Consider the following 138,960-nt stretch of genomic DNA (forward strand, 5'->3'; position numbering starts at 1 on the left):
TATTTTTGAGAGAGACAGAGACAGAATGCGAGTGGGTTAGGGGCAGAGGGAGAGGGAGACACAGAAGCAGAAGCAGGCTCCAGGCTCTGAGCTATCAGCACAGAGCCCGATGCGGGGCTCGAACCCACCAACTGTGAGATCATGACCTGAGCCGAAGTCGGACGCTCAACCGACTGAGCCACCCAGGCGCCCCAGAAATTTTTTCTTAATGCCCGCCCCTGACCAGCTGCTGGCTGCCTTCTGAGCAAAAATTCTTCAGCCTAATTGTCCATTGCAGAAGCCGGAATGCCTCCGTCCTGGGAAAGGCCGGTGATGTCTTTTCATGAGGTGACAGTGAGATTTCCCAGGGACTAGTGAGCGAAATTTCCACGTTCACCGTATGCATTGCTGCGCCTTCCAGTTGCTTTCGCCATGACATCTGACATGGGTCTTTGCATCTCCTAGAAGAGCCAGAAAGTCCACAGAATGGGTCGCCCGGGAACGGGCAATTCCCCTTTTTCGCCACTAGGGAACAGAATTGGGGTCAAGGATAGGCCTTAGTGACTGCCCAGATCCCGACTCAACACCTGAATAAAGTCTGGGCCCTTTTTATTTAGCCCCATTGTGGGTGGGAGACTGACTAGGCTCAATCCATTCATGGCATATTTGGAAGAAAAAAAAAATTAGGAAGGACCCAAAGTGTCTGATTCCCAGAAATTCTTAGCTGAAGGATCTCTTGGTGTCAGATTTAACGTGAGCGTCTTCCTGGCGGAGCCAACAGACTGCTCTGTTCACTTGAACAGTATTGTTCCGTAAACAAGCAAGAGATGTATTTGCGACAAACAGAGTCAAAATTTCCATCAAAATGGTAGCTAATAGGAATAGAAGGACTGATTCAGGCTTTCAATTTTTAAATCTCCCCAGCCTGGCAGCTGTGTTTTCATTCTTTCTACTAAATGCTGTCGTTTAGGATTTAGGGAATTATGGAAAAAAAAAAAAAAAAACCAACACCAAAACACCAAAAAACCAAAATCTCTTGCAGCACCAGAACTCAAATGGGGTAGGATTCTCCACCCGGGGGTGGGGGGTGGTGGTGGTGGTATTGACTGTTGCATCCACACTTTTTTTTTTTTTTTTTTTTTTTTTGCTGATGGTGGGGGGAAAGGGATCCTGAAAATGATCCAGCTATGAGAGCCCGAGCAAGGGGGGGTCTCAGGTTTCTTCCTTTCAGGACTATCCTTTTTCTTAAAATAACTTTGAGAATGAAGTGCAAAACTATGCCCATGTCACATCTACTGTGACAGATAAGTGTGCAGCGTCCAGGCATGTTTATACAGCCAGCAAGTGCTCTGCAAAACCATGAACAGCTCACAGCCCAACAATCTTCCAAAACACGATGCGATGCATTTAAAAGATCTGCAGCTTTGCAAGGAGGCGCCCACAAAGTACCTTCTTTGAATTTGCATATTTGTGTAGAGAACACACACCGTTGATAGAGGATCTGAGCTAGTTTTAAATGCTCAAAAGGTTCCCCTGAGTTGCTTTGCTTAAATGCACACTCAAAACTTTATTAAAAACATTTTTCAAAAATAAGCAAGACATCAGTAAGGCTCGGTGGAGGGGTGGAAAATGGATCGTATATCTTTAACCCGCAGAAGTTAAAAGGCTTTTATTTTTTTTTGTTGTCAGCTAACAATGGAAACTTTTTTTTTTTTTTAAGTGTTTCCCTCCCTCGGTCTTGCCAAGCAATAGAAAAAAAAAAAAAAAAAGAAGAAAAGAAAAACTTGTTCCGCTGAGTTCAACCCCAGACGGGCTCACAACTTCCTTCCTGCTTTCCTCCCCCAAGCCCCCGCCTTTCTCCCTCCTCCCCCTCCCTCCTCCTCCCTGCCTCCTCCCCACTCCCCCCCACATTTTTTTTTTTTTTTTAAATCGCACATTGAACAAACACTGAAGTAGCCTAGCAAACACTGACAGGGCTAGTATCTGCACGGCCGAGAAGGGCGTGCGGGGCTGGCCCGGCGGATCCTCCGCGCCATCGCCGGCCCCTGCCCGGGAGCTCTCTCTCCCCGCGCTCGGGCTCCCCGTGTTTGCCTTCCGTAGCCAGCCGCGGACGTCGACCCTCAGCTTTTTCACTTTCCGAGCCATCTTGTTCCTACGAGGTCTGCGTCCCTGGGCCATACCGTCCGCACGGGCCCGGGCAGCTGAGGAATCGCAGGTAAGTTTGGCGGCTTTTTCCCGGCTCTCGCCTCCGAGCCCTCTCTCCCCTCCCCTGCCCCGGAGCGAGCGAGCCCGGGCGTTCTGGAAGAAGAGCGCAGAGATGGGCTGCGGGGGGCGCCGACTGGGAGGGCGGCGGGGGCAGGGGCAGGGGCAGGGGCGCGGGCAGGGGAGGCGGGACGGGGTCGGGCCGTGTCTCGCGCTCGCCTTCCGGGCCGCTTGGCTCCTCGCCGCCCTCCCCGCGCGCTCGGGGCGTCCTCGGCACTGGGCGGCCGGGCCGCTGGGCCGGCGCCGGGCGCGGCTGCCCAGGATGCGGACGAGCCCGGCCCTCGGCCGCGCGGCGCGGCGTGGGGAGCGGAGCCGGGGCTCCCTCCGGGCTGCAGGCGCGCGGGCCCCGGGGTTCCTCCGAGTGGGCGCGGGTCCCGGAGCCGCAGAGGTAGCCGCGTCCTGCGGCACAGGGCGTGCGGAGGGCTGCACACACACACACACACACACACACACACACCCCTCCGCAGGGGGCGACGACAGGGGGCAGCGAGTAGTGGTTCCGGTACAGGGGACCGGCAGCGCCTCGGCCCCGGGCGCGCGCAGGCGCGCCCACACTCACAAAACACACTTGTTTGGGGGACCGGCGACAAGGCCGGTGCTGGAAAATGCCTCGGCTGCGGCCCCGCCGCGCGCCCGGGCCTTCGTAGGCCGAGGGATCCGGCTCCAAGCCCGGGGTCCGGGAGGCGAGCGGCCGGCGCGCGGGAGTTCCCCCCACCCCCACCCCGAGCCCCGAGCAGGTAGCGGCTGGGGAGGCAGGTTCCCTCCCGAGCGGGTCCCCGAGGCCAGAGAGGGTGGAGCGGCGGAGGCTGCAGCCCAGGGGCGGGCTTCCCTTCCACCCGACCTGAGCCGCGTTTGCTGGGGGCGAGGAGCCCCGCGGACGCGGATGGGGCGTCCGCACCCTCGGGGAGATCCGAGCCAGCCGCGCCCCGCTCGCAGCTCACTTGGGGACCCAGTGGCCGCCCGTCCGCGTGGCTCCGGGGGGGAATCTTAGAAGGTGGAATTTGTAGCGACCCCCGAGCGCGTCGCAGCCTGGGGGGGGGGGGGTGGGGGAGGGGTGGAAGCGCCCTCGGGAGACCCACGCCCGCGGCCGGGCTCTAGTCCGCGCCGCGCCGCGCACTCCCGGGAGCTGACACGTCCGGTGGCACCCCATCCCCGACAGACTGGGCTTCCGCGGTGGCGATCGCGACCCCCCTCCCCATCCCCCGGCCTCTGCCCTCCGGGGTCCTGACTCTCTTCCTTGTGTCTCCACAGCGGCGCGGTCGTGTATGGAGCTCTGGGCGGGGGCTGAGCCCTCGGTGTTGCCCCCCGCCCGCAGCCCGGGCCATGCCCCCGCCTGCGCGTGCCGAGCCGCGGCCGCCGGGCCTGCGGGGCTGAGCCGGGGGCCGCGCGAGGAGGAGGCGCCGGCGGCGGAGCCCGGGCCGGAGCCGCGGCGGCCCCAGTACTATGGCTGTGTACTGCTATGCACTCAACAGCCTGGTGATCATGAATAGCGCCGACCAGGTGAAGAGCGGCGGCCCCGGGCCCAGCAGCAGCGAGACGCCCCCGCCGCCGGGTAGGGCGGCGCTGAGCCCCGGCAGCGTCTTCAGCCCCGGGAGAGGCGCCTCCTTCCTCTTCCCCCCAGCCGAGCCGCTGTCGCCCGATGAGCCCGGGAGCCCCGGGGGCTGGCGGGGCGGCCGGCGCAGGCTGAGCGGCGGCGGCGGCGGTGGCGGTGGCGGCGGCGGCGGCGGCGTGGGCAGCCCGAGTTGGGCGGGCCGCCCCAGAGGGGACGGGCGGCAGGTGGTGAGCGCCGGCTCCCTCTCCCCTCCCGGGCCGGAGGAGGCCAAGAGGAAGCCGCGAATCCTGCAGCGCGAGTTGCAGAACGTGCAGGTGAACCAGAAAGTGGGCCTGTTCGAGGCGCACATCCAGGCGCAGAGCTCCGCCGCTCAAGCGCCCCGCAGCCCGCGTTTGGGCAGGGCTCGCTCGCCTTCGCCGTGCCCCTTCCGCAGCAGCAGCCAGCCCCCGGGAAGGGTGCCGGCTCAGAGCGAGGAACGGAGGACAAAGTCGTTGGGGGAGCAATGTCCAGAGACAGCGGAGGCCGGCTCCGGCCGGAGAGGAAGGGCGCCGGGCCAGTGCCTCTCCGAGGGCGAGGAGGGGGTGGCGCCCTTCCCCGGCCTGGCCGTCCCCCCAGGATCAGGGGCTCAGGGCCCAGCGGCTTCTGCGGTGGAGAAGGGGATCCCTGCCAGACCCCACTGTGGCTCACCCAGAGCTATGCAAACTGACCAGAGGGTCTCTCCGCCTTTGGGAGCGCGCAGCAGCCAAGTTCCCCCGGCGGGGCTGATCCGCGTGAACGTGGTGACGTCCACAGAAGTGGCAGTGAGAACCACATCCAGTGGGCCCCACCAGCCACACGACCCTGGCCTCACTGAGCCGGCTGAGAGGCCCCGCGAGCTTGGGGGTGTGCGCCCCCGGGGGTCTCTGGCCCAATGTCTCGGGCAGCCTCTGAGCGGAGAGAAGAGCCCAGCCCCAGAGAGGGGTGGGCCCTGCAGCCCAGAGCCCCCTGGGAAGGTGGAGGACGGAGATCCACCCGGTGGCGGCGTGCGGGGCTCCGGGGCGCCTGAACCCCGAAGGCCGGAGGACAGGACTGTGAACGCGCAAAGCTCGGAGCTTTCTGAATCCCCGAGCCGGGTCAAGCCATCTCCAGACCTGGGTTCAGTAGGCCCTGCGGCGACCCAGGGTGGGGCCCCGGTGGTCAGGGAGCCTCGGTGGCGCTCCAGCGGAGTGGATGAAGGGTCTCTGACGCCCGGCCTGCTTGGGGGCAGCCGCTCAGCCCAGCCAGTGACCCGGGAGGAGGAGGCAGGAATTCCCTGGGGCGTGATGCTGGAGCCTTTGCCCTGCTGGACATCCGCGAAAGATCTGAAGAAACCTCAGTGCCTTCCTGGAGACAGGGTGGGTGTGCAGCCTGGGAGCTCCAGGGCTTGGCTGGGCCCCATGGAGGAAGCCCGGGCCTGGACGTGTGGCACAGGAATACAGCCACAGGGGACTTGGGGAAGCCAGCCGCCTGATGGAGACGCCCATCCCAGCCCAGAGCTGCTGTCCCCGGATCCGAAGGACAAGCCCTCCCCGAGAGAGGCCCGCAGCCCCAGCAATATACCTGCCGTCATCATTACCGACATGGGTGCCCAGGAGGACCAGACCGTGGAGGAGGTGCAGGGAAGTCCCCGGAGCACCTTGCCCCTGAGGAAACTGTCCTCTTCGTCTGCCTCCTCCACTGGCTTCTCCTCTTCCTATGAGGACTCGGAGGAGGACATCTCCAGTGACCCTGAGCGCTGCCTGGACCCCAACTCCGCCTTCCTGCATACCCTGGACCAGCAGAAGCCCAGAGTGGTAAGTCTTGTTCAGAGATTTTTCTTTAACTAGTTTTTACCCCCCTGTTTTTCTTCCTTTCTACTGAGTCTCTCTTGGAGACTCTTGATCCATGCCCTGGGGCAGTCACAACTTACAATCCTCTGCAGGTGCATTTGCAGGGGGGCGGGGGGGTGGGGAGTGCTAGGCACTGACTGTGCACTTTGCAGCTTGGACAGTGAATCGAGTCACTTCGATCACTATTTCCACGTACGTGTTAAAAAACAATTTTTTAACGTGCCTCTCTGGTAGGTCACCATTCACTTCTTGGGGAGATAATATTCATGAGTATTACCAAAAACTTCCTGATTAATCCCCAAAGATCATAAACAGAGCTGCTGACTAGCTTTTTCGTCTGATGAGGTGAAACACTTAATTCTGCGATACCTTTAGGCGGAGGGAGACTGAGCAGGTCATGGAATTAACCCAGCTTCTAGGGACAGGCCAAGGCAAATGAGCGATGGGATTCTCTGCTGGGGCCCCGAAAGCTGTGGGTGTGCTTGTGACCGGTCTGTTGGGTGCAGAACGACCTAGCCTCAGGTAGCAAAGTCAGGACACTGCAGTGTTTGTGGGACCAGTGTAACTGAGATACAGGTTTGGTGTGTGAATTAAAAACAAAACCATGCTTTGCGCTAAGCAGACAGTTTTTAAAATACCAGAATGTTATGTTCGGTTGAACTGCCCGAGACAGGCACTGGGTGTTACCTCTGGGGTTGATAACTCCTAATAGATGTGCCTGGTGGCTGGTGTAGGTGCATTTCAGATCCGTTTTCAACTGCGTTTCATCATACTGACATCCTGTTCTGGCTGTGGCGGTGGACAGACGGGAGTTTTATTTCTATAACATAGTCAATCTCAGGCCTAGGCTGTTTTCACTCTTAGGATCAGAGCATCTCACGGAAGACGTTAAGAGTCGACGCTAGCACTTCTGAAAAGGTCTGGACTTTCTCTTAGCTTTTCCAGAGTATGGGGAATTTCCTAGGTCTTGTGCAACCCCGGGGTGGGGGGGGGGGGGGGAAGGAAGTCTGCATTTTCTTGTAGCAGGTAGCTTTCTGATTTCATTTTAAATAGCATGGACCGTTCATTGTACCGCAGTTCACTTCAGCCACAGCCACCGAGAACCGTGGGTTTGCACCTCGCGTCCTTCTCTAAGGCATTTTGGACCTTAACGCAGTTCCTCTGTGACTCCCCCTGGAGAAATCACAGTTGTGGGCATTTCTTTTCTTGAAGCTCCGCTTTCTGCTGATGAGGCGGGGGCAAATGTCTGTGCAAAGTCTGGCCCCGATCAGCCTGGCGTTTTGTGGTGGGACGGGGCTGCGGGCACGGGACACATGCATACCATCTTGGAGGAGGCATGGTGTGCCTGGAAGGAGCGAGACAGGCGGGTGAAGGGACTGCCTCTCACTGCGGGCGCAGTTCGCATTTCTCTGCCTTCCTGCCCACGGTCGCAGGCCTGGTGGAGGAGAGACGGTCCTCGGCTCTTTTGCCATTTGCTTTTCAACCCCCACCCCGCCCCCCAACCCCGCACGGCCAGAGCTGCTTCGACTTCTTCTCCAGCCTTGCATTCGGCCTCTCTCGTGATGGATTAGCGGCTCCTGTTGGCTAGTTCTCAAAACAGCCTCCGTGTCCCAGTGTCTGCGGAGGACTCTCGTCCGGGAAGCGAGTTAAAGGCGAGATGAGGCACGACAGGTGCTGACTCTTTTTGTTCATTTGCCAACCGAGGGAGCGGACGTTTGAGTGGCGTTGCGTGAGCTCACAGGTCCAGAGGCGGGAGTGAGGCCTGCGGGTGGGTTAGGGTTGGGTGGGCCAGCCTGCCTCCCACCTCTGCAAGGTTTTCGGACACCCCCGGAGCGGAGCCAGGGAAAAATCCCCTGCCGGCTTCACTCTGAGTCACGTGAGGCCGACGGGGCGTGCGTGGGGGAGGGGGCAGGGCGGGTAACCAACTGGAAATTATGGGATCCTAGGGACTTTTCAGCTTCTGGTTGAGTGCTTGCGCGCTAAGCCAAGTTTTCTTTCTCTTGTACAGATTTTTGGTGGAGCCTCATCTGGGGCCCCAAAACACCTTCTTGGGTCAAACATCACTTGATTATCCGAGATTGATATTTTGTCCACGGGAGGCCAGACGGCTTGATGGGCTGGGCCTTCTGGCGGGGCCCTCAGGGCTTTGCGGGGGAAACCTGGGTGTCGCCGTCTTCTGAGGGGCCAAGGACCGGGGTCCTCTCTCCCCTCCCGGCTCCGCCGCTCCTGTCTGTAGGGCTGCCCTGCCCCACCGGTGCACACACCCTCGCACGTTCACACTCACCCCTGCTCACACCCACGCATGCTCACCCTTGCCCTCTCATGTTCACCCTCTCACACACCCTCACACCTGCTTGCTCACACCCACCCGTACACACAGGCTTGAAATTGCACGTTCAGCCTGGCCCTCGGACCCACACTGAGAATGTTTTATGCTGCTCTGCCTCTCCCCGGAGTGAAGCCTTTTCTGCCTGGAGCAGCAGGTGCCTTACTCGTGCGGAGGAGTGGGTTTGTGACGCTGTGCGGGCGGTGGCGGGGGGGGGATGCTGAAGCTGGTGACTTTGTTAGCTCCCGCTGGGTCTCCCGCCACCCTGGGGCCAGTGCACGAAATCCATGGGCCCTCCCTGTGGTTCAAAACAAAGTGAAGAGCAGGTTGTTTGGAAACGCGCTCTGAAAGTTGCCTGGCCATTCAGATGACGCACGATGGCAGGGGCCTTTTTACTGGAAGGGAATGTGGGCAGCAGGCCGGTCTCTCCTTTGCTTCCGGGGGTGGGAGCTGCACAGACATCCTCAGAAACGTGCAGAGTGCCTCAGGCCTTTCCTGCAGTGTGGGCTTTCCTTCTGATGAGTCTGACAGGTGCCTGCCCCTGCCCTGGAAGGTTCCAAGGTTTTGCACCTGCCTGTCTGTTCGTGAAAGATCAGAGGCTTGAAATGTGCTCAGAAGTGACAGCATCGCCTGCCTCATGTTCCGAGGGCTTGCATTCAGGCCCATCCCCACTACTGTTCTCTGCCATCTGAAGGGAAGCGAATTGCACCAGCAAGGATGGTGTCCTTGCTTTTGTCCTGTGAGACGACTACAAATTAATCAGCAGTTCCTTACCTTCCTCTGTCTTTCCATTAAAAGTATCTGGGCCATTGAAACGCCAGGCTTAAAGGGTACGTTAAAATATGCATCCAGCTTGGGGCGCCTGGGTGGCTCAGGCGGTTGAGCATCCAACTTCGGCTCAGGTCATGATCTCACGGTTTGTGGGTTCGAGCCCCGCGTCAGGCTCTGTGCTGACAGCTCGGGGCCTGGAGCCTGCTTCTGATTCTGTGTCTCCCTCTCTCTCTGCTCCTCCCCGGCTCACACTCTGTCTCTCTCTCAAAAATCAACAAAGATTTTTTAAAAATTAAAAAAAAAAAAACATGCACGCGACTGACTTTAAAAAGTGGATTTTATTGATTTATTCCAAAATTGTAGTATCAGTGACGTGTGCCTGAAACAAACCAAAACACTGGCTACGGACCCGGGGAATACATAAAGAAGTATCTTCTAAAATCCTTCCAAAATCCTTGCCTTCTTTGTGCTTATTGTTTTTTAAGGGCCACTGGAAATTTGTTTCTTTTTCTTTTTCTTTTTTAATATTGAGTAGTTCTGTGTTTTTGTTTTTGTTTTAGTGAAAAACTAACTCTGACATGCGGTAAAAATTCAAACAGTTTAAAATGGTTTTATGTGGTTTTGAAAAATGTAAAACCTTTATTTTGGGTAAGTCAAGTTAAAATTTAGAAACGTTTCCAGGGGTACTTAGAAAAAAATCAATCTAATGGTGAGTACTCTTAGAGAGAAAATTCTTTTCTGGATGAGTATACTGAAGGCTCAGATCTGTGGGGTTCGGGGTCCAGGCTGCATGCGCTATTTTCTGGAGATGGGGCCCCCCTTTTTTCTCTCGGGGAAGATCTTTCTGGTGAGGCCTCAGCACCCCGAGTCATTTATGTAAGGCTCAGGTGTTAGCCTGATCTGTTTAGGGATGAGGAAACCGAGACTCAGACAGAGAAGGAGGCCCAAGGTCCACCTCCCTGACTCAGTTTCCTCCTTTTGAAATGTACGTATTGTGTGAAGATGCTCTCGTGGAGATACTCGATCTCCGTCTAGGGCTGTCTCTGTGACGATATAATTCTAGACTTTTGCATCAAACCTGGAGTAGGCGAAGAATGCGGATGCCGAGGCCCAAACCGGGCATGTTTAATTTCGTGCTTTTGCTGAAGACCCATCAGTTGATCCGCCCCTCTTCCTCTCTTTACCGGAAGACTGGTTCTTTGTAATATCGCATTGAAAAAGCGTCAAACGTCGTCAGTACCATACCCAAGATTCTCATTAATAATCAGACTGCTATTTAGAGGCGGTTCTGATCGGAGGCCAGAACGTGAACCTGAGAAGTCAAAGAGACATTCTGTTATCTGAGGGCTTTGACTCCCGCAGATATTTAAGTTTGGAAACAGACTTGGACTGCACAGAGCCAGAACATCCCTTCCGACGATCGTGTTACCAGAGGCGACGAGGTATGGAGAAAAAGCGAGCCGAACGGTGAGGCGTTGCAGAAACGCAGCTCAAGCCGTACTTGGCCTTCAGGTTTGACAAGAAAAACGTATTACACTAGTCAGTTGCTGCTTTTAGAGAAAGGCCTTTCAGGTGTCCCGTGAATCATTTCCAGAACTTTTGTTCTTTACGCGCTGCCGTCACTTTTCTGATTTTTGTTGGCACACGCCTGCCAAGTGTAGTTACAGATTCGATGTAGTTCTGTGCGAGCTCCTAGGAGGATTGGTGACATTGCCGAGGCTTATTCTATTCTGCCGGGTTGCGACTCACTTACCCGAAGGCAGAATGTGAAAGTACTTAATGGGAAGAATTTTCTATCTTGGTAGAAAAGACTTTCAGGTCCTCCGCCGGTGACTCGGGATTAATTCGGGACGTCCTGCGTGGTGTAGTCGTCGCACCTCCAGCATGGAAAGTGCTACGGGTTTTGAGGGGCAACGAAGTTCTGCACTCCAGGCCCTCACATCCATGATTTGCAGTGATGTTTTTTTTCTCCTGAACAGGTAGAATTGACAATGGAAAAGATGGCTTTTTCACAAATCTGGGAGCACACTGTTTCGGAAATCAAACCAAACGCAAATGTGGACTCTTTCATAATATGAAAAGCCATTTAGAGGGCCAACTGCCATTTTTGTAAAGCATATTTATTTTGAGAGTGAGCGAGAGAGAGAGAGAGAGTGTGTACGTGTGCGATGGGGGGAGGGGCAGACAGGGGGAGAGAGAGAATCCCAAGCAGGCTCCGCACTGTCGGCGCAGAGCCCCATGCGGGGCTCGAACTCACGAACCGTGAGATCATGACCTGAGCCGAAATCAAGAGTCGGACGCTTCACTGACTGAGCCGCCCAGGCACCTGCCCGACTGCCATTTTAACATGTGGATGTTTGGGATTTTGTATGTCCGATTCTCCCGAGACCGTGCGCCCTTCCTGTGACGGCCGGCATGCTGTGAGCTTCGTGACTCGAGGTCATTGGCGCTATAGGCGGTCTCAACACCTGGAGCAGGAACACCCAGCATTGTGGCGCTCCCTCCGACCGGCGGGTCCAGCGCACCTGGCCGTGGAGGCCACCGTGGAGGTCTGGAGGAACCTGCTGTCCTGGTCCCGTGACCCTGCAGTCACAGTCAGCTTTCGGGGGTTCTGCCACCAGCCTAAGTCTCACTGTGGTCCTGCCAGACATCTGGTGGTTCATTTTTCCAGGAGGGAGCTATTATTTTAAAGACGGTGCGGGTCTCCGTGGCTGGAAGGCACCCTGAATGTGTTTGATCTCATGAGGATGTTGAGCCTCTGTTCTTGATATTAAAAAACTAGCAACCACACTGGGGCGCCTGGGTGGCTCCATCGGTTAAGCGTCCGACTCTTGATTGTGGCTCAGGTCATGCTCTCACAGCTCATGAGTTCGAGCCCCGCATCGGGCTCTGTGCTGACAGCTCAGAGCCTGGAGCCTGCTTCGGATTCTGTGTCTCCGGCTCTCTCTGCCCTTCCCCTGCTCGCGCTCTGTCTCTCTCTCAAAAATAAATAAACATTAAAAAAAAATAAGAAGAGCTTTACTATAGCATATGTAGTTAGCATGATATAAATCCTAGAGCTCGATTCCTCCAATACCCACATTTTACCGGTGAGAACAGCAAAGCCGAAGAATATTCAGTACAGTGGCCAGACCCACCTTTACATTCTTCTTTTTGCTTTAAAAACGTGGCTAGTGGATAAGCTCCTTACTCCCCCTGGGAGATCCTCCTTTGCTTTAAATACAGTGCATGTTTTCAAAACCTTTGTGAAACGGTTGGGGGAATGAATGAATGAATGAATGAGAGACAGTATCTCTGCTGCGTTACCTGCGCATGAAGGAAATATAGAATCTTCTAGAAGATGGAGAACGATGAAAGGGGAAAAAGAACAATGAAGACCAGCTCACTCCTTCTGTGACCTTACGGCCACACGGTTCAGGGTGCCCGACTGGGGTGTAGGCGACTTGGTGAGATCCCAGTGTGCCCCTGGCCCTGCGGAACATGGCAAGAGCAGGGGTGACCCCCCAGCCTGCTGCGAGCTGAGTGAAGGTGGGTTTGTGAGAGTGCCTAGCGCCGCGCCTGGCTCGCAGGAGAGGCTCCAGCGGTGTCAGTCGAGGTGGGATCGGGAGACATTCTGAGTATCGGGGCCGCATCTGGGAAATTCCTTGGGCCCCTTGCAAGAAATGCCCTGTGGCAATCCTGGGATGGCGTTTCCATGTGGTGAATCTCCCTCCGCCACAAGGGCTGGGATGAAATGAATTTCTCAGAGACCACAGTTCGCAGGCCGTCGTGGAAACACAGGCGTTTCGTGCAGCGGTGGTCACGGGACGTCGAGAGCAAGGCCGGCCGGCCCTTCTGTCGCCGTTTTCCTAGAGTGGTTTCCTTTTGTGTGGTCTCGGGGATGGGATTCCGTTGGGACGGGGCGTCCAGGAGACCCTTGGGGCAGAGTGCGTACGGGGCGACCACGCTGATGTGCTGGCGGGACCTTGCAGGCTTTCTCTGGTGAGGAGTGGCTTGGGCTAAGTCAACACGCCGGCTTTGACTAACTGGTCCTGCGTGTTTCTCAACAACTGCGTTAAGAATTCCCTGTTAGAAATCAGATCTTTCCCCTCCGTTGAGCTTTACTTGGGCATTTTATTGACTTGTTATCACTTAATGGAAACCCATTCAATGGAAGGTAACTTTGCAGGCGGCTGCAGTCAATACTCCCTCCCCGCCCCCCCCCCCCCCCAGGAATTTTTACTTCTCTTTTGCACCAAACTGGCTCAGTTTTACGAGTTAACCAAAAAGCGGGAGCTTCATACAGCCGGTAAGCGAGCAGACTGTCTCTGCCGTTCATATTCACGTATAATGTCATTGGGGGGATACGTTTTTACTCCCCACCTCGGAATAAGCAGGAAAAATTCTCACTCCACCTTGAGGCGGGGCAGGGGGGTGGTGGTGACTTTTCATCTAAAGAAGATCCTCCCTCATGAAGTTCACGGTTCATCCTGTGAATCCAGCATTTTGCACTTTTGTGGTAACGATTCGATTCGGGTTTGCCTAACTCAGAAGGTGCTGATGCCGGCCGAGGCTCCCCCCCGCCGCCGGGCTCTCCCCGTAGGAACCCTTTCTTGACCCCGGTCACAAAGCGCATCCGAGGGCAGGAATGAGGGACTTTGGCCTTGGGCTTTTAGAGCACTGAGAGCACAGACACCCAGCTCAAGGGGCCTCTGCGTCCCGCCCCCCCCCCCCCCCATGTAATCAGAACGAATAAACTGGACTGTTTTGCCAGAAGCTGTAATAGGTTGTATATTACCAGGCTTGACTCCGCGGGACGGAGGGATTTGGGGACGGGCCATCCACCAGCTCAGTCTGCAATCTCTCTTGGTATGCTGGCAAGCTGGCGGGGCCTGGGTGGTTACAGGGGAGGTCACTGCGCCCCCAGGCCGTTTCCAGCACGTGTTTTTCCAATTTCCCTGACATTCTTTCCAGGCTCAGCTCAATTTGTTTTCCTCTTCTCTATGGCAATTGATGACTGGGTCATAAAGTGTATGATTCTGCATAATCTCCTGCGAGGGCTGCTTCCAGAGTTAATATAGGAGCTGGTGTGTGTCTAGTCCCCCGCGGTGCAGGGGTGCGTACTGCTTTTTACAAGTGAGGGACCTGAAGGGTAGATGTGATACATAATACGGTTCGCCTCTCCACTCCGGGGAGCTCGTACCGGCTGGGGTGTCGAGGCGAACTTGGGAGTGTATCACTTCTGTCATCCTTATCTAACCTGAATCTAGCAGCAGGAAACTGAAAAGGCCTGTGTATGACAATGACATAAACAGCTGAATCTCTTAACAATGTCAAGTGGAAAATCCAGCCGCAGCCAGTAGTGTAAGAAATGGCTGGGACGTTTTGTAGGGGTGGCAAATTCCAGGTTGCTGAGTGTTCAAGCTGGGAGGTTGGGAGACACTGTCTGGGTCTGAGAAAGTGCTGAAAAATCCTTATAGATGCAGAATCGGCTAATGGGGGGGGGGGCGGGGCGGGGGGCATTTCACACGCCTCGTAGTGGATATTTGAGTCTAAATGAGGTTCTTGGAAACCTCTTCGCCCTGCCCTGTCGCCCGGCCATCATCACTGTGGCTCCAGCATTAAGGACTCATTAGCACGGAGCATCTTGCTAGTTTCAAGTCATTTAGGAGTCCTCTGGGGACTCTGCTGGGCGCACTCCCAGAGTGCAGTGTGCTGGAAAGGCCAGTGCCTCTCAGATCCGCACCTGGCATCTTTGGGCCGTGGGATCCTCATCTGTGAAATGGGTATATTGATAAAGCCTTTCTACTTTGTGTGGTCTTTGTGAGTCTCTAGTGAGATCGCGTCTGTAGAGTCCTTTTGAGAGAGTGTGAGTCTTTCCTGCCTAAACTAGTTTTTTTTTTTATTTTTTTTAAACATTTATTTATTATTGAGAGACAGAGAGACACAGAGCGTGAGCAGGGGAGGGGTAGAGAGAGGTAGAATCCGAAGCGGGCTCTAGGCTGTGAGCAATCAGCACACAGCCCGACGTGGGGCTCGAACTCACAAACTGCGAGATCATGCCCTGAGTAGGCGATTCTGGGGTCCACATCCTGCTGTCAGTACAGCCGCCCCCTGCCTGAGCCACCCCCTCCCTCGGCCTGTGTGGACCGTGGACGAAGCTTCCTGCCCTGTGCTTTGCTGCCTCTGTGCATAGGTCGGGAAGCAGATGTGATGGACATTTGGGCAGCTGCGAAGGGCAAGGAGGGGGCCACGAGGCAGGGGTCCGGTGTTCCTGGAACAGGCCTGTGGGCTCGTGAATAATTGAGAAGGAGACCGTGCTCCGTCTAGGGTTTGAGGATATCTAATGGGAGCATTGATTTTTCCAATACCACGTCGTGATTTTCTCTCCTGGGTCCCGCGCAGTGCAAGAGGAGAATCCAGCAAGGTCTTGAATGTTTAGAGCGGACGTTACATGCAGCAGCTATCAACTGGGCACTTCCTAAGCGTGTCTGGGCCCGGGGCTGGACCCGGAAACCTCGGCACAGAGCTGGACCTCCCATCTGGTGGCCACCCACGGTGACGGGCGGACGTTGCGGCCCAGTGGCTGCCCAGACAGCTGGCGTGTACCTGCCGGCCGTGTCTGCAGATACCTGTGCGGAAGACAACGTCTTAACTGATGCCCGTCCTTGGACATCTGCCCTCTGAAGGCAGAGCTGATGCCAACAGACATACTTGAGATTTGCGAAACTCAAGAGCAGGTTGTGTGGCTGTGAGGACAAGCATGCTCCTTAGACGGGAGCTAATAAGTAACGAGTTGGCGGGCGAAACACAGGCAGCCCCAGTGCGTGTTGTAGAACAACAAACAGGCTGACGCGGGACTGAATTTGGGCACTGGCCCCTGGGAAGGGAGTCTGGGTGAGGCCTTGAGGTTGCTTCTTCTGCTAGAGGTGGCCAAGCCAGAGGGACTGTTCTGGATCCGAAGGCTCCAGGAGGCTGGAAAGAAAGGGGGCAGCACAGCTCGTCCCCTGCACCCCTCCCCTCGCCTTAATGCCACGCACCGGGCTCCATGCAGATTGACGGTCAGCTGATAAAAGATGCCGTGAGTGAGCGGTGCATGTAAATGTGCTCCCGAGAGGCCAAAACGGGGCCTCGGGAGATCCCCCCCCCACCCCCACCCCGGTTGACCAGAGGAACATGGTCAGGAAAGCTGGGATGGACTTCTGTTCAGTAAGTGTTTGCTGAGTAAGGGCCCTGGGGCAGCGGGGCGGGGGCGGGGGGCGTGGAGAGAGGGAGACACGGAATACAAAGCAGCCTCGGGGCTCCCAGCTGTCAGCACAGAGCCCGACGCGGGCCTCGAACTCACAGACCGCGAGATCATGAAGCTCAACCGGCTGAGCCACCCAGGCGCCCCTCCTTTTCCTTTCTGCCCCTCCGTTTCAACATCTGTCAAATGGGACTGATAACTCCGCCTTCAGGTCGTGGGCCTTAGGTGAGGCCTCGTACATTTTGCGGTGCCTTGTACCGGGTCTGGAGCGGCTCGTGCTCTCGAAATGCACAGCAGACAGTAACCACCACGTGCCTTGGACGTGGCCGTGGGGTCCCTGGTCATCGTTGTCTGCTTGGGTGAGAAGCGGGTTCCCGAGGGACCCTTCTTCCCCTGGAAGGAGGCACAGGGGCTTTGGAGGAGGGGCTGTGCTGCTCCCGGGGAGCACGGAAGTAAGACGGGCGCTGGAGAGTGGGGGCTCAGGCCTTCGGGCCCGAATTCGCACCCACATTCTGTCCCGGAGTCTGTCCCTTGCGGGGACTTCACTCCTCTGTGCCTCGGTTTCCTCGTCTCGCCCTCCTGGGCCACTGGGGAGACGAAGTGGGCCGTGCAGCCCAGGACGGGCGTGGGGAGAGGTCCCCATGCCAAGTGCAGCTCGTGGCCCAGGATGACAAACCAGGGGAGGACTGACTTTCTCAAAGAGGTTTCTCTGTTGCAGAAGAGGGCCTCACTCTGGTACCAGGGCACAGCCCTGAAGTGTCAAAAACAATGCGTTGTATTCAGCTGCCGGCCAGGGGGTGTCTGGTTACTCACCTGAGACCAGTCCCTCATAATGTTTTGGAGGTGGAAACCGGCCCGGGTCATCCAGGCAGAGGGGTGGAAGGCCCCATCCCTTCTCACCCCTCCCCCCTGCTGCCCTGCTTGCTCAGCGCGGCTCACGGGAGACAGGAGGGGTACATACGTGTATCTAAGAAACCCCACCACTTTATCTAGCTGGGGATCATCTGGGACCAGGGACGTCTCGGATGTGTGACTTCATTGGCCTTCCCTGGGCCCTAGCTGCTGGTGGGCTGGGCGCATGCTTACTAAAGCAGGCTCTTTCTCCTCTTCAAGAGATGCTTGCTTTCACTGCAGGCCCCACGGAGGCCTTGGGGACCAGGCTGGGGGGTCTCCGTGGGCCGCTTCGCACGCCCTCCCCTCCCCCCAGCTCCTCCTCCGACGCGAGCAGAGGGGAGCCTTCCCAGCACCTCCTGGTCGCATGGCTGCTCTTTGCCATTGTCCAGACCTGGCTGCTGGACTGTTCCTCAGGGCCGGGGTGGTCGCCGGGGGTGTGAAGGGAAGACCCGGTCAGGTGGATGGTGAGCGTCGGAGCCCCAGCAAGGCCCGTGGGACCCTGTGCAGACGCCGGCAGGAGCTGGAGCTGTGGGGTGACCGGTCCCCACCAGGGCTGACGTCGGCATAGCCCCGGGCCCCCGCCTGCCGAATCCTGGCGTCTGCATCACCACCCCTTTAACACGGGTGTAGAAACCCTCCTTTCCTCCTGGCTGTAAAGTGGGGTGGGTGGCCTGCTGCCTTAACCCTCAGGCTCCCCACCTTTCCTGCCTGCAGCTGGTCCACATGAGCCCACGTGTGTCCCAGGACGGCGGCAAGACCTCTGGGCGGAGTGTCCAGGCCCTGAACGGTCGGCTCCTTCGCCTGACGTTTGTGGGCCGTGCCCCTTTCCGGAGAGATGTGTCCCCGGCCCGGCCTGGGGGTACGTCTTCCCCGAGCCCCAGACTCCTGCCCTTTGCAGGGACCCAGAGGCTGGCGTCTGGGAGGAACGAAACCACTAAAAGAGCTCGTTAGTTGTGGCAGCCTTGACCTCAGGGGCGGTGTGAGAGGCCGAGCTGGACAGAGGCTGCCTTATTTTGCCCCAGTCTGGAAATACACACAGCGCCGTAATTAATTTCGAGCCCAGGCCAAAGCCATAGGAGCAGCGTCTGGGACACTGTTTGCCTTGCGGTATCACACTATACATTCAAAAATCATCCTGCTCCCTGGGGAGAGAAGGCGGCCGGTCCGCACGGAGAAGCTGAACACCGTCCTCCAGGTCCCGAGGCTCTCCGTGGCGTCCCTTCTAGCCTAGCCTGGGTTTCCCATTTTCAGCCACGGGCCTCAGATACCACATCCCCAGGAGAGTGTCACCCAGGAGCTGCAGCGGCCGGGAGCCCTGGGGTCGATGGGAAGGGACCTGAGCGTCCCAGATGGCGCATCACTGGGGACAGTCAGCCTGGCCCCCCACTGTACTTTGGGGACATGTGACACCAACTTTGGAAAGAAGATTTCAAGAACTTCAGAAAACAGTTCACCGTGCGGGGCCCCGGGTGGCTCAGTCGGCCTGCGCGTCTCAAGTCTTGGTTTCAGCTCGGGTCAGGATCTCACGGTTCGTGAGTTCGAGCCCCGCGTCGGGTTCTGCGCTGACAGCACGGAGCCTGCTGGGGATTCTCTCTCTCTCCCTCTCTCTGCTTCTCCCCCGATCGCGTGCATGCCTTCTCTCTCAAAATAAGTTAAAAAAAAAAATGATAAACTTAAAAAAAAAAAAGGAAACCGTTCACTGTGACCGCACGACCCGGTATGCTAGAAGAGAACGTGAGTCCTGAATAGAGGTTTTGAACACGCAGGGGCACGGAGGATAGGATGGAGAGGACCTGGCTCATCAGTGCTTCTTCTGACATTCCCCGGGGGTTACGTTACTAAAAATTCAGCACGAGTTAACCGTGGGGTGCAGCAATAGCAATAAACAATAAACAGCAATAATGAAACAAAAGCAGCTACGATTTCTGACCTGTCTGTTGTGTGCCAGGCGCGTTCTCTGAATGACTTTGTTTTAACTTTTGCCAGGTGTGTATTTTCCTTCTTCCACAGCAAACGGAATGAGGATCTGATGGACGAGGTTGTCGTCCAGACGCACAGCCCGTAAACGGCCGTCCGTGATGTGTCACCTGGGAGGAAGGTGGTCCTCTGTGCGCAGGGAGCGCTCGCTTCAGTTCTGGGCCCTGGGCTTCAGGGGGCTGGGGGCTGGCTGTACTGAGGGCAGTGAGAAAGGGGTTTGCTGGCCAAGGGGTCTGAGCAGAAGCCGTGGAGACAGATGGTTGAGGGCATCCGGGTCGCCGTGCCTTGGACGTACTCTATCATCTGGGGGTCGGGGTGGGGGGCCGAAGAGTCGTCTGTCATCTACTTGCCCTGGAGTCACGCTTCAGTCTGGTTCGAGATCAATTTTCGACTCTCCGAGGTGCACCCGGGAGAGGATTCTTTCCCCTGGAAACGAATGGGCCTTTGTACGAACGCACAGACTCAGTCGGTACAGCCGCAGCAAAAAGGGAGCTGCCAGCGCGGCGTCGAAGCTCCCAGGCCCGGTGAGGAGGGAAGCAGAGAAGTCGGAGCCCCTCGCCGCCGCCCACGGGGCCGGGCAGTGAGCCCCGGACTGTGAGGACGGGGAACGCATCCCCGACGGGCCTGCTCCCCAGGGACCCAGCCCGCCGCCTCCTGCAGGGACACCTTCACACGTTCGGAGATCACGTCCACGCGTGTCCCGGGGCTCGCTGGCTGTCGGGCGCGGCACCCAGACGTTGCGGATCCTGCCCAGTGACACGGGTGGAAACCTGTCGTGCGTCTGTGTTTTCAGACGTCCCGGGTGGGCCGAAGCCAGAATCGAACGCATCGTATCGCACTGCCTCCTGCAGACTTGGGTTGAGTTAGGAGACCGCGCACGGTCAAGGGAGAGGGTTCGTTCCACCCGAGGATGAGGGCCTCCTCGGCACTGTCCCTCGAGGAAGCGGACATCTGCGTGGGCAGCGTTAGGCCGTGATGAAGGAAGCTGCCGTGAACACTCAAGTACAGGTTTTTTCTGTGTGCCCGGGAGCTTTCCCTTGTCTGTGAGAAGCGCCCCGGGCCCGTGCCGGCTCCTAGGGGAGTCCCACACTCGTGTCGGTTTTTGAGAAGTTGCCACGCTGTCTTCCAGAGTGACCACACCAGCGGTGTGTGAGTGATCCGGTTTTTCTGCATCCTTGCCAGCCTGTGGTGTGGATACTGTTTTTTACGTTAGCCACTCTCTAGCTGTGCGGGGCTGGCTCACTGCGGTTCGAATCTCTTTTTCCCGAATGGCTCATGGCATTCAACATCTTTTCATGTGCTTCTTGGCCATCGGTATATCCTTTCTGGTGAAGTGATCTGGCTTAAAATTTTTTTTTTAATGTTTATTTATTTTTTGAGAGACACAGAGAGAGAGAGAGAGAGAGAGAGAGAGAGATGGAGCACGGGCAGGGAGGAGAAGAGAGAGAGGGGACACAGACTCCGAAGCAGGCTCCAGGCTCTGAGCCGTCAGCACAGAGCCCAACACGGGGCTTGAACTCACAGACAGTGAGATCGTGACCTGAGCCGAAGTTGGACGCTTAACCCACTGAGCCACCCAGGCGCCCCCGATCTGGCTTTAAAAAAACATTCCCCAGGGGTGCTGGAAGATGCGGGCAGGGTGTCAAAAGCCTTGTGCATTGGTCCCCCCACCCGCCGTGTGTCCCATCGCGGGGCTGTGCCTCTCTGCGCTCCAGGGAGGGTACTTGGTCACCCCTGAGGTCTGGTCCTGCCCCTACCTTCTCTGACTCCCAAATGGAGTGGTGACCATGACCCAGAGCAGCCTCCCCGCTGTCGTGGCCCCCACCCACACCATCACCCACCCGTCTGTGGCCACGGGATCCCATCGAGGCTGACTTACGAGGTGGGGGGGGGGGGGGCTGGCTGTAGTTAAGGCAAGTTGTCTATTGATTGTTGGGCTCGGAAATAAGGAGAAAACCAAAGGCACGAGCCCGGATTGTCTCCTTGGCCCCTCAGTGGGCCTCCCTCCGGGCCTCCCTGAGGACCCCGGCTAAGGAGCAGGCCCCCCAGCCAGCTTCCCTTTGCACCTCTTCAGCCCGGCCTGCGCTTTGGGGTTTAGTTTTGCAACAGGGTCGTGCTGAAGGTCCCAGAAACGCTTCCCTTTTTGTGTTGATTACACACAAAAGAAAAAGCGGGTGTAGAATTTAAAACTGCTCGAAGCAGTGGTGACCGGGGTCCTTTGTTTCTCTCGAAAACCAGCACCGAGGTCGCACCTCGCATGGCGGGCCGGTGGGCAGCGTTGTTGATGGTTTTTTGCCTCTTGCCTCCTGTCCCAGGAGGGGCAGCAGAAAGTGGCCTTGGGTGTTAATGGGGTGAGGTCCCGCGGATGTCCTCCGCTTAAGAATGTGTTTACTTTTGTTTCTCCGCCTCGTGATGTACCTGGGACTTCACAGTGCGTGTGAAGTACGCATCCTTCGTCTGTTTCAGTGAGTCATAAGAAATGAAAAGGCGTGACTGTTTCTTCCTCGGTAGAATGAAGTATAATATTTGCCAAACCTCCTTTGGTGAATTTGTACAAACAGTCTCCCACAAAGAAGGGATTGTTTTCTGTGTGGCTCAGGGGGTTCTCGGAGAATGAACAGAGCGTTTTGACAGGAGTCCCCTGAGCCCGGCTAGTAGAGATAGTGTCATGGGGGTAGACGATCGCAGGCTTTCCACACAGTCCCTGTGGCCCTACTAGAATATTCCGGCCCCTCTCAGCCGTCATTTGATGGGGCCCAAGATCAAAGAGGTCGCTGAATCACATGACGGTTTGGTTCAGAATATTTTTCTGGTTTGGTACTTTTTCAAAGCCTCCGTTTGAGGGGGGTGGGGGTGGGCTCCTGGGTGGCTCAGTTGGTCGAGCGCCCGCCTCTGGATTTCGGCCCAGGTCACGATCTCACGGTTCGTGAGTTCGAGCCCCGCGGAGGGCTCTGCACCGACGGTGCGGAGCCTGCTTGGGCTTCTCTCTCCCCCTCTCTCTCTCTGCCCCTCCTCGTCTCTCTCTCTTTCAAAATTAAATAAATAAACTTAAAATAAACCAGTAGGTTTGATTCCCGTTTGAACTTGTTCAATAGAGGCGAGGAAAGGGGGGGGGACCCTCTTGTTACATTCCTGGTTCCAGTTAAAACTTGCTATCTGTGCTCGGGTTGAGGTTGAATAAATAAAATGTGTTATGGCCATCGGTGACTGGTTCATTCGGCTTCAAGTCGCTCCTCCAGATAGCGTCGCAGTCGTAACATTTATTTTCCCGTGAACCCGCCTTCTTCCAGGGTGCCGCGCGTTGGTCTCGTTGCTGAAATAGTCTGGTTAACTGAGTTACCGCAACGGCGCTCGTACTTTGAGGTCAACTGGAAGTGATAGGATACCCAACACGCAAACCCGCGAAGGTCGGCTACACGCACAGACCCTGTCCTTGGGGGACCAGGCAGAGGGCTGTGTCCACTACTTACAAACTGGTGGTTTCCGGAAAGGGTCCGCTCTTTCCTGACACAGCCCACAGACATTTACTGGGTGCTGAGTGCATCCACGTTGTGCTGACAGGTAGGGACCTGTGTGTACGTCAGGCGTAGATCCTACCTTCTGGGAACCTTAGTTAAGTGGCAGCGGCTGGGGCCTGTATTTGCTACGGCTACGCGTTGAACGAGGGGTCACGTGCCGTGCCCCAGATCACAGTCCCGGAAGCCTCAGGACGTGAAGCCAGGCCTTCGAGCTGTGGAAAAGGGTGTCTCAGATGCGGCACCCCTGCTGTCTGGGGCCCGATAAGTTTTGGTTTGGGGGGAGCTGTTCTGCGCGTCTGACGGATGTGCTCCGTCAGGGGGAAAGTCGGTGCCCTGGAGGTTGTCCTCCGAGCCGCCTTCCCGACGCTACGTGCCGCCTTACTGTGTCCTTGTGCGCCGAGGGCGAGTCCATCCACAGTCCTGCTGGAAGCAGAGGTTGTCGGGAGGAGAACCCCCAGAGACGGTGCTCTGGGATTTGGTGGCAGTCTGAGGGAGTTCACCCAGGCAGAGAAAGGGAACCATCTCCAGAACAGAAGGACACAGGCCTACAAGCAGGAGAGCGTGAGAAGACAACGCAGATTTAAGGAATGACAGACAGATAGTTAGTTTGCTGTGGACCCTCTGCTTCCGTCCCTCTTGCTATTTTCTCGTTCCTTCCTTTCAAGCAGCAAGCAGGTTCACAGCAGCTATGGAACGTTTTCAAGCACCGGTTTGCATCAGTCAGGACGGGTGAGGCTCTGAGGGCGTAACAAACAGCCCCACAAGCTGCAGTGTGAAACCGCCAAGGTTTCTTTCTTGTGCCTCCTGCACACCCGGTCTGGGTCAGCCGTGGGCTCTGCTGCGTGGTGTCCTCACTCTGAGCCCCAGGCCGATGGCACAGCCACTCTCCGGAGCGTGGCCGGTCGCCGCGGCAGAGAGAACGAGACTATGGCGAGTGACGTTCTGGCTCAGAGCAGTAGCACGCGTCACTTCTGCTCATACTTCGTTGGCCAAGCAAGTGTGGTGTCCTCCCCTAATGTGAAGGGGGCAGGGCATCGAGTCCTACCACGTGTCCAGGACAAGAACTGGAAAGACCTGGGGGATGGTACTGATGTCCAAGGCGGGTACCTGGGCCGTGTGAGCATGGGCACCCTGCCGTGTCTCTGACGGCCTCCTAGCTTGGCTTCAGGGAATGGCCTGTTGCCAAGTTCAGTGAGAGACTGTTGAACGAAAAGAGAGAATTAGACCATCGGGATTCCACAAAATGTTAGTTCCCCGAAAAAGTCAAAGAGGCCCTCATCGGGTTAGGATCGGGTCACGGGCCCTCATTTTTAGAGTTACAACGTTGGGCGTGGGAGAAAGCGTTCGTGTCGACAGGACCTGGATCCAGTGGCTAGCTTCCGTGAGGGGGGAGTGGTTGATCAGGATATGGGTGTTTATCTGGACCCCAGGAGGCTTTCTCCCACCGTTACTGGAGGAAACAGAACAGCTTTCGAGCCCAAGTCAAGTGTCGAGCAAGATGGCAGCCTTTGCGAACCATAGATTTTTGAGATGGAAGAGTGTGATCACGCTGGGTGTGAGCAGTCCTGACTGAGGGCATCCCGGATGCTCTCCAAAAGCCTGAACAAATTCTCTATAAAACCAGGGGTGTTTTCCTTGTTAGGAACTCATTCAGACCGCGACTGTGTCCCAGGCCCTGGAGAGGGGAGATAGAGACAGAGCCTGGCTGCGGTGACTCTAAACTGGGAGAAAACCGGAAACCTGTGGGGAGGATTCAGCCCTTGTCACCCCTCGACAGGGGGCACAGAGGTCTTGGAAAAATAGAAATAAAAATAGCAGCCGGTGGCCACGTCCCTCCCCGGTGACGTGCTCTCTCCAAACCTGGTTTCCACTCTATTTCTGAATTGTTTTTCACCCTGGTGTGTAGGGAGCCGGGGCAAGTGAGGTGGAGAGAAGTGTGTGTCGGGGGGAGGGTACGGGTGGACTCAAAGGGAGACAAGATTAGTCACCGTCTGGGAACGGGGAGGTAGGGGGCATTCCAGAGACGGGAAGAGCCCAGGACAGCCGGCTAAGTCCAGAGTCCCGTCACCCCTGGGGTCTTGCTGGAGCACACACGCGTGTGTATGGGTGTGGGTGTAGGCGTATGCCTGCATGTACGTGGGTGTGTGTGCGCACGTGTATGAGTGTGTGCACACGTGGGTGTGGGTGTGTATGGGTGTGTGTGGGTCTGTGTATGAGTGTGGACGTAGGTGTGAGCGTGCACATGTCCGCGCGTGTGTGTGCACACGTGTGTATGAGTGTGCATGCATGTGTGGGTGTGTATGTGTGTGTGTACATGTACATGTGTATGAATGTGTGCACATGGAATGGGTGGGTGTAGGTGTGTGTATCCGCATGTGTATGAGGGTGTGCAGGTGTGTGCGTTCATGTGTGTGTGCATGCACATGTGTATGAACGTATGCATGTGTGTGGGTGTAGGTGTGTGCATGGTGTGCATTCGTGTGTGTGCATGTATGAGTGGGTGTAGGTGTGTGCGCCCGTGTGTGAGTGTGCATGCGCGTGTGTGGGTGTGTACGTGCACACGTGTGTGCACGCACGGATGTGTGAATATGTGTACGTGGGTGGGTGGGTATAGGTGTGTGCATCCGCATGTGTATGGGGTGTGCTCACATGTGTATGAGTGTGTGCATGTGTGTATGGGTGTGGGCGTGTGCATTCGTGTGTGTGCACACGCGCATGTATGAGTGTGTGCACAGGTGTGGGTGTAGATGTGCATGGGTGTGTGTGCGGTCATGTGCATGAGTGTGCATGCACGTGTGTGAGTGTGTGCATACGTGTGGTGGGTGGAGTGTGCACGCATGTGCCCCCCTGGGGGGGGGGGGGCCGCTGCCGAAGGGTGTGCAGACAGGGGAGTGTCACCAACAGCCCGCGGTTTGCTGCCGGGCGCCTCAGCCGGTTGTGTGTATGTCCCCCTCCTCCGTCGGGTTCTCAGGGGCACCTGTGATGCACCGGTGGCTCTCTAACATTTTTCACCGCCACCTCCCCAGCCCGTACCGTTGTTCTCTTCTCGCTCTGAGGGCAGCAAAGCGATGTAGTCCTTCTAGAAGCTTCGGCAGGCCGTGCAGGACCAGCGCACGTAAGACCGGAAGGGGAGCCTGAACGGAGGGCTGGACCTGAAGGTCAGGCTGCTGGATGCGGGGCCAGGGCAGGGCCAGCTGCCCTTCCCCCCAGCCCAGCGCTCCCTCGACCGTGACCCCGGTGCCTGCAACACCTTTACTTTCTCAGCTGCAGAATGGGCATGCTGCATTCAGCTGAGCGGGAAGCCTCGCACATGTGCCCGCTCTGGGAATTTGTTTCGGTAAAGGAAGCCCCAGCGGTGGCATTGTGGCTGGGCCCTCTCCACTGCCTTTCCCCACCGCACCCCGAGCGTGGGGCTGCCCTAAACACCTGCTTCCCCCTCGCTCGCCCCGGCTTCGGGTCCGTGCCCACGGTGGCCGGGAGGGCGGGACTCCAGTCTGGTGTGGACCTCACCGGGACCTGACAGTTCCCCGCAAGAGGCCCCGGGCTCCGAGAAGGGCGGCCTACCCCTGGGGGCGGTAGAAGGTTCACCCTGCTCTTACCCTGTGTTCTGAGGTCTCCGGAAGACACAGGTGCTATATATAAAACCAAGGCCATTATCTCACTCTTGCTAAGTTTCCACCCTGGTGGCTTCACTGCATGCCGCCGTGAGATTTCCTGGAGCCCTCCTCCCAGACCCCTGGGGCCAGGCCGAGGGTGGGGGGAGGGGGGGGCGGGGGGAAGACGACGCCTCTCTGTGGGAGACTGAACATCCCCCCCCCCCCCCCCCCCGCAGGAAGGCCTGTTGTGGGCCTGCTTGGGCAGAGGGAGGAGAAATAAGGATGTCTCGACACACATCCCCCTCCCACAAGTGGGGTCCCCCTAACCGACGGTGGGGGGAACAGCGGGGTCCCAGACTGCAGGGAAAGCCCCTCCTTCCCCTTCTCGCCTCTGGGTGAGGGGGAAATGGTGGTGGGGCAGACACCCTAGTAGGTTCGGCTCAGACCTCGAAGGGACCACGGACAGCAGTCACGAGGGATTTCTGTTGTTCGGGGACGTGACAAGTGAGAGTGGGTCTAGACGGTAGGGGAACCACCGTGAGAAATGTTTTACTTTGGCAGAATCTCGAGAGGCTATCAAGCCAAGTTCAGGGATTCTGGGGGGGGTGCTGGGGGGGGCAGACAGATGTCCAACTGGGAACTGTCTTGTCAGCCCGGAGAGAGTGTGGGCCTAATTTTTTTTTAACGTTTTATTTGTTTTTGAGACAGAGAGAGACAGAGCATGAACGGGGGAGGGGCAGAGAGAGAGGGAGACACAGAACCGGAAGCAGGCTCCAGGCTCCGAGCCATCAGCCCAGAGCCCGACGCGGGGCTCGAACTCCCGGACCGCGAGATCGTGACCTGGCTGAAGTCGGACGCTTAACCGACTGAGCCACCCAGGCGCCCCTCGAATATTCTTTTAATTCTTTTTTCTTTTTTTTAATTAAAAAAAAAAATTTTTTTTTTAACGTTTATTTATTTTTGGGACAGAGAGAGACAGAGCATGAACGGGGGAGGGGCAGAGAGAGAGGGAGACACAGAACCGGAAGCAGGCTCCAGGCTCCGAGCCATCAGCCCAGAGCCCGACGCGGGGCTCGAACTCCCGGACCGCGAGATCGTGACCTGGCTGAAGTCGGACGCTTAACCGACTGCGCCACCCAGGCGCCCCTCGAATATTCTTTTAATTCTTTTTTCTTTTTTTTAATTAAAAAAAAAAATTTTTTTTTTAACGTTTATTTATTTTTGGGACAGAGAGAGACAGAGCATGAACGGGGGAGGGGCAGAGAGAGAGGGAGACACAGAACCGGAAGCAGGCTCCAGGCTCCGAGCCATCAGCCCAGAGCCCGACGCGGGGCTCGAACTCCCGGACCGCGAGATCGTGACCTGGCTGAAGTCGGACGCTTAACCGACTGAGCCACCCAGGCGCCCCTCGAATATTCTTTTAATTCTTTTTTCTTTTTTTTAATTAAAAAAAAAAATTTTTTTTTTAACGTTTATTTATTTTTGGGACAGAGAGAGACAGAGCATGAACGGGGGAGGGGCAGAGAGAGAGGGAGACACAGAATCGGAAGCAGGCTCCAGGCTCCGAGCCATCAGCCCAGAGCCCGACGCGGGGCTCGAACTCCCGGACCGCGAGATCGTGACCTGGCTGAAGTCGGACGCTTAACCGACTGAGCCACCCAGGCGCCCCTGGGCCTAATTTTTTTAAGTGACAAAAGTTAAATATTTCATCCTATGTTAATGAGCCCCCGGGCACCCTCACTTAACAGGAGGAACTTTTGTGCGTTTTTTTTGTTTTTTTTTTTCTTTTCATTCCTCCTTCTCTCTTAATGAGCACCGTTAGTTACCTCAGGACTGTGTCCTGGGCGTGTGACCAGCACAGCCCGGGGCCCTTCGCTCCCACAGTCGTGCCCTTAATGCTCTGAAACCATGGTCTTGAAATTCTTTTTTTTAATGTTTATTTTTGAGAGAGAGAGAGAGAGAATGAGCAGAGGAGGGGCAGTGAGAGAGGGGGACAGTGGATCGGAGGCAGGCTCCAGGCTCTGAGCTGTCAGCACTGAGACCCGTGCGGGGCTCGAACTCATGAGCCAGGAGATCATGACCTGAGCCCAAGTCAGATGCTTAACCTACTGAGCCACCCAGGCTCCCCCCACACTCCCCTCTTGAAATTCTTAATCATTCTCTCTTTGAGTGTGTGTTTTGTAGATGAAGCCCAGTGACACAATGGAGCCTGAGTCCCCCGGGAGCTCAGGCCCCAGCCGGCCTCCCTCTCCCTGCCCCCCAGCAACTGCTCACGTGGGCCCAGAGTCCCTGCTGCTGGTGTGCTGGTGTCCCCAGCCAGGATGTGACTTCCGTCCACACCCCAGGCTGGCAGAGCCACACAATGAGCCAGTTCTGAGAGGGAAAGGGGAGACGCCCCGCCCCTGGCCAGAGTCGCAGGGAGGAGGCCCCTGGGTCCCCGGAGGGTCTGATTCCCCCGGAGACATCAGAGAGTAAAGAAGTGAGTAGATCAGGTTGGGAGAGCGACTGCAGAAGAGAGATTTATATTTCATTACCTTTCACGGCCCTCTCGCCTTGTTTTCTCCCTCCTTTTTGGGGTGTCGCACTGTGTCGCTTTCACACAAAGCCCTGTGGATCGTGTCGTGGGCTCTGCTCGCTTCCTTCTTTCCTGCCTCTTCTGGTTAGTTTTCTCCGCGTCTCTGCAAAGAACAAAGGCAACTGACCAGGGGCGCCTGGGTGGCGCAGTCGGTTAAGCGTCTGACTTCAGCTCAGGTCACGATCTCGCGGTCCATGAGTTCCAGCCCCGCGTCAGGCTCTGGGCTGATGGCTCAGAGCCCGGAGCCTGTTTCCGATTCTGTGTCTCCCTCTCTCCCTGCCCCTCCCCTGTTCATGCTCTGTCTCTCTCTGTCCCAAAAATAAATAAACGTTAAAAAAAAAAAAAAGGCAACTGACCAAAAGGGATCACAGCCGCCATCGGAGGTTCTGCGTGTCCCCTCCCTGCGGTCCTCCCAGGGGTCGAGGTCGCCAGCCCACCCCCCTCCCCCCACCCAACCCAAGCTGCTTTTCTAGCATCACCTGTTAGCACAGCACCTTTGACAGGAGGCAGCAGACGGGGGGGGGGGGGGGCAGGGGGGGAGAGGGGGCCAGGGGAGGGAAGTCTGTCTTTCGCTGGGACTTGGCTGAAGGTTGTGGCCGGTCGGTCATGAATCTTCCACGGTCGGTGAGCTGTTTCTTCACAGGGACCAGCTCTGGGCAGGACACTGGAGGGACAGCAGATGGGACATTTCCAGGAAATGAGACCCGTATCACGGGCCAAGCTCACTAAGGGGTCGTTTGTGAGCAGGTGGATGGTGCCACACCAAGCAGCTTCAACAGACCTTGGCCTTGGCCTTGGTCTCGGTCTGGGGGACCACGCGTGGCCTGCTGGAGGAAGACTGAGCCCAGCATGGCCTCACATAAGGTGGCTGTAGACGGTGGACAGACGAGGGCTGGGGCCCCTCCCTCACTGCTGCTTTCTGTGGCTTGTTGACGGTCTTGGGGGCTTCATTCTGAGACGGTCTTGGGGGCTTCATTCTGAGACAGGGTAGACATCATATCCTCTGCTTCATCTGAGACATTCCTTGGGGGACGTTGGATGTCAGGGGCCACCGTGAATCGTTCCCAACCCTCCCAGGGCCCCAGGGATGCCCACTCCCCCTCTGCATTTCCAGTATCGGCCACGTCCTGTTTATGGCTGTAAAACTCAGGCTAGACCTTTCCAGAATCCTCCGAGACCTCATGGGGCCAGACACACCCAGGGCAGCCCGGATGCCGAGGGGGCAGAGAGGCCCTTGTCCCTGGTCTGGTACCTGGCAGAGAGGAGAGACAGCTGGACCAGAAGCACAGAAAGCCTCCCATATGGGACATGTTTATACCAAAACGTGACTCGTTGTTGATCTGCAACTCAAACTGAGCCTGCTGTCCTGTACCTCTTCTGGAAGCCTGCTCCAGAGGGCAGTTCTGTCACAGCCTTTGTGAGACGTGGCACTCTGGAAATGGGAGTGCTGGTGGCCAGGGGGTCCCCTATTAAGGGGCCAGACGTCTGGCGCCCTGCTGCCCAGTGCTGTCACCGGCTCACCGTGTCACCTGGAGCCGTCCTTAGGCCTGTGTCCCCGCCCCTGGGCTCTCTCCACGGCTGGGACACGGTGACACGTCCTGGCACAACCCATAAGGCTCAGAGACCTGAGGGGCCTGCCTGGGACCCTTGCCTTGTTAGTTAAGGAGCCCTCAGCTGCACAAAATGGGAAACCGAGAGAGAATCCCAAGCAGGCTCGCGCCGTCGACCCACAGCCCCACGCGGGGCTCGAACTCACCAACCGTGACATCACGACCTGAGCCGGAGTCGGACGCTTAACCGACTGAGCCTCCCAGGCGCCCCTGTTCTTTGTGATTGTTTTTTAACGTAAACTTAAATATTACTGAGAAAGAATCTAACGATACCCACGGCCAAGGGGACGATTTAACTCATTCCAGGTGTACTCGGGTCTTTGATAGGCTGCGTCATTTTGTTTCGCATTAACTGCAATCCGATCGTGCTCGTTTTTATCTTTTGATTTTATCGTGGTAATGACCTCTCACATATTCTGTTTCGTGAGTTGACCTAGGTCCTCTGCTTGTGATTTTCAGTGGGTACAGTATTACGTAATAGTAATAGCCACTCACTGAACCGGGCACAGCTCTGGGTGTTTTCTGTGAATGATTTCTCTTCGGGCTGAGCAATCCCTCTTCAGATGAGGCGGACGGGGGTCCAGGAGCGTGCGCAGAACCCATTACAGAGCCACCCGCAAAGTCTGAGTGCTTTGGTGTCTCCGCCGCCACTGGGTTTGCTTTGTTTTTGGTACGGCTCGTGCCTTAAAGTTTGAAATTTCTGATCCTTTAGTTTTCAAGTGGGGCTCTCCGTGTTTCCTGTGTTTCCTTGTGATGATGGCCTTTAATTACTCCTCTGTAAACTCCTGCTTTATCCCCACGGAGCAAGTTGTATAAATGCCCTGCAGAAGTGATGGCCCGTGTTGATAAGCGTTTTTATGTGGTGAGCTCTCAGTGGCTATTTACAAATATTTTTCTCTTCTGTGGTTTGCTCTTCAAATCCGACTTTATTTGCAGCCATGCTGCCCTTCTGACGTATCCTGGTACAATTTTCCTTTTCCCCTTTTCGAGATTGTTCGTAATCATCCTGGCCTGAACACGGGGACAATCCGGTCCTCGCGGGAGATGGTTTTTCGCTAATTTTTCTTATGCGGCTGACCTTTGTGATGGGTTCTTAGAGGACTGAACTGTGCCTCGCCCTAAGAAGGGGTGTTTTTTTTTTTTTAACGTTTATTTATTTTTGAGACAGAGAGAGACAGAGCATGAACGGGGGAGGGGCAGAGAGAGAGGGAGACACAGAATCGGAAGCAGGCTCCAGGCTCTGAGCCATCAGCCCAGAGCCCGACGTGGGGCTCGAACTCACGGACCGCGAGATCGTGACCTGAGCTGAAGTCGGACGCTCAACCGACTGAGCCACCCAGGCGCCCCAGAAGGGTTTTTTTTTTAAACCCATTTTTGAATTCCCAGATAGCATTCGGCTGAGAGCAGGTGCCTGGGTGTTAGCTAGCTGGCCCCTGGCCAGACCCAGCCACCCCCAGTCTCCTGGCCATCTGCTCACCTTGGCAACAGAGTGGCGACCGACACACCCAGGCCCAGAAAGCCAGACAGAGTGGCGGCTGGAAACTTCACGGAATCCTTGTAATTAGTAAGGGAAAAGGCCTGTTAGCTCATGTGGTGCCTTCCTCCTCCCACGGACCCCAACCAGCTTTAGAAGGTGACATATAATTTGCTCTGTCACCTGGAGCACTCAGTTGAGTTTTCTGGGGCTCCTCTGTGAGCTAGGCCAGATCGGTGGATTTTCAGCCCTTTGGGGTCTCGCGTCATTTTGGAAAGCGGTCGAAAGTGGTGTTCCTTCCCCGCTGGGGAAATGCATACTTCCCAAACCCTCGTGCACGCCCCTTTAGGACATCCATGGCTGGAAGCCAGCTTCAGCTGCAGTCTGGAGGTTTAGAACCCAAAGACTTGTTGATCTCCTGAGCTCCCTTTCAGCAAGTTCTAGAAAGTTCCCCGTCAAGGAAGCTGGGGATGGAAGTAGGCGAAAGGGAGCTGCGAAAGGAAGCTGCGTGTGTAGTTACTCGGAGGAAACGGCTGTCCAGCCCCAAATGGTTCACTGTCAGGTATTTGTTACTTGTTTTCTCTTATTTGTTATTTTGCGGGGTTGAGTTCAACTTCCGGACACCCTGTTCGTCCCCTTCACTTGACTCTGTAGAAATTTTATACTGCCTTGGGGCACCTGGGGGGCTCAGCTGATTGACGATCCAGCTTCGGGGCTCAGGTCATGATCTCACGGTTCATGAGTTCGAGCCCCGCATCAGGCTCTGGGCTGATGGCACAGAGCCTGCTTGGGATTCTCTCTCTCTCTCTCTCTCTCTCTCTCTCTCTCTCTCTCTTTCTCTCTCTTTGAAAATAAAGCTAAAAAATATTTGTACTTGCCTCTGCCTGAAACTCTTGAAATCTTTCTGGTTGGTGGGGTGGGGGGCTTCTGAATGCATTTGACCTTCACAGCCCAGGAAGGGCAAGGGGGACCATCTGCCCAGATGTTCCCGGCAACTCCCCGCGGGTGGCACCCTTAGCCCTCTGCAGCTTGGAAGGAGAGAGAGCGGGCTGGTGGGGTGATGTTTTGCGAGTTGGTGGGCTCCTGGAGTTGGGAGACAGGGCGGAAGATCTCTTCTGCTTGATCACAGTGCCTTCCCAGCACCTCTGCACTTGCTTAAGACGATTTGCTTCAGTCCCAGGGACTTTTCAAATTCCTCAAATGACCTGTGTTTTTTTTTTTTTTTTTAATGTTTATTTATTCTGAGAGACAGAGAGAGATAGAGAGTATGCGTGCACAAGCTGGGGAGGGGCAGAGAGTGAAGAGAGAGAGCGAATCCCAAGCAGTCTCTGTACCATCAGTGCAGAGCCCGACGCGGGACTCGATCCCATGAACTGCGAGATCACGTCCTGAGCCGAAATCAAGAGTCAGACGCTCGACTGACTGAGCCCCCCAAGGTGTGCCTCAAAGCCTCAAGTGACCTGTTTGAGAGGGAGCTGCTCCAAAATCTGTTCTCAGGGGCAGGAAAACGCTCCCGGCGTGGTTTCACGGTAGCTGGTGGGGAGATGCCTGCAGCCTCGAGCGTCGAGTCCAGCCCAGCCTCGTGGGATGGGGTGGAGGCCGTCACAGACCCAAGTCCTTCTAGTTGGCGGCTGAAGGAATGGGTGCCCATGTGCACTCAGGTGCTTCTGAATAGTGACGTGACCCAGGAAGTTGACAGGACATGGGAGGCGGGAGGGAGAGAACCAGCGTTGTGAACCCCAGTTTTATGTCTCCCCAATCTCTTCCCTCCTTCTCGCCGCCAGAGTGTTTCTGTAAAATGTGAGGTGAGTGAGCGATCAATGAATTAGCTCCTCAATCTTCTGTGAGATTCTGGGATGATTCTGCTGAGTGGACAGTGACCTGAGCGCAGGGAACCTCTGGGTCTGATTTTACCGGAGTCACTGGAGCTGTTCTGCTTCTCAGAACATTAGACGCTTTTTAAAAATGTTTATTTTCAGAGAGAGAGAGTGCGCACGTGTGCACACGCACACGTGAGCAGGGGAAGGGCACCGAGAGAGAGAGGAAGAGAGAATTCCAAGCAGGCTCCATGCTGTCAGCCCAGAGCCCAACTTGGGGTTCAGTCCCACAAACTGAGATCGTAACCTGAGCCGAAATCAAGAGTCAGACACTCAGCCAACTGAGCCAGCCAGGTGCCCCTGTTCATGTTTATTCTACTCATTCATTGAACACGCCCTTTTTCTTATACTGCAAACAATGCTGACTTCAGGCTAAGCCTGAATTATCAGACATTCGCGTTCCCAGGGGTCTGGACAGACAGCACTGGAGTCTGGCCTTCCCACAGTCTGCAGCCAGGAGTCTGGACAGACAGCAGGGTCTGGACAGACAGCATGTGGCCTAGCCCTCTCTGGGTCTGCAGCCTGGGGTCTGGACAGACAGCCTGCGGGCCTGGGCCTCCCGTGGTCTGCAGTCTGGGATCTAGACGAACAGAGTGCAGCACTGAGTCTGGACAGACAGCCTAGGGCTTGGCCCTCCCGCAGTTTGCAGCCTGGGGTCTGGACAGACAGTATGGGGCCTGGCCCTTCCATGGTCTGCAGTCTGGGGTCTGGACAGACCGTCTGCAGCCTGGGATCTGGACAGACAGCATGGGGCCTGGGCCCCTCCGGGTCTGCAGCCTGACACCGGGGCGCAGACCCGGCCCCCTCTGCAGAGCAGTGCGAGCCGAAGGGACCAGGCACTGGGGTTCGCGCGCGCATCGGGCCGTACGCGAGGGTGCAGCAGCGCCTGCAGCCGCGGGGTCCGAGAAAGACCCCGAAGCTGACGGGTTGAGAAGTCAGCCCTGGGCCCCAGGCGGGCAGCCCACGTGGCGGGGTGACACGCGGGGCCGCTCGCCGCCGGCCACCACCCCCGTCGCGCGCCCTCGGTGAGCCCCGGGAGGGGAGCCGCGCCGCCGGGTGCACAGGCCGGGTCTGAGACGCGGGGACTCCTCCGGGCGGGCGGTGGCGGCCCGCCCCGTCACGTGACCGCCCCCGCCCCCGCCGCTCGTCACGTGACCGCGCGGGCGCGCGCTCCGCCGCCGAGCATGCCGGGAGGCGGCCCCCCGCGAGCGGGTCTAAGACGCGTGGGCGCGGGCGGTGGCCCCGCGGGGAAGAGGCCCTTCCGGGCGCCTGCGGTCCCGGACCTGCAGTTCCCGGCCACCGGGAGGGCTGAGGGCCGCCGCTGTGGGGCTGGGGACGCGGCGCACAGTTCAGGCTCCGCGCGCAGCGTGTCCTCGCGCAGTGCGCGCACCTGCCTCCCTCCCTTGCCCGGACCTCTCTCTGTCTCTTCTCGCAGAAACACAGGGCATGTTTGGCTGCGGTATCTTAACTGCTGTAAAAATAAGTCACCTCCCGCAGGGGCACCAGCTGAGGTGTTTCCCTCGACAGCGTCCGTGTGGATCGTGCACCGGAGGGGGAGGTGTGAGATTCGGAAGGAGTAAAAGCGTTCCTTGAGGCTGGGGTCAGGGACAGTCCTAGCAAAGTGCCGCAGCGGCCGCTGGGACCGACCTTCCGCGTCCGGGCCCCTCTCGTCCAGGCTCAGAGAGCAGGGCCCGGCTCTGGGGTCTTTGCAACCGCCTGCCGGGCGCGCGCGTGGGTTCATGAGTGTCTTGTGTTCTCGGTGCGAGTATAGCCAGCGCCGCTGGGCTCCGGGACACGGACAGGCGGATCCAGCGAGGCCCCGGGAAGCACACAGGCGGCCAGCAGAGGGTGGTCCTTGGAGGGGCCTCGCCAGGGTGAAACAGCGGGGCCGTGCGTGGATCTTTCTGTGGGGGAAGGAGTTGCGCTGCCCGGCATACTTGATGCACCGTTCTTGTCTGTCCGTGTCCTCTGGGTTTGGGGAAGCATTTGCTGCCTTTTCTGACTCTCCCTGTGTGCAGGGAGTGGTAGAGGAGGGTTTCTGGTAAAGGAGCAGTCGGTGAGCGGAATGGCTCTTGGTACTGACCGGTCTGCAGAACTGGGGAGTATTTCCGTGCCGAAGCTGTTCAGTGGGTGGTGGTGACACTGAGCCCTGTCATCCCGACCGGGTGGGTTAGCGAGGACCCCCCTGAGGTGTGTTCATTCCGGGCCCAATCAGCAGCAGGCTTGGGGAAGGCTCCCCATACCTCCTATTTAAAATTTTTCTTTATTTACTTTTCTTGAGAAAGAGACAGGGTGCAGGTGGGGGAGGGGAAGAGAGAGAGGGAGGGAGACACAGAATCCGAAGCAGGCTCCAGGCTCCGAGCTGTCAGCACAGAGCCCGACGCGGGGCTCGAACTCACAGACCGCGAGATCATGACCTGAGCCGAAGTCGGCCGCTTAACCGACTGAGCCACCCAGGCGCCCCGAAAATCAACTTCTTGAAGCAGAGCCGTTGTCAGTAAGACGTGTGAGCCTGCACTGTTCCTGTAGGAATTCTCCTCTTGGGTCTGTGCATTCTGTTCTGTTCCTCCAAAAGCAAGAGCTCAGGCTTATCTAACAGGGCGCCTCGCCTGCAGCTCCCAGACCCCGCGTGGCTGGCTTCGGAGCAAGAGGGTTATTAGGAGCACGTGAAATTCGTGCAGGATCCGCATTTCCATGGAGATCCGTGTGATTGAGCAGCTGGGTCTTGTCGAGAGCTCTTGTCCCCATCTGCGTCCACACAGCCTGTTTCCACACTGCCCGCCTCGGTTTCTTACCCAAGGCGCTATGTGCTACCGTGCAATGAATGCCCCGTGTAATCTAAACACCCAGAGGCCAAGGAAAAGCCGTTAGGTGATGGCCAACCGAGATCCAGGAGACGAGACACGGATCTCTACAAGATAGTGAATGGCTTCTGACATCTCCAGCTTTTCCCTTTGTCGCTCTCTTCCTCTTCTCGCTTGACTGTCGTCTGGGCCCCCCGTTCTGCACAGTAAGTGCTTCCGATTGTTCTCATTTTCAGTTACTGAGGCTGGGCGGTGGCGGGGGGCTGCGGGGGGGAGGATCCCAGCAAGGGCGGCACTCCGAGAGCCCCCCCCCGGCAGTGACGATGTTAATGGCTAACTGTTGAACTCTGTTACGGGCTGGCTCTGAGGGAAGCTCCGTTAATGTGGCTCTTCTGCAGGCGGGTCAACTGAGGCCCAGAGCGGCTGCGTAACTTCTCAGGCATCAGAGAAAATTCTAGGACGTGAACGCAGGCAGCCCGGCGGGCATCTGGGCCCTCTCCATGCAGGCTGTTAGATTTCCTTCTGGGCAAATGGGCCACCGAGTGCTTTCCTTTCGGCTGAGACCTTCCCGCCCTCCCGGCCTGATGGGCCCTTATCATCTGCTTGTTAGAAAGCCAAGGCCGGTCTTCACAGCGGGGATGGAAGGAGGGAGAGAAGCTCGAGGAGGATTGAGGGCACTCTTCCTTCCCCGCAGCTCTTCCCTGAGCCCTCCCCGGCGGTTGTCGCAGGGTGCAGCCGACTCCAGATTGGCGCCAAGGTCGGACTTCTTAATTTTAAGCACATCCGTGCCGCAGCCTGAGCTCCGAGCAGGGTGACAGAGCCAGCGCCTCTCAGGGCTCTCGCTGGAGACCCGTCGGCATCTGAGTGAGTCCTGAGTCAGCAGGAGGAGAAGCCAGGGCCCGAGCTGAGCGGGGAGACGTTGCCTCGTTGGGGGGTGGGGGAGTGCTGCCTTCCAGAACCTCCTGCGGATGATGCCTTCCCTCTTCCTGCTCTGACCTCAGTCGTCAGCGCCTTCGCTTCGGGATTGGCTGCCCAGGAGAAGAGTTTCCTTTCCATCCTCCAGATGCTGGTGGGTTGGGTCGTGACCCGTTCACTTGTGAGTGAACACTGCCTATCCCCTGGGCCTCTCTGTCTTTTCCAGGTGTGGTTGAGCTAGGCCCCACTCTGCGTCCAGGAGAGGCAAAAGGAAGGGGAAGGGTACACGCTTTCCAGCCTGGCGGTCATGGGCACCCGTACCCTCCTTGGGGAGAGGCTCCCGTCCCCTGTGCCTCAGCATCCAGGCCCGCCCTGGAGCCCCGTGCCCTGCACCTGCCCCTTGAGGGCCCCGGAGGAAATCTTCACGCGACGTTTATTTCCCAGGCATCCGCCCTATGCCAGGCACCTCGCTGCGTGCTGTGGAAACAGAAATCCAGCCAAGCTTCTGCCCTTAAAGGAACTGTCCAATGTGGGCGAGCCCTCTGGCTCCTTGACAGTTACACCCATGACATTTAGGGGACAGAAAACAAGGTTTGAACCGGTCGGGCAGACAGGCAAACCCGGAGCCGCCTTCCAGCCCACAGTGCTGGCCTGCCCGGGGGTGGCATCGTGCTCCCCGTGTCTGCACGAGACCCTGCCTTCGGGTCTGGTGGCTGTGACCGGGGCTGCCCCAAGAGGGTGTGAGCTCCTCTCTGAGACCCCTTCCCTCGCAGGGGTAAAGGCACCGTTTTGCCTGCTGCTCTTGTTCGCCCTCCCGGAGTGATCTCTGAAGAGACGATTCGGCTCTCATGGGTGTGCAAAAGGCCCTTTGGGGGGTACTGTGTAGCAGGGGACTGGCCGCATTGCCAAATTCCGCCTTCCCTTTAGGACTGGGCTTTGGCCGTTACTCTCCCCGTTGTGCGCTCAGCGTGGGGAGGGAAGGCTCCGGAGCCTGTTGCCCCACAGACCTGCACCCATGTGTGTGAGGTCTCCCAGGAGACACCCGCCACTCCCCTGACTCCCGCCACCTCCGCTCCCTGACTCCCACCGCCTCCCCTCTCTGATTCCCGCCGCCTCCCCTCTCTGACTCTGTCTCTGTGACGTGCCGATCCGCGCACTGGCCACTGCAGAAAGCCCAGCTCTCCCCCCACAAACCCAGTGTTCGATCTCAGCTTCTCCCTCAGAGTGCTCCAGCCAGTTTGCTGAGTTGGAGACTCGGATGCAGAGAGATCCCCCACGTGACTTCAGACGACAGGGGTGACGAGAGGAGGAAACAAGCCCCCCACCCCCCACCCCATTGCCTGTGCCCAGGCTCGACTTGGCGACGCTTGCTTGTCTGAAAGGGGGAAATTCTGTTTCTTGTACTTTCTGCACTGCGTGTTTGTGATAGTCTCAGATCCGCCTGTTGGCGCAGGAAGGGGAAAGAAACTTAACGTTTGTTGACTGTTAGCCAAACGCTGTACCGTGCCCTTGAACGCATCATGCCTCACGTCCATTTCCGTCACCTTTCAGATGAGGAAACAGATTCCAGAAGGTTAACCGAGTTGTGACAGGCACGTAGCCTGAATCCGTGGATTTCTTCCTGGACCTGCCGGCTTTTCGTTGATGCTTGCGCACGTGTTCTGGTTCAATGAACTGTATTTTGTTACTCTCAGATGATAACACCTCCAAATTCGATTGAGCCAGTTTGCTCAGTGGGTGCTGGTATGGTTTGTTCCCGGGAGGCCTGGACGAGTGAACATCAGGATATGCCCTCTTTTTAATGCGGGATATTGTGCCTGTCCTCCCTGTAGGAAGCTGGCATCCCTGAGGGTGATCGGGGCCCAGATATTTTCCTGGGAGTGGGGGACGGGTGGTGACCGGCCCCCCTGAAGCTGGTAGGGGGCTGTAGGTGGCACTCCGGCCTCGCCAGGGAGGCCCGGACCACACCACCTCTGCCGTGTCTCAGCTCTGAGAGCCTGTGACCTTAGTAAGTGTGATGAAACACTTAGAAACTATCCAGAGCCCTCACCGCATGTTAACCTTTGCGTTGTTGGCCTTTCTCGTTGCCGAAGCCAGCAGCGAATTCTCTGGAGAATTCTCTGGACTCTCTGGAGAGAGTCCGTCCTCTTCGTGGTCACTTTGTCACCAGAGGGACCCTGAGAAACGGTAGCCGTTGACGCTCCGAGGACAAGACGGTGTTCTCAGGAAATGGGAAAGAAAGTCCAGGCCCAGGCCTGCCGTCGTTTCTTCTCTGACCTTCACCTTGTCCGAGGTGGGGGCTGACGTTCGGGGTATAAGACATGCTCGCTGTTTGCCTGTTGACCGGCCATCACTGATGCCGGCTCCCAGCGAACTTGCCGTGTGCCGAGTGGATTCTCTCTGAATCCCAGAAGCAAAACCAGGAGGCTGATATTAGTGATCCTTTCCTAGCGACGGAAACCGGGGGGCTCCGAGACATTGAGTAATTGGCCCCCAATCACAGTAATGGGTAGAGCCAGGATTTTAACCAAATGTACTGGATTCCCAAGACTCCCAGATGGGGGCGTTCGTGGGTGGGTATTGGGGGTCGGCAGGTGCCCTGGGTGAGGAGTGGGAGGAGCAGAGGAGGAACAAAGACGGACCCCTTTAAAGCCAGATTATGGACCTTTGGGCTCCTCTAGTATTGATTTTGGCCTAGCACTTCAGTCAGGATAGTTTTGGTTCTTGGTCTCCACCATCCATCATCTCCGCTCTCCCTCCCAGCTTTCGGAGAGCGTAGGAGGAATTGAATTGAGGAGACTTGGAGGCAAATGCTGACCCAGCACCCTCTTAATTCTGGACCGTGATCGAGCCACTTAAGCCAGTGGGTTTCAACCAGGGTGATTTCGGTCCCCGGGAGACGTGTGACAAGGTCGGGAGGCGTTTTTCCATCACCACTGTAGGGGGACTGCTCCTGGCATCCTTGCAGGGAGGCCATCCACCCAAAGTGTCCGCACGGCCAGGCTTGAGAAACCCCGACGGCCGAGCCTGATGATGCCTGGCCCTCTGCCTTGAGAGGCCTGAATGAGGTAAGGCATGTGAACGTACTTGGTAAAACTGTGAAGTTCTAGGTGTGGGGCCAGTTCACGCATTTATCAGTTACCATCAAAGGCATGCCATGCTATTACCGTTGGTTCGCAGATTAGAGAAGTCGTTGGCGGCCAGCTCGACCAGTCTGAGTCCCCAGACTCTGGAGACTTGGGTCTTCCTGGAAGCATTCCTCAGTGTTCCTAGGGTCTGTTATCAGTAGCCTCCAAAACTGTCCACCCCCTCCCCGAAGCAGATTTATTTGTTTGTTTTTTGTGTTTTTTTTTTTTCATGCAACTCAAGGAGATCCAAACGTATTCTCCGTGGCACTCTTTTGGGTTTTATAGCCCGCGCCAGAAGAAGAAATGAGGTTGGTTTGTTGAGATTTTTTTTCTTACTGAACCCGTTTAGACGGTTAGTGATTTCTGCTTTTCCCTGTAAATGTTCACAAATCACTTGTTCTGTCCCCCGGCCAGTCAGAAGCCTCCAGAGTCCAATTTGGCAAAAACGTTAGACAAATATTTACCCGTCTTTAGTCTTCTGACCCTTCTCCCATTCTCCGTGCTGTCTTAAAGGTGGAGTGGAGGTCTTTCAGGATTCTCCTTGGAAAGGCCAGGAAAGCAAGCAAGGTGTGCCTTGAGAACCCGCGGGGGCGGGGCCGTGGGCTTATCTGAATTCTGTTCAGAGCACCAACGCGGGGCTCTACGGGGAAATTGCCAGAAAAGGGCAATGAGACAGAAACCAAGCCCCTGGTGTAGAATTTCTGCCTGACCTATGACGTCAGCCCACGATGTTCGCCTGGGAAGGTAGGATGCTGGCTCCGGGAGTCACAGCGGTTTTACAACCACCTCCAGTGGGGGTCGAGGTCACAGCCAGTCAGTTTTAATGAGTTAGAGGAGAAAACACCTCTCCGAGTGCATCGCTCAAAGCAGTGTAAGTTCTGTTACCAGTGGTGCGTGAGAGAGAGAGAGAGAGGAATGTACGGGGCACGCTGCAAATGTGATTGCTTCCGAGGGGTCACAGGACAAGGCTGGGTGGGAGCCGGCGGTGGTCTCTGGACCCACGTAGGAAGTGGGTCTAGGGTCTAGAATAAGCTCTCCCACCACCGTCAGCCTGTGTGATCTCTGCATGTGACGGGCTGTCGGCCTTGCCTGGCAGGTGGTCAGCTTAGACCAGCCAGGGAAGGGTTGTTGCAGGGGCCTGCGCACCTCCAGAGGCTCGGGGGCTCCCCAGCTCTGCTGGGGGGAGGGGGGAGGCTCCTGCCCTCCCCCCTCCCCTCCCAGCAGCCGCCTCCATCCTTCTGAGAAAGCCGGCCCGGTGCCGTCTGCTCGCAGGAGTTCACCAGAAGAATCTGTCCCAGTGCTGCTGCCTCGGGGGGCTCCTGGGTCCCTGGACGAGAGCGGCGCCCACACGGGGACCAGACGTCTGCTTGTCAGGGATTTCAGCCGAGGCCCGCGCCCTCAGGTCCAGGGCTGGGCCACGGCCAAGGACTCAGGAGCCACATGTTGAGATTGTGTTGTCTGCTGGTTGTTGGTGCTTGTTAGGAAAAGAGGAAAAGGAAGAATGAACGAGTGTTCGCCTTGGTAAAAATACTTACATGGAACAGTGTTGTGTGGGGACTGTCTCCCTCCCACCCCCACTTCCCTCCTCCCTCCTTCCTCCTCTGTTTCTCCCTCCTTTCTTCCTCCCTCCCTCCCTCCCTCTCTCTTTTTCTCTTTCTTTCTTTCTTTCTTTCTTTCTTTCTTTCTTTCTTTCTTTCTTTCTTTTTCTTTCTTTCTTCTTCCTCCCTCCCTCCTTCCTTCCTCCCTCCTCCCTTCCTCCCTCCTCCCTTCCTCCCTCCTTCCTCCTCCCTTCCTCCTTCCTCCCTTCCTCCCTCCTTCCTCCTCTCTTTCTCCCTCCTTTCTTCCTCCCTCCCTCCCTCCCTCTTTCTTTCTTTCTTTCTTTCTTTCTTTCTTTCTTTCTTTCTTTCTTCTTCCTCCCTCCCTCCCTTCTTCCTTCCTCCCTTCCTCCCCTTCTCCCTCCCTCCCTCCCTCCCCCTCTCCCCCCTCCCTCCTCCCCTCCTCCCTCCTCCCTCCTCCCTACCTCCCTTCTTCCTCCTTCCCTCCTTCCTCTCCTTCCCCTCCTCCCTCCCTCCCTCCCCTTTCATGTTAAAGAAGTTGGCATCCTCCTCAAGCTCGATGATCAATATTTCTACTTTGGGCATTAACAATTCTGCATTCGAAGGGTAAACCCCTCAAAGGACACGCACCCTCGGGCTCTCTTCCCGACAGCAGGGCCCATGGTGGTTTGATGTGGCTCTGCCTGACCGGGGCCTGCTCAGAGACGGCCTGCCCAGGTACTGCCCGGACCCCCAGGCTCTCTGAAGGAGGAAGGAGGCCTAGGAGGCCAAGTTCAGCGTCAGCTGCTCTGTGCGGGGCGGGGGAGGAGCGGCCCTGGTTTATGTTAAGGATTCCAGGGCTGCAGAACAGGAGCGCTTTCTGGGGAAGCTCACCCTGTAAAAGTGATTTCCACTTTCTTATTTCTTTAAAGAGGCTTTGGGGCTTGTGTTCATCAAGTGTCTTCCTGCCACCTCGCGTGACTTGGGACGAGCACCGGGACGAGGCTCTTTTCACCCAAATGGACAATTGGGCTGGGCCAGGGCCTACGGGAAACGCAGAGAACTTTGGAAGCCAGGCAGGCGGGATTCCCCTCCCCCCACCAGAAAACCCAAACAAACGAGACAACAAAACAAAAACACAACACACCTCATTCTGAGAGGCGGTCCAGTGTGATAGAAAGAATGTAAACCTTGGGTCAGGCGACTCATGATGGGATTATAGCTCTCTCCTCGGTCATATTGCTGAATTTCTTCTTAAAACCTTGACAGGGCTGCCTGGGTGCCTCAGTTAGGTATCCGACATCGGCTCAGGACATGATCTCACAGTTTGTGGGTTCGAGCCCCATGTCGCGCTCTGTGCTGACAGCTCAGAGCCTGGAGCCTGCTTCGGATCGAGTCTCCCTCTCTCTCCACCCCTCCCCTGCTCATGCTCTGTCTCTCTCTCTCTCTCTCTCTCAGAAATAAACGCTAAAAAATTCTTTAAAAAACACGATAATTATAGGGTTGCAAAAGCTCAGTGAAAAATGAAGGCATGGCCCTTGCGCACAGTAGGCCCTTAGCCCCTTGTGCACAGTAGGCCCTTGACAAATGCTCCCAGGCCTTGTATCTTTGTCTTCCTGAGACTTGTTTTCCATCACTGGCTCTTGGTAGATCACCCATCGGGATTTCGACAGGTACCCGAGAGCCCAGAGCAAAGGGTGCTGTGCACGCCAGGTGGGCCCGGAGGGGGCGGGGAGGCCTCCAGGGACCTGGGCACGCCAGCCTTCAGGATGAGGGTCCGTTAAATCCAGTGCTATTCCAGCACTCTCCAGGGCTTGGGTTTTGGTTTGGGGGCCTTTAAACTGGAACCTGTCCAGTACAATGACGTGAGGGGAGAGAGGGAGGCAACATCCACGGATGCTTGGCCTTACAGCATTATTACGTGTCGGGAAGGCTGAAACGGGTCAGAGAACCAAGTTTTCTTTTCTTTTCTTTTTTTTAATGTTTATTTTTGACAGAGACAGAGCACGAGCGGGGGAGGGGCAGAGAGAGAGGGAGACACAGAATCTGAAACAGGCTCCAGGCTCTGAGCCATCAGCACAGAGCCCTCCCCGGGCCTGCTCGGCAACACAGCCTGGCCCCCCACTGGCATGCGAGGCCTTACAGCCCAAGATTGGGAAGAGAGGAGAACACGCTGATCGTAGCCAAGCGTCTACAGTTAGTGTGGGGCAAAAAACGTGCATCCTGGCCCCGAAAGAGAACAAGCTTGTGTTGAGTTTGTGGTAAAATACACATAATCTAAAGTTGACCACTGTAACCATTAGAAACCGCATTTCTGTGCACCGCTGTTGGGTGACCCTCGTTTCATCTTCCCCAACCGAAACCCTGTCCCCGTGAGCCCCCGCCGTCCCCCAGCCCTGGTAGCCACCGTTCTGCTTCCTGTCCCTACGACCCTGACTGCTCGACACGCTTCCTATGGGTGGAATCGTACAGCCCCCGCCTCTTCACGGAGACTTCTAGCGCAGCGCCTGCAAGGTTCGTCCGTGACGTAGCAGGCGTCCCTGTGTCCCTCCTTTTTAAGGCTGAGTAATATTCCGCTCTGTGTATACACTATCTTTGTTCACCTGTTCATCCATCCACGGGCACTTGGGTTGTTTCTACCTTGTAGCTCTTATAAGAAGCTCATTTTTTTTTTTTAAGTTTGTTTATTTTGCGAGAGAGAGAGAGAGAGAGTCCCAAGCAGGCTCCTTCCTATTAGTGCAGAGCCCGTCGCGGGGCTCGAACTCATGAACCGGAAGACCTCACCCTGAGCTGGAATCGAGAGTTGGACGCTCAGCGACTGAGCCACCCAGGTGCCCCTGAGAAGCTCGTTTTGACGTGCTGAGATGAAGTCCTGCTTCCCCTGCCTCCCCGTGAGGTCGACAGGTTGAATTGCCCGTCCTCCGTATGACTAAGTGTGGTATGTGCGGGCGCGTTTGAGTGCCTGTCTGTGTTTGCGTAAACGGGGCAGAACAAGTCCTGTTTTCTATCTGGACGAGCTCTCCCCGCCACCTGGCTTGTGACAGACTCTACATGAAAGGGTAAACGAGGTGCTCGGAGGCCGGACTCGGTGTCTCAGAGACGCGTGGCGGGCTCCTGCCCCGGGTCCCGGATGACGCAGGTGGAGTTCCCCCACTGGGGGCAGCTGCTCCCCCCAGCCTCAGCCAGTGCCTTCTGCACGGGGATGAGCCGTTCCCCGCAGGCAGCTGGGGGTTGGCTGACATTGGCTTAGGACCTGGCTTCCCTCAATCTCACCTTTTGCGTTTAAGAGAATTTCTCCGAGCCCCTGGGTGGCTCAGTCGGTTAAGCGTCGGGCTTCAGCTCGGGTCATGATCTCGCCGTCCGTGAGTTCGAGCCCCACGTCGGGCTCTGTGCTGACAGCTCGGAGCCTGGAGCCTGCTTCGGATTCTGTGTCTCCCTCTCTCTCCCCTCCCCCACTCGTGCTCACTTGCTCGCTCTCTCTCAAAAATAGATGTTAAAAAAATTAAAGAATTTCTCTGTGCATGTTAAGGGCAACAACCCAGGGCTGCCTGGGTGGCTTAATCAGTTGAGCGTCTGACGTCGGCTCATGGCATGATCTCACGGTTCGTGAGTTCGAGCCCCGCGTCAGGCTCTGTGCTGACAGCTAGGAGCCTGGAACCGGGTTCGGATTCTGTGTCTCCCTCTCTCCCTGCCCCTCCCCGGCTCGCACACTGTCTCTGCCTCTCAAAAATAAATAAACATTAAAAAATAAAGACAATCTCTCCGATGCTGTGGGCCCAGTACTGCCTTGTGGTGCATGTTCAGAAAATCTTTGGTTTCCATTCTACTCCCTTCTCTACCCTGAGCCCCTTGCCGGGAAGGATCTTGCTTGACTTACCTCGAGGGCCCCCAGGGCCTCAACAGAACCCCACACACAGTAAGGCTTCCACCTGAATGCTTATGAACGTTGTCCTCAACGCTCTGAAACGAAGGCTGTCCTACAGCAGGACTTTCCAGAAACGTTCTGAGCAAACACAGCACCGTGGACTGAGAGCAGGACCTTCTAAAGGGACCATTATTTATTTGGAGGGGTAGATCCTGGCTTGTTTGAGAAACACAAACCTAATTTTCGGCCCCATTACTTTTTTCGTCATCGCCTCCTTGGCCGCGCGTAGAGTGCTTTTAAAAAGATTATTGGTTGGGACTTCAGAAACAGGCCAGTTGTCAGCTGTCTTGGCGGGAAGGCATATCCCGATGTCTTGAGGAATTTTCATAAAGCTGAACATCTCAGAGAGGGCTGTTTTGGTCGAGTCACCAAACAATACCTCGAGGAGGTCGGAGCGCGAACTCACCCGGTCCCAAACCGGTGGCCTGGCATGTGGTTGTCAGTGGAGTGGGGAGCACTTGTGTATCGGGTTGGTGGGGGGGGGACCAAAGGGCTGCTCATGGGAGCAGAGAGCGTTCGAGCCATTCCTTCTGGACCCCATGCCCACCCCACCCGAGGGCGTGCGTCTTTGGTTTGGTCGGTGAATCCTACCAGCCAGCCTCCGTGGGTAGTTTGTGGCTCGGGCAGGGAGAAGGACCGATACAGGGGTCGTGGGTGGGTTTCCGCACGTCCGGTGGAGAAACACAGGTTCCTGCGTAAAAGCTCTGCCCTGGGTTGGACGGGCTGAGTGAGACGCTCTCGGGCTTGCTTCTGTCATGGAGACCGTCCTCTCTTCCCCTCGTGGCTTCCAAAGGGGTGTTTGTCTTTCCCGGGACCCTGGAGGCCTGCAGGGATCTCTTTTATAGGAACGTCCCCAGCCCGATGTGTCATTCTCAGACGGACTCAGAACCCTAGCTCGGCCCTGTCAGGAGGGTTAAGACTGTCGGAAGCATTGAGACTTGGACTTGGGCCAGACTTGGTATCGGCTTCCACTTACGGAAGGCTGAGGGAGCTGGGGGGCTCTGTCCTGTTTCTTGTTGTGGGAGGAAAAGTTGCTGCAGGAACTCGCCTGCTGGCCCCGCAGACTCCTGGCCCGCGGGACCAGCTCTGCCCTCTCCCCAAAGGCCTGTGGCAGTTGGTGAGGTCCTCCAGGATGGCGTCTTGTGACCTCGGCCTGCGTTGCCTTGAGCAGAGGGCCGCACGCAGGGGGCCCTTGAAGCAGAGCGGCCACTGTGGCCCCATCTCTGCACCAGGCCGGGCCCCCGCTGAGCAGATCTGAGCTCGCCTCGTGCACCTGTCTCCATGCAGAACGCCGTTCCCAGAACGCAACGCGGTCTGCTCTCCGGGCCGGCCCCTGAGCTGGAGAACAGACACCCGGCGTCTGGGGGCGACGTGGCCGTGGCATCCTGCAGAGGAGACCCCGGGCCCCGCCGGCCCCCCTCTTTTAGACCCGTCGTGGACAGCCCGGCGTGGGCGGTGGGTGAGATTTTTCGTTTTCATCCAAGGATGGGAGCCGTAGCCTCGTGCCTCTGAAAGAGCAGCGTTCACAGACGGCCTGTGGCTCAGCAGCATTCCGCCCCGTTTCTGCCCTGTCGTCTTGACCAGAGGGCAGTTTGCTCTGCGCTGAACTCCCTTCAGCCCCAGTGTAAGTGATGCCGTAGAGAGATCCCTTCTTTAGCTAACTCTGTTTGCTCACTGGCTGCAGTGCTAGGAACCCAAGGCGATGAGTGTCCTGCGCCTCACATCGGTGAGGCAGGTGCGGTCCAGGTCCAGGCCGTCGCGGCTCCCCGGAGGCTCGGACTCGGGCCCCCCCGGCCGAGGCTGGCTGCCCCGGGGGGCTGGGTTGTTGCACACAGCCAGGCCTCGGGGAGTAGCCAAGCGTCGCCCTATGTGCCCCTCCGGTCACCATCCCCGCCCGGAGCCCCCAGGACACCCTGGCAGGTGCACACTTCTCACCCAGGACAAGCTTTAGGAGGGCCGGACACACACCCAAGCTCTCGTCCAACACCGCGCACAGCTACATAGTACCTTCCGGAAAGGAATCCCAGTTAGGAGGTACGCGCCTAGAGATCCCCCGTCAGCCCTGGCTGGGTTTGGAGAGCACACTGGCCTGTGGCTTTAATGAGGTTTCCTGCTGGTGTTGGTCAGTGCTGGGGTGGAGGGCGCATCACACGGCAAGCTGGACGGGCTTCGGGCCTCTCAGGGTAAGGAGGGGCAGGGCAGGAGCTTGGGAGGCTTCAACGGCCCAATCCTTGAGAATGTGTCCTCATTTCCCCCAAGCCCGAAGCGGATCCCCGGCTCCGGCCTAGGAGATGCTCTCTCTGGGGGATCCGAGGCCGGACGTGGGGTCTCCGTGAACTGAAAGGAATTTTTCCACGTCCTTTGGTAACTAACCATCACCTCCTTTCCGTCCCGGCCAGAAATGAAATGAGGCTCCCTAGGAGGTTGGGGCACCGTCAGAGGCTTGCTGCTGATCCGGCCCCTGCCCGCCCACCTCCGCCGCCTCCTGTCATGGCAGACAGACCGGTTAGGAGGCCTGCTCGCTTGGCTTCCCCATGGGTCCTCCCAAGGTTCTCTGCTGGGCCCTGCGCGTGGGCCTCCCCGGCAGGCCGGACAGGCTGTTCTCTCGCCCACGGCAGCCGCCTGGTTAATCTTTCTCCTCCCCCCACTGCGCCCGCTGCCCACACGGTCCTCGGCTCCCTGGCGCCCCAGGGGAGAACCTCTCCCCCCACTCCTCACGCTCCGAAGCGAGCCCCTGGCTTCCCCGGATCCGCAGTCTCATGACCAGAAGGGGATTTTTCTTTTTTTTTTTTTTTTCCGTCTGCTACATAGTTCGTGTTGAAGACGCTGAACCAGATGCTTGGTACCGTCCAGGACCTGCCCCGCAGGAGGGGTAGCTGGGCACAGGGACGTGCCGTCCGATGGCGGGGCCCGGGAGCGCCAGGGGCAGGGCGGTGGGGCACAGCCAGGGAGGGGTGTCCTCTGCCCTGGGCGTGCGGGGAGGCTCCCCAGCACGAGCTGGGAAGGCTTCCCAGAAGCGGGGACGGTCAGGCCAGATCGTCAGCGCCCAGTTGGGCTCCCGTGGCGGGACGGGGAGGGAGGAAAGATTCCGGGTGGAAAGATCCCGCAGCCCAAACCCGAGACGATGTGGCGGGACCGGGAGATGGTGAGTGGGATCCCCCGGGGAGCAGGGGGTGAGGCGCTGGGGCCCGTGTCCCGAGCGTCCTGGATATGGAGCACGGCGCAGGCTGGGCTTGGGGGTGCGCGCCCTTGGGAAACAAAAAGACCCCGGGGGTGACCGGAGGACACGTCCGGTTCCGAAAGGGGCATCAACGAAGCCAGGTGGAGAGCGGTAGGACCTCTGAGCACGGGGACCTGGGGACGCCTCGAGCTGCGTTGTGCCATCCAGGGACTGCTTCCCCCCTGCCGCGTGGAAGGCAGCCCCCTTCATCCTCCGCCTCGGTGTCGATGTCCGCGCAGGCTTCAAGAGGGAAACACAAATCAGTTTTTCCTGACCCTGTCGTACGGGCCCGATCCTGAGCTCCGTCTTCTGCCCCCACCAATGCCGGCCTTTGCCTGTGGAGGGTTGGGGGAGGGGGGCAGGGTGCCCTGCTGGGCAGCGCGATGGCCCTGGTGCCTCTGGACTCTGAATCACCTGTGCGTCCCCACGCAAGTCCTTTAGACCCCCTGTGCCTGGGTCTTCTTATCCCTGGTTACACGTGCGCGACCGCCTGCCGTGGGGAGTCCCCACGAAGGGCCCGTGGATGTCACTTGAAGAGCAGGAGGCCTGATAGCCTCACATGTTCCCAGGGGCTTGCTGGCCAGCCTCCTCCATGGTGGGAGGGACTTTCTGCCCAAGGACGTGGGCTCTTTGATCTTTGAGATCCCGGAATGATTTCGGATTCGTATGAGCCGAATCTGGGTGCCCCGCTCAGGAAAAAAAAAAAACAAAACACCAACCCCAAACCAGCTCTCTCTTGTTCTCCCCTCCCCTGCGCGCGGACAGAAAGACTGTTTTGTGAGTCTAAATGTAGGCAGAGGCCACGCAGGTTTCGGAGAGAGGACAGTGGGGTCCCCAGGCTGGCGGGGCAATCTCCCAAGTCGCCCGGGCCGTGCCCCAGGGCGTTAGCAGGGTAGACCTGCCTTCTTTGGCTGGAATCGGACATTTTCCACTTTGGACCAGCAACTTAGAGACGCCTCGGCACGAATGTAAGAGGAGCGCTGTCCTCTGGGATAGAGACTTTGCAGGGTGTGTGACGGTGGGATTTTCTTTACCGTGGCCCCGGGCAGGTGGCTCTGCCGCTTCTCAGATGAGGATAAGAGAGGCGTAGAAAAACGGGGGTGATGTGTGGCCCAAGTGCACGGTCTTAGAACTGAGAAGCCAGCCCCGTGCCCCCATTTCCCATTTGGATACCACCCAGAGAGCAAGATGCCCAGACCTGGATTCAAGTCCTGGGCTTGCTTCTGAGGACTTCTGGGACTCTGAGCGAGTCCTAGGATCTGCTGAGCCTCTGTCTTCTCGTTGGCGAGTCAGGGCCATCTCAGCCCCTGCTGTCCCCTGCCTCACCGGGCTGTTTTGAGCATCGTGAGAATACTGTATGTGAAAGGAGAAAGGAAAAAGGAGAAATTGGGCTCCAGGGGCTCCTTCGAGCACAACTGGGGGACTGTCGCTCCAGAGCTGGGCTCCCCCGTGCTCTGTGCCCGGGGACACCTGTCACACAGATTCCCACGGTGTAGCCCTCCCACCAGGCTTGCCCAAGTTTGTAAAGAACAGGTGACAGGCGCAGAGGAGGGAGTGCACGGGCGTGGGTCCTGGAGCGGACCGACCTGTCTCGGGCAGAGCTGCTTGGGGTGACACAATCCGGGGTGACACAATCCAGTCTCACTGCCACCCACTGTGGGAGGCGGACCTGCGGCCCAGGCTCTCCCCGGAAAATAGCCCTGCCCCCTGAGGCTGAACTTGGAAGCGGAGAAGGTGGAGGAAGCGGGTTGGAGGTGGGGAATGACCACTGGAGTGTTGGACAGACTCGCTGTCCTGCCTGTCTCCCACACCACCGCATTCAGCGTCTTGTTGGTGCCGGGCCTCCCCGAGGAGGCGTGAATGTCACTCTCCCCAGGGGTGCCCTCCGAAGGGTGCTGTCGGCCACGGCATCTCTTCTCTTCATACCAAACAGGCCAAGCCCCGGTGCGGTTTGGTGGCTCACGGTCATTGACATCATCCGCTGAGGAGCTACTGTGGGCCAGGCCGTGTCCTAGTACGGCTAGTTCTTAAGACAGTCCTGTGAGGGAAGTCTGATTGCCCCCATTTTACAGATCAGCAGACTGCGTCTCGGAACCCCTGAGTGGCTCGGCCTCAGTCACAGTCACACCCTGGCCAGAGTGCCGGAGCCAGGATCCCAGCCGCGTGGCTTGCTCAGTGTGGCTACTCACTTCTTCCTGGTTCTTTCGGGCCACCGTGACCCAGCACCGGCCCCGTGGTGCTCGCCCAGGAAACGTGGGAACTTTGGGAGGGTGGAAATGTGGGGGTCGTAGCCAGGCCTGTGCTAGAGTGCACTCCAAGCCGATTAAGTCAGCATCCCTGAGACGGGGCGGGGGGGGGGGGGCAGGCAAAGCTCACAGTGAGGTCAAGGACCGCTACGTGCACCTGCTGGGATCCTTCAGGAGGCCGAGAAATTCTTCAGCCAGCCTTCTGGGTGGCCCCCCGATACACCGGTTACCAACTGTTTATATAATGGTGTCGTCCTTCCTAAAATTCTTCGAGGCTCACGAGCGGCACCTGGACTCCCAGCCCGGGCCTCTCGGGGACAGACGCTAGACTACAGACGCTTGTTTTGAAGGGGGAAGTGAGGTGTGGTCAGGAGAGCCGTGTTCTGCTGGGGGGGGGAGGGGGGGTCGCCAGGAGGATGGTCTGCCCCTTTCGGGGGCCCTGGTTGAGGCACTTAAATATTGCTGCAGGTGGCAAGGGATAAAAACCCGGATCCACATCTGCACGATGCAAAACTATGCAAATTGGCCTTTAAAAGAAAAGACTGTAATTTTGAAATCAACTCTTTGACCTTGAGGTGGGCGGTCCTCTGTGCGCCCGCAGGCAGTCGGGGGACGGCCGCCTGACGTCTCTGATGTCTCTGGGCCTCGCTGGGATCAGTTTCTACGCTTCCACTCCGCATTCTTGCCAGCATGGCTGGTGAGGACCCAGGACAGATACGGGCTCCGGCAGCGTGCCGGCACCCCGTGTGCACCTGGCACTCGTGAATTCTTTCCCCTTCCTTCTCTGCCCCATTTCACAGATGGGCATGTCTGCTCTGTGACAGTCCCCTTGCCAGCCAGCCCCGGGGGGACTACACTGACTGCCGAAGAGCATAAGGGCGGGTCTGGGCCAGAGTGTGATCCTCGGGCTGGGAAGAAAGCCACGTGGCTTCTCCCGGGGGAAGTGACAACGGCCCACTGGGCTGGGCAGTGCCCGGTATTAGACCTTCTCGCTGGACCACTGCGTGTGACACGGTGACAGGAGGCCCATGGTCAGTTGTCTGACCAAGGTGCTCAGCTGAAAGGCTGCCGCGGGTCGGGTGGGCGTGGCGTGAGTCGTTCAGGCCACCCTGGGTGAATTTGGGTTTCGGAAGGCAGTGCCTCTCAGGTGCCGTGACTTCAGTCACAGGTAGACACTTTCTATTTGGGGACTTTTTCGTAGTGATAGGAAGGAGCACGCGCACTTAACTTACTCCCAAGAGGTGTCGGTCTCTCTGTCTGCTGGGGGTGAGGTGAGGCCTTGCATTCACCCAACATTGTTTCTCCCAGGGACAGGCTAGCTCTCGTGCCCAGTGGGTTTCAAGGTGAGAGGGCAACATGAATCCTCAGGTGAGGGAAGGCATGGAAGATGCCTCTTGGACGGTACTTCCCTCCATCTGCCTTTTCTTGGGCCTGACTTGCGTCTCAACAAAGCCGAGCCTGCTGGGGCCCCCGAGCGGCTCAGTCGGTTAAGCGTCCGACTTCGGCTCAGGTCCTGATCTCACACTTTGTGGGTTCGAGCCCCGCGTCAGCCTCTGTGCTGACAGCTCGGGGACCGGAGCCTCCTTCGGATTCTGTGTCTCCCTCTCTCTCTGCCCCTCCCCTGCTTACTCTGTCTCTCTCCCTGTCTCAAAAATAAACATTGAAAAAAATTTTTTTAATTAAAAAAATAAGAAATGCGAATTAGATCTCAAGAAGCGGAGCGGCCTCTCAGGGGGTCTCAGCTGATCTGGGCCCAAACGGCGGAGCAAGGGTGCGAGGGTCCCAGGGTCCCCCGCCCTTCGCCTTTAGTCCAGTCTTCCGCCCCGCCCCCCGCGCTCCGCTCCGCCCCCGCCCCGCCCCTTGCCCTGAGCCACGCCCATTTCCCCGCCCCCTTGAGGTCCGCCTCCGCCCTCCTGCCCTAGGCTCGGTCCCCCGCGTCTGTGAAAGGCGCTCCGCGCCCGCGCTGGCTGTTGGGGACCCGGCCTGGGGCTCGGTCCCTGCGGCCCCGGCCATCTGTGTGAGCCCGGAGGGAGTTGGTTCCCGCCAGCACGTCCCAGGCGCAGACCCGGGGCCCAGGTGTCAATCTGAGTGGGAAGCATCCATCTGGGTCGGGGGGGGGGGGGGGTGCTTCCCGCATCCTCCCTCCTCCCTCCTCCCCTCCCGCGTCGCGTCACACTGGGGAAGACCCGGACTTCAGAAGTGAGACCCTTCAACATCTGCCCCGCGACACAGAACTGCAGACAGTAACCCTTGATTATTTAACGCCCGTTGTGCGTCCGTTGGATGCGCCCAGAAAACTGCAAAGGCACGAAAGTCACCTGTTCGCATCCTGTGACACTTCTTCCTGAACACCGACGAAAATTGTTTCGTGTTGTCAAAATGCAATTTTCAGTATGCTCTTCTGTGTTTTTCTGAGAAGGAAAAAAACTTCCATTCTCTTAGGTGCTTTCTCCCTTAAAAACCACTTCAAAAGGGAAGCAGAATGTTCAGGCCGGTCAGTCCTCCCAATTCTGCCTTTTCTGAGACTGTCTCAAACCACGGGATGTCAGCGCCAGCCATTATTTTTGCCCTTATGTGGTTAATCCTTCCGTTTTGTGGACTGACAGTCAGAAGTGGCCTGACCCTCCAGGGGTGGTGGAATTAGCCGTGGACCTGGGACCCAGCAGGCCCCGGGCGTTCTGTGTCCAGAGTCGGGCTCCTCCCCAAACTCCGGGAGTGCTGACTAGGACAGACCTTTCTGGGTGGAGGCTTCTGATAAGAAAGGCCGAGGAGGGCAGAGGATACAGGCAGTTACATTAGAAAGGGAGCATTTCCTTCTGTTTTCTTCTTACAAATGGAAACAAAGTGTCATCTCGTAAAATTCTAAATAGACGCTGGCTGCCCTCGTTGGGATAAAGCAGCAAGGAGCTGCGTGGAGAGGCGGGGGCTCTGTCTTGGAGAGGCGCCCACTTCTCTGGGATGCATGGAGCAGTCCTTGCAGAGGTGGGCCCAGACACTCTGGGAGCCCCGGGTCCTGACAGCTGCGTGCCCTGTCCATCTGGCCAGCCACCTTTCGCTTTTGGTCTGTCAATGGCACCTGCCTGGGACCTGCCCCCGAGGAGGCGCCTCCTTCCAGCACCCACTCTGAACCTGCCCTCTCTCTCTTGCTGGTAGCATTGACTCCTTTGTTGTCACTTCCCGGGAGGCCTCCCTCGTCACACAGGGACGTCTCCTTCTGGAATAAGTCTATGGTGTCCAGACCTTGTAAAAACCTGACTGAAGCCTCGGCCCAGCCTTGCTCCTTTTGGAATAGGTAACTCCTCCTTTTTCTCCCTGCCCGGGACAGATAATTGATTTAAAAAAAAAAGGCACATCTAGAAAGCACGTGTCCCCATCTCGTTTTACAGATGGGGAGACATACGGGGCACAGACCAGCTCACCTGAAGTCACCGTGTTTCTAACCAGGCGGCGAGGCTAGCTGGTTCCCCGCGGGGACCCGGCCCTTGCCCTGTGGCAGCGGGCTGTGACATCCCCAGCCATCCGCATCGGCCTTGTCCTTTCTCCCCTTCTGAGTGAGAGTTCTGAGGTCTTGCAACAACACCGGGTTGGTTTCTCTGCACTGCCCTAAGTCTGCATGGCATTTATTTTTTTTATTATTATTTTTTTAATGTTTATTTATTTTTGAGACAGAGAGAGACAGAGTATGAACGGGGGAGGGTCAGAGAGAGAAAGGGAGACACAGAATCCGAAACAGGCTCCGGGCTCTGAGCTGTCAGCACAGAGCCTGACGCGGGGCTCGAACTCACGGACCGCGAGATCATGCCCTGAGCCGAAGTAGGACGCTTAACCGAAGTCGGCCGCTTAACCGACAGAGCCACTCCGGCGCCCCTGCCTGGCGTTTCATTTTGTTTTCCGTTGGCCTTCGTTGTCATTCTTAATAACTGGCATTTAGCGGTCGGTGCTCTTGCAAGGATTTTTCGTGTGAGTCATGTGAGGAAAGTCATCTTTGTCCGCTTCCATGCCCCGCTTTGGGTTGGGACAAGTGTAGAGGTGTGGCCAGAGAGCCTCTTCTGGAATTGGAGCACTCTGATCAAACACAGACACCACCAGCGACTGGCAGCGCATCTTATTATTATTATTATTATTATTATTATTATTATTATTATTTTTCATGTTCTTCAAAGTGTTTAAGAAGTAATGCCTGCACAGGCTTGGTCTAGCATTTCAAGTAAATGCCTGCACGCGTGGAATGATGCATTCGTGGATGTATGAGGGTGACGCTCGCCATCGCCTCAACCCTGTCCCCTCTCAGCCTGCATTAGCTCCATTCCTCTCCTGGGCAGCTGAGCGTCCCCAAGGCCGGTGTCTCATCTGTAAGCAAGGATGGTGCCCCCCTGTATGAAGGACCAAGGGCAGTGTACCTGTAAGCTGCTCTTTAAATTTTTTTTTTTAACGTTTATTTATTTTTGAGACAGCATGAATGGGGGAGGGACAGAGAGAGAGGGAGACACAGAATCGGAAGCAGGCTCCAGGCTCTGAGCCGTCAGCCCAGAGCCCGACGCGGGGCTCGAACTCACGGACTGCGAGATCGTGACCCGAGCTGAAGTCAGACGCTTAACCCACTGAGCCACCCAGGCGCCCCTGTAAGCTGCTCTTTAAACGGCAGTGGCTCCGTGGAGGCCACCTGTGCGTCGGGGCCGCAGTACGTTGGGTTTTGCTCTGGACAGAGGGGTTCTCGAACTTTCCCGCTCCGTTTCTCCGAGCGCCTCCATTTTGCAGACTCGGGGACAGCCCAGAGCCCAGCAGGGTGAGCAGGCCCGTTGCTGGGTGACGGGCCAGGCCCTGAAGGCACAGGGGGAACACGCCTCGGCCACCTGGGGCCCCAGCCAAGGTGGGTTTGAGGTCCAGGGCTTCTGATCCTGAGGCTGGGCTTGCCTGAGGGTCAAATGAGGTTACAGAAGGAAGGAGGAAGGAGAGACTGTTTGAAGCCCCACCTCCCCCCCCTCCCCTCCCTCCTCCTCCTCCTCCCTCTGGAGGAAACCTCAAACAGCTAGCTACTCCTGCTTGCCTCCTGCACACGCACCTCTTCCTGCCTTCTCTACCTTGACACAAAGGTCTCCCCAGCCCCGTGGCATCTTGCCTGGGGTGCTAATAATAGACTAGGGTGGCTCTGCTAGGCAGTGAATCAGAAGGCCGACCCAGTTCTGCTCTTTCGCCGGGATCCTGGCAAACTCTAGTGGGGCTGACTTGGTAAATATCCTTTGTGAGCAGAATAAGCTTTTGTGCGTCCTGGAAACTTCTGTTCTTCCCCCCCCCCCCCCCCGCAGGGTTAACACCCTCCTGGAAGGCTGATGGGGTTGCCTTTGGCCTGGAGACCTTAGGAAAACTTAGCTCTGGGCTTCCAACCCAGCCTGGGGGGTGGGGGGGGGGGGCGCTGGGAGGGCTTGTGGGTTTGGCTCAGGAGCGGCCAAGGTGTTCCAGGCAAAGAGGTTGGAACAGAACGGGCGGAGGGTGGAGTCCAAGGGGACCTCGTTCCAGCTGTAGCTACAAGGCAACACAATACACTAAGGTTGCCCTTTTCGCGGCTCTCCAGCTGAAGTCAGAGCCAGGGAAGAAAAGTGGGAGAATTGTAGGTCTGCCGTGTAAAACGACAACAACCACACAAAACCTAAAGCCGGCTTACCACTCCAGCGAGTTGTTTTTGTGACTCGCTTGGATAAACTTAGAAATTGTTTGTGAATGCCTCGGGGCGGCTCGCTTAAATTCTTTCCAAATCTAGGGAGGACCTACATCCCTTAATGGATTCAAATAAAACATCTCCGGGTTCAAGGGTTATTCTCAAGGCACTCTGGCGGGTACCCTGCACTCAGACCCCGTCGGTGGTTTCCAGAGCACTTTCCCAGCCGTCTCCACTCGCGCTTGTCACAGTAACCTTGGGAGCTGGGCAGGGCCTGTCCCGCTCTCATCCCCGTTTTACAGATGAGGAAGCCAGGGTTCCGGAAGGGTGGGTGGGCGGTTCAAGGTCACACGGGGACAGGAGCAGGGACGGAGAGGGTGCTGCGTGGCCCTGAGCTGACGCAGCACGTGACTCCTGAGACCCGAGCCCCCGTGGAACGCTCGGGTGAGAGTGGTTGTCTGGTTCTCCACGCGTGTGCGTGCTCCTGCAGGCCGTGGCTTCTCTTCGTTAGGATGTGCCTGTGGGATTGCAACCCAGGTGGCTGTCTGGAGGTTCCTGCGCCGGGCCACGCGGCACGGATCAGCACGCACGGGGTGGCCGAGATGATTCTGTCCGCCTTGCCGTAGGCCTCAGATTGCCTCTGCAAGTGAGCAGTGAGCGAGCGTTGAGACCGTGCACGGGAGGCGTCAGGCGGCGGCCAGATGTTCATTTTAATACATGGAAAATATGACTCAGAACTGGAGCCAGCCTGGCCCTCCAAGCAGGCAAATTAGTCAGCGAGGGCGAAGGCTGGGTCTTTGGATGGTCGGGCGCTGTGGGAGCGGGAAGCCCGTGGCGTGGACTCCTCCCCGCTTCTAGCCGGTCCGACCGCACACCCCGTGGGATATTGGACGATTCTGCAGAACTGGGGGCGGCGTTATAACTGAGGCTCAGAAGGGTGGCGCGGGGACGTACGTCCTCAGGTGCTCAGGTGGAGCGCTGGGGGTCGATGCTGCAGAAAGCTTGCTGAACTTCAACCTTTGAGGGTGACCCCCTGCATTTGCACGCGCTTTAGGGCTCCCCGGGAGCCTCCAGCCTGAGGCCTTCTGGCGCCCGAGTCTCTCAACAAGCAAGGATGTGAGCACAGCAGTTAATAATATCGCCAGTTCGTAGAGAGGAAGTAGAAACCGAGAAGCAGGAAGGTTGAGTAATTTGCCCAAATTTCCACAGCTAGTAAATGGTGGGGCTGGGACCCCAGCCGAGGTCTGCGGACCCTTCCTTCCCCCTCCCCCGAGCTCCCAGGGGCTCCCAGCCGGTCCACCTGCTCAGGGTAAGGGAAGCAACCACGGAAATTTTTCCAGGGCTGAGATGCCTCTGGGCACGAGCGGACCTGTATCTAGGTCCCCATCTGTGTTTTTATAGGGTTTGGGGCAATAGCACCGAGTCTGAGCCACTCAGCTCTGGAGAGTGCTTGTGCAAGGGTTTCCAAGCGTGGCGGCTCGGTGCGCGTCGCTAGTGGAAAATTGTAAGAGTTCCATTTTCCTGTTTCAAGCGAGCATTTCCCCCCTGGGGTTAGAGTAACCACTTCCTCCTCAGCACCCAGTGGCGCATGGTAAACACCGGTGACAGCAGAGTATTCCCTTCTGAGAGCCGCGCTGGGTTCCTTTTTCTTTTTTTTTTCTTTTTTTGTCTTGTCTTCTGCGCGCGTCTACACACACACACACACACACACACACACACACACACACGCCTGGTTCTGAAGGACCCGTCTCCTGTCCCTCCGATTTACTTTTCCCCTGGGAACAGAAAACCCCCACCTAAGTCAGGTGCAGTTTAAACTGAGATGCTGTCTCCTCCTGCTTCGTTTTGGGGACAGCTGGATTGGGGTCCATACAGTAGGACTGTCGAGGCCGTTCAATGTGGTGGGGACCACGGGGTCAGCCAGAGGCGTGTGGGTGAGCAGCAGAGTTCATGGACTGGGTGGGTCACCCGGAGCGATAAGCAGCAGACCCTGTGGTTGTTCTGGAAGCAGCGGGGGGAGCAGAGCACGGCTTGGTGGGCAGGACTGGAGGGAAAGGGAGCGAACGGGGATCCTAAAGAAATCGAAAGGTAAAACTCTGGCACAGTTGTCTAGCCCAGAGACGGGAACGAAAATTGTGCACGGGCCCGTCGTGGCTCCTGCTTTGTGCCGAGAGAGATAACGCAGCCGAAAGAACGAGAAATAGAAGTATACACCGTGCCTAATGTATGTGATGTGTATGAGGTGTCACCCTGTGTCTCTGTGTGGAGCTTCTGGAAGGCCCCGTCAGAGATGTCCACACACGCAGAGAGTTCAGGAAGGTTCCTTGCGAGGCAAGAGCGGAGGCTTCTTCGAAGCACTTGCTGCCTCCGGATGGACCGTATGTTTGTTCATCGTCTGCGTCTCTCCGCGTAGAACCGTCGGGGACTTTGCTGTGTCCGCTGCTCCGTCCTCTGAGCCCAGGACAGTGGCGCACGGTGGGTGCCCCAGAAGCATCGGTCCAGCAGTGAAGGGATACGGGAATCCGTTAGCACAGGGGGCTTCTAGACCTGGTGCTTGGGCGTCGTGTTTGCAGCAAGGGTACAAAGAGGAATCCCACAGTCCCCGTCCGGGGGCGCTCGGTTTTGTCTTCTCAGCGGAAGGGTTCTGCCCATCCCGTTCACCACTCCTGTTCTGCGGGTGCTTTTCAAATAGCGGGAGGCCGGGCACCGGAAGATTCCAGCCGATTGTTACACGCGCTCCTAGACATCTACGGGGCCTCCTGACCTCACGGAACGTGCACAAAGGGGAAGGAAGCCCTGTTCCTCCCTCGGATGAAGGGACATCTTGGAGGGAGGGGGCTGTGTTCTCAGATCAAAAGCAGGGAGAAGGTGCTGGGTGAAAGACGGCCGCGGTGGATTCACGTTCCCTGGCGTGGCGGGGAGCTGGACACTTTTTAAATTGTAACGGCAAACTGACCACACGAGAGACCTTTTGAAAATAAAGGACAAGGATGCATGTCATCGTAACCCTGTCATCGTCACTAAACCTAACGATTTTGTTGGTTGTGAACTGGCTAATGACATTCCATCTGATTTCAGAAAGGACTCGAGAGTGCTTAGAAACTGACACGCAGTGCGGGGCAGTGTAAGAACTAGCTAAGAGGAGGGCAGGGCGCCTGGGTGGTTCAGTCGGTTAAGCGTCCGACTTCGGCTCAGGTCATGATCTCAGGTTTGTGAGTTTGAGCCCCGCGTCGAGCTCTGTGCTGACAGCCCAGAGCCCACTTTGGATCTGTCCTCCTCTCTCTCTTTCTCTGCCCCTACCCCCCTCTCAAAAGTAAACATTAAAAAAAATAATAAAGTATGTACGTGTTTTACAGCCTATCCTGCTTCCTCCCCGCCCCCGCCCCCCACTTCATAGTATCCAGAAAGTTCCATGTGTCTTTTCTGCCGCTGAGGACTTAATGATCAGTCCTAAGGATGTGCCTCTGATTTACTTGATCATTCCTCTATTGTTGGATGTTAGGCTATTTTCAATGCTATTGTTAAGTAAACAATGGCATCATTAACATCTTTGGGCTGGTAACTTTTTCCATATTTCCTTAAGTAGATTTCCAGAGGTAAAGTAACTAAGGAAAGTTTCAGACATTTTTTACGGCCCTTGACACATATCCCTGGGCTGCTCACCCCACAGGTTGGGTGCTTTTGGGGCACCGCCAGGCCCACGTCGCTGGGTGTTCCTCTGGGTCCTCCCCTCCATGAGCCCTTGTGCTCGTATTTTTCTGGTTTTCTGGTTTTTCGCTAATTTCACAGGGAAATAGCACATTGTTGTTTTCACTACGTGTACGTTGAATTATATGCCCGGTGCCAAGTTTATCTCTTGGCATCTGAGAGGTTTGTTTTTTTTTTAAATGTTAATTTATTTATTTTGAGAGAGAGGAGAGAAAGCACGCGTGAGCGAGTCGGAGAGGGGCAGAGAGAGAGAGAATCCTAAGCAGAGCCCTCTGTGGGGCTCGATCTTATGAGATCATGAGCTGAGCCAAAATTAAGAGTCAGACGCTTAGAGTTTTCTTTTGTTTTGTTTTTTTTTACCTGTTTGTTGAGTTCTTTATGCACTAAATTCATTAACCCTTCCACAATAATGTATTTTATAAAATACTTTCACCAGTTTATTTGACTTGGCCTTGGGTTTGGGGATTTCTTTGCCTTTGATCCTTATAGTGTTGCATTTTATTTTTTTTTATTTTTTTTTTATTAAAATTTTTTTTCAACGTTTTTATTTATTTTTGGGACAGAGAGAGACAGAGCATGAATGGGGGAGGGGCAGAGAGAGAGGGAGACACAGAATCGGAAACAGGCTCCAGGCTCTGAGCCATCAGCCCAGAGCCTGACGCGGGGCTCGAACTCACAGACCGCGAGATCGTGACCTGGCTGAAGTCGGACGCTTAACCGACTGCGCCACCCAGGCCCCCCTAGTGTTGCATTTTAGAGGGTCCAAGAAAGTTCTGGTGCTGTCCTCCCTGTCTGCCCACCTACCTAGAGATCTGGCCCCAGGGCATTAGCCCTGCTGTCAGCCTGGGACATTGCCTGGTTCTCCTTTCCAGAAACCTCACCTTCTGTTCCCCGCTTGAACCCTCGTCTGGAAGCCGAACTAGGCACTGGGTGTGGATGATTTTTCTAGCACTCCTCTCTCCTGTATGAAAAAATTATTTTCAGTAATGATAATGATCAAGAAATAAAACAAATAATGAAAATGGCCAGAAAATCATCGCAGATGGTGAAACTTAGTTTCTCCTGTTGAACTTCGTGTATGTGATCATGCCAATAAAAAAACGGTGTGTGTGCGGGGGGGGGGGGGGGGGGGGGTTAGTAAAGGATTTAATACTTTGTATTTTTTTAACTCAATTTTAATTTCAGTATACTTAACACACAGCGTTATATTATTTTCTGGCATGAAATATAATGATTCAACACTTCTGTACGTCACCCAGTGTCATGCTTGTGGATACATTAATGCATGCTTGGGAAAGGGGGGAAATTACACTTCTCTATCTGCCGGTGGTGGTAATGAATTATAACATCATAGTTTCTATTTTGAGTCTTGTATGAATTTGTCAGACTTCATAAAAACTGGTCCCTGCGTATTCACATTCGTGGGCTGAGCCAGATTTGGCTGGCTCTCTTCCTTTTTGGTTGGCCTGCAGAGTACTTATTTTAATTTTGAGAAGTCTCTTTTTTTAAATCTTTTTCATGTTTATTCATTTTTGATAGAGACAGAGCGCACCTGGGGGTGGGGGGTGCGCAGAGAGAGAGGGAGACACAGAATCCGAAGCAGGCTCCAAGCTCCCAGCTGTCAGCACAGAGCCTGACGCGGGGCTTGACCCCACGAATGGTGAGATCGTGACCTGAGCCGAAATCGAACGCTTACCCGACTGAGCCACCCAGGCGCCCCGAAAAGTCTCTTTCAACCGAAGCAACAGAAATGCAAACAGGAAAAAAAAAATCTTAAAGATAAATTTGGCAGAAATTCACAAATTTCCCCTTTCACAGGAAATCCAAAAATTGTAACTCTGTCTTTCCCTGTATTTCTTCGGGATTGATTAAACGGAAATAAAACTGCAAGGAGTCTCCTAGAACCGGATGGAGGTTAGCAGCCCCAGCCCGGCTTCTGTCTTTTTTCTGCGTTCCCACCGTTTGTTTCTGGCCTGCTCTTGAAATTCAAGGACAGGACTTGGGGACACGGCCCCCCCCCCCGGGTCTGAATCTTGGAGGGCTGACTTTATACCCGAGAGTTCTGAAGCACCTTCTGTGTGGGGTGCGCTACGTATCAAAGATAGCTAACACATCCGGGAATTGGAAGCTTCCACGTATTGATAAAATGAAGCCGTAGGGCAGCAGGTGTAGAGAGAAAGGCAGGAGGCTCGGAGGCCTGGACAGCAGCTGGTGGGCGTGTGTGCGATCAGAATTGCCGACTCACCACCAGAAAGCTGATCCCTTTTCTACTGCGTTAAACTCCCCTCAGTTTGCCCTCTGAATCGCTTGCCTCTGAGACAAACTGTCCAGCACCGGGTGCCGCGCTGAGCTATCTGTGCCCTTTTTTCTCTGCGTTTGCTCATGCTTTTGCCCCAGGCCCGAAATCCTACCCAGTTCACACACACACGCACATACACGCACGCACACACAGCTCATCTTCCTTATTTTTCACAGGGTAGCTTAAACGCACCTTTGCCATGAAGCTCCCTGAATTTATTTCCCGCCTCCCATAGAAACTAACTCGCCGTGGCCCGGTATCTGTGCCTCCGTAAACTTGCTGACGTTTCCGGCCGCCTTTTATGTTATTTGGCCCCATGCTCGTCCTCCCTAATGGACTGTGGGCTCCCCAGGACGCAGCACGGAGCCCCGTACGTGTTGCTGGATTTGAATGGGTACAGATCGTCCCAGCCGGGGAAGGCCAGGAGGACGGGGAAATAGTCAGCATTGCCACTAAATTTTGGGTTTCGTAGACAGGAGAGGGAGCAGTGGGGGCTGCTTCTTCCAGGAAAACCCAGGGGGATTGGGGGGGGGGAGCACTGTCACGAAGGCTGACCCTTCTGGAAGGGGAGGGCTCATGAAAGGAGGTAGCCTCTTTGTGGGACCGGTGTGGGGCTGGGTGTGGGGAGCCCTGGTCTTCGTGCTGAGTGCGGAGCCCGCTTGGGATTCTCTCTCTGCCTGTACCCCGCTCACACTCACTCTCTCTAAAATTAAAAACAAACAAACAAAGCACAGGAAGCCTTTCAGGAAGTCTGCGAAACTTGAAAGCAAGGAGGTGCCTGGAATTGGCGTGCTGAGATTTACGTTCTAGAAAGTTCTCGGGCTGAGGTGTAGAGGGGCTGCCGAGGACATGCCTGGAGGTGGGGAAGGTTGTCATCATCCGGGAGAGGGAAGAGCAAAGGATGATGGGTAGTGATCCCCCCGCCCACCCCCCACCCCCCTGGGGAGATCTCAGTGACCCGCATTAGCTCCGCAGAGCGTCAGACCGCAGGTGTGGGTGCCCTCGGGCCACCGGGAGGCCGCGACTGGGGGCGGTGACCAGCGCTGGGGCCCCCGCCACCCGAGATGCTGGGCTGAGGGACTGGTGGGGGGGGGAGGCGCCTGGTAACTCGCAGCCCCCCACCCTGAGTCGTCCTGCCCGCCAGCCCCGGGGTCATGGGTGCCAGGCCGTCACCAGCGCCCCCTCCCCGCAGCCTGCCCCGCACAGAGCCCGTGCCTCCTGCGTTTCCCCCGGAGGACCTGCTGGCCTGTGCGGGTCCCTGTCCATGAGGAACCCTCTGTGCCCGTTCCTGCCATCCCTTTCTCATTCCCAGCAGGCTGTGGGGGGAGGGGACGGTCCGGGGCCTCTGGGTCTGGTGTGGGTCAGCACCCAGGGTGCACTTGGCCGCTGTGCTCTGATGTCCCCTGGCTTTCCCCTAGCACCCGTGTCGGACCTCCTCCGGGCCCACCTCGGATGCCGTCGTGTCCCCTCCCCCAGGCTGGGCTGCCGCTGGCAGCGGCCCCATAGCAGGTGCCCCGGTTCTAGAATCTGCTGAGCTCTGTCTGCTCGGCCGTGACCGAGCCTTGTCCCACGTCTCCGGTGCGCAGACAACGGAGTGCCAGCCGCGGCCGCACGGTTGGGCGGTTCAGAAGTCCCAGGTTCTATTTCAGGTTCTATGCCCGGCTGTGCCCCCCCACAGCGCCCCCCTGCCCGGCTGCGAATCTAACCAGAGAGGCCAGCTTTCTTGGGGCATTTGATTTTTTTTCCTTTAGACCTGAAGGGCCGGTGTCGCGCGTGGCATGTGATCCAGTCAGGTGTTCAGAGCAACCCCCGTCTCCCCGTGTAATCTTTCCTCCGGTCTTCGAGGCGGGGCCGGGGCCGTCCACGCGCAGATGGAGAAGCTGCGAGAAAAGGGTGACAAGTCTGTCCACGCTCACGTGGCCAGTTGAGTAGACTACTTAAGACCAGTAGAGGTCCTGAGGCCATCCTCGCGTTCGGCCCTCTTTAAGTCCAGGGGTGGGACCCACATGCTGTCAGCGGCTGGGCTGGTGACAGTGTAGGAACAGGGCCTGGTGACCGGAAGGGAAGCCCCGTCTCCAGGTAAGTTGCTCAGCTCCAGCCCGTGGATGGACGCCACGCGGGAGCGTGGGCCAGGTTATTTCAAAGACAGCTGGAGATCTGGAGTTTTGTGTGAAATGCCCTGATTTGTAAATGTCGGCCGCTGGTTTAGAAAAAGAAAACATTCTGACAAAGAAAATAAAGTCAGCTGGCCACTGGCTGGAGTGTGTGTGCGTTGAATTATCTGGTCGCTTGTCACGAAGTGGCCCTCCTCTGGGCCTGATTTAGCGTCGAGGGGGACCTTTACCAGACTTTGCTGGGAGGGGGAAGGAGAGAGCCTACTTCGGGGCAGAGAAGAGGAAACTCTGAGAAGCTGCCGGTCGGGTCACGACCTGGGGGCCAAGCGCTGTGTGAGTCGGTCGGCCGCCTGCGTTCCGGGGCAAATACGCTCCCATCTCCCTCCATCAGCCTGGAATCTGGGGGTCCCTGGAGGTTTATCGCCTTGCTTCCTTTTCGAAAAATTGAAATGACAGCGGCTTGAAGATGTTTTCTTCAGGGGCGCCTGGGTGGCTCAGTCGGTTAAGCGTCCGACTTTGGCTCAGGTCACGATCTCGCGGTTCGTGGGTTCGAGCCCCGCGTCGGGCTCTGTGCTGACAGCTCGGAGCCTTGGAGCCCACTCCCGATTCTGTGTCTCCTTCTCTGTCTGCCCCTCCCCCGCTTGTGCTCTGTCTTTCTCTATCAAAAATAAAGAAACGTAAAAAAAAGAAAAAGACAATGTTTTCTTCAGTTGGGTTTTTCTTTGGTGACTTCACTCGGAGACAGATGTGCTCTAATAATAGCATTGAAAGTTAAGGGGAATAAATCAGCCAGCTGTTTCTGTTCCCGAGAAGTGATGTCAGAAAGTTCCTACATGTGGGCCGTCCCCAGAGGCCTCAGAGGGGCCGAGCCTGCGAGGGGGCTGCGGCCGCTGTGAGATCCCGGATCCCTCTCTGCGGGACCGCGTCCTCGGGGCTCTCTCTCGGTGACTTCCTCCAGGACACGTGTACTGCCCGCCTCGAGGCATGTGGACGGTCATCGCCTCTTCCCTGTGCCTGGAGGCAGGCTGGAGCGTGGGGAGACCCCGCCGGCCTGGAGCAGCCCCGACCTCCCAGTGTCTCTCTAGTTCCTTCCGTCCAGGGTCCAAGCCCTTGGCGGGGAGGACTTCCCGAGGTCATTAAGCCCGGTCCTCAGCCTCTGCCATTGTTCAGATAACCCGCTCATGTCTCTTACTAGTGTTTTATTTCCCTTCACTCAGTGGGAAGGAGGCGAACGGAGTCGGAGGGAACAAGCAGGCAGGCCGTGCAGGCGACAGGGGACTTTTGTGGGGCTCAGGCTTCGGGGCAGAGGGCGGTGTGTCTCAGGTGGACAGAAAGCCCGGCTGCCGTACGGAGATGCGTGTCTGTTGGCCGGCTTCTCGGTGATTCTGAGGGAGCAGACGGGCGGGGCTGGGTGGAGCCCCTGTGCGCCCCGTCTAAGGAAGGACTGCCGGTGCTGCTTGGTCGAAGCCCACCCCGCCTGGAGCCATCCCGGGAGCCTCTGGAAGGGGTCTCCGGATGAACGGAGTGTGAACTCATTGTAGCCTAAAGTGAAAAGTGAAGCCAACAGGTGTGGTGTCTCTGCTTGCGGTGGGTGGGGACGCCCTCTCCCTCCCCCACCCCGACAGATGCCAGGGGTACGTGGAGGTGCGGCCCCCACGCCTGTCCTCTGATGGGGAGTCCCTTCGCCCCTGTTCGCTCCCCTGGGAGGCGAGGCAAGCCTGCCTCCTGGCCTAGAGGCTCGTGAGCTGTGGGAAAGTGCTAAGTAAGCACTCAGGGCCCAGTTGACAGAGATGCTTGGGGGAAGCTCGATGAGTCAATCTGTTTATGAAAATCACACGTTACTGAGGAGGCAGACGTCAGGATGACCCGGGGGACAGCTGCCGAGTCTGGCTCCTACTTGGGGGACCACGGGTGTGTCTTCTTAGTGGCCCCGTTTCCTGTGCCCCCGGCCATCTGCACGTGAGCAGAGACGGGCTCTGTCCCGGGCGGCTCTGGTCGGGACAGGGAGGCCGGGTGACTCACGGGCGAAACCCAGAGCCGGGCATCGGCAGCCTCTCGGGGGCAGGGCTGTGGCGCTTCTTTGGAAACGAGCTCGGGGTTTCTGACTGTCTCTGCCCTCTGCTCGGTGCCAGCTAGCCAGGGGCGAGCCTGAGGAATCTGTCAGAAGTCCGAATTGCACCAACGTATCTTGCTGGGAAATAATTTTCTAAATATAGCTCCGTGGTCGATACTGCTTGTAAGTTCTCATGCGGGTATATGCAAGGCTCTTCCTGAAAAGTTTCCTTGTTGGAAATTCCTTACGTGGGAGTTCCCAAAAATCTGGCTTTGGAGTTCGCCCAGAGCAACCCCCTTGGCCAATGTCTTAAGAGCTCTTTCTGGGTTCTCAGAAGCCACTTAGGAGGCGGGGCTGTGTCCGTGGACGTTCTTGGCCTGGACAAGTAAACTTTCAGCAAGCTAGAGGTCGAGGAAGTCTTTGCCGTGTGCAGTCGTGTCCTTAAGCTTCCTGATTTAGAACCAACCCCGAGACTCTCCATCCCGGGCTGTCTTGGGAGAAATACACGGGGCGGGGGGGAGGGCGGTGTGAAAACTCTAACACGGAAGTTTGTTTGGGTAGCAGGGCTGTGCTCTGCCGTGACGTTTTAGATCCTTCAGCCGTTTTGCAGAAAACTGCCTTCCGTTTTCCTGGCGGTGTCAATGTCACGGCCCTGCGTGGGACCAAGGTGCGCGGCCCGGCCCGGCCCCGTCACCTGGTCGAGCCTCCGGGAACGGCTTCTTTCAGACCGTAGGTCCCCAGGGGAGGATGGGACGGGGGTGGAAGGGAGGTCGTGTGGGCAGCTGGTGACACAGGCCGGTGGCTCGAGTGCCAGGCTGCCTCTGCCTCTCACCTGCTGTCTCTCGTGCTTGAACGCGGCTCCAGGGCCTTCTGGATTTCCAGAAAGACTCTTTAAGGGGAGCCCAGGCTCCACCGGGGTTCATTTCATGGCGAGGAATGGGACCCTTGTGGGGACACGCTTCCTGAAGGCTGTGGGCTTCACCCCCCGCAGTTGCCTCAGTGGGAGGAGGGATCCCAAGGCCAGCGCCCCGGGGATAGAGGAGGGGGCCCCCAGACCCTGCGGCTCACATCTGCTGAGCCCACACAGGCGGAACCTCTGCCATTGTTTCACCCCCCAAAGAGGCACCCCCTTCGGGGCTCAGAGCAAGACAGGACCCCTAGGAGGTATGCAGTGTTCACCGCACTGGATGCTTCTGTCCGCCAGCAGGCGCTGCGGGAAGGGGATTCAGTCCCTGCCGGGTAGGCGGTGGGGTGGCATTCACCTTGTGCAAGTAATGTGGGGCTCGGACAGGCTGCTAACTTGACTACACCGCCAGCCAGGAGTAACAGGATCGAAACCCGCTTTTATCTGGCTGTGAGCTTATTTGCCACAGATGACAACAGGGCAGCCCAGCAGAGTGACGAAGCGTCTGCACCCCTGGAGCCAAACGGCCCGGGTTCGAATCCTGCCTTTGCCACTTACCAGCTATCGAACCTTGGGCCGGCGATCCAGTCTTCTGTGCCTCTGTGTCCCCATCTGCCACGCGCGACAGTGAGAGCCCCCGCGGGGTAGGCTGAGACACTCGTGCGGCACCTACATGACACGTAGTACTTAGCCAAGCACCGTGTCTGGCTCTAGTCATCCATACGGGTTAGGTGCTTCTGGCACGGCCCACGAGCTGTCGGCGTCACCACACTGCCTGCGCGGCCTCACCCTTAGTGTCCGGGAGCTGGGAAGGAGGGGTCCAGTGCCTCCGGCCCCCTCCCCCAAGCTAGGGGAGCAGGTGTGTGGGGCGGGGCTGGCCCCCTGAGGAACTGGCCAGGGTGGGGGGCGCTGGGGGCGCCAAGTGGCCCCAGCCCTTTGGCACCCGTGTCCACTGACCAGTGAGGACCTTCAGTAAATTTCCACCCTCTGTAACTCGGCTTTGGTTTTTTTTTTTGTTTTTTGTTTTTTGTTTTTGCATCTTACCAAAGTGAAAATAAGATCTCTGGGGAAGGGTGGGAAGGGACCCGTTGTGCGTTGCAGGGGTGGACCCCCCTCCCACCACCCCCTCCAGCTGGGCAGAGCCCCGGGTGCCCTTTCCCAGAGGAAGAGCCGGGCCCTTCTGTCCCGTCAGCTTTGTCCACTGGGAAGTCAGCTGCTGGAGACTGCCCTCCCCCAGCCCCAGCTCTTCCCGCCTCCGGCCTCTCCCCGGTTTCCTCCTATTGTTGATTCCAGCCTGCAGGGCACAGCCTGGAGGCCCCCTGGCTCCTGGAAGGAGAGGCACTGGGCCTCTGCCTGTACCAGCTTTTCCCTCCCTCCCTCCCTCCCTCCCTCTCTGTGCCCCTCTTTCTGGCTTTCCTTGCCCTCCCCCTCCCTCCCTCCTCCCCCCACCCCTCTGTGTTTCCTCCAGCCTTCCATTATTTTTAGTTCTTAAGAGGATGGAACCCAGGAGGGAGGAGGAAGGAGGAGCCAAGTTGGGGACCTTCTAGACCAGAGACGGAGCTTTGTGGGGCCCCGCCTGGTAGGGAGGGTTGGGAACATCTCCATGAGTGAAGGCTCCCTCCGTTCCTGGGGAGCCAAACAAAGGCTGATTTGGCAAGACTGTGGGTCCACGGATGCCAGCTCCTGTGAAGCTAGGAATTGGGGCGGGGGGGGGGGGGGGAGGTCTGGAGTATGCAGGACTCGGAGAGCTTTTCTTTGCTCTGTTGACCAATCTGAGGGGGGGCGGCCGCCAAGCCCTCACGCGTGTGTGTCAAAGACCCCTGGGGCCAGCCAGGCTGTCAACTGTCCAGGAACCACAGTGGGTGGTTAGTGGGTGTAGAGAACCAGGCAGACTGAGCAGGAAGTTCCTGCGAATATGCCACCCCCCACTCCCCCCCGCCTCCCTGGAGAGGTCTCTGGAAAAGTCCAGGCCCCGGCAGGTGAGTCCACGGAGGCGTGAGCCAGCTTGGGTGGATTTCGTCGTGCAGGAGGAGGGATGTGGCAGGGCCCGAGCCCTTGCTGTGTGCGGGGCCTGGGACGGCCGGCGGGCGGTCCTCCACTGCGTGTGCAGCTGGGGGGCCCACGGCGGTGCCGGGAGGAGCTCACCCTTCGTGGGCAGACACCGCACGGTACACACAGTCAGGAAGCACTCGCACCTTCCCCTGCCTCGCGGAGGGCCCCGGAACCGGGCGCGTGGCTGGATTGGTGTCAAGACCCCTCGGAGCAGAAGGGCCGGCTCGCGGGTCCCAGCTTCGGAGGCAGATAGGACGCAGATCAGCGGGAGGGAGGAGGGGGGCACTGCAGGCAGGGCGCCTGCACCTGTGTGAGCAGGGACCTGGGGCGCAACAGCCCTCTTCGGAGAGAGAGGACAGAGCGCCAAGCCCGGGACCCCGGGCAGTGCCCGCCTCTCGCACCCGCAGTGGCCAAGAGGCGTGAGAGGAAGGCCCATCCTTGCCGCACTGGCCTAGCCCAGCCGTTGATCCAGAGTGGGGCTCCCTCCGTCGCTGGGCTCTCCAAAGGACAGGTGCGGGGCGATGCAGGGGACCCGTGCCCAGCCCTAACCTCTGTGGAAAGTGTTCTGAACCCCCCACCCCCTCCAGCTTTGGGGCCGTCATGCGGGGGAGGCGGGAATGACAGAAAACCTTCCTCGGGTCTTTCTTGAAATGTTTCTGCATTTGGTTTTCAGGGGACTGTTCTTGTTTGTTAAAGTGGGGGGAGGACAGTTAGTCTCCAAAGCCAGGCTCTTGTTCTTAGCCGCAGCCACCTGCCCTGCCAAGTCCTCAGGCTTAATTTTTCCGATCCTCGGGGTCTCGGTTTTGAAAGGCCTTCCCTCACCTCCCCACCCGCGCCCCCCTGCCCCCTCCACCTCCAAGCTCACAGCTCACTGTTGGCAGGGGCGGGTTTCGATTTTGGCCCCAGCCAGGTTTCTAACCGGGGTTGCAGGAGGGAACCGCTGGGCCTGGGGGGGTGGGGGGGGAGCCCTACCTGCCTGGGCTCGCCTAGCTGGCCCCACGGGAGCGCTCTGCCAGGGGGAACACAATGAACAAAGTTGGCCGGCCCGGGCCTCAGAGAAGCGCAGGCTTTCCCCCAGCGCCGGAGACAGAACCATCACCGGGGAAACCCTTGCTGCTGTTTTAGACCGAAAGAAGAAGGAAGAAAAAAAGCATTTTTTCCAAACATGGACAAGTCAAGGAGTCGCGTTCAGACTTTTGCAAGATCGGAACAAAGGCGCTGACGCGGCGCGGGCCATCCGCGGGCCGGGACCTTTTCCATCGACTTGCAGGGCTTTGTTAAGGGTGTGTTGGGGAGGCAGTGCTGGGAACAGACTTGGAAGGAGGCAGGGCAGGCCTCTACTGAGGCCTCCCCCATCTGAAAGGTCACTCTTTGGACAAAGCCCTTGCTGTTGGCCTGAGGCTGTTTTTTTAACTGGGGGCGAGGCCGGTCGCCCCAGCACGGGGAGAGAGGATGGGGTGGGGGGGGCCTAGTTACCCTGTTGGCTGAAATACAACAACATCCTCGGAGTTAAATGGTGTGAACCAGGAAGCTGTGTGACCTCGGGCAAGTGACTTAACCTCTCCGAACGCATGTCATCATTCGCAGAAGCAGCGTCGTGCGTGAGGGTGACGTGAGGTGTTACTGATATGCCCGGCAACATGCCGGACGTGTGACGGGCGATGTCTTCGCCCGTCTCCCCCGCTAGCCAGTCACTGCCCCTCACCAGCGCGCACACACGCTCGTGCGTACGCGCACGGGAGCAGCGGGGCCCAGGCTCCCAGCGTGCTTCCGAGAGTCGCGGGGTCCAGAGAAAATTCCCCTTTTCTGATGTCTTCGAGATTTGCCCTCGTCTCTTTCAGACTTAAAAGAAAAAAAAGGAGACTTGTGATTCTCTGCAAAGACCAGGTTGCCAAGGGTCAGACTATTTCGATAAAAAGGGATGTGCTGGAGGGAAAAGTGGAAAATTGGGGGAAAAGTTAGGTGGGGAGAAGTTAAGGAAAGGATGTAAAATCCCCTTTATAAAATGAAATCTGCTCCGTAATCTCTTTGCCCCCCAAAATAGCCGTGTTCTGCGGTGCCTGGCAGATGGGGTTATTTGGGAAACTTTTCTCTCTTGGGCAGCTTTACGGATTCTCTGAACCCGAAAATGGTGCCAGTGCCTGGCCTGGCCTGGCCCGGCCGGCTCGGACTCTCCCCGCATCTGGGGCCTCGGGAGGTGCTGCGCGGGCTCCCACCGCATGAGCACCCACGGGGAGGCTTTGCAAGCAGCTGATCACACAATGAGCTCATCTGCTTGCCACTTAGCCACGATCTGATCCTCTGGAAGTGCCCAGATGGATCCTTGCCAGGCTCCCGTGCGTTGGAGGTGAAAACTGTTTCAACTAAAAAGGGGGAAAAAAAAAAAAGACACAGAAGTCAAAGCAAACTGAACACCTAAGGTTCGCCCGCCCCGTGACCGTGTACGGGGCCCCTGTATATATGTATTCTTTCCTCCACAGTCCTCCCCCACGACCTTATGGGCTGGGCCGGGCATGTGCGATGTTCTCGAGCCCAGTTTACAGATGCAAACGCTGACCGACAGGTGCAAAGGCTTGCTCGCAGCTGCAGCCGAGAGGAGGTAGACCAAGGGGTCCCCCTGCCTCCCAAACATGATCGCGCTCTGTTTCATCGTGCTGCCTTCCGGAAGCGAAATGCAGCATGAAGGCCAGCCTTTCCAGCCCGGGCCTGGCGACGTCGAGGGAAGGGAGGCTGGAGGAAGGGGCTGGCCGCGCTGGGGTAAACACGGGGCCGTGAGTAGCTGTCTTCAGGAGGCCTGCTTCTCCAGACGGCCCAGGCAGTGCCGTGGCCGATGGGAGTGGGGGGGTTGGGGTGCAGGGCCCCGAAGAGCCCGCACCTGTCTGGAAACCTCAGCTTGTGCCAGGAGGCTCCCAGTGGGTCCCAATGGGCAGATGCAGCCTCCCTCGCATGCCTCTTGGCTTTGGTCTCCCTCTTCCTGAACCGCTGGGGCTGTGCTCAGCCTGCAGGCCTGGAGGGCCGTGGTGGCCTCTCGGGAACCCCCTGCAAGGGAGTGCGCGGTGGGGCCAGGTCCTGGGGGCCCGGCTCTCAGGGGGCTCACGCTTGCCCGGGTAGGAGCTGGCGTGCAGGTGTATTGTGCCCAGAGCATTCTAGAAACACCCAGGGGGAAGGGGGTAGCTGAAGCAGAGGAAGGGCTTCCAGGGAAAGGGGCACCGGCCTGCGCAGGGTTAGCGAAGTCCTCTGCAGCCGTTCTGGGGAGAGATCCCTGACGGCAGAGACAGGCACCTGGCAGGTGTCTCAGGGTGGGTGCGGGGGGGGGTGTGTGGGGCCAGGCTCACGGGCCTGGGACACCGTGTTTGGTGAATGGCCGCGCGGCCGCCTGTGGATGGGGGTGGGGGGCACCAGGCGGCTAAACGTCCCATAGTGCGTGAGGCAGCCCTGGAACCAGAGGGGTCTCTGTCCCCGGCATCACTACCCTTTTTATTGGCTGCGAGGGGCAGGCGGTGGCTGGAAAGAAGGCAGGAGGCAGACCCCAGAGGGCCCTGAGGGCTGAGCTGAGGAGAGAGAGTGCCGGCCCTGGGCAGCTCCTGCAGGGGCGGGGACTGGGCACTAGGCTCTGACACCCCCCTGGGGGTCTAGTGCCCTCTCCATGTGCAAGAAGGAGGCCACCAGGGAAGACAGAGCAAGTCCAGACCCAAGGAACAGGCAGAAGGTGAACGAGGGGAGGGCTGACTCGTGACCATCCTCCCCTCTTCCCTGCGCCGTTCCCTCTCCCCCTCCTCCTCCTCCTCCTCCTCCCCGCGCCACTCTCCTTGTCTGTTTATGGAAAACTGAGGTGATCCTAGTTATTAGCCCTTTCATTCGTTGGAGGCGGGGTTTCCCTGCAACAGACGTGGGGTGTCTGGGGGACCCAGCCGGAGGATGGCATTTTCCCAGGAGCCACAAGCATCACGGGGAGGCTTGGGGTCTGGTTTAGAAAAACACACAGATGGGGGCCTGGGGGGCTCAGTCAGTTGAGCGTCAGACTTCAGCTCAGGTCAGGGTCTCACGGTTCGCGAGTTCGAGCCCCGCGTCAGGCTCTGTGCTGACAGCTCGGAGCCTGGAGCCTGCTTGGGATTCTGTCTCCTCTCTCTGCGCCTGCCCTGCTTATTCTCTCTCTCTCTCAAAAATAAATAAAACCTTTAAGACACACACACATACACACATACACACACACACACACACACACACACAGAATCGGACACCCCCCGGGCCCCCTCCCTGGGGCTCAGCCTGGGCCCTGCAGCCCGCTGGCCAGTGAATACTTTCCGCCCAGGCTCTCAGGGGTTCTGGCATCTCTGAGCCCAAGATGAGAGATGCGGCCAAGAACCACAGGCCGGAGCCGTGCGCTCCGAGGTTCCGGGCGTTGAGTGAAGGCGTCCGCCCCACACGGGTCCTGGCCCCCAGCGTCGCTTCTGCTGTGAGGCCGGGCACCTCTAGACTGAAGAGGCAAAGGGGAGCTGGAAGGTGCTGTGTCCTGAGCCTCCGGTCCCTGCTGGCAGGTTCGGGAGCGTCACTGGCTGGCCAAGGCCGGAGAAGCCCAGTCTGGGGTTTGCCCGTCCCACCGAGATTCTTCTGTCCCCTCGAGGAGGGTCGGGGCTTGTGGCCAGGTGGTGTTCTCCCCCTACAGCCCTGGCCACATTCTCTCCGCTCCTGTCAAGTCAGGGGCGGGGGCTGCCTGGAGCGGTTTCCAAACATCCGGCATCTCCAGGCCGCTCACCTGTCCCGTCCTGCTGGCTTCTGGTCCTTTCCTTCCCCTTGACGTGCTCCCGAGAACATCCCAAGTGCACGACTCCAGCCATGGGCAGATCTGCCTGCTGGGAGAGGCCTGTGTGATCCCGTAGTTGCCCCTGCCCAGCCCCAAGGTGGGACCTTTCGGGGTTTTGGTGGCCGGCCTCGGAGCGTCTCCCAAGGGCTCAGGACCCTGCTGCTAAAGGGGCGTTCAGGAGACTCCCCAGAGAAGGCTGCCAGCCCCACTGCCCAAGGGACCCGCCTCGAAGAAACCTCCTTGTTGGCCTTCCCAGCCCGTCTGCCGTTACCTGGCGCGGCGTCCTCAGGGCTGGCGGAGACCATGGGTCAGGGCCCTCGCCCGGCGTCAGGCGCAGCCGCTGTAGGATTGGGCCCTGGTCCCCAGGGGTGAGCCGGGACCTGCCAGCACCTGTGGGCGGGAGCGAAGAATGGGATAACTGGGGGCAGTGACCACCCCGGGTGTCCTGGGAGGCGAGGAAGGAATGCGTCTCCGGGAGCTGCGACCACACTGAGTGGGTCTGACCAGCCCCGGGCTCAGTGGTCTTTACTCCTTAGTAACCACGGCGACGCCTGCGCTTAGCTCCAGACGGGCTGCTCCCCGGGGTAACTTCAGAGACCCCCCCTTCCCTGAACGCAGAGCTGAGACCCTCCCCCACGTACCCCAATCGCTGAATGGCTTTATCTCCTGGGATCGGGGCGGGGGGGACCAAGGGTTGCTGTCATCCTACAGGCAAGATAATAAGGCCACCGGGAGGGTCAGGAGCCTGTCCAGGATCAGTCAGGGAGGAGGGGCCGGAGCCAGGACTCCGGCCCAGGCCGACCCGCCTCTTCCCCACTGCGTATGCTGCCCTGCCCCGGGCCTCCTGGCCTCACCTGCTCACCCTCGTCCCCCACCGCCTCCAGCTGCCCTTCCCAGCAGGCCTGGACCCAGCCGTTCCAGACGCAGGCCAGGGCTCTGTCACACAGGCCCCTGGCTATGACAGTCTTCCCTCTGCCCCCACCCTGCCTCTGCTGGGCGCAGCCAACACGAAGGCCTTCCTTCCCAGCATTCCCCCGTCTTTGCACGCCCCTCCCTGGCCGAGGGACCACCGCGTCTGCAGACACAGTGTGAGGTCACACACCGCAGCCGGGTGACAGCTCTAGTCTTCCTCCGAGGGGCTTTGCAGTTGGGATGCGTGTCCCCGGGCCCCTGAGGGTCCAGCAGTCAGTGCAAGGAGCCCGGTGGCCCAGCTGTCCCTCCCTCACGAGGCAGAGGAGGAAACTGAGGCCCGAGAGGGGCGTGTAAAAGGGGAGCGTGGGTTTATTGTTCCCTGACGGGGCAGTGGCCCGGGATGGGGTCACATGCACCTGCCAGACCCTCGTCCCTGTCCCCCCCCCAAGCTCTGCTGGCGGGACGTGGCTGGCAAGTGGTGGCCAGCTGTGCACGTTTCCTCTGGACCCACCTTGACGTCTCCCCACTCTCCCCTCCCGGCTCATCTCGTGCAGTGAGGTTTTCCCGTTGTGCCTCCCCCTGCATTGTTTGTGCGCCCTTCTGGGGGCTTAGATAAGAAACTCCTCGGCCTTCCTTAGCCTTCTTTGGTGATCTCCATCGGAAGGATCTAGAAAAACAACCTTGCCAGCAGAGGCCCGGCCCTCCCGTCACGTGGGCTGGCGAGGGCTGGACTCGTGCGAGAATAGACCAGGTCTCGGTGGCGGGGTGAGGGTTTCTGGCACCGGAGGAGGATTGCCAGGTTCCAGCAGATGCTTCTCCTTAAACAGATTTTCACTTGAGAGCTGGGTGACAGCGGCGGCTGATGTGACCTTGGTTTCACCTCGGGCACCCGCAGCCTCCGCAGCGACGCGGCCGTGGGGCAGGGAGCGAGCCCCCCGGGTCTTTGGGGTCCCCGGTCAAAGCGGGCCCCTCCTCACGCCCCCCCTCCCACACAGCTTCTAGCCCCTTCTCCCGGCGCCGAGCCTCGTGGCTTTGCTCTGTGTTTTGCCAGCCAGGGACCCGCCTTCTCAGGAACTGGTGGTGGTCCCCTGGCTCTGACTTGCAGCTCGGGTTCTCGGGCCTGTGTGCTTCTGCAGAAACGTTGACTGCGGGGGGAGGAGGGGATTTTTGTAAAGCAGTGGTGTGGGTGAAGGTTCCAGAACCGTCTCCGTCGCTCGTGTCCCTGAGGCTCGGGCTCTCCCCGCCGACGGGACGGGGACTGTCCTGTGTGCCTGTTGGGACGATAAAGTCGGGTGCGAAATAAGTGTCCATTCTCCTTTCTGCCAGGGCGCCCTCCTGCACACACACACACACACACACACACACACACACACACTCCTTACTTGAGAAACACCCTCAGAAGGAGAAGTACCTTGAAGAGGAGGGAACTGCGGGCCCACTCACCCCTGTGTGCACCCGAGCCGCGGGGTGGAGGGTGCTGTCCCCGGGGAACTCCCTGCAAGGTCTCTCTTCAAACCGCCCGCAGGCAAGAAGGGCCTCTGTGCAGCAACGTCTGCAGACACAGTGTGAGGTGACATACCGCAGCCGGGTGACAGCTCTAGTCTTCCTCCGAGGGGCTTTGCAGTTGGGATGCGTGTCCCCGGGCCCCTGAGGGTCCAGCAGCCAGTGCAAGGAGCCCGGTGGCCCAGCTGTCCCTCCCTCCCTCACGAGGCAGAGGAGGAAACTGAGGCCCGAGAGGGACATGTAGAAGGGGAGCGTGCGTTTATTGTTCCCTGACGGGGCAGTGGCCCGGGATGGGGTCACGTGCACCTGCCAGACCCTCGTCCCCCCGAAGGTCCCCTTGCATCTGGGCGCTTTGTCGAGCTCTCGCTGGCCGTCTGCTGCGTAGATGACGGAGGTGACGTCCTTGGAGCCCTGTGGGCTTGACACTTGTCATCCTGGGGCCACAGGCAGCGAGTCTGTTGGCTTTGGATTTGTCCTAACCAGAAAGCAGTAGTTCCCTTTCTTAAAATGTGTATTTATTTATGTGGGGGGTGGGGAGAAAATTGGGCATGTGAGTGGGGGAGGGGTGGAGAGACAGGAAGAGAGAGAATCTCAAGCAGGCTCCGCCCTGTCAGCGCGGAGCCCGACCCGGGGCTCTATCCCACAAACCTCGAGATCGTGATCTGAGCCGAAACCAAGAGTTGGACGCTCAACCGAGTGAGCCGCCCGGGCGCCCCTGTGGTTTCTTTGCTAACGGAGAGTTTTCTCATTCGCTTGTTTCTAGAGCAAATCATGGCGGAAAATAAAAAACATGGTGCACTGGTCTCCCTTCGTCATGTCCTTCAAGAAGAAATACCCCTGGATCCAGCTGGCAGGACACGCAGGTAGCTGCAGGCCCTCGCGGAAGTTCCCCCGGGACCCTCTGCTCTCCAGGGAGGGCCTGGCCCCCGATGCTCCTGGAGGTGGAAGCATCTGGAACGGGATCTCTTGGAGACAGTGGCGTGCTCCCCGGATGCGGCCCGAGCACTGCCCTGAGAACACGGGAGGACTGCACCCCCTCCGGAGCCTGTCCCGTCCCCAGACGCACACGCAGCCCCCCTTCCTCGTCTCTGTCTCTTTCGGTGTCTCCGTCTCCCCCTTCTGTCTCTCTCCCGCTTCACCTCAGCAAAATACGCGAAATCATCATCTTCCAGCTCGCCCACCATCTGCCATCTTGGACAAAGAGGCAAGGCGCAGCGTGCCATTGGGCGCCCACTGTATCCCCACATTGCCATGGTCTTGGGGGTCACGGCATTCGTGGAGATGTGGGGGGTCTGCCCCGACGGAGCTTGTAGGAGGTGGAAGGTGCAGGCAGATCACCCCACAAGCGAAGGACAGTGTAGAGTCCTGGGTGCAGGCGGCCAGGGTGCCTGTCGCCCGCAGGGGACGAGGGGACATCTGTAGCCAGAGCCTGGGCGCTGGCTGGTCCACGTGCGGGGGCCCCTTGGTGTGCCTCATCCCCTGGGTGGTTTCCGTGGCTGCCCCGGACTTGACCTTCACGACCACAGACCAGCCCAGGGTCCGACACCTCTTTTATATCCCCCGCACGTGGGCCCAAGGCAGTTGGGTGGACACTCTTCCTAAATAAATACGTCCCCGATGGCGTGACTGAGGGTCACGTCGCGGGTGGCCTGTGCCGGGCCTCGGACCCCCGCTTCTCAGCCAGCGTCCCTGCCCTGGGACTGAACCTGTCCCATCAGAGCTTCTGCCCTGAGACCGGAGGCACCGTCACTGCCCGAGGACTGGACCGATGAGGGGGTGGGGGTGGTGACAGTGACACAGGAAGAGGAGTGGCTGGTTCTCGCGTGTGTGAACCCTGCAGTGAGCGCTGGTGCCCCTCCATCTGCAGAAGAAGAGCCTGGGGTCTGGGAAGCTGGGGACCCAGCCCGGTTTGCAGCCAGGACTTGCCTCCACTCCCCTTACAGGGCTCGGTCCACGAGTGGGGACCTGGGGGCACCTTCAGCCCCAATGCTTATTGGGCGAGCGGCCCCGGGAGACCTACCGCGGGGGCTAGCGGGCAGGTAGGGGGAGGTGAGAGCGGGGAGGGTCTCGGACACGGACCCAGGGTCTCCCCCGACCTTGCTCTGCAGGGAGTTTCAAGGCGGCTGCCAACGGCAGGATCCTGAAGAAGCACTGTGAGTCGGAGCAGCGCTGCCTCGACCGGCTGATGGCCGATGTGCTGAAGCCCTTTGTCCCCGCCTACCACGGCGACGTGGTGAAAGACGGCGAGCGCTACAACCAGATGGACGACCTACTGGCCGCCTTCGACTCGCCCTGCGTGATGGACTGCAAAATGGGCGTCAGGTGAGCTGGGCCTGGGGTGCGGCAGGGCAGGCTCGGGGCGTGGGTGACGCCATCCCGCAGAGGGGACGGGAGCCCGGCTTTGCCCCTCACGGCCTCCCCGCTTTTCCAGAGCCAGTAGCTGTGGGGCCGGAAGAGGGGCTCCGTGCTGAGCCTCCCTGGGAGGGGTGGGGCATAGACAACTGCCTTTCTGGGCGGGTGGGATTGCCGGGCAGCAAGGTGGTGGCCGCGTGGGGAGACTGGGGTAGAGGGTCTTAGCGCCCCCCCCACACCCCCACCCGTGGGAAGGGGGAGCTGGTCAGTGGAATATGTTGGGGTGCCCACGAAGGTTCGCCCCTGCCCTACGAGTGCGGTGGAGGGGGAGCCCGGGAGCTGCTTTCACGGGGGACGGGTCGGGGTGCTCCAGGGGGCCCGGAGAGGGCACAGAGGCCGGAAGGGGGTGCTCGGGCCTGTGCACGGACTTGGATCCGACCCCTGGTGCCTGCCCCGGGAGATAAGCCCGAGCTTGGAGAGGACTCGGAGGGAAGGAGACCGGCAGCATGGCCAGTAGGAGACCGGGTGATGCGCAGAGCCGAGGGGACCCGAGACCCCTCCGCCCGCAGCTCTGGGCCCTGCTTTGGCGGCGTGGTTTTCTCCTCCCTCTCAGCCTTGGGCCGCTCCGTCCCAAGGAGTCACCGAGCGGCTCCCTCTCTCCTGCTGCGCTCGTGAAGTCCTCCCGGGCTGTTGGCCACGTGGTATTGGGGTGCCGTGCTCCCCTGGGGGGAAAGCCCCCAGGCTGCACAGCCAGACGCCTGGCTCGTCCATCCGCCCGCAGCTCACCGGGGAGACCGGGCTCCAGGGAGCGGCTCAGAGCTGGGGCCTCAGAGCTTTGGATGGTTTTTATTCTTACGAGAATGGGAAAGAAGCGTGTGTGTGTGTGTGTGTGTGTGTGTGTGTGTGTGTGTATGCGCACACATGTGCAAGACAGGCAGGGGCCAGGAGAGAAGAGGGCCCGACAGCCCCCTTCCTTCCCTCCTCACTCCTGGGACTGTGTCCTCAAGTCAGACTCTGCAGGCCGTGTTCGTCGCGAGGCCCCCAGGCAGGGACCGGAGATGGGGAAGTACAGGCCCTTCTATTTGCTCTCTCGCTGTCCTTGACCTCCCTCCCCCGCACCCTTCCTCCCTCCCTCCGCTCCAGCCCACAGGGAGGAAACAGAATGTCCCTCCAGCCACCGCTTGGCCGCTGCCCTTCCCCAGAGTCTTATTTCTGTCCCCGGAAGGCCCTCCCCGGTGCACCAGGATGGGCCCTCTCAAGGGAAGACACAGAAATATTCCGATTAGCGTTCACTCAGACCGTGGCCCAAAAAAGCACGCGCTGCGGGAGGGATGTGTGGAAAGTCCGTCCCACGAGGCTGCCCCGTGTAGCTGTCTGTTCCCTGGGAGGCTTGTGGGGACTGGCGCCCCCTGGGCCCTGCCTGTGTCTTCAGCTTCTGTCCCACTGCGCCCCGGAGTGACCGGCGAGGCTGGGACAGCGTTAGCTCACTTGGGAGCGGGGCCTCGAGGCGGAGGCTGTGGGGTGAGAGCGAGGTCTGTGTGGAGAGGAGGGAAGAACTGGTCCTGCCCCAGCTTCTCCTCTGCTTCACAATGCAAGGGATGGGCCCTCCTCCGCTCCTCACTGCCACCGGGAGACATGGGTCCTGCGTGGTCCAGTCCGAGCAGGGGGACATCAAACACAGAGGTGAGGGGACTCGGACTCAGCAGGGCCCCGGGTCCGTGCCAGGCTTCCAGCTGCAGACCATGCCCCGAGGGGGCTCCGTGGGGCCCCGGGTCCATGCTGCATCGATCCAGAATCCTTAACCCCAGACAGAACCCGTCCTAAGACCAGCAGTCCATGGCCACGCCCAGTGCTTGCCAGAGGGAGGAGGCCGGAGCCCAGGGCCACCACCATCACTGAGTCCCAGGCATGAGGGGTTGAGACCTGTCACGGGGAAGCAGTAGACGGGCTGACCAGCCAAGCCAGCTTCGGCCACAAGCTGGGGGGAGGGGTGGGGGCGCTCAGGAAAAGGTGACGTGGGCACCTGTAGTGTCCTAAATCGGGGGCATCGGGTTCCACGTGGATGTATGCTCATGTTCCAGGGACTTTTCTTAGATTCTCCCCCGTAAGCCTGTGTGCTGTGTGTCACACGAGTCTTCCTGATGTCGGGGCTGGGGGTGGAGACAAGGACCGTCCCCAGCTTTGGTGCGCGAGCTGTGGGTGCCCACAGGCTTGCCGCCTACCCACCCTTCGCCCTGAGTGGCCGTCCCCCCACCCCCGTCCCCCGCAGAGGCCTCTGCTCCCCCATCCCGCTGTCGGACGGAGGCGGGGAGCCCGGCCAGGCCAGCACTGGGGAGCTCAGGTCCCGCCGTGTCGCCGCTGACCGGTGCCCCGGGCGGAGGGTGAGCGACCCCACCCAGACTGGCTGCGGGGGCCCTTCCTGGAAAAAGCCCCAGGCCTGCTTCCTGTTTAAGGAGCTACTGAAAGCTCTCTACGGAAGTGTGGCCGCCCACCCGCCCCGCAGGCCTCCACAGTGGGCCCCGGAGCACGTGGGGCGGCCAGCCCACCCCCGGCCACATGGCACGCACACACAGCCGCACCCAGGCCAGCCCGACACGACTCCACGCAAAAGCATCCTGCCCCTCGGCCTCTGCCTTGAAGCTCCTGCCATCCCTGACCTGGCTCGGCAGGCACCGTGGTGTGTGCGCGTGTGCGTGGGAGGGTGTGTGCATGGCTGTGTGCATGCATGAGTGTGCGCGCACGTGTGCGTGTGGGTGTGTGCGCGGGGGTGTGGGTGCACGTGTGCGTTAATGACTGCGCACGTGCATGTGTGCACGAGTGTGTATGCACGTGTGCGTGGGGTATGCATGGCTGTGTGCGCGCACATGCGTGGGTGTGTGCATGGCTGCACGTGTGCATGGAGGGTGTGTGTGGCTGTGTGCGCATGCACGTGCGTGGGTGTGCATGGCTGTGTGTGCGCGTGGGGGTGTGCAAGTGTGCTTGTGTGGGGGTGTACATGGCTGTGTGTGCATGTTTGGGGGGGGTGCATGGGTGTGCGTGCGTGTGGGGTGTACGTGTGCACGGGGTGTGCACGTGTCCGTGCATGGCTCACACACTGCGTACGTGCATGAGTGTGCACGCGTGTGCACGAGTGCACAGTGTGGGTGTGAATGTGTGTGCGTAGCAGTGTGCATGGCTGTGTGTGCATGCACGTGCACGTGTGGGGGTGTACATGGCTGTGTGTGCATGTTGTGTGGGGGGGTGCATGGATGTGCATGCGTGTGGGGTGTATGTGCATGAGTGTGTGCGTGGGGTGTGCATGGGTGTGTGGGTGTACGTGTGCATGGGGTATGAACGTGTGTGTGCATGGTTTGCGTGCACTGCGCATGTGCATGAGTGTGCGCGCGTGTGCATGAGTGCACGTTGTGGGTGTGAATAATTGTGCTTAGGGGTGTGCATGGCTGTGTGCACACACGTGCGTGGGTGTGTGCACGTGTGGGTATGTGGGTGTACATGGCTGTGCGTGCACGCACTTGTGTGGGGGTGTGCACGTGGGGGTGTGGGTGTACATGGCTGTGTGCACACGTGCGTCTCTGTGTGCACGTGTGTGTGGGGGTGTGCGTGTGTGCACACGTGCATGGGGGTGTACCTGCACGTGCGTGTGTGTGGGGGTGTGCATGGCTGTGTGCGTGCACGTGTGCGTGGGAGGTGCGCACGCTCGTGGAGGAGGTGTGCACTGGTACAGGTGAGGGCTACGGGAGGTTCTAAATGACCAGGCCCACATTCACAACCCAGGACTTGTCGTTTCCTTATATTTGACACGGTGGTTTGTGAAAACTCGGCCTCTGAAGGCGTCATGAGTTGACACGCAGTCTGTCCTGGGTCCCCAAGCAGCAGGTGTGAGGGGAGGGTGGGGCCGGGCCGCCGTCACGGCCACCACCCACGATGGGCCAGCGCAGAAATCTTCCTTCCACTACAGCTCTGTCCTGTGATTTGTTTCAGGAACGGTCCGGGGCAGCGGTGGAGCCCGGGGTCAGGGAAGAAGAGGGGGGTTCACTGGGGAGCAGGGGTGCGTCTGCAACGTGCAGGATGCCCGTGTGTGTGGCAGCGGTGACGCCCCATCTCTGTTTGGCGATGGGGGTGGGGGAGGCATCGCGGGCCAGGGATTCAGCCCCGGGCTGCCGAAGTCCCGTCCCGCCCCTGCTCCGGTTTCCGGGGGACCCCTGCCAGTTCGATGGCGGGACAGTGAGCGATTTCCACTGGCTGTGCCTTCTCGGGCCTTCGGGCTGGGGGGGCAGGTGTGAGGAGGCACGGGCCAGGGCGGGGCAGGCCGTGTGGCCCCCCTCGGGCTTCCCCCCCACCCCAGGCACAGGCTTCCGTCTCCGCTGCCGTGGCCCCTTCCGAGGCCACCTTCTGGCTCGGCCTTAGTGCTTGGTGTTGGCACGAGGTCACCCCATGCGCAGGGCCGCCCCCCGTTCTCCCGGTCGGGAGCCGGCCCCGGCCTGAGCAGAGCATGTGCACATCCCGCGTAAGTGGCCTATGGCCCTCATCACCGCCCCCCTTCCCACGCAGGACCTACCTGGAGGAGGAGCTCACCAAGGCCCGGAAGAAGCCCAGCCTCCGGAAGGACATGTACCAGAAGATGATCGAGGTGGACCCCGAGGCCCCGACCGAGGAGGAGAAAGCCCAGCGGGCTGTGACCAAGCCTCGGTACATGCAGTGGAGGGAGACCATCAGTTCCACCGCCACCCTCGGCTTCAGGATCGAGGGCATCAAGGTGAGGCCCGCCAGGTGCCTGGGGAAGGAAGGGACAGAGGCTCCCATATCCGCCCCGGGGGTGGCGGTGGCCCGCAGGGCCTTCCGAGGCCACGAGCCTCCTTCCTCACAGGCCCAGCGTGTTTGGGGAAATCCGCCTGCTCCTCATTCAGGGCCGGGGCCCCGGAGCAGGGTGGCTTCTAGCCGGCCCCAGGGTCAGCCCTCTGCCGAGGACCCTACGCTTAATCCTGACCGTGTCCAGCCCTGACCGGGAGCCCACCTAGGAGCCCGCGTGCCAGTGCAGGGGCCGCTCACTCTGCCCGTGGCCTGAGAGCTGGGGATGGGCCACGAGATGCAGGGGCGGGGACGTGCCGGCTGTGGTGACCCTCCCTCTGCCCAGGCAGCCGGACCAAACGCCCCTCCTCCGCGTCCCCGAGTGTCCCCGCCCTGGATATGATGAGCAGGTGCGGGCTCGCACTTCACCCCGGGGAGCTGCCTGCGAGGTGCCGGCCGGCCGGGCAGACAGCGGTCCCTGCGGCCTTCCTGGGTTTCTGCCCTCTGCCTGCTCCAGGCTGTCACCAAACAGCCCTAGCGTCTGGGTTTGAGCAGAGGGTGGCGCTCCCGGCATCCGCCCCTCCCCAGCACTGCTTTGTGAGCTCTGGGCTGAGAAAGCCATGTGTCCCTCCCCTGTCATCTGAAACCAGTTTTTCTTCCTTTTTTGCATCCAGCCCTCATACGGGTTGCAAGTTTCATGCTTCCCTCTCATAATGCTCGTTTTCCTTCATGTCTCCAAAACAGTCCGCTTTCCCCTTACCTCTCCCTCTCAGGCTGGGTGCCCTAGCCTCCGTTCGTTGTCCGGCTGCAGGAACAGCCAGCAGCCCGTCTCCCCTCCCCTGCTCTGGGCAAATGCCCCGCGACGAGCCCCTGTGGGCAAGGCCCCCCCTCCGCCCCAGGGTCCGGCCTAATCTTCAAGAGGCAGCCACATTGCGTTACCTCGTCTCCGGCCTGGTGATGCACAGACCCAAGTCTGGGGGCTCCTCGTGGAGCCCTGCTTCCTCACCCTTTGTCCTTAACTAAGAACAGATCTCGGGGCGCCTGGGTGGCCCAGTCGGTTAAGCATCTGACTTCAGCTCAGGTCACGATCTCACGGTCTGTGAGTTCGAGCCCCGCGTCGGGCTCTGGGCTGACAGCTCAGAGCCTGGAGCCTGCTTCGGATTCTTTGCCTCCCTCTCTCTGCCTCTCCCCAACTCATGCTCTCTCTCTTGAAAATAAATAAAACTTGAGAAAAAAATTAAAAAAAAAAGAACAGATGTCCTCCTGGGGGAGCTAAGCTCCATGTGCTTTCCAGGAACAGCCTGGAACAGACACAGCGCCAGGCTAAGAAGATGAGTAGTCTCTTGCACCAGGCGGGCCAGGGAGCAGAGATGGGCAGGCAGTGACATCTTGGCTATGTTCAGGGAACATACGGTAAAAGATCTTAAGCTACAAAAGGAACCTCATTGAACTTGTGGTGGGAGCACCTCTCTTCTGTCTGGCGAGGGAGGTCGCCCCCAGATGGCAGGGACCCATGGGGCACTCATGGGGGTTCCCAGGGCCAGGCCCGAGGGAAGCTGAGACATATGTGTCTCCTCCAGCCCCTGCTGCCCGCAGCCCCCTCCTCCAGTCCTGGCCCGCACCCCCTAGGCCTTCCCTGACCGCCTTCCTCTGCCTGGCACACTGAGGCCACCCTCCTTGCTCTCAGTCGGGGCTCAGGACAGGCTCCACGGTTCCCCCCGACTACACCCTGTGCCTGGAGGTGCAGACGTGGGTCTCCCCTCGGACTGCCCGCGGGCACCGTGGTGCCTCCACTGCCCCGAGAGCTGCTGGCGGGCGGGGTCCGTGCCTGACCCCTCCGGGGCGCGTATCATTCTCAGAAAGAAGACGGCTCCGTGAACCGAGACTTCAAGAAGACCAAAACGAGGGAGCAGGTCACTGAGGCCTTCAGAGAGTTCACTAAAGGAAACCGCAACATCCTGGTGAGTCAGGGCGCCCCCCGGAAGGGGCCGGCCGCGCAGGGACACCTGTGCCCTGTAGACATTCTTGTCCGGCCCGGGACCACGCTGGGCCACGCTGCCCGCACGGAAAACGCCGGCCCCAAAAGATGAAGCGGGAGTTGGTGGCCAGCCTCCAACTGGATATGTGGGGACACTCGGTGGGCTTGCCCTCCCTCTCCCTGGCCGCCTGCCTCTCCGCACTGAGGACGGTTCCCTCGGTGGATTTCTGTAGCCTCGCTGCCCGTCGAGAATGGTGTGCTCATCAGATCCGCAGGCAGCCCTCTGGGGTGGGTAGGCTCTTGGTGCCACTTTCCAGGTGAGACACTGAGGGGTCAAGGACACAGCAGGGACAGAGCCCGACCTCACACGCAGGTCCCCGCGCTCCCCGAGGCCTCCGGGGCCTCTCTCCCAGGCGCTGAGGCCTCCTGAGGGAAGTGCCTGGGGCAGGGGTCGGAGCCTCTCCGAGCCCGGGGCTGTGAGTGTCACAAGTTGGTGACAAAGTGACTTCACGTTTGCCACTGCAACAGTAGACAGGCTGGACAGACCCCTGACCTGTGGGATCAGGACCTTGAGGGCCCCCCCACCCCCAGGCGGAGGTAGGGTGTGCTGAGCCTCTAGGTCCCTAGGGAAAGGCACCCTGGGACGGACCCAGGGGCCCTGGGGACATGGGTCCTGGAGACCCCGGGAAAGGCGCCTTGCGAACAGCCTCCCAGGGTGTGGAGCAGGGAAGGGTGGACCTGGACCGCCTTTTCTCTGGGCAGACTCCTCGCTGGCCCTGAGTCTCCCTCCCTCCTTTTCAGGCTGGGCTGGGCTTCCCTTAGCCCCCGGCAAGGAGGCTTTGGTCGTGGGGCGCGCACCTGAGTTCTCCACAGCCCGAACCCTCTGCTTTCCGGTCACCTGCTCCTTAGCCGGGCCCGCCACGGAGTTCGCACACCCGTGCCTGCACGGGCCTGTTCGAGGTGCTGAGCCCCAGGCCGCCGTGTTGCCGCGGGATGGTGTCGAGTGACCCCGGGGCCCCTGGGGACGGCAGGCACCCCCAGAGCCGGCACAGCTCACCCCTGGTCCGCGGAGAGGCCTCTGGAGAGATGCTGGCGGCTCCCCCGCTTACTCTGCCCGTCGCAAGGTCAGGGGCACGGAGGTTTGTGTTCCGGAGGCCACCGTGGCAACGGGCCCGCTCCGCTGCTATCCCCGCACTTGCGCCGGCGTCCCAGAACCCCCGCCACCCTCGGGGGGAGCCCCGAGGGGCTGCCCTCCGGTGCCTCCCGCTCTTGAAGGAGGGCAGGTGCGCACAGCCCCGTCTGGGCCTCTCCGCTCCTTCGTGTCGAGAGGAGGAGGTTGGAATACATGCCCAGGGTGTAGCCTCCCTTCCGCTCTGACACCTGAAGAGTCTGGGCCACACGGGGCTTAAAGGCCACCTCGCCCCCCACGTGTTTACAGCTCTGGCCTTTTTCTGTTCCCAGATCGCCTACCGGGACCGGCTGAAGGACATTCGGGCCACCCTGGAAGTTTCTCCCTTCTTCAAATGCCACGAGGTACATACTGGGCTTTTGTCCTCTTGGGCAGAGAGCCACGCTCTGTATGGTCAGCCGTGACCCTCGGGCCTGCTGGCCTCCCACGCCGGTAGACCTGCCTGTTCTGGAAGCCGGAGCGGCGTTTTTTGGATGGTGCAGCCGGGGGCAGACCCCTCCGATCAGGTCCCCCGCCCCCTGCAAGCCTGAAGCTCTGTCCCGAAGGCAGCCCCTCTCGAGGTCTTGTGTGGAGGGAGCCTCAGCCCGAGCCCTGCCCACAGAGAGGACTGGGGGTCCAGCGCGAGGAACAGGAGACAGGTGGTCCCGGGGCTCCGGGTAGAGGGAGTGCCCCGAAAGGGAGGTGGGCCAGGCCCTGCTAAACCTCACAGCATCTTTGTGCAGGTGACCTGGCTGGCCCTTCCTCCAGGCAGGCAGCCCAGCTTGCCCTTGGATTTTCTCCCCGACTTGCCCCTCGGCCCAGGGGCACCTGTCCCACCACACGTGGTGGCTTTGACCCCAGGACCGCCTGTGAGGAGGGACTGGGGTGCCCAGAGGGCAGACTGGGTGGTCTCTGCCCTGAGCAGTGGCGCCCAGGTTTCTCAGGACGTTCTTTCCTCGGTCACCTCCGTGGGGCCCAGGGTGTGCAGGCCCAGGGTGTGTTCTCAGCTTGATAAAAGGTCTTGGTGCAGCCTGCTGGAGCCTCCCTTCCCCCCCAGCCTCCTTGCTCCAGAGGACGGGGCTGTGATCCTGCAGGCCGAGCCCGGAAGGGCTGGGGGCCTCGAGCCCCAGGACCTGCCGCACCGGGCGGAAGGACCCCATCACCCCCGTCAGCACCCAGGCTTTGCTGTTATTTCTGGAAAATTGGTTTTGCCATACTCTTTCTGGAGTCTCGCTCAAGAAGCTTCAGGCCTAGAAAGAGGCCGGATTAGCTGGGGCTTCTGGTATTTTCCGTCCGGGCAGAGGGAGCCCCTGTGTGGGCTCCGTGTTTCCCAGGGGTAATTTCCAGGGTCTTTCCTGTCCTGCCCGGGATGTCTGCCCAGGGTCCTGCTGCTGGAACGAGGCTGGTCTGGGCCTCGCTGCCACCCCCCTGGGGTGCCGTGTGCGCATTTGGGGAGGTCCTTTCTTCTGCCCCACGGGTACAGTGTGGGCTCCTGGACAGGAGAAGTCAGGGTGGAGTGTGGTGGGGAGGACGGCGGGGGGGGGGGGGGGGGGGGGGGGAGGGGAGGAGGGTGGAGGGAGAGGCCCTGAGGTTCAGCCGTGGCCTGAACTAGAGGACAGTGTGCAGCCGCAGCTGGCGGCCAGGGGTCTGCCTCGGGGAGGTCAAGCCTCCCTCCCCGAAGGCAGTTGCTGCCCTGGTGGCCGGTGTCCTCTGTCCCCTGGGTGGCCACCTTGGGACGGGCCTACCCCACCCCCCACCCCCCGGCAGTCCCCCTCCTCAGCTGCCCCCTCCCCTTCAGGTCATCGGCAGCTCTCTTCTCTTCATCCACGACCAGAAGGAGCAGGCCAAGGTGTGGATGATCGACTTTGGGAAAACCACGCCCCTGCCCGAGGGCCAGACCCTGCAGCACAACGTCCCCTGGCAGGAGGGGAACCGGGAGGACGGCTACCTCTCGGGCCTGAACAACCTCATCGACATCCTGACGGAGATGTGCCAGGCCACCCCGCTGGCCTGAGGGCCGGCCCGCCTCGCGCCCCCCCCCCCCCCCGCCGCCCCCTTCCTTTCTCCTTCTGAATTTCCCCTTGGTGCCGCCCCAGAACCGACCCTCCCGAACTGCACTATGAGACACTTTGTAAGAGACCAGGTGGAGATCGGAGAGGAGAGGAGAGGAGAGCTTGCCGGGCTCCCACTTCTCTTTATAAACAGGATCTGCTGGCAGAAGAGGAGTGGGGCGGGGGGGAGCCAGGCTCAGGTGGCAGGGAGGTCCCCAATGCAGGAGCCGGCCCCAGCCTTCCAGTGGGGGCGTGCTGCCCCCTGGTGGCCACCCCCGAGCTCAGCCTGTCTTGGCCCCATCCTTCCGGCCTGGAGCATCTCCGGGTTGGGGCACAGAGCCACTGGCAAGTGCACGTTGGCCACGAGTAAAGCATCTCCGCCTAGCGGCCCAGGGGCTCCCACTGAAGTGTGGTGGCCTGCTAAAGCAGGGACCCCACCCAGCTGGCAGTGAGACCCTCCAGCTGGGGGCCGGACCCAGGAGCCAGGAGAATGCTGGAGTCCACTGGCTGTGCTCTCTGACCTCGACCTTCCCGGGAGGGGGCAGGCGGGAGCCCCCCTCTTCCATCTGATTATCACCCAGGAATTCAGAGGGACGCTCTGCAAACTTGACCTTGGGGGAGGCCCCGCCCCCACCCCCACCCCCAGAACCACCTGTGCCTCCGGCTGCCAACCTTGTTGGGACCAGGTCCGCGGCACTGGGTGGGGCGGCCCGGGGCACAGCCGGCCCCCAGAGGAAGATCAGTTGTCTCACGTCCCTTCACCCCCACCCCCCACATCCCTGGGCTTGTTTCACGAGGTCAAGTCCCCAGCACGTTCGGGGGGCAGCGCTGGGCAGGGAAGAAGCAGATTCCTGGCCTTCCTGGCCTCATTTTTCTCCCCTGAAGTAACTCTTCCAGCCCAAAGGGCTTGGACCCACATTCCCCGCATGCGGTGTGGGCAGCTCCCAGGGCGGGTGGTGGGTGCCGGGTGTGAGGAGGGGTGCTCCCGGCAGGGGGAAGAGTCCTGGGGCCTCTAAGTTGTTCGAAGACGACTGGGGAACCAAGTAGGCCGTGTTCTCATTTTAAAGCAAGGCAAGTCTATATTATGGGGAAGAATGTGAAACCAGCATGACTGTTTAAGAACAAACCTCTCAGCTCCGTGGCCCTTTGGGGCTGTTAGAGGCGCACGGGTGCCCAGAGCCGAGCTCTGACGGGGTAGCGATCTGCAGACAGCCGGGTCGGGGACATGGTGGAGGTCCGTGTACCCCGGAGCGTGAGCCCAGAGGGGCCGATCCAAGAGGCAGGGTTTCCGGGGCTCCCCCCTCCCCTCCCCCCCATCGCCCCGGGACTCTGGGAGACCTCCGACCCCAGCACGTGACCCCATCATTTCCCCTCTCGTGCTGGGTGAGTGACAGTCGGTGGGGGCGGAGGGTGGGACGCATGAGGCTGAGTACAGATTTTAGAAAAGGAAATCAGTCTGAAACTTCCTGGCTCTGGTTCAAAACAGTGGGGAGCTTGTGTGGGGGGCTCTCGCCAAAGGTCACACCCCGTCCCGGCCGAGCGCGAGAGACCTTGTGACAGCATGTGACCCTGTAAAGGCGGGAGCACCAAAGCCAGCGCTGGGTGGCTCAGGAGGGACCGGGGCATCAGCAGTCCGCGGGGAGGGGACGTTGCTCAGTTGGACGTCCCAATTCCACCGCCGTGGGTGGACCACAGCTCACCCTCACTCCATCGATGAAGGAAATTTGGTAAAGCAAATGAACGCTCTGAACAAAAAAGTGCAGGGGACCAGCTTGCTCTCCTAAGAGAACACATTTTCCAAGCACTTTAAACGGCACCCGTTGTCTGCAGACAGCGTGCTAAAAAAAAGGCAAAGCGACGTGTTTATTAGAGGAGGTCCGTGGGGCCTCTTCCTGGCGACCGGTTGCTTGGGGTGACATTCTGTCCGCAAAGGTGGTATAAAGTGTCATTTTTTTCTTAGGGGTTGGGGGGGGGTTGTATTTACTCGCTAGCTCTCCTCTCCCGCACCTGCTCTCGCAACCTTCCCTCCCCTCTTCCCTGCCCCCCCCCCCCATCCTGGAGGGCTAGGTGGATCCTGAACCAGAACCCTTCTGAGGGACTCCTCGGGCTGCAGGTGCCGGGACGGCGGGACAAGCCACGTCCTTTCCCACCCCGTCCTTGCTGGGCCCCCCGGGGGGGGGGGGTGGGTTCCTCGGTGGTCAGCGTGCTTAGCGTTCAAGGAAAGTTTCTCAACTGCTTGCCCGAAGACTTGCCTTTAGCGCCATGTAAGAAGTTTTTAAGTTATATTTATTTTTTCTGGTTTTTTAATTGCACAAAACACTAAGACTGGGAGGCTGGGGATTCTGTGTGTCCTTAAAAGCTGTGCCTTCTTTCTGAATTCCCTTTCCCACTTGGCGGAAAGAGCCTGGACACAGCCCTGCCCCCCCTCCCCGCCCCCCTGCCCCCCTACCCCCCCCCCCCCACGGACTCTTGCCTCTGTGAGCTGTATCTAGCTTTGAGTTTCTCCTGCATCCCGTCCACCCCCGTGTGTATACAACCCAGGCCCCTGGCTCGGGAAGAGGCCCTCTGCCGTTGCCTTTCCTCCGGAGGACAGGACCCCCCCCCAGAGGGCTCCCCCTCTCTCTGCACCCCTTTCGCCGCGACACCTTGGAGGAAACTGAACTGTTACAGACTACGCGCCCCCCCCCCTCCCCCGCACAGTGCCTGTCGAACAGACTGCAATGCTCTGTACCTTTCCGAATAAAGGCCCTGGAGACCACCGTGCCGTCTGCAGTGTGGTCCTTCCGCCTCGGGGTGGGTGGTCCTGGCACTCTTTGGGAACGGGGGGGGGGGGGTTGCGCTGGGGCTGCGGGGGTCCCCGGGGTGGGGATCAGATTGGATAATGTTTCGATCTGCAAAGGACTGAAGACACCCTTCAAAACTAGGCACTTCAGAGCTGCCTGGGGGGCTCTCAGTCGGTGAAGCATCCGACCGGCTCAGGTCATGATCTCGCGGTTTGTGGGTTCGAGCCCCGCATCGGGGCTCTGTGCTGACAGCTCGGAGCCTGGAGCCTGCTTCCGATTCTGTCTCTCTCTCTCTCTCAAAAATAAACCAACATTTAAAAATTAAAAAAAAACAAACAAACACCAAGCCTTTCAACCTTCTCCACAAAATGTTTACGTAGCAGTTCAGGAGTGTAGACCAGCCACAAGTGCTTGTCCCGCACCCCTGGGTCCGGGGCAGCTCCGTGAGGTCCTCACGTATGGAGCGCAGCTCTGTGCAAGGTCGGGTGCGGGCTGCTCGCCTCTGTGCCCCCCATTTGCCCCCCAGACGCCTCCACAAACAGGGCTCTGTGGTCTCTGTTTTAGAGACGGGGAAGGTGAGGCTTCGATCCATTGTGACCTGGGAAATAAATGGGGAGCAGAGATTCGGAGAGCAGGCTTTGTCCGGTTTCAGATACAGTGCGGTCTTCCTCCTCCCCGGGGAGCACCTGCGGGCGGAGGGCCTTGTCCTGTCTTCCCGGGGTCCCCTGCCGGAAGCAGGGGGCCTGGCGCTTCCTGGCCTCGGCCCCCCGCTTCCGCAGGCTGGGGCTGCACCGTCTCCCAGAACGTCAGGCTGCTTCCCGGAGAGTCTGAACAGAAGAGCCGCCAGCCGAATTGGCTCCAGGGTCGGCCCCTCGGAAAGGTGTGTGGACGCTGGGTGAAGGCGAGGCTCCCCCAGGCCCCACCTCCCAGCGACCGTCCTACCCACACCGCCTCCGTGTTCGCGGCCACCGACGGGGTTTAGGGTTAGGACTTAGGCTCTGCCCGCTCCATTGGGATGTCACCTCGAAGGCGGGGGCTTGACCCTGTTCATTGCTGTTTCCTCACCCCCTAGCGGCGCCAGGCACGTGACAGGTGCTTAGCGGACGTGTGCCGACGGTCCCCGAGCGCCCTCGGTGACCACGGCCGTCGGGTGCACGAACGCTCGTCCTCAGGCAGGAGAATGACTCACAGGTGGCCTGGGCTCCCTGGCCCCTGGGTCCTGCGCCCTCTGCGGCCGTCCCTCCTCCAATCACAGCCCTTTGTGCTGCAGTGGCTGTAAAGCCTAAAATACTATCTGTCCCTTTACAGAAAAGTCCGCCAGTCCCTGCCTCAAAGGAACAGGGGCCACTGAGGAAGAGTTACCACCTGCCAGGCACCATGCAGGGTGGTTGACGACTAAGCAGGACAATCCTTACGAAAACCCTGCGGGATGAGCTCCGTTCACCCCCATTTTGTACCTGAGAACGCAGGGGCGCAGAGGGGGTGAGCGACTTATTCGAGATCGCGCAGCTGGTAAGCAACTCGGACCCCGGCTTTGAACCACAGCTCCAGCTATTTCCGTGACGCTGCGCGACTCAGTCTACCTTCCGAGCCAGGGGGGTTCACTGGGCGTGCGGCTACGTCACAGAATTTGGGGGGCGGCCTGGGGCCAAGCCAGGGTTTTTTGGTGGCCATAACGCTGATTAGGCGCTGCAGGTGTCGGTCCCAAGCGTGGCCCTCTCCTGGGGGTGCCGGCTGGGCCGCAGAATCCTGCGAGCCCAGGGGGAGCTGGGCAGCCTGGATCAGCCTGGATCAGTCGGGGAGGCACCGTGTGCTGGGCGCCACGCGCCCCTGCAGCCTCCTTCCCCCAGAGACCCAGACGTCAGACACTCAGACGTCATCGTCCCCATTGACCTGGCAGGTCACAGGCTGGCTCACACGCGCCTCCACAAAGACAGAAAATGCATCCTCGTTTTCACAGGCACCAAGACTCGGTGTGTGCGTCATCCTTCTCCCTTTACGGCGACAGCTGTGCCCCGCGCCCCCCCCCCCCCCCCCCCCCCCGCCATGAGTGCACGGGGCACAGACGGGCCTGAGCAGCGAGGTGGGAGCTGTCGCACCTCGGCTGGGTGTGAGCGCTGGCGGTTGTCTGGGGGCTTTTCTTTCTTTCTTTTTTTTTTTTTTTAAGCAAGACATACTAACAACAAAATACAAACACCGGAAGCGCTTTCCCAGCAGACGTTTATTTTCTCGTGGTTCCGGAGGCTGGACGGCCAAGATCAAGGTGCCCGCGGGTTGGTCTCCGAGGAGAGCCCCGGGCCGACCTCGCCAGCCTCACTGGCCTCGCGTGGCGCTCACGCAGGGCCACCACCTGCCCGGGCGGGGCCCGCCGCCGTGCCCCCCGCCCCCTTAGCCTGCGAGGGGTTCTTGCCCGCGCTGCTCCAAATACAGTCTCGAGGAGGGTTGGGGCTCCCACGTGTGAATTTGGGGGACACACCCGTCGGTCCCCAGCCCCGTTGCTAACATCACAGGCTGTTTCCCGCTCCACCTTTCGTCCTGCACCTCCCAAACTCGTGAATGAGTTAGAGCGGTTTTGGGGTGCGGCACGGGGGGGGGGAGGGCCACGCTAAGTTCTGTGGGTTTCGATGAGGCAACACGCATTGGGGTTCTTTTAAAAATAGTTTCTGCAAGTCCTGGGCAATCAGTGTCTCACCGGGGCAACCTGCTGGCGACACAGCAGCCCTGTTTACCTGCAGTGGAAAAGAGGCGCCCAATTTTAGTCCTGCTACCGCCGCCCACGGCCTGCTGCCCCGCCCGCAGGGGAGGCCGCCCCCCTCTGGCCGGTGTTGGGCAGGACAGGCGCCCCCAAATGCCCGGTGCCTAAGATCCCTTCCCCTCCTGGCTTCTCCCAGCCTAGCTGCTTTTTTTTAAGTTTACTTTATTTAGAGAGAGAGAGAGAGAGCGCATGGTGAAGGGGGGGGGGGGGCAGAGACGGGGAGAGAGAGAATCCCAAGCAGGCTCCACACTGTCAGCGCAAAGCTGGACCCGGGGCTCGATCTTACAAACTGAGATCACAACCTGAGCCCAAATCAGGAGTCGGATGCTCACGGAGCCACCCAGGCGTCCCATGAGCCACGCAGGCGCCCCAGCTCACTGCATCTCCGTCCTGAGGGGACGCAGGGGCCGTGGAGGCTGTCCATTCGGGTTGGTGGCTCGCACCACCTTACCCCTGCAACAACCAGCGGGGGGCGGGGTGGGGGGACAGGCATGTCCGTGGATCACCTGTGCTGTGTAGGTTAGGAAAAGTGAGGGCAGGACCCAAGCCAGGACCGGAACCGAGGGGCAAGGCGGGCGTGGAGGCGGACAGGTAAGCGGGCAAGGGCAATGCACTGTGCGAATGTCCTGTGGGGGTCGGAGGGGGCACAGAGCAGGGCGCCTGACCTGGGAGGGTGATGAGGTCGCTTGAGGAGGGCTCTGCAGAGGTGGTGCCACCCGAGGTCAGGGGTCAGGTCATCCAGGATTCTCCAGAGGGTCTGGGTGGGGGGGTGGGGAGGGAAGCACGTGCAAAGACACTGAGGCCCGGGATCAGGCTGGGGATACGGTGGCTCCAGGTGGCGGGGGGAGCTCCGTGTGGGGCCCAGGTGGGGGTGGGACTGGCGAGCTGGACGCCCCTCCACGGTGGCTGTGGCTGTGTGGGGGTGGGGGGGGACACACGGGGTGCCCCGCTGAGCAGCTGTGGGCTGGTGGGGGATGGGATGCAGAGCAGCTCCGTTCCCCTCCCTGGGCCCCGAGTTAGAGGTGCCGGGGGAGGGGGGACACCCCCATGGGAACACGGCCTGGAGTCCCCCAGCAAGTCCCCAGGAGCCCGGAGTAGGGCATTGCTCGAGGGATCCCACTCGCTGACAAAAGCCGAGTTCACGCGAGCCGTTTGTTTTCCTTCCTGACAGTTTCCTGTTTATCCAAGGCGGTCTGAACACGTTCCGCACATGCGCGTTGTCGGGAGCCGAGATGCGCTCCTCCCCTCCTGCTCCCTCCAAAGTCCGCTCGGGGAGCCCTCTCAGGCCCCCTGCTCATCCTGAGCATCTTCTGGCTTCCAGAACCTTCCTGCTGAAACAGGCTGGCCTGTGGCCACACCCCTCCACACATGTTCCCCCACACAGGCCCCTCCACACACACCCCTCCACACATACCCCTCCACGCTGCACCCTTCCATGCACACCCCTCCACACACACCCCTCCACCCGGCACCCCTCCACATGTGCCCCTCCACATCCCACCCCTCCACACGCACCCCTCCACACCCTCTCACACACACTGACAATTTAACACGTGCGCTGGGATTCCTCGATCAGAACAGGGTATGTCCGGAATCCAGGTCATGTGAGTGACGTTCAGAAGGGCCGAAGGTGCTCGCCGTGCAGAAGGCAAGCCGGGGAGGTGGAGACAAGCCGGGCCGGCCGCCTCATGGGGGACTCCCACCTTCTCCTCAGTCTTCGGTTCTGAGGGATCCGCAGGGACTGATGGGCAGCTGTTACCGGAAAGTAGGGGTGGCTCAGCCAACCCGTTTCTAGCAGGTCTTCGCGTCCCGCAGAGGAAGAAGGCGGCGAGTCCTGGTCGCTGGAGGAGTTACATGGAAGCTTCCTGACCGCTTACCTGCAAGACGGTGGAGGTGGTCACAGAGAAGGGCGTCATGCCCTTGAGATTTCGTGGTTCCTCTGGAGAGCCGTTTAGGAAGAGATTTTCAGTCCACACACACACTTGTTTTTCAAAAATTTTAAATGATTTTTATTTACTTGGGGGGGGCGCAGGGGCAGAGAAGAGAGAGAGACCCAGAATCTGAAGCAGGCCCCAGGCTGCGAGCTGTCAGCGCAGAGCCCGACGCGGGGCTCGAACCCACGAACCGCGAGATCGTGACCTGAGCCCAAGTCGGACGCTTAACCGACTGAGCCCCCCCGGGCGCCCCAGAATCTTCCAGAATGTTTTAATGGACACATGTGGCTCCCACGGTGAAAAGGAGCCCAAGTTTACTGGATCAGATTCTACAAAACCAGATGGGCCGCCGGGGTCTTGAGGAGGGGAGACCGGCTGCAGAACTGGCGGGAAGTGCGCCTGGAAAGCGAGCTGGGGGGCTGGAGGGCATCGACCCTCCCCACCACGTCAGACCAGACTACTGTGGGCTGGAGAGAGAACCTGAGATTGACCGCACGCTCGGGGCAGGGGTCCCCGCCGGGGCAGGCCAGCCAGAGTCCCTCACCACGGTTGAGGGAGGAACCTTTGCAGGCCGGACCTGGAGGCCGAGGAGGCAGGGAGGCCCGCCTCGTGGTCCTGGCATCTCTGCGAGGTGCGGCTCGGGCACAGCCCTGCCCCCCCCCACCACGTGGGGCCCCAGGACTCGGGGGCCACCGCGTGGCCACACCAAACAACGCCTCTTGAAGTCAGAGCTGAGCGGGAAGTGAAAAGCTTTCACGGAACTCGCGAGGCGCTCTGGAACCCCGTCGAGCCTCCGAAGTCCCGCCACCCCTGCCGAGGTTTGATGCTCATCTTTCCAAGCGTTGCTCTCTTTCTGCCCGGCTGGCTTCTCTCCGATCTGAAATCCTTCGAGCCCGCAGGCCTGTCGGCTCAGGCTTCTTTGCGCGGCTAAGCAACCAACCCTCCAGACGGGCCGGAAGCCAACGGAAACAAATCCTGCCTCTGCACTGGGTGCGGAGGACTCACTGCATAAAACAGTTTCCATTTTAGGTAGGAGGGGGCAGGTGCACTCCGTTAGCCGCTTACCACGTCGAATTCCACCCTTCCTGCGCGAAGAGGTTTGCCTGGAACGGGACCCGGGTGGCACAAGAGAAAGAAAAGTGTTATAGGACCCGCACGATGTGGGGGAGGCGTCTCGTGTCTGAGAAACCTGGTTCCCTCTGTCAAGGGACTTGGGCCTTGCTGTGCGGCCGGTCCGGCAGGTCTGGGCGGCTGGACGCCCCAAGGATCCCGGATCGCGGAGAATTCATGCAAGGACTTCAGACCGCCAACCTCTGGGTGTGGTTTTTCACGTGGGCTCAGAAAGGAGACACTGATCTTGGTCCTGGGACCCCAGCCCTGGTTTCATACGCTGTAACTGACCCTCATTGACCAGGCGGCGCCCCCAGCCCGCTGAGATGTCCTGCCTGGCCCTCACCCGCCTGGGCATCCACACGTGCCGTCAGCTCGATGGGAAAAGAAAGGATTTGTACATGTGGCTTAACATTTTCTGGAGCTTTTGTTTATTTACTTGGAGAGAGACAGAGAAAGCTTGAGTCAGGGAGGGGCAGAGAGAGAGAGAGACAGAGACCCAGAATCCCAAGCAGGCTCCAGGCTCCGAGCTGTCAGCACAGAGCCCGATGCGGGGCTCGAACGCACGAACCGTGAGATCACGGCCTGAGCCGAAGTCGCTCAACGGACTGAGCCACCCAGGCGCCCCAACTTTTTCTTTATGTATTGTGCCCTTTACAGGAGGGGACGGTGGAGCGGGAGGTGGGTGGTGCCGGCGGGGACGGAAGCCTGTGTTACGTCAACGCGAAAGGCTTCGCCGATCACCTGCCCGGGCCTGGCGCGTGTGCATGCGAACGTGCGTGCGCGGTCGGTGAAGGCCAAGGCTCCTTTTGTTATTAGTGAGAGAAGCTCAACTTGAGCCGGTTCACAGACAGGAAGGAAGGAGCACCGAGGGAGGCAGGAAGGGCCGGGAGCACCGTGGCCGTGGTGGAAGGGGCGAGGCTAGCACCGGCCTTGGGGACCCCCTCCTCCGTCTCCCTGCGTGCCGCTGTCTTGTCCGGCCTCGGGCCCGATGTGGCTTCAGGCTTGCAAACACAGCCTCAGGACCAAGGAGGAAAGATCCCAAGGATCTCAGGAAAGACCCTCGATCGTTGCAGGTTAGCTGAGCTGGAGGGCTGGGTGGGCTGAGTGGAGGGACAGGCGGTCTCCCCCTGCATCACGTGGGTGGTGTGTGGGGGGGTAACAGCTGGCCTGGGAGCAGAGGGGTGGAGGGCAGGGCCACAGGACCAGTCTGGTCTCACCCGGTGGTTACAGTTCTGGAGCTGGGCCTGGGGCGCCAGGGAGGATTTGGATGGGGGTGGGGGGAAGCTTCTGAGTGTTTGCAAAGTGCTTGCCTCCTCCGCCAACGACATCCCCAGTTTTAAAAGTTTCTTCGCTTTCTAGAGGGGTGTGTGTGCGTGTGTGTGTGTTAAGCGTGGCTATTTTTGGTGAAAAGAAAAACGTGCGCCGCTCTGACCGCTCGTCTCAGAGCCTGATCCCTTCTGGGGGCCCAAACCTAGTCAGTGGGAAGAGGAATGGCCCACCCAGGGGCCATTCAGGCCGCCCGTCTCCGCAAGGACACGGGCCCCGGAGCCGCGGCGTCTTGACGGGATCGGGACGCCCAAGCTCCCCCAGGCCCCGGAGGTCCCGCTGCCCGTGAGGCTCTCAAAGTGTGCCCCATTCACACGAGCAGCCACTGCCCCGTCCCTGCTTCTCCTCGGCAATTCCTGGTTTCTGTCACTGTGTGAGGTCTCAGCGACCCGGCTGGCCAGGCCCAGTCCACAAACCCCAGCGGGGCCCTTCTCGTGCCCGGGCCCTGTGTGTCCCTCCCTGTGACGGGCCTCTCCCAGAGCCTGGGGGCTGGGGATGTGGGGCATTCTGGGGCACAGATGCCTTCATGCGACCCAAAGTGGCCCCCACGCCCGGAAGGGGGTCCCTCTGACGCTGCACTGCTCCGCGGGGCCTTCCCGGCGTGATCTGAGCCCAGTGAGTATTTGGAAGATGCACCTGATCAGGAAAGGCTCCCTGGGGTGTATCTCGGGTCATTGCCAGCCTTAGGCCCGGGTTTAGCAGAGACCGAGCCAACCCGAGACCCATTTCTGGGGCCTTGGAGGGTCGCCCCGCTTGAGCCCGGAGTCTCACGGACTGACGGGACTTTGAAGCAGTCCCGTCCTAAACACTCAAGGGCACTGCGGCCGACAGGCCAGAGAAGCCCCAGCACGCGACACCTGGAGACTCGCCTTCCCCGGTGCCGGGCGCTGCCTGCAACTCTACAGACGAGGCATTCCAGAACCCCTCCTGCTCTTAGTGCACCTGACTCACGGCGTGAGGGACGGCGAGGGGCGCTCGCTCCCCAGGACAGCTCTGTCGCTGAGCCCTTAGCATCAGCTCACAGATCTGGGGCCTGCCCGTCAGGGGCTTTCTGAATCCCAGTTTGTTCGTCCACTTGCTCCTCTTCGTCCACAAACTCGATAAGCTCTCCAGGCCTTGACCCCGTCGGTGAAGAAAATGCCGGCGGGGCCCTGGACTGTGCCCTGCCCTTCCTCCCAAGTAGTTCAACCGGTCCCTTGTTAGGGCTGAACAGCTCATTAGAAGTGCTTCTAACCGCTTCCTAACGCACCCCCAAATGTCTATGTCACACACATTTCCCCCACCCAGGCGTCTATAGGGATGAATCCCGTCTGTACCTTATTCCTAGCGATCCCGGGGGCGGGGGGGGGGGGGGGCGATGCCCGGGATGGTGGTTGAATTCCCAGTTCCAAAGGGATCAGATCACCAAAGATCTACCCCCAGGAGAAGGGGAGGGTGGGAAACGAAGCCCTGCCCTCGGAAGGACAGACAGCCTTCGTGCCGAGAGAACAGCATCAGCAGGTTTGGCGGAGCGAGCGCGGGAAGGCGCTGGGGACCAAGTCTGGGTCCATCCAGCCGGAAAAACGAGAGCACACAGGGGGTTGAGAAGCCACCAGAAAGGTCACATGAACGTTTATTACATAGAAAAGAGAAACAGGAAGAAAAGGTGTCTAAAGTTGTATTTCCAGGATTTAAAAAAACACAGATTTGGAATGCCAAAGGATTGCCATGCTTTGTGTATTTATAATAGGAATATATAAATATGTACACGGGGCTATGTATACAGGTTCCTAGCGTCATGCACGCTGTCTGCCATGACGTATACGGCATGGCGTTTGGGCTGTGACTTCTGAAGCTGGCGGGGCGCTGGGGAAGTCGGGGCCCTGCTCGGCGCCTCGAGGGGCGCGGGGCCCCGGGCAGCAGAGGGTCCCCGGGCAGTGGCGGGCGGGCCTGCCGAGGGCTCCGTCCTGAGGACACTGGGAAGGCAAAGCTGCAGGCCTGGGCCCCAGGCTGCAAGTCTGGAAGCTTCCCCAGGTCCCCAACCTGAGACTTTCTCCCTCTCGTAGAACCGAGGAAGGCTCCCGTTCACGGAATGCGCCGGAAAACCCCCTTGGCAGGCTCGTAGGACCCCAAGGGAAGTGGCCGCGGGTGGGGTGAAGCCGCTGTGGGTCTAGGCAGGAGTAGAAAGAAAGAGCCCTGGGAGACCGGGCAGCGGGTCTTGCCAGAGAACCACGAAAACGTACAGGGATTTGCTTAACAGAAGGAAGAGAGACCCAAACAGTCAATCACGGGTCAAAAACTCCAAGTCTCAACACAACACTCGTCCAAATATAAATTCGGCTAATATGCACACACCCAGGCTTGTGTTTATGTATGTTGTTTAAAAAAGTTTGGCACCAGCTACGACAGGCCTATCTCTCGGCCTGTGCAGAGGGGCAGCCAAGTGCTCCCACGGGGTGCCCGGCCAGTTACGGCCACCATCGCCTGCTCCCCGGTGGGGACGCCCAGCCAGGCGCTGACCCAGAAGGCGGGGTGGGCCTGACCTCCGTCCCCTTCTCTCCCCGCTGCTTCCCATCCTGGGGCCGGTGGGAGGGTTGTGGGAAAAGGAGCCTCAGAGGAGAGGACCGTCTAGCCCCAGAAGGGCCCAGAAAGGGATCACGGTCCCCGCCGCTCTGGGCAGACCCACGTTGTCCCTCCCACAAGCCAGGCGTGGGGGACGAGCACAGCTGGGTTTGGTGGGTGGGGGTGTTGAGCCAAGGGTCCCGAGGAGGAAGAGCTCCAGGCCCAGGGCCCTGCAGATGATAAAGGGGAACTGTGCCCGCCAGAGCCACGCCGGAGGGACGGCTCCCGGGGGGTGTGAGAGGCCCCTCTGCGGACGTGAAACACCCAGTCCTAAGTCCCCAGACAGTCCCGTCCTCACCCAGCCGCCAAAGGGGCTGTGAGCACACGTGTGTGTGCGTGGGGTGTTGCACGCGTGTGTGACAGCGTGCATGTGTCTGTGCGCCTCACCTACGGTGACAGTGGCCCGGGACGGACTGCGGGTGGCTGGCATTTTGGCAAATCCAGGCAGGAAGGGAGGGGCCGGGGACCAAAGCCGAGGAGAGAGACAAGCTGTACTGGAAACAGGACCCGTACTCGTGCGACCCTGTCCTCTGCCTCCCGCTGTGACAGGATCGGGACGGGACCGTGGAATCGAGGGTCGCCCGGGCTGGGCTCGTTGTCCTCCAGGCCCTTGGCTCGGAAAGAAAAGGGACCGACCGGCGTTGGCTGCCCAGCCCCCCCTTGTCCCCAGCCTACAGATGGTCAAACGGAGGCACGAGCCGGGAGGAGAGACGAACGGCACGGAAGCTGGAAGTCACCCCCGAGGTGCCCCACGCATCACCACAGGGAGGGTCCCACGTGGCTTGCACGCCCGCGACCCCATGAGCGTTCTGAAGCCCTAAGAGCCCGGCGGGTGAAGAACGCGGGAGCCCGAACATCGCCCACCTGCTCAGGCCGCTCCCGGCCTCCCTTCCCACTGCCTGGCCTCACCATCCCGACACACACACGGCGCCCTCCGCGGGGAGAGGCGCCCCTCCTGCCTCCACTCACTTTGCTGTTCCCCCCGAGGGCGGGAAGGGCAGGGCGTGGCGGCCAGGGCACCGGGAGACCCCCGTCAGTCCACACCAGCGTCCACGGAGTGCTCTCTGGATACAAATGCAGGGCAGGCAGCCCCACCTTCGAGAACTGCCTGCCGCCAGCACAGCCCCGGGGCAGGTTCGCGGTCAGCAGCGGCTCCAGACGGCTCCCGCACGTGCAAAGTCACGGTCTCCAGGGAGGGTCACAGTGCAGCTGGGACCCACCTAAGGTCCCTCTGAGGAAAGCCCTCCAAACCAACCAGCAAGCGGGAGTAATAAACATGCTGAACAAGGTCTGCGGCCACCACCTGGGGGGCTTGGGTCTAAGTTCCAGGTCCCTAAGCGGTTGACGCGACACACACACGGGCTTTCTCTGCCAATGCCACCAACGGGGTGAAAACAGCGAGTGTCGTGGCAGCCGGAGGGGCCCGGGGCGCAGGATCCAGGCAAAACCAAAGTAACCCTCGCAAACTCACCCCTCTGTGCAGGGATGGGGGTTCGGGAAGAAAGCATCTGAGACCTACTTTTGCATTTTTAAGAGCTGAGCTGTGGCAAAAGGGACAGCCTTCCCCCTGGAGAGCCCCAGGCCTCCAGAAGGCCTTCTCTCCTCCTGGGGACTCAGCCCCGCCTTGCGCTGGCCTCAGGGCTCAGTGTTGGGATTTTCCTTCTGACACCTGGGTCCCTGTTCTTCCTGGGCGAATGGTGACCGTGTGGCTTCCGCCACTGTCTCTACGTGTCCTGCCCGCTGCTCCTCGGCCCTCGGGGCGTCCGCATGAAGCTGAAGTCACGGCCCTGCCTCTGGGAGTGGTGGTCAGAGCGCCCGGAGCCCCCAGGCGGGGACGGCGGGGGGCCTGGTCCTCCGTGTTAGGACCGGGCAGCTCCCCCATCGTCGGGGCTGACATACGGCTCTGGGGCCACACAGGGAAGGCATCTTGCTCCTGGTGCCTTCTTCACGCCCCCTCAAGTGCAGCCGGGAACGGGCTCCAAGGCCAGGCCTGCCGCTTCTGAAGCCGGGGCAGAGGGGCAGCCGGAGCGTGTCGGCCCCACTGTGGCCCCCGCCCCACAGCGGCCAGAAGGGTGCAGGGACCGGGGCCCGACGTCCCCCATCCCCCGCCGCTCCCACGGGGCTTGGGCCTCCCGGCCGGAGGTCCTCGACTTTACCGCGGACTCGGAACTGAACAGTCTCCACCATGCATGGGACGCCCCCGGGTCCCGGTGGCTCCTTCTTGCCCCAGGAACTTCCGCTCAGGTCCAAGGGCCACCGCGGGGTCCTGGGTGTATCCCGTGTGCTGCGGCCTTCTCTGTGTGCCTGAGGTCCCTGCCCCAGACACCCGCGGCGGGGGGGCATCCTGCAGAAGCGTGAGCACCGAGAGGCCGCACCTGGGGTGAGCCTGGGACCTCGGGGCCATCGCCCGTGTGCTGCGTCACTTGCTCACGGGAACCCTACTTTGCAGCTGGCTGCCGTTTAACGAATCGGCTGAACTTCCAACAGCCCGAGCGGCCACCTCAGACTCCTTGGAGGCCACTGGCCACTGGCCGTCACCTGATGACGGTGACACTCAGGCCACAGTGGGCTGCTCCCCGGTGAGGCAATCCTCACGGACTCTCCGGTTCCGAAGCAGGTGGCAGCGGAGGGGAGCCTCGGAGGCGGGGGTGCCCAGGGGAATGGGCCTTCTGAGCCCACCGAGCCCTGCAGTAGGCCGCCCCCACCGGGCTCAGGGTGACACTTGTCACCCAGGAAAACCCCGCCTGTGTCTGGACTGCCACTAAACGAGCCACGGAGACTGCTCTTTCCTCTCTGCCCCTCCGCGGCCGGAAGGCAAGATCCTCTGCTCCCAGCAGCCTCCTGGTCTCTTCCTGGCCCAGACGACGCCGTCTTCACCCACCGGAAGGTTCTGCCTTTCTGCAGAAAACCAAGCCTGGTCCCACGCGTTGAAAACACACAGGATCGCAAACACGGAAGCAGCAGCAGAGAGGCCTGGCTGGGTCAGGGGGGAAAGGACAGGAAGACGGACACAGCCAGGGGTTTAGGAAGTGCAGGCCGGCCCCGGGCGGCCCCGGGAGAGGACCGGGCGGTGGTCAAAGCCAAGCGGCTGGCAGAGGGGCCGGATCGGGCCGCCTCCGACTCGGGGCTGGGGGTGGTGGGTAGGGGCTGCGGCCGGGGGGGTGGGGGGTTCCACTTCTCTACGGGGAGCCCCAGGCCCACAAACAGCTTGGAGCCAGACCCACGGTTTAGCAATTCCCGCGAGACGAAAACGGGCGTGCAGATATCCACCTGTCACATGACCTTGGACCTCCTTTCTCTTAACCTCAGATCAACACTCGACCCGCAGTGGCCCGAACAACTTCAGTGAGCTCCTGCCCCCCTCCCCCTCCAGGATCCAACTCACAATCTTTTACGCAGGTGCCGCAAAGGCCCCGACTGTCCCTTTGCAGTGGGAGGAACCCCCGTCACAACAGCAACGTCCCCGGGGACTCGTGCGCAAGAGGGGTTTCCGGAGAGAAGGGCACGACTCCTACGGTTTTCTTTTTTTGCCGCTCTATATCCCCGAACGCTCTCAAATGCTGGGTTTCCTTCCGTCGCTTCCTGAGGCCCAAATCTGACCTGAACCAACAAGGTGACGCTATTTGGCGTTTTTATTGATCCCAATCGGCCCGACTGTTCACACGTCTCTCCGCAGAAACGGTCCTGTGCTTGACGGCGGGGAGCTGGTCCCGACTGGGCAGCAGGAAACGGGCAGTAAACGTCTCTCGTTCTTTCTCGGATCCGGGTTTTTGGAATTCCGAGACCCGTCCAGCCCCGAGGATTTCCGGAGGGCCGCGGGCCAGAAGCGGAGTTAAGTGTAACGAGAAAGCTTCTGGCCTTCGTTGGGGATTCTGGTCTGGGGGGGTGGGGGTCACTGGCCTCCTTCCAGGGAAGCAAAGATCGAAACACAACCGGGCCCAGAGATTTCAGGCGTGAGGAAGGGAGTGGGCGAAGCGTGGGCTGCAGAAGGGAGAGGCAGGGTCAGGAGACGCTTAGGGGGACCCAGGGAGCCGTGCGAGGCAGGGGTGAGCCCAGGATGCCAGCTTCGCTGTGAGCAACCCTGACCCCACTCCCTACCCCGCCTGAGATGCTCGGGGCTCCCGCGTCTTTCTGGAGCAGGGGGAGGGGTGGGCAGCCTCACAGCCTGCCAAAAAAAGCAGATGTGTTTTCGAAATAAATATCTTTCTAAATCGCCCCCCCTTGGCGCTCCAAACCCAGGACACGGCAGAAGAGAAGACGTAAGGGTCCTTGTGCCCGCCGCTGCCCGGTGCGGCCCTCACAGACCACCCCGGAGTTCTTGGCGGCTCCTTCGGGCTCACAGCTGCTGTGGGATGCCCTGCTCCTTGTAGCCTGCGAGGAAGAAGCAGAGAGACGGGGTGAGACGCTAGCTTCCTCCGGGACTTCCCCAGGAGGTGCCTGCGAACCGGAATATGTTCGTGAGGTCTTATTCTCACTGAAGTAGAAATGACTGCTATGCTTGGGGGAGGGGGGGGCGTCCGACTTTTCCCAGGGGCATGCACTTTTTAATGGGAAACAGAAGGATGAATGGAGAGCCGTGGAAATTTGGGTTTACTGGGGGTATCGGAGAGGAGGGTGTCCGGGTGGGGGCGGTAAGGTATTCAACGTATTCAAGGCATTCAAGCCACACCCCAGAAGTCATTGCCTGGTGTGACTTCCCAGGGCAGAGCCGTGGGAGGCAGTGGCAGTGTGACAGGCACCTGGGACGTGTGGATGGACAGGAGGACGGAAAGCAAAACAGAAGACAGGACGCAAAAGACCGTCACCGCATGTGTGAGCTCAAGCAGCCGGACGTGTGGGACACAAAGGGCTCCAAGCCTTTAAAACACCGTTAATCATTTTGAGGCCGTTGGGAAAATTCAGCCACTGGAATCTGCTGAAAGGTTCCCCCCGTTAGCTGGTCACTCAGCCCCCAGAGGGAACTTCTGTGGACTTGACTGCTTTTTGTCAATTTCCCAAATTATTCACCAATTTTGAGTCCTAATTATGGGGGGGGGGGGCGGAAATGTAGGAAAGAGAGAAGATGTCCCAGATGACACAGGAGTGACCGTGAGTTGGCAGCTGTTGAAGCCGGTGTGGGCGCTGAGGGGCTCAGTATACCAGGCCCTCGGCTTTTGTCTATGTTTCAACGTTGTCCAAAGCCAAAAGCTAAAAATCCAAACAAAAAGAAAACAAAAGCAAAACCCGGGATACACAAAAGACGCAAAAATAAATACAAACAGATCTAAAAAACAAAAACAAAATAAAAGCCTGATGGCCAAGTTGGTGGCGGGGGGGGGGGGGTGGTGGGGAGCATCCGTGTTCTGGGGGCAGTGAGGCCAGTGGCGGGTTCGAGGCCGCCCATCGCCCATCGGCAGACTCACCTTGGGAAACTTGGGGGCGACACAAGATGTGAGGCCGCAGGAGGGAGCGGAGAGAAAGAAAGAGAGAAAACAGGGTGAAAACAGGGTAAAAACAGAGGCCACGGGGGCTGAGGAGGAGGCTGTAGAAGGACTGTGCCCCGGTCCAGGGATCAGCAGGTGCATGCTGGGCTGCACGGGCTCACGGGAGGCTCTCATGGGGCCACCCCCAGCCCCACAGCTCAACCAAGCCCACTGCTCCCTCCAGGACCACCCCCTGCCCCTCACTCTCTCCTCGCCGCCCCCCATGGGCGCCTGGAGATGAATTCCAGGTGGGCCCAAGGAGAGATGCCTACAGGACAGACTGAAGATTTGGAAGCGACCCATCCTGGCCCCAGCCTGGCTCTGCCTGAGCCACATGGTCACCCTTTATAGGGACAGGAGCCACACACAGAAAACCTAACGCCTCGGGAAAGCCCGAGGCCGGGTGGGGGGATGGCCAACAGATTTTGTCGACTTTCCGGATCAGCGGGCAGCGGTTGTCCAAAGCCGTGTATCGAGAACACACACGACTCATCAGCAGGAAGCGTCCTGAATCCGATCCGCAGCGTCTGCCCCGGGTGCAGCGGCAGAGGGAGCATGCCAGAGAACCACCAAAGACGTATGGACCCGCGACCAGGACGGGCTGTCGTGGGCCGTACTTTGTCGTTATTCACATCAGCAGAGCAGCAAGCTCCTACGACCTCGGTTTTAACGTCTACTTAGATCCGGGTTTAACCTGGTGGTCCTCTTGCTGGGGGGGGGGGGGGGGTCTCTTGGGGGTACGTTTGTCGATGACGCTCTGGACAGGGCTGTGTGAAAATCATCCCGCTCTGTTCCGACCGAGAAGTTTCCTTCTTTTTTGCGGCGAGGGGCGGGATGACCCCAGAAAGGACAGCCCCCGTCCACCTGTTGATTCCGGCGGACAAGTCAACTGCGGGTCCTCCCCTCAGAGTGTCCATCCTGGGAGGTTTCCTGCTGCAGCCACGTCTAAAGACTCTGGTGCAAAAAGAGCATCCCCGGAGCCAGTGTGGGGACATCCAAGAAGCCGAGTGACCACAGCGAAGGCCTGGGGAGGGGTGGAAATGGGGGTTCTCGCACTGGTAGCCCGTGGCCCACCCAGAGCGGCCACCCGGACATGGGAGGGGTTTCCGGCTAAGACCACAGTCTGGGGTGATGGAAAGAGACGATGTGACCAGGTTTCCCCCCCATCTTCTTGGGGTCTGGGCGGGGGGTGGGGCTTTCAATTATGTCTGAGATACAGACCCCGTGGTCCCTGGATTTTAAGGGTGACCCAGGTAAAAATAACCAGAAAGCTCTAGGGATTAGGCGCCACCTCACTTTTACTGAGACAGGCCGGTGACACGACACGTTCCGCTCTAGTGGAAGGTTTCCTTCCTAAATGCCCAAGTGCCCCGCCGGCCATTGGCGCGATGGCAAAAAAAGCCATCCCATAGGCCCCTAGGGAAGCGCCCAGTTCCCTCTGGGGAACCGTCAGCCTCGCTGCACAGCCTACGATCGATCGATCGATCGATCGATCGCACCCTCCCCCCGAATGCCTGCGATGGCCCGCACCCTCCCCTGAGCACACAGGGGGAGGCTCCCATGACGGGCCTGCCTCGGTCTCGGTCTCCTTGCCCACCTCCACCCTGACTTCCTGAGGGGGGCAGTGTCTGCCCTGAGAACGGCCCTCCCCAGCCTCCTGACCACTCCCCTGCTTATCCCTCCCACTGCTGGCCAGGCTTGGTGCTCCCCTCCTGTTTCTCTGGCTGTCCCTGTCTCCCGGGGTCTGCCTGGTTTGCCCTGACTCTGGGACCCCCTGGCAGAACAGCCACCCCACGTCTTCCCTGACCTCTGCTGCTGGACGACCTCCTTCCCGGAAGCCAGTCTGACCGATCAACCACCGATCTGCTGGATCCCACGCGGGCTCTGGTGCCTGCATTTTCTCTGGCCGGGTGGCCTGCCCAGTCACTGACCCCCGGCCCCGCCTGGCCCCAGCATCTATGTGTGCCCCAGAGCCTGGACTGTCAGGGGACCCCGAACCCAGGCACGACAGTTGTTCCCGATCCTTCTAGGGCTCCCGACTTCCCCTCCTGCCTCTGCCGTCCCTACCTCGGACGCTGAGAGTCGCCCCCACGAATGGTTTGCTGTGTGCAGGACACCACGAGGAGCCTGGGGTGTGAAGAGAGGGGCAAGGTGGTGCCTTGTCCTCAAGAATCCGTGGCCCAATGAGGTAGACGGAACACGTGGAAACAGCAAACCCGCACGGGGGCACCCGGCGACGAGCGTGGCTGCTTTAAGGCACGCGCGGTGTCTGTTCTGAGGTCTCGCTAAGGGGATTATTATTCTTTAATCCTTTCACTTTTCAGGGCGATGGAATTTCAGATTTGGGGCGGTTTGCAAAAATAGCACAAAAACATTCCTAGGTACCCTTGAGCCATGTTCTCCCAATGTTAGCCTCACACATAAGCACGGGGCAGTTATCAGGGAAACGGTGCGATCTGCGGAGTTCGTTCTGTTTTCACGAACTGGTCTTCTCAGGCCCCTTGGCTGTCCAAGGATCCAGTGCCCGAGCACAGACCGCACTTCGTGAATGCGTCTCTTTCGCCCATAAAAGAGAATTCCCCTCTGATACACATTAAAAGTAAAGTCGTTTCCCCTTGAAGTGATGGCCAAGGAAACTGAACAGAAGCACAAACTCAGATTTTAAGGGCGGCCTTTGCTGGTTTCAAGGTAAACAACAGCCCCCCCCACCCCCCCGGAGTGGGAACCCACCGGGGAACCCACCGCAGGGACGGACGGACAGGTGCCCTTCTCCCACCGGTGGTTTTCGTCACCAGAAAGCGTTTATCGAACATCTAGTTGCAAAAGGTTTTTTCAACTATGTTCTGCAAAGGGAAAAACTTAATCGTGACATCCAAAGGAGATCCTGAAAGTAATTAAAATTCCATATATTTCTAGACATGGAAATGCGAAACAAACAAACAAAAAAACCTCACCAAATTTCAAACACGAACGATATCCATAAAATAATCCAAATTTTAAAAACTGCATAAGATACATTTGAATATATTCTGTAAAGGCTCTGGAATGATGAGCCAAATGTTGCCAGGGGTTCCTTCTGAATATCTTTAAATATTTCCTTATTCGTGCTATTTTTTTTTCCACTCTCTTCCTCATTTTCTGCATTTTTTTAAATAATAATAAGCAGTGGTTTTACGCTTAGAGAACATTAAGCCATTTTCATTTTACTGAAAAAATTTCCCCTGAGGATGTTTTGTACTTCTGAGAAGTATTAGTCACTAAGGTTACTAACACGGTTCCACATAGAACTTTTTTTTTTTTTAATTGCCCTGGACGTCTTTGCAAGAAAGTTGCAAATATCTGGAGGCCTGCTTGTGTTCTTACCTTGAGGGGATATTTGTGAAACCACTGGAAACAGAGCAAAGCGTTCTTTTTTTTTTTTTTTAACGTTTATTTTTTTTTTTTTTGGGACAGAGAGAGACAGAGCATGAACCGGGGAGGGGCAGAGAGAGAGGGAGACACAGAATCGGAAACAGGCTCCAGGCTCCGAGCCATCAGCCCAGAGCCCGACGCGGGGCTTGAACTCACGGACCGCGAGATTGTGACCTGGCTGAAGTCGGACGCTCAACCGACTGCGCCACCCAGGCACCCCGAAAGCGTTCTTAAATGAAACAAAATGGCTCCCTCCATGTCTCTGCAGAAAGACCCCGCGTGAAACCTCAGTAACACCTTCTCCTGCTCTGTCCAAACCACAACAGGAGACGCCTAGAGCTTAAAACACACCATGCTATTCTGCACTCGTGAGAATTCCTTAAAGCACCGAGGGAGGTCGGCCTCGTAGAGATCTCTCCTCTACTTGGCCCAAACCGTCTGCTTAGAAAGTTCAGGAAAGTCCCGGGAAAAGCAGACGTTGGGTGTTACCACCTCACCCTTCAGTCCATTTTTGGCAAGTACGGTTGTTGTTTCTTTACAAGTCATTTTGGAAGATCTCTTTTTATCGTTGTAGAGCCAAACAGCGGTGAGTGGTTTTAGTTCTTTGTGTGTGTGGGGGGGGGGGATGTTATCATTTATTTACTTATTTTTAATCAAAATATCTTTTTTCCAGGAATAGAATAGTGATTCATCACTTCCACAGAACACCCAGTGCTCATCCCAACCAGTGCCCTAACACCCATCACATCACCCCTCAGCCCTTCTCCTCGCCCAGCATCCCACCAGCAACCCTCAGTTTGTTCTCTGTATTTAAGAGTCTCTTACGGTTGGTCTCCTTCTCTGTTTTTATATTATTTTTGCTTCCCTTTCCCTTATGTTCATCTGTTGTGTATCTTAAATGCCACACGTGAGTGAAGTCACGATATTTGTCTTTCTCTGACTTACTTCACTTAGCATGATACTCTCTAGTTCCATCCACGTAGTTGCAAATGGCAAGATTTCATTCCTTTTGATTGCCGAGTAATACTCCATTGTGTGTGTGTATATATATACTCCATTGTGTGTGTGTGTGTGCGCGCACACACACACACACCGCTTCTTTATCCATTCATCCATCGATGGACATTTGGGCTCTTTCCATACACTGGCTCTTGTCGATAGTGCTGCTATAAACTTTGGGCGTGCATGTGCCCCTACAAATTACACATCTGTATCCCTTGGGTAAATTCCCAGCAGTGCTATTGCTGGCTCATAGGGTAGTTCTATTTTTAATTTTTTGAGGAACCTCCACACTGTTTTCCAGAGTGGCTGCACCAGTTTGCATTCCCGCCAACAGTGCAAAAGAGACCCTCTTTCTCCGCATCCTCGCCAACATCTGCTGTTCCTGAGTTGTTAACGTTAGCCATTCTGACAGGTGTAAGGTGGTACCTCATTGTGGTTTTGATTTGTATTTCCCTGATGATGAGTGACGTTGAGCATTTTTTCATGGGTCGGTTGGCCACCTGGATGTCTCCTTGGAAGAAGTGTCTATTCGTGTCTTTTGCCCGTTTCTTCACTGGATTATTTGTTTTTTAGCTGTTGAGTTTGATAAGTTCTTTGTAGATGTTGGATACTAACCCTTTATCTGATATGTCATTTGCAAATATCTTCTCCCAGTCTGTCGGTTGCCTTTTAGTTTTGCGGATTGTTTCCTTCGCTGTGCAGAAGCTTTTTATGTTGATGAGGTCCCAGTAGTTCATTTTGGCTTTTGTTTCCCTTGCCTCCGGAGACGTGTTGAGTAAGAAGTTGCTGCGGCCAGGATCAAAGAGGTTTTTTGCCTGCTTTCTCCGCGAGGATTTTGATGGCTTTCTGTCTTACATTGAGGTCTTTCATCCATTTTGAGTTTATTGTTGTGTATGATGTAAGAAAGTGGCCCAGGTTCATTTTTCTTTGTGTCGCTGTCCAGTTTTCCCAGCACCACTTGCTGAAGAGTCTTTTTTCCACTGCATATTCTTTCCTGCTTTGTCAAAGATTAGTTGGCCATAGGTTTGTGGGTTCGTTTCTGGGTTCTCTATTCTCTTCCATTGATCTGTGTGTCTCTTTTTGTGCCAGCGTCTTGATGATGACAGCTTTGTAACACAGCTTGACGTCCGGGATTGTGATGCCTCCTGCTTTGGTTTTCTTTTTCAAGGTTGCTTTCTCTATTTGGGGTCTTTTCTGGTTCCATACACATTTTAGGATTGTTTGTTCTAGCTCTGTGAAGAATGCTGGTGTTACTTTGATAGGGATCGCATTGAATATGTAGACTGCTCTGGGGAGTATCGACATTTTAACAATATTTGTTCTTCTAATCCAGGAGCATGGAACGCTTTTCCATCTTTGGGGGTGTGTCGTTTTCGATTTCTTTCATAAGCTTTCTATGGTTTTCAGCGTATCGATTTTTCACCTCTTCGGTTAGGTTTATCTCCAGGCATATTGCCAGGTTATTTTTTAAAGGTTCATCAAGTCATTTTTGGCAAACTTGACCTTGTAACATTAAGCACTCGCGCACAACAGTTTTGTGTCTGCACCAAGTGCGGGCCAAATGATCGGCAAGGGTTCACGCAGCACAACGAGCAACGCTGAGATCCCAAGGAGGAGGCAAATCGTGCTGTCCTGGCTGTCCAACGAAACAAAACACACGCCACAGTCACAGGGCGTCCCGTGGGCAGAGATGCCAGGAAGGCTTTCCTTCTTTCTGGAAAACCGCAGGATGGAGACAGGGGATGCCAGGCACGGGGACCTCAGCTCACGCGGGCCACGCCCCGGCCACTCAGGGTCCTCCGGGGCTGCTTCCTTGATAAAGAGGAGGCCGATGCGTCTGAACTGATGAGCAGCTCTGTCTTTCTTGCTCACGCCCTCTGGCCCGGGTCTCTGCCTGTCTGCACTCGGGATTCCCTGCAGGCATTGGGCCGGGCGCGTGGGGAGGGTCCCCTGTGCCAGGAGGCTGCAGACTCGTGACGAGGACACCTGTGAGCCCTCCTGAGCACCGGGCTCCAGGGAGGGGCGGGCCTGCCTGCAAAGCGCCAACACCCCGCAGGATCACAGCCGCCCAGACCATTCGGCGCCTGCCCCCTCCCCCCGAATCCCGGCCCCGCCCCAGAAAGCAGGGCGCTGGCGGGCTACTCACTGGCGAGGATGACCATGTCCATGCCCCAGAAGATGCTCATGATCCAGCCCACCATGACGATGGCCGTGAGGGTCTGGATGAGGGCCGCCGCGATGTTGAGCCAGAAGACGCAGCACACGTGCCTGTCCGGGAGGTCGGTGCGGGCTCCGCAGAGGACGGCGAAGGCCGAGACGAACGTCCCTGTGAGAGGCCAGAGGGGACAGCTTTCGGAGGGTGCCGGGACACGCTGGCCTGCGTGCTGACGGCCGGCCGGGGGCCCGGCTGCCCAACCCCCCAGGAGCTCGGAGAGGAGCGGCCAGCATCCAGCACCTTCCCACTCCGGCCCGGCCCGCCTCTTAGCCCCACGCCGGCGAGGCCCATGTGGCAGCCTGAGGGGGCGCACGGTCCTGGGGCCACGACGAGCCGTCCCTGCAAGTGGGGGAGGGGACGGGGAGCCTGAGATTTACCGAACATCCACGGGCACACAGAGCAGGGTTGTGCATGTGTCCAGGGCCCTTACCGGGTAGGACTCCCCAGGTCCCTACGGGAAATGTCGCGACACACCTGTCATTTGCCTGGAGCTGGGCTGCCTTCCTACTGGGCCCCGGGCCTCGCGGCAGCCCACAGCAGGACGAGTGGCCGTCCCCTGTCTGCAGCAGCCACCACAACCTCAGCGGCTTCGAGCAGCGGGTACCATCCTCTTACAGCTCGGGAGGTCGCGAGTCTGGAACGTCCTCAGGGCTGGGTCCTTCCGGAGGCTCTTCGGCTGCCGCGTTTATGGGCTCCCGGCCCCTCCCGCACCAGCCCAGCCAGCGCCCGCATCCCTCCTCTGCGACCCCTGCTCCCACACCCCACACCTTCACGTCTCTCCCTGACTCTGACCCTCCCGCCTCCCTCCTGTAAGACCCCTGTGATGATGCTGGGCCCACCCGATCAGCCAGAGAGACCCCCCTCTGTCGCAAGGTCCTTCCCGTAGTCACGTCTGCAGAGCCCCCTACGCTGCGGAAGGGAACATTTTCCAAGGCTCTGGGGGTCAGGGTGTGCACATCTCTGGGGGGCATCATTCTGCCTTCCGCGCTAAGCAGGTGTCAGCCAGGAGTCCCTCGAGCTTTGACACCTGGTGTCCTGCCCCCTGCCCTGAGAAACTGCCCCCCCCCGAGAGACTGCCCCTCCCCCCAACCTCTGCGAACCAACCAGTCCACAGCCCACACGCCAATCCCCTCCTTCACGGGCTCTCACACTCCGGGCCACCAGGTTCACACCCAACACGAAGCCCAAAGTGGGGCTCGATCCCATGACCCCGGGATCATGACCTGAGCCAAATTCAAGAGTTGGATGTGCAACTGACCGAGCCGCCCAGGCCCCCCTAAAACCTAGGGGGCGTCTTTAAAGGGGCTGCCGACTCCCACTGCCTCGCAGGCGGGGGTGACGTGCCATAGCAGGTCCAGACGAGAGAGCAGGCCATTCCGGAAACGAGCCAGGAGACCGGTGAGCTCCCTCACCCCCCTCCTCCTCACGGTTCCCACGCCTCGGGGAAGCTACCCCGGGGGCCCATTTCCTCCCTCTCTGCACCCTGGCTTCTGGCCCGTCCCTGCCCAATCTCGGTGGCCCCCGCTGGCTTCCCGAGGTGGCCTTTCCCACGGGCCCACCCCTTGGTGCCTCAGATCCAAGGCTGACCCGAGTCCACGTGCTGATTCCTGATCCCGACCCCTACCCACCCTCCTCCTCTTAACAACTGCCACCGACTGTGTTTCTGCCGCCTGAAGGGCTGACAGTCCCTCTGGGACCCCAGGTGGCATCCCATTCACCTTACTGTCCCCAGCCCCCAGCGCAGCGCCTGAATACGGGAGGTGGAATTCGAGGGTCCAAATGCACCCAGCGTCCCGTGCGTGTCAGACCACCTGCATCGCACCTGCTCTGTGTGCTAAACCTGCAGACGCCTGGAGGGAGTGACGTCACCAAGACGGCACCAGAGGTCCTTGCTGACGTCACTGCCCTTCCCCAAAAGGAGAGCCAACAAGTATTCATGAGCAAAACACCACCGATGACTCCAAGAACGGGGGCAGTGAGGCGAGAGCACCCTCACACCGCAGAGACCAACACAGGCCACGCCGGACGGACAAGAGCAGCGGCTACACCCTGACCCCCAGCCCCTTCCCCGGGCCAGCGCGCCACCACCAGAGGTCCCCCCCGAGTCCCTTCTGGGCGCCCTCCCTCTGATCTGCTTCCACAGGACTGCAGGCACATCTCCGGCTCTGACGGGGGCAGGGGCGATCCAAAGCACCCAGCACAGATCGGGGCACGCGGGCCACACCCGCAGGGCCCACGTCGCAATCCCCAAAGCCAGTGACACACGCTCACCAGGGGTCGGTGCAGAATCAGATCTGCCTGCTCTGGATCCCCAAACAAAGGATTCTGCCGGCCTTACAGCCCGGCTTGCCCAGGGAGGGAGCTGCGTCCCAGCCCCACATGCTGTGCAGGGGACTTCCCAGCCACTTGGAACACCCCGAAACCCTCCAGGCCAGAGGCCGGGCAGGCTAATCACCCCGGGGGGCAAAGCCAGTCCCAACTGGAGGGTTTCCCTGCTGCGCATAGGCAAGAGGATTAATCCGCAGCCAACCCCAAGGCCGGCTCCCAGCCCCTCCCAATGGAAGGTGTGTTTGGAAAATTGAGAGTTGCTCTAAGCTGCCCTCCCTAGTCCCACCTGCTGCCCCATCTGATGAGCCCGGCCGGAAGCTCTGTGTGGGTGCTCCCATCAGGACGAGGGCAGGCAAAGCCAGCAGAGGGAAACCAGTGCACCTGCTCACCCAGGGAACTAGGGGGGCATGGCTTGGCCAGAGTTAAGACAACAAGGAATGAGTTTTACCAGCCTCAGAGCTGCTTCTCCCGCCACACCAGGCCAGGATACTAGTTTGTAGCCCCGCTCACTGTGGAACACGCCTCCAGCATGCCAGGCACACGGGACACTGTGCAGCCCACCCAACAGCCCCGTTTATGGCAGCACCTGGACACAGAGCACAGCCTGTGGCTCTGCCCATCTGCAAAGCAAAAGTGGTGACCTCAGCTGACCCGGGAACTCAGGGAAAGAAGAACGAAGTGGGAAGCGTCACACTTCCTGATTGCAAGCCGTACTGTAAAGCTACGATCGTCAAACCAATATGGTACCGGCATAAAAACCAACAGACCAATGGGACAGAACTGAGAGCCCAGAAAGGAACCCAGGCGTAGAGAGTCGACTGCTCTTTGACAAGGGAGCCAAGAATACTTGACAGAGAGAAGACAGTCTCTTCAATAAATGGCGCTGGGATAAGCGGATATTCGCATAGAAAATAACGAGACTAGACCCCTACCTCACACCACTCACAAAGAGTAACTTGAAATGGACCAAAAACTTAAACATAAGACCTGAAACCAAGAAACTCCTGGAAGGAAACAGACACAGAGCTCTCTGACGTGGGGCTTGGTGATGGCTTCTTGGAGAGGACACTTAAAGCTCAAGTAACTAAAGCAAAAATAAACACGTGGGGCTACGTCCAACCAAAAGGCTTCTGCACAGCAAAGGAAACCATCGACAAAGCAAAAAGACCACCTGTGGAATGGGAGAAACTATCTGCACACCATACATCTGATAAGGGGTCAGTATCCAATATACATAAAGAACTCCTACGACTCAATAGCAGGAAAACAAGGGCACCTGGCTGGCTCAGTCAGTTAAGCGTCCGACTCTCGGTTTTGGCTCAGGTCGCGCGATCTCACGGTTTCTTGGGTTCGAGCCCTGCATCGGGCTCTGCGCTGGCAATGCGGAGCCTGCTGTGGGATTCTTTCTCTCTTCCGCTCTCTCTGCTCTTCCCCCACTCCAACTGTCTTGGGGTCTCTCTCAAAATAAATAAATAAACCTAAATTTTTTTTTAAAAAATAGCAGAAAAACAAATAACTCAATTAAAAAATGGGCAAAGGCAGGGGCACCTGGGCGGCTCTGTTGCTTAAGTGTCTGACTTCAGCTCAGGCCATGACCTCATGAGAGCCTCACGTCGGGCTCTGTACTGACAGCTCAGAGTCTGGAACCTGCCTCAGATTCTGTGTCTCCCTTTCTCTCTGCCCCTCCCCCACTCGCACTCCATGCATCTCTCTCTCTTTCTCTCTCTTGCTCACTCTCTCAAAAATAAACATTAAAATTTTTTTTTTAAAAAACGGACAAAGGACCTGAACAGACACTTCTCCCAAGAAGACAACCAGATGGCCAACAGGTACGTGAAAAGATGCTCAACACCGCCCATCATCAGGGAAATGCAAATCAAAACCACACTCAGATTCCACCTCACGCCCGTCAGAATGGCTAGAATCAAAAAGACAAGAAACAACAGGTGTGTTGGCGAGGACGTGGAGAAAAAGGGACCCCGTGCCCTGTTGGTGGGAAGGCAAACTGGTGCAGCCACTGTGGGAAACAGGAGGGAGCTTCTTCAAAGAGTTAAAAATAGAACGACCGTATGGTCCAGCATTTCCATTTTGATCCAAAGATACCTGCACCCCCACGTTCACTGCAGAATTTACCAAGCAGGTGGCTGAGATACGGAGGCAACCCACGTGTCCGTGGTGGATAAATGAAGAGGATGAGGTATACACACAATGGAATATTATTCAGCCTTAAAAAGCGAAGAAATTCTCCCATTTGTGCCAACGTGGGTGGACCTTGAAGGCACTGCGCTAAGTGAAACACGCCAGAGACAGAAAAAAGACAAATACCGCGTGATCTCATTTATATGTGGGATCTAAAACGAAACGAAAGCCGAAATCGTAGAAAAAAGAGACCAGAGGAGGGGTGGGGGCGGGGGAGCTGGAGGGAGGGGTCAGAAGGTGCACACCGCAGGTCGAGGTGAGCCCTGGGGGGGGCGTCCGTCCAGCCTGGTGACGGGAGCTGGCGCTGCTGTGGGTACGTAGGGAGGTTCAGAGTAAGTCCTGAGAGCTCAACACGGGGAGAGGAGTTTGTTCTCTCCTTGTATCGTCTCTGCAGGAGAAGCTGGATGTGAGCTGAACCCCCCCCCACTCCCTCTCCCCCCACCCAGGCGATCACTTCACAGCAGATGTCAATCAAACCATCACACGCCTCACGCTTACCCGGTGAAGGGCGTCAGTTACTTCTCAGCAGAACTGGAAACAATGCAGATGCCTGGGTCCCCCCCCACCCCCCGCCTTGGATCTGATTTTAAATCTGGGGGAGGGAGGCAGGCGAACCTGCATTTCTAAGCAAGTTCCTCGCTCCACACAAATGCCCACTGAAGTGTGACAACCGCGGACTTAAGATCAACCCAGGAACCGGCCCAAAGCCGGGAGACCCTCCTCTCTCAGCCAAGGACAGCCCGGCCGGGGGCGCAGAGCCTTGCTGGACCTCCCCCTTCTGCGGGATATGGCCGGATACACTACTCAGGTCTCACAGCGGCTCATCCAGAAACCTGACTCAGTCCCTGTCCTTGGGAGCCCCCAGATGAGTGAGCAGGCCCCTCATCCTCCACCCCACCCCCCACCCCCGCCCCGGGTGTGCCCCAGTTTACAGAGGTAGGGCACTTGAACTCCAGCCTCCTCCGGCAGGCAGGAGCAGCACGGGGTCCTGTGGGGGCAGGTGACATGGGGTGGGGGGTGCTGCTGGGGCACTGGCCAAGGGCTTGGAATGCCTGGAGAGGGCGCACGCCCCTGAGCGGAGGGAAACAGAGCTCGGCCAGCACTGGGAGCAGGAGAGTGATCTAACGGGAGCAGTGATTCAGGACAATTAATGTGTCAGCAGGTGCTGTGGGTTGCGAGTGTCCGAGACCGGAAGGCAGCGGCTGAGGAGCGATGGGGACACGGACCCAGGGCTCGGCAGTGGACACAGGATGAGACGGGGGACTTAGGGACCCTCGGGAAGCGTGCGCCCCCGGCACGTGGCGCGTGGTGGGAAATGAGACGGACCCGCGTGGACAGCAGGGAAAAGAGAACGCGACAGGAACAGCAAGAGAGCAGACGCTGAACACGGGCATGTAGGGGGAAAATCAGGGAAAAATGACACAGATGCCACCCCCCCCACATGTACGGTGCGCTAGACCGCGTTACCCTCCCCCTGCCTACCGCACCTCTAACCCTTACAACCGTCGGAGGGAGTTATTACTAACCCCACGTCTCCGAGAGCCTAGGTGATTTGGCCACACAGCCGAGCCAAGATTTAAGCCCGGAGCTGTCTAGTTTAGAAGCCTGAGCTCTTTGTGTTACATCCTTACGGTAAAAAAAAATAAATAAATAAGGTAAATTAGGTCGGCTGCTGTGGGAAACATACGGAGGCTTCCTCAAAAAATTAAAAATAGAATTACCACATAAGCCAGCCACTTCACTTCTGGATATACGCCCAAAAGAACTGAACGCAGAGTCACAAATAGATATTTGCACACCCATGGTCACGGCAGCATTGTGCACAATGGCTAAAGCCTCGGACCCCTAGGGGCGCCTGGGTGGCTCAGTCGGTTAAGCGTCCGACTTCAGCTCAGGTCACGATCTCGCGGTCCGTGAGTTCAAGCCCCGCGTCGGGCTCTGTGCTGATGGCTCAGAGCCTGGAGCCTGCTTCAGATTCTGTGTCTCCCTCTCTCCCTGCCCCTCCCCCACTTGCTCTCTCTCTGTCTCAAAATAAATAAACATTTTTGGGGCTCCTGGGTGGCTCCGTCAGTTAAGCGTCGGACTTTGGCTCTGGTCACACAGTCTCACACGGATCTCACAGTCCGTGGGTTCAAGCCCCGCCTCAGGCTCTGTGCTGACAGCTCGGAGCCTGGAGCCTGCTTCGGATTCTGTGTCTCCCTCTCTCTCTGCCCCTCCCCTGCTCATGCTCTGTCTCTGTCTCTCTCTCAAAAATACACATTAAAAAAAATTTTTTTTTTAAACACGTGACCGCCCCAAGTGTCTACAGGTAGATGAATAGATAAGCAAACTGTGGTGCGTAATACCCTGGAATGTCATTCATTCTTAAAAAGGAGTGAAATCTGACCCGTGCTACGACTTGGATGAACCTGGAGGAGGTCATGCGGAGTGAAATAAGCCAGTCACAGAAGGACAAGGACTGTGTGACCCCATATACGTGACCAGAACGCTCAAACTTCTAGAGACAGAAAATAGGATGGTGATGGCCAGGGCCTGGGGGAGAGGAGAAGGGGGCTTAGTGTTTAATGAGGACAGAGTTTCAGTTTTGCAGAACAACAAAAGTTCTGGGGACGGGTGGTGGTGGTGGCTAGGGAACAATTACGAACTCTCCTAATCCCACTGGACTGTGTGCTTAAAAACGGCTGGGGCGGTAAATTTCTTGCTGTGCGAATTTTAACGCAATAAAAAAAAAAAAAAAACAAGTAAAGAACCCTCATCCTTCGTGATTTGCAAAATATCCTTGAAGCTCTCCCCCCACCACCCTGCCCGGGGCCAGAGTCCTTCACGGGAGACCCTGAAGCAGAGGGGTCTCCGTGACCTGTGGCCACAGTGCCCGGACTCGGTGGGATCTGGCTGAATTCCTGTGACCCTCTGTTCTGTAGCTGCGGCCAAGCCTCAGGCTCCCGGCCTGTCTTCCGTGGGCCAGACCACGTGAGATTACCACGTTCATGGGTCAAGAATAGCCGGGGAACAGCGATTTCATACGGCTCAGCCTGCTATATACATGGACGTCTTGAGCATCAGGCGACTGTCCCTGAGCTCAGAGGTTGTTAGAGTTCGAAAGGCACCCCGTCCATCAGCTGCCCAAAGAGGGAACCTGGCCGGAATCACCAAGCCCATCAGAGGCCTCTGGGCCTCTACGTACCCCCACCCGCCCGCCACGGAACCGGCCGCTCCGTGGGCACGCGGGGCGGTGCGAAACGGCAATGCTGGCCAAGACACCGGCAACGTTCTGTCTGAAAGAGGAGGCGACCTTCCGTGCGTGAGGTGTGGGAGGGGCTCCCGGCCACTGCCCTCTGACCCGCGTTGACGTGCTCGTGATAACTCTTGGGCGCAAAAACACAAGTGCCTCGCGCACGCACTGACTTGTACGACACGTTACATATGTCACCAGCAGCTGCGTCCGTGTGGATAAATGAAGAATCCATCATTAACCGGGACCGATAACTTCGCTAATTAGGAAATGACGGTCATAGGTCCCTTTTGCCATTATAAGCTTACAGGTGCCGCGGGAAGGTTAGGGGTAAGGGCCTAGCTTCACAGTATGAAAGCATCGTTTTAATCTTTTCAGCAGTGAGTTTGAAAAACGGCTTTAGCACGTTTTCGTACGAAGAGGTGTTAATTGTTTTCAATGAGTCTCACCCGCTAAATAAAGAGCGGTACCCAATGGTAACGTGTTAGTTCTAAATTTATTCCACTTGAGCGCCAGCCGTGGGCCAGTACCGGGTCCAGGGAATGTGGAGCCCAGGAGGGAGGGGGCTTGGCCCGCCGCCGTCTCGGGAGCTCGCACCCTCGCGGGCACACGGCGCCTCGAAAGGAGCAGCAACACAGGGTGCACACAGCGGAGCGAGGGAGACGAGGCCGGCTCACGCTTCACTAGAAAAAAAATAGGGGCGCCTGGGTGGCTCAGTCGGTTGAGCGTCTGACTCTTGATCTGGGCTCAGGCCATAATCCCAGGGTCGTGGGATCGAGCCCCGAGTCGGGCTCTGCGCTGAGCGCAGAACCTGCTTGGGATTCTTTCTCTCTCTCTCCCTCTGCCCCTCCCCACTCTTGCACTCTCTCTCTCTCTAAAAAAATAATAATAATTTAATTTAAAAATAATAGAGTGGGGCCCAGGGGGCAGTGGTCAGACTGGAGAGGCCCTGAGGCCTGGCTTCCCTCTCCAGCTGCTGGCAGCCGCTGGGAAGGGATTCGACAGGGGACTGATTATACAGTCGGGTTTTAGTTACAGAGCACACGCTGTGACCCCGAGGGGAGAACGGGGCGGAAGGGGTGAGGCAGGAGGCTGCGAGGAAAGAGGGTGCCAAGATCCCGGTGACGGGTCAGAGGCGGGAAGCCAGGGTGGCCGCGGGGACAAGGCAGGAAGACCCGAGGAGGTGGTGTCCCCGGGACCCAGTGAGGGGCTGCACAGAAGGAGGGGAAGAGGGCCCAGCCGGGTCTGGGTTCAGCTTGCCGCTCTACAAGGTGACCCGGGGACCCATGGTCGGGAGAGCGTAAACAGGGACTCGGGATGCTGGGCTGCAGGCCCAGGGACCGGGTGGGAGCAGGGGCGCATCCGGCCACGAGTGGCCTCTGCAGGGGGAGGTCTGAGAGGGTGACAAAGCAGAAGCAGGGGGTCAGAGGTCTGGGAGAGAACGAGGTGCGGGATTGCGGGACAAGGGCGAGGACCACGCTTTCAACAAGCACATTCAAGAAACGTAAGCCTGTTTACCTGCTGAGAGGACGCTGCTTGGCGGGGCGGGCGTTGTGGGCGGTGGGGAGTGGGAGGGTGGAAGGAGGGGTGAGGGCACCCGATAAGATGAGGAGGGGAGCGCGGGGGAGGGATCTATAGCAGTTTCCAAACCAATCTGCCCATCAGAATCCTCTAACCGACCTTCGTGAAAAGGCAGGTCAGGGGCCCCGCCTCCCGACCACCGACGGCACAGGGATCCAGCCAGGAATTACTTGCTTAAAAAATGAAAACAAACACGCCCCGTCGGGCGCTAACGTACAATCAGGTGTAAGAGCCCTTCTCTGAGGGGGCCCCCCGGGGGGCTCAGTCGGTTGAGCGTCCGACTCCTGGTTTTCGGCTCAGGTCGCGATCTCACGGCTCGTGGGATCGAGCCCGGTGTCGGGCTCCGTGCTGATGGAGCAGAGCCTGCTTGGGATTCTCTGTCTCCCTCTCTCTCCTCCCCTGCCCCGCGCTCGCTCGCTCGCTCTCTCTCTCAAAATAAATAAATAAAAAAAAAGAAAAAAGAACCCTCCCCCGAGGGGAGGAGAGAGCGGCCTCAGAGATACGGAATGAAAACGTCACACACCCTGGTGGGTAACTAGCACAAGACTCTGATCAGCCCCCCACGACGCGGAGCCGGGGCGGGGAGGTCACCCTCTGCGGCCCAGCCGGGGGACAGGGGCCTGGGGCCGGCCCCGCTCCTGCCCAGAAGTGACTGGCACGTCCTCCCCATGAGGGGCGGCTCTGCTCCCTGGGGACAGGGCGCGGGGACAGAGAACGGGGGCCAATGACCTCTTCCTGCAGCCCTGCAGGTTCACCCGGGAGCTGCGGAGGGTGCTGGGTTTGGAGCGGGGTCCCAGGGCCTCTTGGAACTCGGAGGAGAAGGCCAGGGCTGTCTTCCGAAGTAACTGCTCCTGACAAAGGTGACCCCCAGCCCTGGGCCGGCCGGTCAGGCAAGTCTGATCCCAGACGCGGGCTCTGCGGTCATCGAGCCGTGCTGCTGTCAGCGGCTGTGGCTCGCTCCCGGACGCTCTCCGTCACCCCCCGGGGACGGCTGCCTGTGCACAGCCCTGTCAGGGGCACAACCTTGAACCTGAGCTCCGGGGAGCACGGGGGAATGTAAATGGGAGGGTGACCGCATCCGAGGACAGAGGTCCCTCCTCACTGCGGTCTGGTCCGGCCGGAACCAGATGAATGGAAGGTCACGGTCGGCCCTAAGAAGCTGCGACTCTCAGGCCTCGGGGGCGGGGGGCATCAGAAGCAACAGAGAGGGTGCAGAAACACGGTCCAGGGCCCCAGCCCCAGAGAGGCCAAGACGGCTTGTCTGGCTGTCGGCTTCTCATTAACGTCACTTAGCCCATCCAGAAGCGGGAGGAGAGGCCTGCAGGTTCACAAACGATTCGGGCCAAAAGTCCTGGCAAGGAAGGTCAGGGAGGCTTGAACTAGGTGCCCGCGGCCTTGGTGAGCCAGGGGGCCGGGCCTCCACAGGGCTCGGCGCATCCCTCCCTCACGCGCACACCTCGCTTCTGGTTTCAGGAGGGGACAGAAGCGGGGGACCTGGGCCACCTGCGTTCGCACCCTTCCATCTGGTGACCCCAGAGCAGAGTGCAAGGTCACGGCAGGGGAAGCGGGAGAGGAAGGGGTGTCTGGACCGCATCCAGTGGGACCGTGTGTGTCGCGCAGGGTGAAGGCAGTCCCCAGGAGCTGGAGGACGGCCTCCCAGGGTTCGAGGCTGTGGAGGTCGGTGGGGACGCTGTGTCCTCGTGGGTCCCGTCAACCCAGCACTGGCCTCTGCCTCACGCACTGCCCAACGGGAACTTGCAAAGAGGGAGACTCTAAAAGCTTGAGACAGGAGAGCAGGGCAAACACAGTGCTCCAGCTCCCGACCACGCTCCACGTTCCGGAAAACCCACCCACCGGCGGCTTCCACCCGTAAATGTCTGACCCGCGGTGAAGGGATCTGTGGACGGTTTTCCACACCCCGACAGCACACGAGCTCCTTAATGGGGGGCCCCGGCCCGTCGCACGCTGGAAACACGTCAGTGCAGTGATCAGGCTGTCGCCTGCGACCCTTCTGTCCCCCTCGACCACTCAGAGACGGGGAAGTGAATTCATCGTGACTTAAATCTTTCCGAGCACAGGTTTCAAAGGAGAAAAGGAATGAAGGGTGGCCGGGGTGCCTATGTCCCTCCACAGGGACGGGGTGTCCTCGGCCTCAGCTGCTGCCCGCGCCCGGCGCCCTCCCCGCCGACCCCAAGTCAGAAAGTGCCAGCTCGGGGTACACGCTCCTGTTCTCCCCTGGGACGCACGCACAACAGAGGGTGGCTGGGGGACCTGCGGGGAGGGCGGCTCAGGGACAGGAGGGGGACAGGAGGGGCTTACAGGTGAGACCCTGGGGATAACGGCCCTTGGCAGCTACCACTCCCTCCCAACAAGGAGGACAGGGTGCCTCCCCCGCCCCGCCCCGGGCTGCCGCAAATAAATCTGGCGTCCTTCTCGAGGACAGAGAAAATGAGATCAGCTCCCTCTGTCCTTCTTTGCGCCTCCACCGTGACAGGCTGATCACCCCGCTGGAGGCGAGGTCGACCGGAGCCGCTAATTGATTTTAGTGGCCCTGGTGCTGAATCGGCCTCCCCGGGCTTGTCCGCAAACCTCCTCTGCGAGCCCCCCCAGATCCACGACACGCTCCCTGCCCTGGACAGACGGCGAACAGAACTGCACATTTTAGGTCTATCTGGGGGGGGAGGGGGCAGGGACCGGGAGGGGACCCCGGGATCTCCCCAGGATGTTGAGCCTGAGCAGAAATTCAACCACATGGAATTCTGGGTTCCCCAGCTCCGAGCCCCGTCACGACAGAGTCTGGGCTTAAATGCCAGAGGGTGAGCTGGGGGGTGGAGGGCGGTGGCAGGAAGGGGCTGCAAGGGCACTGAGGCCCTGGGGGCTGGGCTTTGTCCTCCCCGCCCTCCAGCCGGCCCGGTGTTACAGCTGGCCGGTCAGGTGCAAGGGCAGCAGAGGACACGTGTTGGAGGGGACGGCACACGTCCATCTGCTCAGGATCCGCAGCCTGACAAGATGAAGTTTCCACGGATAGGCAGACGCGGCGATTGGAAACAGAGAGGGGCTCAGGGCCAAGGTCACAGCCGCCGGGAGCCTCTGTGAGATGAACGCAGTGAAAACTGAAACCCTCTTCTGGGGCCACTGGCCTCAGTGGCTCTTTCAACCACAGGGGCACCGCTGAGATTTGCGGGCTCGTGGCCGAGCCTCATTCAACCACTCGAGCCCCCGGGGAACACCTGCCAGGTACGACGCACCTACTGTGCGCTCAGCCTCCGGCTTGTGAAATGGGGTCACGGGGCCCGGTCCTCTCAAGCCGTGGAGGCAAGATGCCCTGGGCCTCCAGCGCCAAGTGTGAGTGGGGCCCGGCGTGCCACACACCGGGGACCTTCACAGCCTGGCGGACCACCGTCGGGGGTCCAGGGGCGAGCGGTCCCCGGGCGCCCCAAGTTGTGCCACACCCCCTGGCATGGGGAGGATGGAACACCCCGCATCCTGCCCCTGAGCCCCCGGCAGCGCAGGCCTGCTGAGCCTCCCACGTGCATCGCGGGCAGAGGAAACATTCGCAACCACACGGCCCGGGCCTGGAGGCCTGCACTTCTGGGCACGAAGCCGCCTCTTGGTTAAAATCGATACGATTCGTTTCGTCCATTCTGTTCCCCCTTGTATCCAGGTAGCACTTATGAAACCCTTGCCGGGAGCCACGACCTGAGCTGAAGCCACGTGTGCCCCACAGAGAGGAAGCGTCCCGGCCCTCGAGACCCTCAGAGTAGTGATGGGACGCATAAGCCACGGAACGCAGGGCCACGCGGTCAGTGCTGTGACCGGGGCGGCAGCAGGATGATGCCGTGGGTACAGAGGTGGCCGGGCGCCAGAAGGCCAAGGGCCCGAACCCCAGCGGGACCAGCCACAAGACGCGAGGTCTGGACAAGTGATGTAACTTCTCCAGGCCTCAGTTTCCCCCTGTGCAATCACGGTAACGACAGCAGCCCGTCTCACGGACGTGTGGACCAGAGAACACAGGGTGCACTCGGTAAGGGGTACGTGGGAGCATGAGGGGGGGGTGCCACCCAGACTGCGGGGCAGGGGGGGGGGGATCAGGTGACCCAAAAAGTCTTTCCCAGGGGCCAATGCCAGAGCAGAACCTTGAGGAGTAAGGTTATTCGCTGGGAATTCGACATGGAACTTGACGATCCCGGTGAAGCCCGTTCTTACAGCGTTTTGCGGCCAGTGGTGGTACCCGTCACCCTACCGTCAAAAGAAACGTATTCTAATTGCTAGGTTCAGGATGTCCCAGCCTCTCGAAGCCCGAGGCCCGGTGCCCATCCACGTGCCACGGCCTGAGGCAACCGGAAAAGTGGCAATCAGGAAGGCTACGCAGCCCGACACGCGAGTCTTTTCAGGACGGTTACGACCACGGTGTGTGTGCTGTTCAGGGGACCATCCAACAGTGTGTTCACGCTTGCGGACAAGGACCGCAGGGTGTGACGCTGCTTTTCTTTCAAAACAAGATTCTCTTCCCACTTCAACGGAAGTGCCTGGCATCTGTCAAGTGCATTGCAGTGGCCACAGAGAGGTCCACACGGCGGCCAAGCAAGCCGGGGGACAGAAGCCCACAGGCACCCGACACAGAAAACAAAGGATGCCGTGTGACTGTCCTGCTGCCGTGACAAAAGCCCCCGAACTTCCAGGAAGGGCTCTGGGACACGGCCCCCATCCAAGGGCGTCCTTCCCAATTAACCAGACAAAGCGAGGCTCTCGGCTAAACAGACGGTCTGAGCTCACCTGCCGGGGGGGGGGGGGGGGGGGGAGGACGCTGAGGGCTCCTGTTTAGAAGCCAGGGAAGGACTCCAGTCCCTAGAAACCCCGAGGAGCCACCGCATATCATCTAGATGGGCTCCAGTCCACGCAACGGGAACCAGCGGCCTGGACAAGAGGGGCTGGGCCACTCCGACTTCCATGCCTCCTGGACACAGAACCTCATCCCCTCGAGGGACGGCGGCTGGCTGGGGGGGCGCAGAGCAGGACCGCAGCAGACCTAGAGGCTGTGGGGAGGCAGGGGAGGGGCTCCCCGAGGACCCTTCTAGCTGCACAGGGACAGACTAATAAGCCACCGAGGCGGGAAAATAGAGACCAGCTTTACGCTGTCTCCTGGGCTGACCTGTGCACCTGTCAGCCGCCAATGCCATGGGGACCAGCGGCCCCGGGATTAGGACTACGAGTCTGCAGGGTACGGAGCACTCAGGAGACGTCACCGTGTCACCGCGTGGCCCTGCCCGGTGGCCACAGCAACCTCGTCTTTACTCCCCCTTTGAACAGACAAGACCCAGGACAAAAGGCACCTCAGCCGGCGAAGCCGACTGCACAAGTGGCCCCAGTTCTGGAGAACTCTCCCTGCGCCCATGCCCTTCGACACGCGACTCCGCACGGCCTCTTGTTACAGGACGGGGTCTGCTTCCCCGCTCTTGGAATCCGGGCTGACCGTGACTTTCGCGGGCAGATGTAACGTGGCAGAAGCGGCACGCTCCGAGCCGAGGCCACCGGGGCCACGCGGGCCTCCACCCGCTCTCGCCCTCTGTCCGGCCACCACGCGACAAGTCTGGGCAGCCTTGCTGGAGGAGGAGGAGGCCACCCTGGCTGAGCCCAAATCGCAACCCGCAGCATGCGGACTAAATAAACGGCTGTTGTTTTAGGCCACGAAGCTTGGGAGGGGGGGGTGGTTGTTACACAGCAAAGCTGACTGAGACACCAGCACACGCCCGTCTGCACAAACCCGTGGCCGCCAGCGAAGGGGAAGGAGAGGCTGGGCACTGGGGCTTCTGCCGGGACCCCTTACCCTGGGGCTGGAGGACGCCTTTCCGGAAAACAAGAGCCCAACAAACGTGGTCCAGCTTCCCACGGACCCCCAAGGCCCCCTTGCTCGTTTCCTAAAGGGGCAAAGAACAGAACGGATTTGAGAACCCCTCTTCCCGCCCGGAAACTTCTGTCAGGAAAGGACGGAGAATTACAACCGCCTGTCCTGATGACGGAGGCCTTCCCTCCGCGAATCCGGGCGGCCCGGACTCAACCTCCACCGGCACGGGGCCACACGGCCATCCCAGTGCCGGCCTCGACACCGCAGAGCTGTGGGCAGGACCCCCGGGACGGTAGCTTCCAAGCGGAGGCTGGAGGCACTGGGGCCAACGAGGCTGCAGGGGGTAGGCCGAGGGACCAGGCCAGGCCGGCTCAGAAAGGGGCTCGCCAGTGGGGTGGCAGGGCGGCGGGCCCACGAGCACCAGCTACAAGTCCCTGAGGAATCTGAATCGACTCGAATCGCTGCGTGTCACCCATGTGAGGACAAGTGCCAGGTGGGAGGGGGCCCCAAGAGCTTACGCCTCGTCCTCTGCACAAGCCATGAGCCCCTTGAGGCGGTGCAGCCGAGGGCGGGGGTGCCCTGGGGGTCTCCGTCGGCTGAGCGTCCGACTATTGGTTTCAGCTCAGGTCATGATCTCACGGTTCGTGGGTTCAAGCCCCGCGTCGGGCTCTGTGCTGACAGCACGGAGCCAGCTTGGGATTCTCTCTCTTTCTCTGCCCTCCCCTGCTCGCTCTCTGTCTCTCAAGGTAAATATAAACATTAAAAAAAAAAAAAAAGGGGTGACTGGGTGGCTCAGTCGGTTAAGCGACCGACTTCGGCTCAGCTCACGATCTCACAGCTCTTGGGTTCGAGCCCCGTGTCGGGCTCTGTGCTGACAGATCAGAGCCTGGAACTTGCTTCAGATTCGGTGTCTCCCTCTCTCTCTGCCCCCCTCCCCTGCTTGTGCTCTGTCTCTCTCTCTCTCTTTCTCTCTCAAAAATAAAGAAATAAACATTAAAAAAAAAAATTAAAGAAGAAAAGGATACCGACTCTGAACACAGGCTGCTTGGGGTTGAGCCCCAACCCTGCCACTCATCAGCGTCCTGTGTGACTCTGGACGGGTCACTTAACCTTCCCGTGCCTCGGTTTGCTCCCCCGAGAATGGCAGCAATCATGTCCACCTCTCCGCGTTGCCCTGAGCGGAAGAGGACGGGTAGGGGGTTGGACGGCACAGGGCACCGGTGCCCTCGTGGACCATCCCAGCTGAGAAGCCAAGGAGACTGATCGGCCCCTCCTGGTCCCTGCAGGCGAGGGACGGGCTGGGTCCCACCGAGACAAGCAGACTCCCTGCACACCCTCCAACCTCAGGGCTGCTTAGGAAAGGCCGCGCGGTAAAGGGACGTGGAGCCGTGATCCTGGCCTCCAGACCGCCTCGGGCCCCTGCCACCCAGGACCTCGGCCATCACTCCCCCTCCTGTATTTCTTAGCTAGATTTTTTTTTTAAGTTTATTTATTCATTTTGAGAGAGAGAGCATGAGCAGGGGGAGCGGCAGAGAGAGAGGGAGAGAGAGAATCCCGAGCAGGTTCCACGCCGTCAGCACAGAGCCCGGCTGGGGCTCGACCTGTCATGAACCGTGAGACGGTGACCTGAGCCGAAATCGAGACTGACGCTCAACGGACTGAGCCACCCAGGCGCCCCCACCATCACCCGCCCTCCTGAGCACCGCCTCCTGGGACGGTTATGACGGATGTCATTACTCCTGGCACCAGCAAAATTCAGTGAGGGGGATGCTGGGCTGGGCATCACTCTGCCTTCTGACCGTGAACGTGGCCGTGCAGGTCAGTAAGTAGGTTCCTCTCCCTCCCACAGGCCGGGCAGGGTCTGGGGAGGGGGCAGGAGAGGGACAGAAGCCTGACGAGACCCAAAAGCCCTGCAGACAAGGGACTATGAACAGCGTGAGGACTTTATGTCCCAGAGCGTCACAAACAGACCCACACACAAATCAGGGGGAAGGTCCCCAAAGGGTCTGGGGACCAAGCCACAACCCCGCCCCCAGGGAGATGTCAGAAACAACTCTGTGACCTGCCCCTCACATCGACAGGGGGCCCCACCGTAGGCAGATTCCCTCTCTGACCTGCTTCCTGTTCACACTTGCTCGATCAGAACCCGAGCCCCGCACAGCGGCCCCGGGACCCACGTCGGGATTCAGACGCGGGTCTGGGTCGCGGCTCTCCATCCACAGAAGTCAGATGACGCGGCTCGATCGCCACCGCGGTCACCTCGCTCGGCCGCAAACATCTCCGGCCGTTTCCAGAAATGAGTTTCCCCCTCCTTGGATGCATTCTGGAACAATCTAGAATTCTCAAAAGAAGGCGCTGCTGATCCTGACAGCGGATCCCCGGAGGGTGCTCTCTCTGCTTGCTCTGAGCCAACGGCGGCCCCGGCCAGGGCCAAGAACACTCAGGACAAGAGCATCTCCATAAATGTGCATCTCGTAAACGGGAGCGGATTTCACGTCTGAGTCACCCCTTCAAAGGTAACGGTGTTCAAAGGCAGTTCTGTTCTCTTGCATGCCTTTCCTGGCGCATCAGCGGTGGGGATGGGCGCCCAGAAGGTCTGGAGGGGGGTCAGCACGGAGTCAGGCCTCCCCTGTGCTGTCAGACTCAGCACGTCACCTGCTGACGTGTCCCGGGCTACCTCCACGGGGCTCGAGAAGGTGCAGGGAGAGAGAGGCATCTGGCGTTCACGCTGTAAACCCGGGTGGGATGCCAGCTACGCCCACCGAGGTCCTGGCGATATGGGAGTGTAAACGTAGCGACTGGCTGATGAACCAACCAAAAAGAAAGGGTCATTTGTTCCATTTTGTCTATATTTACACTTACTGGCGGGTGTAGGTCAACATCGCGGCTGGTGAGTTGCCCCTGTTCTTACGCACTCTTTCCAAAGATAACCCACGGAAGGATACAGCCAAGGAATCTAGCTACTCAGGGATGAGATCTCTTAGGATGCTCTGGGCTGGACGGGACACAAAGCAAGCCACACGAGCTTACCTGGCACGAAGCATTATGACCGGCAGCTCGGAAGCGGGCTCGCTGAGCGCTGCGACTGTCACCGAGGGCCCGGGCTGTTTCCGTGTCTCTGTGCTCTGTGCCTCTCCTACAGGCGGCCTCACCTTCGGGCTGGTCCCCAGATGGCTGCAGCCGTTCCGGGAGCCTCGATCCGGACGTGACGATGTCAGGAAGCCAGGGAACAGACACTTCCCTGATGAATGACAACCAGGTCACCTGTCCCACGTCCACACCGGTCACCCACGAGAGGGGTACGGTGACAAGACCGGTGTGGACGAGCCGTCTGGGTTGGGGAAGATGTCGACCTTCAATCTGGCTCCCGCCACCCAGGCCGCTTACCAGGATGGGGCTCCCCTCTCTCTCCTCTGGGCACCCCCTCCCAGGCAACCAGATGTTCCGAGTCAACCCTGGAGCCACTGCACTGAGATGTCCCAGCTGGGTATCTGGAGGCCCTGAGAACAGCTGTTGCGTTTTTTTTTTTTAATACTTCCAGATCCTTTTTTAAATATTTTGAGAGAGACAGAGAGCGTGCGCAAGGGGGGGAGGGGCAGAGAGAGAGAGAGAGAGAGAGAGAGAGAGAGAGAGAATCCCAAGCAGGCTCCGAGCTGTCAGCACAGAACCCGATGCGGGCCTCGAACCCACGAACCGTGAGATCGTGACCTGAGCTGAAACCAAGAGTCGGATGCTCAGCCGACGGAGCCCCCCAGGTGCCCCCGGCCACTTCATTTTAAAGACGCCCAAACGGCCATCAACAGATGAAGGGATGCGACGCAATACTCTTCAGCCTTAACAAGGGAAGAAATTCTGATGACCAAGTCACAAAAAAATTCACCGCCGTGTGACTGCACTTGAGGAAGAGCCCAGAGGAGTCAGAATCACAGACACAGAAAGGGGAATGTGGTTGCCACAGGACAGGGAGGAGGGAACGGACAGCTGCTGCTTAACCGTTCTAGAGCCCCTGCATGGGAGAGAAAGTTCTGGAATGGATGGCAGTGGTCGCACAACGCTGTGCATGTGCTTAACCCCGCTGAGCCGCACGCTGAAGAATGTCGAGAACGGTAAGTTTCACGTCACGTAGATTTGACCACGGTACGAAAAGCGCCCTTCGGGGACATCCGCGGACTTGCCAGCTCGTGACAACCCCGCTCTGGCCCCGGGACGCACACACTGCCCTCAGCAGCCCTGGGGAGCCTTGCTCACGCGGGATCTCCCCACGACGGGATCCGGAATCCCTTCTTCTTCCCCGAACGCCAACCTGATCAGAGAGGCCCAATGCGTAGGGGCCGCGGGGTGTGCACGCCAAATCGGGGCGCCTGGCCGTCGAGGGGCACCCCAGCTGGGAAGCCCAGAACGCGCACTCGTGGCACGGTCCTTCTAACGCGGCTTCTGCAGCCACGCCGGCCAGCAGCTCCAGGAGACGGTGCGTCACCCGCTTTAACGAGGTCCTTCTGAGCCCCGGAGGAGGGACGAGCCATCCATCCACCTACCAGGGAGCCGCTGGGAAACGCCAGCTCCTCCTGGCCACCGTCCGATTACTGAGCTCAGCAGGGACTCACGGGGCCGCGGCGGCAGCCGACGGACGGGCTTCTTGAGGCAGAGCTCATCAGGTGCAGGCAGACGAATCTGGGGCCCTGCAACCCCGGGCAGTACATTCTGGAGCCGGGCGGGCAGGACTCGGCCCCGGGCCGGGCGCCAAGGCAGGCCCTGGGGAGCCGCTCACCAGCAGACATTTCCTATTAGGGCAAGAAGACTCTGCAGCGTGACAGGTTGAATTTGTGTGCGGAGCGTGGCTCCCTTTGATGTTCTGGGAGTGGAAACCAGCCACGGCAGGCTCCAGGCCGCCGAAAGCGGGGCTGAAACACGGCTGCCGTTTCTTCCTCTCGGAGGTGGCCCCGGGACGTCCTGTCCCCTGCCAGACTCCCGGGGGCACCCCCACGTTTTCCCCGGCGGCCACGGTGTAGGCGGAGGCTGGCCCATTCACCGCCCCCCACTGTGCCTGCCGTCCCCTGGACGCTTCCCCTGAGCTCCCCACCCCCGGACCCCAGCCGGGCCCACCCGCCGGGCTTAGGGACCCGCTCGCCGGCGTCCTGCCTGCCTCTCAACGTCACCCACCCGGCCGCCCCCCCCCCCCCACTGCCCGTCTTTCCAGGAGCCCTTGGCCCCCCGCTGGGGGTGGTTCCAACCGCAGCCCCCTTGCTTCATGCCCACGTCCTCAGGTGCCCAGGAGAGCAGAGCGACCGTGCTCACCGCCACCGCGGGCTGGCTTGGCGCTGGGCCTGGTCACGTGCTCTGCCTCGTTCGGGCCTCAACCCGAGAGCTGGATGCCGCTTGCAAGGGAGCAGGGCGTCCGTGTCGACCTGGCTCTGCCCCCCTCTGACCCGGAGCGGGTCGATCCGGGGCTCGGCGTCTCCGGTCCTCCTTCCGCACGACGGGGCTGACGTCACCGGCACCTGCTTCACGGGGCACCAGACGGGCCCGTTAAACAACAGCCATTCATATCTCACGGTTCTGGAAGCTGAAAGCCCGCGATCGAGGCGCCAGCCGGTGCGGTGTCTGGGGGGAGCTCTCATCTGGGCTGGTAGACGCCTTCTCCGTGGGCTCCCATCTGGCAAAGCGAGGGAGCGAGCGAGCCGTCTGGGGTCTCTTCTGCCCGGGGCGCCGACCCCATCACAGTAGAGCCCCATACTTCTGACCTCCCGTAACCCTACCTCCTAAAAGCCTCGTCTCCAGACACAGACACACGGAAGGCTAAGGCGTCAACATGCGACCCTGATGGAGACACAGTTCAGTCCGCGGCAACGGGGCTGGTGTGACGAACGAGGGAGTGAATACACGCAGGGCTCCCGCCACGGAGCTGGACACACGGCCAGCGGGGCCTCCAGGCATGGGACCCGGACCCCTGCCCTTCACCATGATAGCAGGGTCACCCAGTCTCGTAACTGAGGATGGGGACAGGGGCAGTGGTCCACACCTGCTCTCGCTGCTCGTCCCCCATGAGTGCTGGACACGACTTTCCCTGGGGGGTTGTGAGACCCTCTGCCCTGGACCCCTGAGCCCTGGCCCGTGCCCCGTTCCATTCCTCTGGCTCGCTCACTCGCACCCCCTTCTGGGGCCCGGCCACAGCCCTGGGGACACTGAGATTCCTCCACAAGGAGTCCCCCTCCTCCCTCAGAATGGCATCAGCTGCTCACACACAGCGAAGACCGGTGGCCAGGAACCAGGCTCACGGGCCCAGGTCTGTTACCCGACGTAAGTCCCCAAGGAAACTCCTCAGTGGTGCCCTGGGTGTGTCAGGGATGGACCGTCTGTCCAATACCGTGTTCCCATTCCAGGCCTGCGGGACAGTCACCTCATCCCTCTCCTGTGCTCTGCTCTCTCCTGAGAGCCGCTACCAGGGACATCGGCACCCTTGGCTCCCCGAGATGTGCATTCTGTGACGTCACCACAACCCCTGCCCTGTCTGGTCATCTGTTACTTCTCTCCAACTCCTAAGGTGGGCACTTCGGTCCCTGGGCCACCGTGACTGGCTCAGAGATGGGCTGAGGACCAAAGCCAGGTCAATGTCAGCAGTTTCGCTGAACCAACGGGGCGGGGGGTGGGGGGGAAGGGGGGAAGCCCTCTTTTCACTGGGATTGCTCATTTAAAAGACAGAGTCACCACGGAGCACCTGGGAGCCACCACGTACAGGGAACTCAAACCACATACGGGACTGAAAGGAGGGTCAAGAGCTGGGAAGAGAACGGAGTCCTGAGGGCATCTCTGAGCGCCTGGATCCAGCAAGGCCTGAAATCCAGAAGATCAGTGAAGCAATACATTCCCTTGTCTTTTTTTTTTTTTTCCAACATTTATTTATTTTTGAGAGACAGAGAGAGACAGAGCATGAGCGGGAGAGGAGCAGAGAGAGAGGGAGATGCAGAATCTGAGCAGGCTCCAGGCTCTGAGCTGTCAGCGCAGAGCCCGACGCGGGGCTCGAACTCACGAACCGCGAGATCGTGACCTGAGCCCGAGTTGGACTCTCAACCGCCTGAGCCCTGCGGGCGCCCGCCCCTCTTCGGTTTAAGCCAGTAGAGCTGGCGTCCTCATGCTCCTACCGGAAAGACGCTCAGCGGGCACCTCCGAGAGTTCCGTGAGCATTAACTCGCATGTGGCGAAAAGCCTGTGAAGTCGGCGCTAGCAGCTGAAAAGAGCCTACCCGGCCTGGCTGAGGTTAAAACGGGCGGCACCAAGTACCCGGCTCTGGAAACCAGACGCGTGTAGTGACTCGCCTGTGTGGGCACCCGGGTCACCGGCGCCAGGACCGCCCAGATGCCACTTGTGGTTGCCGGGCTGACTCAGCCACTTGTATGTAACGCGCGACCCGCACCTGGCCCAGGACTCGGGCGCGACCTCCAGCCCGCCTCCCCGGCTCTCGCCCGGTGACCTGGCAGCTCCCCTCTTGCCTCTGAGCCTGGCCGTCCACGTCTGTGAGACGAGACACGTGGATGGCACGTTCGCCAAGAAGCCTCCCAGCTCTAAGCTCCTGTGACCCTGGTCCCGCGGGACAGAAGAAAGCCGTTCGGGCAGAACCAGAGCCGGGGGGTCCTCGACCTTGCTGCTCAGCGATGGGGTGGGAGCGCACGTGCCCAGAGGCCGTCCCAGCAGCCTGCAGGTGGCTGTGCCCCAGGGCAGGCGGCCAGGGAGCCTGGTTCCCAGACCCAGGGACTGCGGGCACTCCGGGCGGCTTGTCCCCGTCCACCTGACCCACCTGCAGGAGAACGGCACCATGGCCCGGACTTAGCCGGCACCCACTGCCCTGGAGGCACTTCATGAAACGCTTGCCAAGAGCTGTTCGTGAACATAATAGACGTTAGAACAACAAGGGGGTCTGGGGGGCTCAGGTGGTTACGTGTCCAACTCCCGGTTTCGGTTCACGTCACGATCTCTCAGCTTCGTGGCTTCGAGCCCCACGTCGGGCTCTAAGCTGACAGCGTGGAGCCCGCGTGGGATTCTCTCTCCCCCCTCTCTCTCTGCCGTGCCCCATTCAACCTGTCCCTGTCTCTCTCAAAATAAATAAACTTAAAAAAATAAACATAGGAAAGGAAAGGAAAGGAAAGGAAAGGAAAGGAAAGGAAAGGAAAGGAAAGGGGAGGGAAAGGGGAGGGAAGGGGGAGGGAAGGGGGAGGGAAAGGGGAGGGAAGGGGGAGGGAAAGGGGAGGGAAGGGGGAGGGAAAGGGGAGGGAAGGGGGAGGGAAGGGGGAGGGAAAGGGGAGGGAAGGGGGAGGGAAAGGGGAGGGAAAGGGGAGGGAAAGGGGAGGGAAGGGGGAGGGAAAGGGGAAGGAAGGGGGAGGGAAAGGGGAGGGAAAGGGGAGGGAAAGGGGAGGGAAAGGGGAGGGAAAGGGGGAGGGAAGGGGGAGGGAAAGGGGAGGGAAAGGGGAGGGGAAGGGGAGGGAAAGGGAAAGGAAAGGGAAAGGAAAGCTGACCGAGGAAGGCCCCCATTCATGCTTCCCGAGGAACTCACAGGTAAGGGCTCTCATGCTTCCAAGATCGAAGGACATCGCGATGGCCCTGACCTTGGACATCTGTGCCGTAAACGTCCCTCTGTGGAGGGAGGCAGGCGACTGCATGGGCCTCTCTGCCGAGCGGGGTCACCGGGTCTCACAGCAGCACGACACCACGCTGTCCCGTAGCCTTTACACATTGGCCGTGCTCGTTCAGGAGTGCCTCACTGCCCCTCTGTTCTGCCCGTCTGTCTGTCCGTGCCCGCGTAGCAGCTCCAGCAACGTGGGTTTTTAAGCAACTTTGTTAACAGGCCTCAGGGGCCACAGAAGTAGGATAGAGCAGGGGAAGCTGCCCAAGGGACCTCTGGGTCGGGGTCTGACAGCACAGAGCCGGACGCGGGGCTTGAACCCACCAACCGCGAGATCACGACCTGAGCCCCTGGGGATCCGTGAGCTGGGACTGAAAACACTGCTTCCGTGTTTACACTAACCTCTAACTCAATTTCAGCATTTCCGTTCATTATCAGATGCAGGCAACAGCCACAATAACATTAGGAGAACCTGGCCTTCATCATCAGTAGAAATCACAGATATTTCCGGACCCCGGTGCAGCCGAAGAGCTTTCTCTAAACATCATCGACACTAATCTCTAAAACGTTTCAAAGTTAAGGCACTTGTGAGACCCACTGCTGGATCTTATTTAATGCATGAATACAGAAGCGGAGCATCTCTGCGCACAAAGCTGGCTTTTTAAATATGTCGATGATTATTTTTTAGTATCTTTGGTGGTCTTTGTGAGTCTGTATTAAAGGCATTTATATATTTTTAAGTTTATTTACTTTAAGAGAGAGAGAGAGAGCAGGCAGCAGGGCGGAAAGAGAGAGAATCCAAAGCAGGCTCTGGGCTGTCAGCACGGAGCCCGAGGTGGGGCTCAAACTCACGAACCGTGAGATCACGACCTGCGCCGAAATCAAGTCAGATGCTTAACCGACTGAACCACCAGGGCACCCCCGTATTAAAAGCATTTAAGAGGGGTGCCCAAGTGGCTCA

The 138,960-nt window shown here is 59.0% G+C and overlaps 2 protein-coding genes and 1 long non-coding RNA gene across 4 annotated transcripts in view; 1 reads left to right on the plus strand and 2 right to left on the minus strand.

The window, feature by feature from the left end:
* The first annotated feature begins 2,052 nt into the window (after positions 1-2,052).
* On the plus strand, positions 2,053-92,363 carry ITPKB (inositol-trisphosphate 3-kinase B). Its single transcript, XM_027046324.2, has 8 exons — positions 2,053-2,194; positions 3,493-5,604; positions 78,025-78,124; positions 79,370-79,583; positions 84,165-84,369; positions 86,261-86,362; positions 87,841-87,912; positions 89,346-92,363. The coding sequence occupies exons 2-8, from the start codon at positions 3,685-3,687 to the stop codon at positions 89,559-89,561; spliced, it is 2,829 nt and encodes a 942-aa protein (XP_026902125.1). The 5' UTR covers positions 2,053-2,194; positions 3,493-3,684; the 3' UTR covers positions 89,562-92,363.
* An 8,726-nt stretch (positions 92,364-101,089) lies between these two features.
* LOC128312958 (uncharacterized) lies at positions 101,090-103,227 on the minus strand. The gene is made up of 2 exons (XR_008292996.1): positions 102,498-103,227; positions 101,090-101,740 (listed from the first exon to the last, which is right to left on the minus strand). It is a non-coding gene; the product is annotated as an uncharacterized LOC128312958 (long non-coding RNA).
* A 2,497-nt stretch (positions 103,228-105,724) lies between these two features.
* Positions 105,725-138,960, minus strand: part of STUM (stum, mechanosensory transduction mediator homolog) — a 57,464-nt gene continuing 24,228 nt past the window's right edge. For both annotated transcript variants that reach the window (XM_027046118.2, XM_053208923.1), the window contains exons 2-3: positions 114,132-114,311; positions 105,725-106,481 (exon numbers count right to left, since the gene is read on the minus strand). In XM_027046118.2, coding sequence (XP_026901919.1) covers positions 106,447-106,481; positions 114,132-114,311 — 215 coding nt within the window. In that variant the 3' untranslated portion in view covers positions 105,725-106,446. The remainder of the gene's footprint in view (positions 106,482-114,131; positions 114,312-138,960) is intronic.

Source organism: Acinonyx jubatus, chromosome E4, assembly GCF_027475565.1.
Source record: "Acinonyx jubatus isolate Ajub_Pintada_27869175 chromosome E4, VMU_Ajub_asm_v1.0, whole genome shotgun sequence".
NCBI lineage: Eukaryota > Metazoa > Chordata > Mammalia > Carnivora > Felidae > Acinonyx > Acinonyx jubatus.

Bases quoted from the DNA above. Each gene is read 5' to 3' on its own strand.
- ITPKB (XM_027046324.2), top strand. From the start codon at position 3,685: ATGGCTGTGTACTGCTATGCACTCAACAGCCTGGTGATCATGAATAGC. The intron at 78,125-79,369 runs GTAGCTGCAGGC...CTTGCTCTGCAG, and splicing joins CCAGCTGGCAGGACACGCAG to GGAGTTTCAAGGCGGCTGCC. The intron at 86,363-87,840 runs GTGAGTCAGGGC...TTCTGTTCCCAG, and splicing joins AAGGAAACCGCAACATCCTG to ATCGCCTACCGGGACCGGCT.